Raw genomic sequence first — 127,341 nt, forward strand, 5'->3', positions numbered from 1 at the left:
GCCAATTTTTTAAAATCGCCATCTAGATATTTATTTAAAGGTATCGCTGATGTACACTTATTGACATAAAAATAATGCACCCAGATAGAAATATAGACGTGCAGATATGTAAATAGTTACCGGACATTAAAGTCCTTCTCCCCACTGTCCTAATAAAAAAAAAGCTCTTAGAGGCCACTTTGGGGTAGTGTACCAATTGGTGTGAGATCACTGACTGCTAGGCATATCTGTGCAACATTCAAAGACATTTTGACTGGATATGATCAAACAGGGCAGAGGTTCAGGTTCGTACGAACCCGAACCATTGGCATTGGATCCCGCCTCCTTCCCGCTCCGTGGGGAAGGTGGAAAAAGCCTGAGTACCGCCTGGAAAATAGGGATACAGCCTATTACCTAGTTTTCCAGGCGGTACTCGGGCTGTCTCCACCTTCCCCACAGAACGGGAAGGCGGCGGGATCCAATGTCGATGGTTCGGGTTCGTACAAACCTGAACCTCGGCCCTGTTCGATCATCTCTAATTTTGAACAGTTCAAAGACTTTGATAGAAGGCGTATCACAGGACTGGGAGAAGCAGGCTGGTTGCTTGGACAAATCGCCCACCATCTAGGCTGCTCTGACCAAGCTGTTAGGAGGTGTTGGGAGCAGTGGGTACCTGAGGGCGCGCACAGTGAACATGCTCCGGACGGCCTAGACAGATCACCAGGAAAAAGGATCACCAGGCTGTTTAAATTGCTGAAAAGCTGCTCACAATTTACTTGTCCAGCCACAGCTGGCACCTCCATTACTCTGGTCTCTGCCCAGACCCATTCTAGGACTTTAGTAGATAGGCATGTGGTGCTATGGTGCCCGTTAGGCTGGGTTCACACTGCGTTTTTGCAATCCGTTTTTTGCATTTGTGTGCACCGTTTTTCCATTGACTTCCATTATAAAAAACATGGATCAAAACGGATCCGTATTTTTGACGGACACAAAAACGTTGCTGACACTATTTTTTTTGTCGTTTGCATACGTTAAACGTATGCTGAAAACGCAGTGTGAACCCAGCCTTACATGTCCGGCCACTGACATCCAGGCTCTGCTGCCTCTGTTTGCAGGTGTCATGAATGATAAACCTGGTCTGCTACTGACTGGAACAGTCTTGTCTTTAGTGATGACTTCAGGTTCTAATGATGGTCTTTTTTGTGTATAGAGGCCTCATGGTGTGAAGCAGTGGCGGATTATAATGTGGGCGGTTTGGGCGGCCGCCCGGGGCCCATGCCGCGCCGCCCACATTAGGATGTAACAGAGCAGAACATCACTTTCAGGTCCCAGTGGTCCCCTGAGTAATGTTCTGCCGGGCTGGGCTCTGCCGGGTTCTGCTGGGCGGGCCCAGCTCCTGCCCTGACCATGTAATCAGAGCAATCGCCCGGCTCCCCCCCCCCCCCCCACCTGCCGCCTCTTCAGACCTCACTGATCTCTGCGCTGACGGAGGCAGCCTCCTCTCCCTCTGCGCAGATCTCACTTGCCTCTCTCTCAGGCAGATCCTCTAGCAGGCCAGTGATGACGTCATCGGGCCTGCTGGAGGATCCGCGCGGCAGCTGACAGGCTGGAGAGCAGAGAGGAGAGAAGACAGTAAGACCGGGGCCAGGATTAGGTGAGTATATTGGTTTGTTTTGTTTTATTTTGTGTTCAGGCAATGAAGGGGGACAATGGGGGTAATGCAGGGAGACTATGGGGGTAATGCAGGGGGACTATGGGGGTAATGCAGGGTGTCCCCTATACTGTGCCCCTGTCCCCTCTGTGGTGTTACATAGGACTGCAGGTGACATCTACTATATTATCTGTACTCAGAGATATCACTGTGTTATCTGTGGTATTACATAGGACTGCAGGTGACATCTACTATATTATCTGTACTCAGAGATATTACTGTGTTATCTGTGGTGTTACATAGGACTGCAGGTGACATCTACTACATTATCTGTACTCAGAGATATTACTGTGTTATCTGTGGTGTTACATAGGACTGCAGGTGACATCTACTACATTATCTGTACTCAGAGATATCACTGTGTTATCTGTGGTGTTACATAGGACTGCAGGTGACATCTACATTATCTGTACTCAGAGATATCACTGTGTTATCTGTGGTGTTACATAGGACTGCAGGTGACTACTACATTATCTGTACTCAGAGATATCACTGTGTTATCTGTGGTGTTACAAAGGACTGCAGGTGACCTCTCCTACAGTATCTGTACTCAGAGATATCACTGTGTTATCTGTGGTGTTACATAGGACTGCAGGTGACCTCTCCTACATTATCTGTACTCAGAGATATCACTGTGTTATCTGTGGTGTTACATAGGACTGCAGGTGACTACTACATTATATGTACTCAGAGATATCACTATGTTATCTGTGGTGTTACATAGGACTGCAGGGACATCTACTACATTATCTGTACTCAGAGATATCACTATGTTATCTGTGGTGTTACATAGGACTGCAGGTGACATCTACTACATTATCTGTACTCAGAGATATCACTGTGTTATCTGTGGTGTTACATAGGACTGCAGGTCACATCTACTAATTATCTGTACTCAGAGATATCACTATGTTATCTGTGGTGTTACATAGGACTGCAGGTGACTACTACATTATCTGTACTCAGAGATATCACTGTGTTATCTGTGGTGTTACATAGGACTGCAGGGACATCTCCTACATTATATGTACTCAGAGATATCACTGTGTTATCTGTGGTGTTACATAGGACTGCAGGGACATCTCCTACATTATATGTACTCAGAGATATCACTGTGTTATCTGTGGTGTTACATAGGACTGCAGTGACATTATATGTACTCAGGGAATTAAGTTGCTGGAAATGTGCGGAGCCTAAGATGTTTGGCAGGTTCTGATGAGACGAACTGTAGCTGGAAGAAATCATCACAGCGGTCCAGGCCAGAGGAGGAGGAAAAAGAAAGTGGCGCCTCAGATCAAAGAAGACGTCACCTGTAAGTTACATTTTTGTATCCAGTAGAACATTATCTGGTAGGGGTGCAACACTGCTCTATGCCGTAATACTAACACTGCTTCCTCCTAGTAACCCAAGTAACCCCCCTTTCCTTCCCCACTTCATCCACCACTTAGCCTGAGAGAAAAAAGGCTTTTTGGCAGGTACACAGGTTAAATAGCAGTTAACGATTAACGACCGAACGAGAAATCCTTGATCGTTTAATAAGACCTGGACCTATTTTTATCGTTGCTCGTTCGCAAATCATTCGCATTGAATGAAAAGTTGTACAGTCGTTCGCAGTATTGAACACCATAGCGACGACAAGACGACCGCAAGTGCGATCATAGGTAACGATTATCGTTCCATGTAAATGGGTGAACGATTTCAGGTCTTTCGCAATGGCGGTCGTTTGGATCATTTATGGTTAACGATTATGCGATAATCGTCCCGTGGAATAGGGCCCTAAGGGATCATTATTGTGCAAAAAATCGTTATATTGTTCGAATTAAAACGATAATCGTTCTGTGTAATTGTAGGAAACGATCGAAAAATCGTTCGTATTTCTTTGATGGTTGATTTAGATCTGAACCTCAAATGATCGTTAATCGTTCGCTGTAATTCCACATTCGTTCGCTCAAGTTCTGCATTTGTTCACTAATCGTTCAGGGTAATTGCACATTGTCCGTTGTTTTGCTGGGATAAGATGGAGCAAACGATCACAGTAACGATCATAATAACGATTATCGTTCTGTGTAATATGGTGAACGATTTCAGGTTAACGGTAAACAATCTCGTTTTCGATCATTTATCGTTACAAATCGCTGCGTGTAATAGGACCCTAACGATTCCCTGTATCACCCACTTGTCTCATATACTGTTATTTGCCCCCCACCTTTCAAACTATATAAAACAGGATCTGGTGTAAACTGCCCATAGTAACCAATCACAGCTCAGCTTTTAGCTGAGGTAAAATAAAACCTGATCTGTGATTGGTCACTTTACACCAGTTTATATTCTTCATAGTTTGATAAATCTGAGCCATAGTGTATAGTGAGTCTTTCAGTACTTTGTTAGTACACGCTGTAGTGACCCAGGCGGGCCGCCGTCCGCACAGGCCTCACTGTTTGCACACACACGCAGCGTCCTCTCGGCCTCTCACCCTCACAAAGTCCTCAATGAACTTGGCCACATTTCCCTGTTGTCACATACGGGCACCCGCCGTCCAATCAGAGAAGCCGAAGCCTCGCAGCTCTGTGTTCAAACTCAACTGCGAGAGCCAATCAGCGGCGACCCGGTCTGCTCTGTTCCTCTGCACCAATCAGCGAGAGGCATGACTGTTTCTGCGCTCGTCAACACAAGATGCTAGCCAATCAGCGCGATCCAAAACATCAAATGGGGAGAGTACAACACTGGCGAAGAGCGAACAGCCAATCATGGAGCGGGAAAAGCCAAAACAAGAGAATTAACCAATAGCCAGCCGAGTCATAGAGTGAAGTGATGCAGACTGACAACTTTGTCGACCAATCAGTGTGCGCGCTGCAACGCCAGGCTCTGCCCTACTGTAAGTGACGCGCCGGGTCCTGTGGCTGAGGACATAACGAGGCTGCCGGGCGGGGAGAGCGGAGCGGGGCCCGGGATGTCGGTAAACATGGAGGAACTTAGACACCAGGTCATGATTAACCAGTTCGTGCTGGCAGCAGGGTGTGCGGCGGATCAGGCCAAGCAGCTGCTGCAGGCGGCACACTGGCAGTTTGAGGTGAGACCTAGGCGCACACCATGTTTATACACACACCCAGTGTACACACACAGCACGTTACACCGGGCACGGCCGCCCCGGGCTGCGACTGCTATTGACAACGTGTTCAGGTTCCTCATTGTATCGTTACCTCCTGTATATGTGGCCGGGCCTATGATACCACATGGTTTACATGCCGGGTATAGGGATAACTATAATAACAATATAATTACCTGACAGATATCAAGGCTACATAGGTCTTATTAGTCACATGACCCTTGTTCTGGGAGAAGCTGCAGACAACTGTGGTGGATAGTGCCGCCCCCATGTGGACTGTCTGGTGGTAGGTGCCGCCCCCTGGGTGGACTGTCTGGTGGTAGGTGCCGCCCCCCCGGTGAACTGTCTGGTGGTAGGTGCCGCCCCCCGGGTGGACTGTCTGGTGGTAGGTGCCGCCCCCCGGGTGGACTGTCTGGTGGTAAGTGCCGCCCTCATGTGGACTGTCTGGTGGTAGGTGCCGCCCTCATGTGGACTGTCTGGTGGTAGGTGCCGCCCCCCGGGTGGACTGTCTGGTGGTAGGTGCCGCCCCCCGGGTGAACTGTCTGGTGGTAGGTGCCGCCCCCCCGGTGAACTGTCTGGTGGTAGGTGCCGCCCCCCGGGTGGACTGTCTGGTGGTAAGTGCCGCCCTCATGTGGACTGTCTGGTGGTAGGTGCCGCCCCCCGGGTGGACTGTCTGGTGGTAGGTGCCGCCCCCCGGGTGGACTGTCTGGTGGTAGGTGGCGCCCCCCGGGTGGACTGTATGGTGGTAGGTGCCGCCCCGCCATGTGGACTGTCTGGTGGTAGGTGCCGCCCCCCCATGTGGACTGTCTGGTGGTAGGTGCCGCCCCCCCATGTGGACTGTCTGGTGGTAGGTACCGCCCCCCCTTGTGGACTGTCTGGTGGTAGGTGTGAACTGACTGGCGGTAGGTGCCGCCCCCCGGTTGGACCGTCTGGCGGTAGGTGCCGCCCCCCAGGTGGACTGTCTGGTGGTCAGGGCCACACATTTCATTTAAAGTGACTGAACCACCAGGCCCAGGCTGAAGCACTGGAGGCGGCCGACTCACCCCCAGTGGGAAGAAACCCCAGCCCGTCCATGACGTGACTCCATTAGAATGAATGGCACCCTATCATAGAGGGGCTGGGGTTTCCTCCCACTAAGGATGGGTCGGCCGCCTCCAGTGCTTCAGCCTGGGCCTGGTGGTACAGTCACTTTAAAGCAATCATTGCCGTAGATGAGTGGCTGCTGCCACAAGTGCTGTATAGCTTATCTATTGGCTCCATCCATATAAATCATACTTCACTACGGACGCACTTGTACTTTGTACATTCTGAAAAAAGAAAAAAAATCAGCTCCATTTTATCTTGTGTTTACTAGCAGCTCACTGAGAGATCAGATTACAGGCTGCCCATACAAGTCTATGGAGGGGGGGGGAGAGTGTGTTCAGAGAGCAGAAACAACAGCAGTGTTACAGCTCTCCTGCAGTTTAGCTTGCTCACTACTTCTGTATAATGTCCTGCATGCAGCTGCTGGTTTATAGTTTCATACAAGCGCATTACCTGCACATTACGGACACAAGTCCCGGTCTGATGGATCACACTGACAGCCGTCATTGAGCCTGCAGCCAGGATTTGAGTCCGTCATACGGCTATAGAAATGTGATTGTGACATGCTCACAATCGGGTTGTGTTCATGTTGTGTATTTTGCGTGTCTTTCAGTGCATTCACAAAAAAAAGCACTGTAAAAACACAACAAAAATGCCTTAAGGTGTGTGCAGAGACGTAGAAGAGCAAGTTCCCGTCTCCAGTGTGTATTCAGTATGTGGCCGACACAATAGAGGCCAGGGACACTCAGGGCAGCGCCATCACTTGTGCGTGCCCAGAACGGTGCCATTACCCGATTGGTTGTGTCTAATCAGAGTCCAGGCCGCCACTTACAGGAGTCTGTACTCTGCACAGTATATCCTATATCTCCTCTGCCTATGCTGCTTGTTTCAGTTACCTAGTATGCCGCAGTACTTCAGTACTTTTTAGGCTGAAGCTACCCTACAAAACAGCGCTCTCCACCTGGTGCTCAACTACAACTCCCATCATGCATTGTTAACATTTAGTGCATGATGGGAGTAGTTGTGGGTAGACCCACAGGTTTGACAGTACTTCTCTAGATAGGTAGCCTGGGCAGTATACGTCTAAGCACTGCCGCCCAGCAGGGGTGGTGGAGTCCTGCTGGGAGGACAGGGACATCATTCTTCTAAGCAGAGGCCTGTGCTGACTGCTCTATATATAGACCTCGTCTGTAGTTAAATACTTCCTTAAATCTAATCCTATCACCCATATTAAACAATTACCATCATTATCCTTCATATCGCTTAAAGTCACGGGAGCGGGAAGTGCGGCCTGTAATAGACGGCTATAGACCTCGTGCTGCGATGGTGTTTACAGTACACAATAGGAGACGTGGAGTCATGGCAGACGTGGAGTATATACTCTCTCACATGAGCAGATTGTGTGTAGACGTGTATATATCACCTCTAGTATCAGCGGAAAATTCCAAAGCTAAACGTACGTGTTAAAACCTAGATACATATACATATATATATACAGTGATAGATGAAGGGTGTATATCATATGGCTGCCATGGCTTTGTACGTAGCCATTGTACTCTGGCTGGGGATGCTGGTTGGGGTGTCTAACTGGTTTGGTTGGTATTTTTGCCTAATGACCCTTCACCAAAATCCTATAGAAAGAAGGGGGGGGGGGGCAGAAACCATGTGACCTGTGCGTCTATTTATAAACACAGTAATGGTATCCGTCATATAGTCTTGCATGAGGTCCGTGCCCGGAATATAACCAGGCAGCACAGCGGGCAGGAGGGGGCGTTTGTGGGAGGGGGATACACTATGGTATGAGTAATAATAATAATACTACTATTATACTATATACAGAAGGGTACAGAATAAAGAAATGTCATTATAAATAAATCTTATAGGAAGAAAGAGATCTCTCTCTAGCCCTATGTATCGCGCTGTGATGGCTCTGCAGCCTTTCTATAGTTTATTATTAGGTCACTATTGTATGTTCTGCTTAGACAATAAACGTGCCAGAAAGCTGGATCACAAGCCACATGTAGTGTTAGGAGCCCTGCATTGTCCTATGAATTCATGCATACATACATTACATTGTAACATAGGAGAACTGGACGATCCGAAGGGTGCGGAAGAGCAAAGCAGGCGTCAGTCTTGTATATCTCCCGTATACCGTGTAACTTTACTATACGCAATGCTGCCAAATATTTCTCTGTCATATATCATATTGGTGTAAGGATCCGAGATTAACACTTACACACTGTGCTTGTTACTGTGTATGTTATATACAGTCTGTATACAGGGGTGTGTGCTCTGCTATATTATATACATAGTCTGTTTTATTCTATTATATATACAGTCTGTATACAGGGGTGTGTGCTCTGCTATATTATATACATAGTCTGTTTTATTCTATTATATATACAGTCTGTATACAGGGGTGTGCTCTGCTATATTATATACATAGTCTGTTTTATTCTATTATATATACAGTCTGTATACAGGGGTGTGCTCTGCTATATTATATACATAGTCTGTTTTATTCTATTATATATACAGTCTGTATACAGGGGTGTGCTCTGCTATATTATATACATAGTCTGTTTTATTCTATTATATATACAGTCTGTATACAGGGGTGTGTTCTGCTTTATTATATACACAGCCTACAGATGTATATTTTGGGGTATTATACACACAGTCTATTTCTTTGTGTTTTATATTGTATACACAATTTGCATATTTACATTGTGGTGTATTATAAACAGGTTTATATGTTCTGCTTTATTATATACACAACCTACAGATGTATATTTTGGGGTATTATACACACAGTATTTCTTTGTGTTTTATATTGTATACACAATCTGCATATTTACATTGTGGTGTATTATATACAGGTTTATATGTTCTGCTTTATTATATACACAACCTACAGATGTATATTTTGGTGTATTATACACACGGTCTGTTTCTATGTGTGTTATATTATATACATAGTCTGCATATGTATGTTATGGTATATTTTATACAGGTGTGTACATTCTATATTATATACACAACTACAGATGTATATTTTGGTGTATTATACACACTGTCTGTTTCTATGTGTGTTATATACATAGTCTGCATATGTATGTTATGGTATATTTTATACAGGTGTGTACATTTTATATTATGTACACAACCTACAGATGTATATTTTGGTGTATTATACACACTGTCTGTTTCTATGTGTGTTACGTTGTATATACGATCTGTATGTCTTATATTTGCCGTCCACCCTTTAACCTCTTTCCCTTCCCGTCTTTTGTTTGCTTTCCTATAAACCCTGAACCCCTTCCTCAGTAATAATGGTAGGATTGTAATGGTTGTCCATAGGGTATTTTATAGCAGAAACCTACGGGACAGATGTGCCGTGTCGTACCTGTTCTTTATGTGGATTACAGGCTTTGGCTTCTTTTATAGTAACCCTTATGTAATGGCGTACAGGCACATACAGACATATATCTGGCCGGCTTTCTCCAGGTCACATGTCCTGCACTCGGACCTTATAAAGGGCACATTATGTGCAGAATATACTGAAGGCTTTCTTGTGAGTTCCGCAGTGTGGCTTGTGGGCGGTGAAGGGTTAACCCTCATTGTTATTGTTGTCAGTGGTGTCTCCGCCTCGTCCTGCACTCACTCTCTATAGCTATATACATGTAGTATATTCAGGCTCGGCTGCTGGGTTCCCTTTGTTTTCCTATGCTTTGGGTACAGTTAGTAGAGGCTGTGTACATTGTGCTATTAGTGGGGTGTGAGCAGACCCCCATGTTTAGAGGCCAGGATTCATTGTTTACAGTAATCCATGGAGTAGGTGGGGGCAGGGGGACTGTCTATGGAGCTGTGCATTCTGCATATGTTGCATAATAGGGACTCGCTGGTTGCCGCACAGATGTTGTATGTTCCCTATACAGATGACATCAGCTAATAGAAGGCATTATGTGCTGCTCTCATGGCACACCTTGTGTTCTGGGATTGTTTACATACAGTATAGTGTGTGTGCACTCTTCTCCATGTATTCAGCCCTGGCTATATGGATTACACATTGTATATTGGGACAAAGAGCCTCCATTTACAAGTCCCTGTCCTCCCCCAGGTTGGTGTGTATCTGCAGCCTGCTGTATGTGCGCACATACCTGGCATGTCTGACTATTGTCTGTGGGCTGCCGAAGCCTATTATGTCTCATGGCAGAGGTGCATTACCTGCAAAGCAAGTCACCTGCCTGTCCTCTACTACAACGCTGTCATCTACACTCAGGGTTTCTCTTTAGGGAACTTCTAATGTAAAATATTTATTGTGTGCATAGCGTATGTACAGTGTCAGGTGATTACAATGGCTCCTGGTAAGGGGCAGGATAGATCCAGGTCACTTACTGCTTGCTCAGCTGACAGCTATTCCCATCCCTATACACATGCAGAATGCTCAGGAGGGGGATAGGAAGGGTGGTATTACACGTTGATCGTTTGCATGTAATAAGACGTCGTCCGGTTGTTTGCAGTAGTGGCGACAAGATGAACACAATAACGGTCATAAGTAACGATCATCGTTCCGTGTAATTGGGTGAACGTTTTCAGGTCGTTCACCATTGCGGTCATTTGAATTAGTTTATTGTTGATCGTTAATAAATCGCTTTGCATAATAGAACCCTAAGGCTCGGATGTTTGAGTATAAGGGATTTGTCTTTACCCCCTAGAAAAGAATAAAAGGGTAAAAGGTAAATGGGTGAAAAAAAATAAATTCCACTGTATGCCCTCTGAATTACATGATAAAATGTATTGTACATGATTGCAGCGTATGCCTTTTTTTTTCAATACACAATAATGCAGAGTACTACTACTATTATATGTAATGAAACAGGGACAAAGGAAATAATCTGTATATTCATATTGGTTTCAAGGCGATGAAAATGTGTACGTTAGATGTAATGTAATCGGCAGTGTGAACCCAGCCCCAGGTATTGACCACCTCTGGTGGCGAACTGTCCGGCATTAGGGTGCACTGCGGTCAGTCTTCCTTTCCCCTGACGTCTGTCTTTGGAGGGGCAACCATAGACATTAGATTGTCAGCTGGTCCTGTCACAGTTGCCAAGTTCAGTAAACATTCATCTGATATGTATGGCTGCCTTAAAGGGATTTGTATTCCAGTCTCCTTTAGAAAAAACAAAAACATACTCTCGGTGTGGGACATGGTAGCAGGGATGGTCCTTAGGGACAGGATAATGCCCCAGACACTGTGCAGACTATTTTGGGAATGGTTTAAAGAACATGAGAAAGAGTTCAAGGTATTGACTTAAAGGGGAACTATCAGCAGGTTAGATGCTGATACCATCTTCCTCTGCGTCCCTGACGCTATAGGGGGCTATGTGTCTTGCCTTCCTCCTCGGCACCGGTCCCGTGCTGTTAGTTGGGGTAAGCTCTGCTCCAGAACACCGTTAGGTCGCTGTGTAGGTTCCAACTGCCAAGTGCTTGCCTTCCTATAAGACCGCCACCATTATTTGCTGGGGGGGGGGGGGGTTGGTGTTTCTTCTGTGGCTGAAGTCATTGCCATCAACCAGACATGTCTGGGTTAATGTTTCTTCACAGTGTGATGTTTAGTGACCTCTCAGCCTACATGTGTACACAGTCAGCTGGCCTTTGTATTGTGCAGCTCATTTGTATCTTCATTGCCGTTAAGAGTATACAGCGGGGAGTGTATACAGGAATGCGTAGCTTTCTGTTATGTTCATTTTTTGACTTGCTCCCTGCATTGCTATATAGAAGCCTAATCCAAGTTTTTTTTTTTCTTGTCTATTTAGACCGCTCTCAGTACCTTTTTCCAAGAATCCAATATACCCAGCGCTCAGCATCATCCGCACATGGTGAGTAGTACCCTCTTTTGGTCATGGTCTCTGCACCTCATAAAGGGTTAAAGTCAGCCCATGAGAGAGCCTGTGTGCGCTGTCCCCGCTGGCAGGAATGTAGAGAGCACGTCGTCGGTGTGTGATTCCAGAGGTCCACCGGGTGTAAACACAGCAGGAGCAGAGTGTGTAACCACCACAACAAAATGGCCTCCAGGAAGAGCGAGCGTGGCGGGGTAGACAGCTGCACAAACACTCTGCAATGTGTCTGTATGGTTCACAGCAAATATATACCTGTGTAGTCCTATCCCTGCCGTCATATATATATATATATATATATATATATATATATATATATATATATATATATGAGTTGTGGGTATATACGAGCACATTTGAGAGCCTAGCCTAACACACATCCCATAGGTAGGTTCCTAAAGACTTCTTTATTTATAGGATATGCAGCTTTCCATAGACTCTCTTATCCACATACACTCCTGTCCTTGTCACGTTCAGACCTATTAAATTCATAGAGGGGGGTTGCTCCTGATTCATTCGACAACTTTATTAGCCAGAGTGCAATAACCCTACAAACACTGACTGACTCAGCTGCACTTAGGATTATTATATGGTTGTATATTGGTGACCATAATGGGCACCATGCAGTTGGCTTTTCTCATTGCCTATAGCTGATCAGTATTAGGGGGCAGCTGAAATATATATGATTGCTAAAGAGACTGTCTTTTCTGTGTTCTGCAGCACTTATATTAAAGTGACACTGTCGTTAGAACTTTTAAAATCTAAATCAGCAGTAGATGTGATATAAAGTTTGCATATACATTCATTATTTTTGTTGTTGTTATCCTGCTGGAAAAAAAAGCTGTACTTACCAGAAATCCAGGTCCAGTCTCCTGAAGGCAGATTTTCTGGTTGAAAAAAACCCCAGACTAAACACAGAAATTCCGGCCAGTACAGAGAGTCACGGCTCAATGTGGTTGTCAGTCACATGACTGCCTTCTCTCTGTGAGTGCTCAGATGGTCTGGGAAACACAGGAATTCGTTTTCAAGTTTTGTTTTGTTTGTTTTTTTAGAAAAAAAGTCAGAAAACAGGAAATGCCGTGTTTTCCATGAAAACTAAAATAAAAAAAAAAAGAATGTATATTGCAGACCTGCTTTATATCACATCTACTGTTGATTAGAATTTTGAAGGTTATAATGACAGGTACACTTTAAGGAAAAGACTTCTTTGTATGTTCAACTTGTCAGGATGGAGGACTCCCACCGCATCTAAGATATCAACAGGGTCCAAGTTTTATTATTTCATCTAGTGTCGGAAAAGCTCTTCCTGCACCACATGTAATAATAAAGCTTGGACTCTGCTGATATCAGGGATCCTGTGTGAGTCTTCCATCCTCACAAGTTGTTCCTGTGTCCACCCTGGGATTGTGGACTCTCCTGCGTGAACCAACAACTGTAACATAAGCACTTTTGGTCTACATGTCTTGGTGCTGTTGGACCCTCATTGTTGTGTGTTCAGTCTATTCAGTAACTTTTACATACTTGTACCATGTAGAATCAGTCCACTGATATTACTGTATCACAACATTTGGGAGAGAAATGTGAGCACTACACACAAGAAAATATGGTTCATACCATGCAGAACTTTTGCTTTTGGGCATAGTGACTAGCTAAGTTTAGGCCATTGAAGAAAATAGGGCCCATGCCTATACATTCCCGTATACGTTGGGATCCGGTTTTGACACGAGGCCCAGGCAGATGAGGATCGTGAGGCAGAATTATGATGTGAACATGGCTTGTTATATCTGCTGTGGCCTGTTTTCTGGGTAGGAATGTATAGTCATTGGCCAAGAAACAGCGGCTTTGTATAGAAAATAGATGTCTGGTGCACAGCCGGGACCCCAGGTGCCTTCACTGACAGCAGGGAGTATATACTGAACGTTGTAACCAGGGGCTCTCCGTACCCTATTTGGATAGCCCAACACCACCAGCTGATTGAGAAATAATTATTTCTCTGTCATTATAGTGTATGTACAAAGAATAAAGCATTGATGTGTGAGCTAAGGATCCTACTACTCTGGTTTATACTCTAGGAAGTTGGTCAGCCCTGTTTCCATCACTTACATTGGGGGAAGAGGGAGCAGGATTGCTTATGGGAACATTCCCGTCCCTCTGCTTACATTGTTGGCAGCAAACATGCTTTTACTTTAAGGACGTCCACTGTCCACAAGTGATGATTTCAGTGGCCATATACACTCACCGGCCACTTTATTAGGTACACCTGTCCAACTGCACGTTACCACTTAATTTCTAATCAGCCAATCACATGGTGGCAACTCAGTGCATTTAGGCATGTAGACATGGTCAAGACAATCTCCTGCAGTTCAAACCGAGCATCAGTATGGGGAAGAAAGGTGATTTGAGTGCCTTTGAACGTGGCATGGTTGTTGGTGCAAGAAGGGCTGGTTGAGTATTTCAGAAACTGCTGATCTACTGGGATTTTCACGCACAGCCATCTCTAGGGTTTACAGAGAATGGTCCGAAAAAGAAAAAACATCCAGTGAGCGGCAGTTCTGTGGGCGGAAATGCCTTGTTGATGCCAGAGGTCAGAGGAGAATGGGCAGACTGGTTGGAGCTGATAGAAAGGCAACAGTGACTCAAATAGCCAACCGTTACAACCAAGGTAGGCAGAAGAGCATCTCTGAACGCACAGTACGTCCAACTTTGAGGCAGATGGGCTACAGCAGCAGAAGACCACACCGGGTGCCACTCCTTTCAGCTAAGAACAGGAAACTGAGGCTACAATTTGCACAAGCTCATCGAAATTGGACAGTAGAAGATTGGAAAACGTTGCCTGGTCTGATGAGTCTCGATTTCTGCTGCGACATTCGGATGGTAGGGTCAGAATTTGACGTCAACAACATGAAAGCATGGATCCATCCTGCCTTGTATCAACGGTTTAGGCTGGTGGTGGTGGTGTCATGGTGTGGGGAATATTTTCTTGGCACTCTTTGGGCCCCTTGGTACCAATTGAGCATCGTTGCAACGCCACAGCCTACCTGAGTATTGTTGCTGACCATGTCCATCCCTTTATGACCACAATGGACCCAACATCTGATGGCTACTTTCAGCAGGATAATGCGCCATGTCATAAAGCTAGAATCATCTCAGACTGGTTTCTTGAACATGACAATGAGTTCACTGTACTCAAATGGCCTCCACAGTCACCAGATCTCAATCCAATAGAGCATCTTTGGGATGTGGTGGAACGGGAGATTCGCATCATGGATGTGCAGCCGACAAATCTGCGGCAACTGTGTGATGCCATCATGTCAATATGGACCAAAATCTCTGAGGAAGCTTCCAGCACCTTGTTGTATCTATGCCACGAAGAATTGAGGCAGTTCTGAAGGCAAAAGGGGGTCCAGCCCATTACTAGCATGGTGTACCTAATGAAGTGGCCGGTGAGTGTATAAGATGCATTCAGTTACCAGACGAGTATTTGCACATTATATGGCCAAGTGATCGAAACGTACATTGACCAGATCCTCTGCCTGCATGAATGGGTCCGATCTGTGTGTGTAAACCCAGCGTTACTCTAGTTCTTGTTCATGCACAGCTGAGTGTTGGACTTTGCTCGCTCTCTATGGTTATATTCTTTATGGTGTAGATAAGGTAAATCCCTCCTCCTGTGAGGTGTTTATGGAAGGGCTATGGCTTATCCACAGCTGAATACACCAACCTGTTTTGGCAATGTTAGATGTATTTGAGGCATCTTCGATGCTTAGAGAGTGAAAACCAGTTCTTAAAGGGGCACGCTGAGAATTTATTATTTAACATACTGTATATTGTGCAGTATAGGTTGTTGTTAAATAATAAAGTAAAGGCTTTTGTGTATACCTATCTTAGTTGAGGTGGCATTTGTCAGATCATGAGGCAGCCAAACTCTGGGCTCTCCTGCAATCTCCACAACAGGGCCTGGGGTCTTTCCTATGTATAGAGCTGTGAGTTGTGCTTACACTCCGGTGGATTCTCTGTGGGGGCTGCTAAAGGTTGCCAAGTACAGTGGTGCCTTGGATTATGAGCATAATTCGTTCCAGGACCGTGCTTGTAATCCAAATCCACTCTTAAAGAGGATGTACCATCAGGTATATCCACTTTAATCTGACCCAGGGATAGAACGGTGCCGTCATGGGGAAGCCGGTTCCGCAGTCAGTTTTTTGAACTGCGGCCCGATTCCTGTGTACGGCGCCGTTCTATCCACGGGTCCCGGGCCGGAGCTGAAGCACAGGAGCTGGCTGCCCCGCCCCCAGTGGGAGGGAATTCCCTCCCCTTTATGACGCGGCTTCATTAGAATCAATGGACCTGTTGGTACATCCTCTTTAAACCGAAGCAAGTTTTCCCATAAAAAAATCGCTAATATGCAGACAATTGGTTTCACACCCCAAAAATAATTTTTTTGTTCTGAATAACTTGTAGAACAGATGAAACAAACAATGAGAAACAGCTGAATATGCGATATTATAAGTTACTCTACAGTATAGCAATCAGCATGTGGAGTATAATGTATAGTAAGTGCAAAAACCTGGAAAAAATGCAGCAGCTTGCAGATACAGAATTGAACTGCAGATCCCCATAATGCAGTAGCGTAGTACAACAGGCTAGAATAGAGAAGCAGGGCTGCTGTCAGAGGTCTGTGTGGTCACATGACAGCAATGGGGAAGGGGGTGTGCTCAACATGGACCAATCAGGAAGTGAGAATCACAGAGCTGTGCAGGAAGACAGTGACAGAAACTTTATATACAGCAGTTTGAATGGCTGAGTGTAAGTGCAGGCAGATTATAGCAGCAGTGTGTATAGCTGAGTGTGAGTGCAGGCACATTATAGCCGGAATGGAGAGGATGGGAAACACAAGGGCTGACAGAGACTGCAGGGAGCATGAAGGAATGAGCAGGGTATATGTGGACAGAGTATAGCAGCACACTCTGTCCGGGGAGAGAGGGGTTACAGCTATGGAGAGATTACCTCCACAGTCCTGTCCCCTGATGTAAGCCCCAGCCTGAAGTAGATCTGCTATGATTTGGAAGGTGAGGGTGACGTTCTGGGTCAGAGTACAGGGCTGTAGCCCCCGCTATACAGACCATGCCCCTCCCCCACTCGCCCTCCCACCCAGTACAGAGGGCTCTTAAACCAAGTTACAAATTTGAAAAACTGGGAGCTCTTTTTGCAAAATGCTCTTAGAGTAGCTTCACACGTACCGCATCCGCAGTGGATTTCATGCTGCGAGTTTGCAGCGAAATTTGCTGCGAATCCTGTTACAGTGAAGTTAAATGGGTCACATACCTGCAGCGGAATTTTCATTCCGCTGCCAGTACGTGACCCGGCCCCCTAAACCCCTCCGCAGCTCCATATGAGGCTCCCTTCTCCCGCCGGTCCCCATCAGCCAATCAGTGCCCGGCAGCGGAATGAAAATTCCGCTGCGCGTATGTGACCCATTTAACTTCACTGTACCAGGATTCGCGGCGGATATCCCTGCAAACTCCGGTACATGTGAAGCTACCCTCAATCCAGGTTACTCTTAAACCAAGGTACCACTGTGTATTGTACTTGGTTGTCTTCAGCAGTCCCATAGACAAAAATAGAGTAGCCGTCTACAATTGTGACTCGCCACTCCATTCAAAAGAAAGACCCTAGGCCCAGTTCTGGAGATGTGTCCCCTATCCTGTGGGTGGGATTCTATACACTGCATCCTGGTAATGAAGTTCTCTGGCTATTGTTGGCAGACGGTATTAGGAACACTTAACATGAACAAGCCCTTTATTTCCATTCTACTTTCTGACCAGAACAGGGTTATTGAATTGTTACCCATCCTCACGTGGATTCAGGGTTGCGGGTCCCCTCTAATAGAATGTGCAGCCACCTACTTCTAGTAGTAACCATAAAGCAGTGCTTATGTTCCCTTATAGCTGTTAACCCCTTAGAGGATCCTATGACGTACTGGTACGCCAGAGGATCAGTTGGCTCTGTGAAGCGAGCTAAGGAGTTGAGCTTGGCTCATAGAGGGTGAGGAGCGGCTTCTATCAGCAATGAGGTCCTTACTGTTAGTGATGGGCCGCAGCGATCGCGCTCCTGTCCGTCATTAACCCCCTCAGTGCTGCTGATCACAGCATTTAACTGTCAGTAACAGGAGCTGAGTGTTGCATAACTATTACAGATATTGCTGCGGAGCTGGCTGCGACTTTCACAGTAATGCAGTACGTGTGAACGCAGCATTAAAGGAATTGTCTGGGGAGCAGAAAATTGCGCATAATCTCTTCTCCACGGTGCTTGCTTCCCCCATCTTGGAAGTATACTTGCCGAGACAATAGGGTGTCAGTCCATCTTATGTGCGGGGGTGTATTTTGTTTCACATGTGGATTGTGCTGCACACGTGTGTCTGACCGGTTATTTATACACATTATTTAGCATTTATTTATGTTGGCTGGGGAGTTCCTCTATGGTGGAGTGTTGCTTTAATTCTCTGTAGTTATTTAGTAACCTCGGGCCGGTGCTATACACTAATGACAAGCGCTGACCTGTACTTTAACCCGCCGGTGACATGGTGTTTGTAGCTGTTCCTTTGTGGTAATAAGCAGATGGCGAGTACACAAAACGAATGCACTGCAGTTGTTTTCGGGCTGTTGCAATAATTTCCTGGTGATCATTGCTCCAGGGACGTTGTATGTTCTGTGAGATTAGAGTCAGACAGGAAATGGAGAAAGTCTTTGTCAGTACACGGCTGTTTGTGACATCAGGGGGGGGGTCGCACATGAGGGTCGCTCCTCCATGTTTACAGCCTCAGTAAGGACACACTTGGACGGGTGGCTTTTTTTTGTTAAGATTCTTTTAAGGTTGCACAACCAGTCAGTGCATAGGGAAGGGCCTGCAGGATGTGTTTGGCCTGAACTTGTCCTGGATGTTTCTGAGTGTGTGACGGTCCAATGTCTGCACCCATAACCTGCGCCTGGCACCTCCTTGTGTTTATATTCGCCTTTTATAACCCCATAGCTTTCTTTATAAGATGTATGATCTTAGAGGTCCTAGAACTCCATACAGGACAATGGAACAAAGGGCGTTTAATCTCCATTGCATTGAATTTACGGGGAATGATCATCTTCCTTGTTGGGTGGTTCAGATTTAGGAGCTGCTGACTGTAGCGTTCATGTCCATGATCACAACCTCAACCCAGAATTAAAAGCCCCTTTACATGGGGTGAATATAAGGCAGATGAGTGTTAGGAATATACTCGTTCCCGGTAATCGGACTGTAATCACATGTTTTGTGTGGCCAATAAAATAGTCATTGCCCTGTGTAGACAGGATATGTGACCAACATAACGTTATGGGCCGCATGATTGATCCATGGTGATAATTTAGCGCCTTGTAGAGTCTCCAGAGGTCCTCTCTATTGTGTCGGTATACCATAATAGGACATAGAAGTGGTTGTTTAAAGCTAATTTTAGTAAACCACTAAACAAAGCTCGAACCCTAATGGTACTTTATAATAGTAAAAAAAGAAACCTATCTATATTGCCCCTGGAGTGGTGATCACAGTCAGTAAATGTTTTCTATCATATGCACAGTACAAAAGAAGACAAGAAAAGCACCAAAAATCGCTCATGCAGCACATATGAAATAAGATGTGCAACAAGCCCCGCAGAATGCTGTATACAGCTGCCAACCAGTATAGCATGAGATCAATCACAGCACAATTCCAAAGTCCAATGGTATCAAACCACCTGGTGTCATGTACAGTAAACAGGAGGTGTGTAGTGAGAGAACGTGGAACAGTCTACCACAGGATCTGGTCACAGCAAAAACAGTAGAGGGCTTCAAAACAGGGCTAGACAAGTTCTTAGACCAAAATAATATAAATGCATATGTATAGAACCTATCACCCCTCCCCCTTCCCTGTATCCATCCCCTCCTTGGTTGAACTTGATGGACATGTGTCTTTTTTCAACCGTATTAACTATGTAACTATATGTAACTATGTAACCTTCCAATGCTGCCTGATGAGAATCAGAGACTTGAATACAATCTGCAGGCAGAATCTCCAAGGCCCAAGAGGGAATTAGGATCCCTATTACCTAGGCTGTATCCCTGTTTTCCAGGCGGTACTTGGGCAGTCTCCACCTTCCCCACAGAACGGGAAGGCATCAGGAATCAAATGCGAAAGGTTAGTGAAGGTTCAAGTTCGATCGAACCTGCAAAATCCAGATGTTCGATCATCTCTTCTTACGAGCAGCTCCTTACGAGAAGTATAGAAATAATGTCAGTCTGCCTTCATTATATACAGAAATACTTACTGTTTTGGCCAATGGCAGAGCACGAGGAGAGCGGGCGCAGACTAGAGGAAATCCCGATTACACATGCACTAGCAAAACACAGTAATCACTGAACTCAAGGAGAACAGCGAAAAAAATTCCAATGAAGTTCTCAATCAAGAGTCTCCACTGATGCCCCCAAAAATTTAAATATGCAAAACAAGAGTCCATGGAGCCTCAGTTACGAGTCTCAAAACACGGGATAGCCAGATATCTCTAGCCTGTTGCCAACGGGGTGCCTCCATGATAGGGAGAGCACCACACCACCCTAATAAATAACCCCTTAAGTCCCACTCGGTTGCCCGTTGGTAACAGGCTAGAGATATCTGGCTATCCCCGTGTTTTGAGACTCGTAACTGAGGCTCCACGGACTCTTGTTTTGCATACACATGCACTAGGCGTCATGTGACAAGTGGCAATCGTGTTTTCGGTCATGTGATAAACGGCGGCCATGCTTGTGAAGTCAAAAACACAAATGTAAGACGCCATTTTGTGGAGGCACAATTCAACCACTTATGTGAGGGGGACCAGCCACTAAGATCCCCATGGACTGGCATCACTATGAACCCATGGCTGATGTACATAAAAAAGATATAAAAAGACTTCATCCCAGACATCTAAAATGTTGCCCAATGTATGAAATGTAATAAACACGCAAGCATTGCGAAAAATACATAAATAAGAGTGCTAAAGCTCAAATGAAAAATATACTGGGAGACCACTGGGTCCCTGATGAATAGTGATAAAAAAACAAGTTGTGTAAAACAATGTGACCAATACCCATGAATGGCAGAATTGGAAGCCCATCCCCGTAACAAAAAAATGCCCATTAAAGCCTGACCCGGGTAACCCCGTCCATAGACGCCTGCTCTCTTCGCAGTCCACCCCAGCCTGCCAGGCCACATCTGCCAGAAGACAGCAAAAAACACATTGTATGTGTGCAGTAAGCAGGTCAGCAAGCTTGTACCGCTATGTGGATGAACCATAAGGCAGATTTTCAGTCTATGATGATAAAAGCTGCCTCTGGGTAACCATTACATATACACATTTTACCTTCTGCTTTTTATTTTCTTTCTGTAGAACAAGGGGATTCCTTCTTGGTGTCATTGCATGTTGTCAGCAGGATGCGTTTCTGCTGACGTTTGGGAAGAGGGAAGGAGTGATAGCTGGCTGGTACCCCCACCCTATAAGCTTTGTGTATACCATTCTGAGTATAGGCCGTACATGGCCCCACTCACGCTGTAAGCAAGCGCCTATCTGCTAGACCGAGCCTTTCAGGACTGAACGAACGTCACTAGTAATGTGTGTGTAAAATCTGCTAACCATTGATTTAGATGGGGATACACACAGTAATGCATATTCTGCAGATTGTTTCTGATGGGGAATTGAAGTCGATGATCGGTAGCCAGGTGCAGATTAGCCATATTGATTCAGGCTATAATCCGATCCTTAGGTTCTGCACGGGGCCCAGATTTTAAGCAGTATATGTGAGGGAGGTCCCACATCACTATAACTTTATCAGACCTGTATCTGTACTGGAAGTAACAACTTTTGTGCGATGAACATATGGTATGTTATAATGTATAACGTATAGTTGCCTTTATGATGAATAAGCACTTTGATGCAAATTCTCAAGATTCAGGCTAGGTTTACACGTAACAAAACTGGCGGAATGGGGCCAGCCTCCCTGTTATAATGACAGTCTATAGGAGGCTCGTGTGCCTCCTCTCTCAGCGCTGAAAAATGAACATATTTATTCTCCAGCACGGAGAGTGGAGCCGCGCGAGCCTCCCATGGACTCTCATCATGACAGGGAGGTTGGCGGCATTCCACCACAGAATGCCTCCACTTTTGCTATGTGTGAACGTAGCCTAAGGGAGGTTGCCCAGTATTGTGTATAAAAAAAACAAAAACATAAAAGATATAAAACTAGTAGAACACATAAACAGTAGTAACAGACGGCGATGGTGTGGAATAGCAGTGATAGATGGATGATCCTGCTACAGCCTCCAAATGGCAGGGGTATTGTAGTGGCCATGAGAACCTAAAATACAGGGGTCAGAGGTGAAATTATATTCACTACCTACAGTATTGCAGTATAAAACCTGAATCTGAGTAAAAAAAACAAAAACCAAAACTTCTGCCTTTAATGTGCCCCGGTTGAGCGCAGCAGTCAGGTAAGTGTATTAAGCAATCTGAGCACATTCAAAAAGCAGAATTACTAGAGATGAGCAAACCGGGTATCGGGTTCGAGTCCATCTGAACCCGAACGTTCGGCATTTGATTAGTGGCGGCTGCTTAAGTTGGATAAAGCTCTAAGGTTTTCTGGAAAACATGGATACAGCCAATGACTATATCCATGATTTCCACATAACCTTAGGGCTTTATCCAACTTCAGCAGCCACCGCTAATCAAATGCCGAAAGTTCGGGTTCGGATGGACTCCAGCATGCTCCAGGTTCGCTTATCTCTAAGAATTACCTTTTGCAGACTAAACAGATTGACAACCAAGTCATCAGATGTGGTTCCTGACTGCAATACTATCGTTTTACTCACCTATTTGAACTGATGGGCAGTAATTCCCATCTCGTAGGATCTATGATTTTGAGAGGATGAATTAACTTTGCCTATCCTTTCTATTTCAGATGTGTACACCAAGTAACACGCCAGCCACTCCTCCCAACTTCCCGGATGCTTTAGCCATGTTTTCTAAACTTCGAACCTCAGAGAGCTTGCAAAACAGCAGCAGTCCCGCAGCCTCAAACGCCTGTTCTCCTCCTGGCAGTTTTAACCCGTATTGGGCTTCATCACCACCCAGCCAACAGCCCGTGTGGCTGCCCCCAGCCTCTCCAACCACACACCTCCATCATCACCACCACCATCCACAACCAGCCTGGCCCCCAACCTCCCAGCCTGCAGGGGGGCCCCAGAAAGCCATGACTGCCATGGATGGGCAGAGATAAGACTGGGCTTGAGTGCACTGAAGAGAGGAGGTGGCTGAGGGGGCTCCCGCCTCTCTGCCTTCATCCTGTTGAACTGACGTTTATTTTTTCTTCCTCGGTCTTTGTTTTGTTTTATAAATGAGGTTCTGATTTTTTTCTTTTGAAGACCAGAGAAAGTGGATGGAGGGGTATGAAAAGTGTCCACCCCTTCCTCCCTGTTTCTCTTTAATATATAATTATAATATATAAAGATTTGAGTTTATGTGAGATGTTGGAGGAGGAGGGGGGGGGGGGCATGGAGAATGTTTATAAAGGAACGCTGAACGTGTATCTAGAAGGAGCACCTTCATCTGTTGAATCACATGGAAAGAAGCTTTAAGTTGTTGTCCCTCCTGCCCATCACTCTTCCCCAGTCTGTGATAGAACAGGAAGCGTGAACCTACTTGTCTGACATTATGTTCTGTCCATCGACTCAGCGGAGAGCAAGAGATTGGTGGGATCGAGGCATCGGCACTGCGTAGCGAAGGGCAGTATTAAGGAGCCTACACAAGGCAAGAGCGGAAGTGTAACCAATGGAGTTGGGGCTTTTTCATACGGACCAGCATCTATGGAGCTGGGCATCGCAGTACCAACTTCATGAAAAATTACATTTTGAGTTAATAAATTTTGAGTTAATTTAAATTTTTGTCACTTTATTGCAACACCTCAATGTGACACAATGACTTGGCCTATACAAGCTTATGGTTCAGAAGAATACATAACGGTGGCGTCTTGTGGTGATAGAAAACTAGATCGTCGCTTGGTCTTAACTGTGGTTTCCATCAGGATCAACAAATCTCCGTTCCTGAAACCATGCCTGGATGTTCTGTATGGAAGAATATTATAGACTTGAGCTGTCACCTTTTTTTATACACTGCTTAAAGGGACGACATTGAAAGGATTGTTGAGACTTATTTCTTTACTCCCATTTTGCTTCCATGCCCAACTAGGAGCGTAAGAGCTACTACTTGCTTCTCCCAGAGCAATAAGAGCACACCGGAAGATGATCCAAATGCCCGACGCTGTCACTGATCTAATATCCTAATCCCCAGGTCTATTAACGTTCTGTTACCTCCCATGGTAAAACATACCTTAGAGAATTTTGTGTGTGTTTGGTAAAAAAATTTTTTTTAATTTGGCAAAATTTTATTTTATTGTTTCACCCTCTGCTGTAGTCAAATAATCTAAAATGTGGAATATGCAATGTGGAGCTGCGTTCTGTAACATGAGAGAATGGCATTCCATTACCAGGGCTTCTGTCGCCATTTTATAAAACTAGATTAGGGGTATCTGGTTAAAAACGTCTTTTTTAAGGGTCATTTAGAGGCCTGTACAACTCCTTAGTATGATGCCATGCAGGTGGCATCTGGCTGTGGTCATAAGGAGAGATTCTTCCCCAGACACTAGGTTATAAATAAGAATTCCCCCATATATTGTGAATCCGATGGAGCAGGCCACAATTTTACACCTAAAGTAAGGTGTACACTAGAGGTCTTGTTGACTTACATGGCAGTCCTGTTGTTGGTCATTACAGAGCAGTAGATACTTGTATACCATATGTAAAATCTTCTTGTTACTCTTCTCTCTGCTGTTATTCTTCCTAGACATTTAGGAATGAATTGACAAATGTTTGTTACCGTTCCCTCGCTATAGGACGCGTCCCTGCACAGGTGCCACAGCTGATTGGTCAGTGTGAGAGTGCGCTAGGACACACCCCCAAGTGGTAAAACCCAGTTGTCTATTAATTCATAAGTTTCTAATGGGATTAAGAGCAACAACCTAAGAGAGCAATGAAGATGCAGAAATGTACTCCAGAATTAGCACAGCACCTGCTTAACTTTTTATGCCCACTTAACTGGGAGCCACTTTCTCCATGAGAAAAGAAGGATTGGGTAGTCATGGCCGATCCTTCTCTTCCTGTCGGGGAGAATGAGAAGGCCTCCATATATACGGAGTTGGACAGTCCCTCTCAGTAAGTTTGTTTGGTCAGCACCACAGGCCTCGTGTCTGCCATTATATCATCCATATATTATTTCGGCCCCTCTTACATTGAGGGGTGGGTTAGGTTTCCTGTAAATTACATTGTTCTTATGTGCACTGACTAAAATCTGACCTAATTGAGTTATGGAACAAACAGGCCTAGAATAGCAACCCATAACTTTAGAGTTAAGCAGCCATGTCACCCGGATTAACCCCAGAGATTTAATTTAAAGCTTTTATCACAAAACATTTTTGCCATTAAATGCACTGATTTTTTTTTATATTTTGCTAAAAAAGCAATGTACCTTTTACTTTGTTGGTAGAAAGCATAGTTCTCTGAAGCCTAAAAGAAACTTGGCTCACAAAAAAGCAATTTACCAATAGCCAGCGGGTGGCGCCAGTCTAGATCTCATGCCTACAAAATAATTCTTCTTTTTATATATGTTGTGTTTTATTCCCATGTTTATAAATATCAATCTACTTTTACAACGTGGCAGAGAATCCATAGGCTAGGGATACATGGCAGCTTAAAGGGGTTATCCACCGCTACAAAAACATGGCCACTTTGTCTCCAGATTAGGCGGGGTTTGGAACATGCTCTATTGAAATAAATCGCGCTTAATTGCAAACCACATCTGAAATGGAGACAAGAGAGGGGGAAAAGTAGCCATGTTTTTGTAGCGCTGGATAACCCCTTTAATTCTAGTATCCCTGCAGGAAAGTATCTAAATACAGAGATGTAGAAAATGTGCGTATGATCCCATTAACACAGATTTTAGTGATAAAAAGCAGACACGAACTGCTCGCGTGCTCCTCGTTTTCTGCTCGCTGCCGGTGCTATTACCGGCACTGACAGCAAGCAGGTAAGAGTGGGGGGACGGGGGGAGCAGGGAGGTGCGAGAGGCATGTCCTAATTTTTTATCAGTCAGGGTCTTGGGTGTTCAGACCCCCATAAATCGTTACATAAAGCTAGGAGAAGCACTCTGCTTAGAGCTTCACTTCTGGTTTACTGCCGGAGATGGTCCCTATAGACTTACAATAGAGACCACTCCCTGCAGCGAGCCAGGGGATTGATGAGCCCATCTTCTCAGCTCCTTTCTAAGAACTGGTGGGGGTCTGGACACCCCCAAAAAAAACAAAAACATGTCTGACAGTGCCCACTTAAAGAGAATTTGGACTGGATCTTGTACATCTGTGACTCAGGAACTGCTATAACAATACAAGCATGTGTCACTGTCACTACAATATCTCAATGCATAGATATACAGCGCCAGTGATGACATCATTAACATTAATGCCAATGCAATTTCCAAGGCCTAGTTCACACCTGTTGTTAGTCAATCAGTTTTTCCTCTCCTGAAAAACCCCACAGACTTGTAATGGAGTTTGTCACGTTCCATCATGGTGTCCATGGTTTCTAATAGGAAAAAAAAAACCTGCATGGGGCGTCTATTCTTCCCGTCATATCTGACTGATTCTTCACCGCTACGTTCACGCCTGTATTGCATCACAGCAGCAAAATAATGGAATAATGGGCTCATCATACAGCTGACACTCGTGGTGCCTGACAGACCCCACCGGCTTGTAATGGAGCCCACCAGGCTTTGTTGTGGTGTCAGTCTTTTTGACGTGAAGAATAACTGCATGCTGGGCTATTCCTTCTGTCACATAGTACAAAATCTGCAAAGGACCCGATATCAGAGATGTGAACAGAACCTAAGATACCAGGTATAATACTAGACAATTTCTCTTACAGATCCTGTAGGTCTTCTCAGTCTGCATTGTTCTAGAATAGAAAGGAAAGTGACACCTCGGGGACTTGTGGGATTTATTTTCTATATGTTCTGTGTGCGGCAATGTTTTCTTGTGCCATTTTGCATTTATATAATATCTAAACCAACACTTGTCATCTGAGGAATACAATGTTTTCTATGTGAACATTCATTGTGACATGTACGTCTGTAGAGAGCTGGGGATAAAGAGATAGAAAAGTGACTGTGTGTGACGATAACATCACAGTCCTCAAGTCTCTGCCGTATTAAAGGGGTTGTCCAGCGAAAATCTTTTTCTTTCAAATCAGCTGGTTTCAGAAAGTTATATAGATGTGTAATTTAGTTCTATTTAAAAATCTTAAGTCTTCCAGTACTTATCAGCCACTGTATGTCCTGCAGGCAATGGTTTTTTTCCAGTCTGACACAGTGCTCTCTGCTGCCACCTCTGTCTGAGACAGGAACTATCCAGAGCAGGAGAAAATGCCCATAAAAAATCTTTCCTGCTCTGGACCGTTCCTGACATGGTCAGAGGTGGCAGCAGAGAGCACTGTGTCAGACTGGAAAGAATAAACTACTTCCTGCAGGACATACAGCACTTAATAAGTATGGGAAGACTTGAGATTTTTAAATAGAAGTAAATTATAAATCTATATAAGTTTCTGAAACCAGTTGCTATAAAAGAAAAATATTTTCATTGGAGAACCCCTTTAAGGGCCAGTGGCCATAGAAAGTGACGGGATAATGTTACTCAGTATATAGGAAGGAGATCTGAGTATGTGAGATCACTCCTACAACCTGGCTGCCCTGGATGGGCAATAAAGGGGAACATGTTCTTAGTTTTAGCTCTATGTTCTTAGTTTTTATTTTTTTTTGTTTATGTTTTTTCCTGGCGTAGCTAACGTGATCTGGGAAGCCATTTTTAACGCTGTGTTGGTGGCAGCTCGTGTGACAGCTAATGAATGAGGACAAGTCGCGCCTCGGCAGTAGCATTTTGAGGTTATAGTTATTAAAATACAGTACACTGGTAATAGTTGAGGTTGTAGCCTGAAAGGTGCATCAGGAACTCGTATCAATGTGGGCCCGCACGTCCCTTTGGTTAAATTGAACTTGTATGCACAGTTGATGTGGTGGAGAAGGGCAAGTGTCTCATGCTTTCTCCCCACACGAGTGGGTATTGGGTCAAATGTTTATTACCCAAGATCTGTTGAGTATTCTTTTTAATTTAAAGGAAAAAAAAATAAAAAAAACTTTTTTTAACCCAAAGTAGCGTCTGTGTTTCTGAGCAATGTGTGACCATAATTGGACAAATACACTGTATGCAGAAAGGTACTAGGCCCACCCCTTAAAGGGTATGTTTACATAGCACCCAGGATGCTGAGAGTAAGGGCCCTTTTACACGGGACGATCATCGTGCAAAAAATCATTATAACGTTTGAATTTAAACGATAATCGTTCTGAGTAATTGCAGGCAACGATCGGATTTTTTTTTTTTTTTTTATTCAAATGCTTTATTGAACAGCAGTAATGGGTACAAACATAGGTTCAAGATGATAGGCCATGTAAACAGTACTCATAGAACGACAGTGTCTGAAAGTGAATAAAATCGTTACAAGGGAACAACACCACTGCATGATGAGAAATAGACCCCAGCAGGGGGCAGGTTATATAGAACACTAGGAGGCCAAGCAACAGTGGTATTCATCATTACACAGTGTCGTCTGTCTGTTAACCAATCACCCAAATCTATAGAACTAAAACACAATGATAGGTAACAAAAGACTAAGGGCCCTATTCCACCGGACGATTATCGTTAGCATAATCGTTAACGATTAACGATTTCAAACGACCGCTATTGCGAAAGACCTGAAAACGTTCACTCATTTCCATGGAACGATAATCGTTACTTATGATCGTAATTGCGATCGTTTCTTCTTCCGTATTTATTCGCTATTGCGTTCGTATCTATTGCGAACGACCGAACGATGTCTTATTCAATGCGAACGATTTGCGAACGTTTTGCGAACGAGCAACGATAAAAATAGGTCCAGGTCTTATAAAGCGATCAACGATTTCTCGTTCGGTCGTTAATCGTTACTGCATTTCAACCGAACGATTATCGTTTAGATTCGAACGATTTAACGATAATCTGAACGATAATCGTCCGGTGGAATAGGGCCCTAAGTGAGGAAGAAGGGAAAGAGGAGGAGACCAGCACAGTCCCAGGGGAGGATGGAAGAGAAGGGAGAGCAAGGTCCATGAGAAGACTACCTGAGGAGAGTGGATGCGCAAATATAAGTCAGCAGTCCTGCGTGTCAACCAGGGGTGGCACATAAGAATGGTATAGAGGGGTATCCATGAACGCTATCCAGTGCGTCCACATAGCCGTGGCAGCAGGGGGTGCACCGAGGTGGTCCGCCCTCAGCTCCTCCATACGATGAAGGTATTGAATTTCTGCAAACCAGTCTGATACAGAGGGTGGGGTCTCCGACTTCCATCTCCTAGGGCAGGGGTGGGGAACCTCCGGCCCGCAGCTCCCCTGTGATGCGCGCCGCTCTGGAGGAGGAAGGAGCCGGCATACACAGCATCCTCCGGTGTCTGTGACAGCTGCCGGACACAGGAGGATGCTGTCTATGCTGGCTTCTTCCCCAGCAGAGCGGCGCGTATCTTCATTCTCCTGCGGGCCGCGCGCGATGACGTCATTTCATCGTGCGCCGCCTGCAGGAGAAGACTGGCACAGAGGACCTGGGACAGAAGAGGACATGGGCAGCGTGGGAACGGAGGTAAGGTGAGTGGGATGTTTATTTTTTTTATTTGGGGGTTAACTAGGCCACCAGGGACATGCCTGATGGGGGTTAACTAGGCCACCTGGGACATGACTGATGGGGGTTAACTAGGCCACCTGGGACATGCCTGATGGGGGTTAACTAGGCCACCAGGGACATGCCTGATGGGGGTTAACTAGGCCACCTGGGACATGACTGATGGGGGTTAACTAGGCCACCTGGGACATGCCTGATGGGGGTTAACTAGGCCACCAGGGACATGCCTGATGGGGGTTAACTAGGCCACCAGGGACATGACTGATGGGGGTTAACTAGGCTACCAGGGACATGACTGATGGGGGTTAACTAGGCCACCTGGGACATGCCTGATGGGGGTTAACTAGTCCACCAGGGACATGCCTGATGGGGGTTAACTAGGCCACCTGGGACATGCCTGATGGGGGTTAACTAGGCCACCAGGGACATGCCTGATGGGGGTTAACTAGGCTACCAGGGACATGACTTGGGGGTTAACTAGACTACAAGGGGCATCACTGGGTGTTAAGTACAATAGCAGGGGAACTAGGGGAACAATACTTTGCCTTGCCCTGGGTGCTGCAAACCCACACTACTAACTGCCGCACACGGTATGCGGCCCTCGAATGATTTTATTAATGCCCAACCGGCCCTCGACATGGAAAAGGTTCCCCACCCCTGTCCTAGGGATTACTGTCCTAGCCGCCAGGAGAAGGAAACAAGTAATGCTTTTCTTGCACTGTGAGAGTGTGCCCGGGATCATAGACTAGATAGTTGGAGGGTTGGTTAGAAAGATTTACCCCTGCTATCTCATGAGTCAAATCAGCGACCGCCCCCCAAAAGCTTGTTAATTTTGTGCAGCCCCACCATATGTGGCTCATGATGCCCGGGCTTTGCCCACATCGCCAGCACAGTTCTGATACTGTCGGGTAGAAAGAGTGTAATAGAGTCGGCACCCTGTACCACCTCGACATCACCTTAAAATTGGTTTCCTGGGCCTTGCTGGCCACCGAAGACTTATGACAGAGGAAGAAAGCTTTTCCCCAATCAGATCTCGAGAAGGGCTGGTTTAGTTCCAGTTCCCAACCCACCTGGTACGGAAGCTTGACATCGGGGGAAGGTTGCGTCAAGATGTTGTAGACCAGCGACACCACATGGGTAGGCGCTTCTGATAGTACGCCAAGGGAGAGAAAAAGAAACCGGCGCCTCGTGTGATACCTCAATACACCAAGGATAAGGATTATGTGAGAAGGTGCTCACCTGGATGCCACTTGGGCTTTGTGTATATCACCCCTCAACAGGGTACAAATCCGAATCCAGGGTCTTGTTTGGTGACAGTCCACTGTATAGGGGCCTACTACCTCTAGGGACTGCTGAGCTGACTACCAAAAACACAGGATACTCCCAAAATAATGGGGCCCGTGGAGAGAATAAGTGAATAAAGTAAAAAGGAATTGAGGTACTCACGGTCAGCGTTGTCCACATAGAGAAGTGTCCGAAAGCTTAAATAAATGAATTTAATATAGTGAAAAATATATTTAATATAGCACAAATATTATTTATTTATATATATATTTGTGCTATATTAAATATATTTTTCACTATATTAAATTAATTTATTTAAGCTTTCGGCCACTTCTCTATGTGGACAGCGCTGACCGTGAGTACCTCAATTCCTTTTTATTTTATTCACTTATTCTGATAGTACGCAGAGCTCTTCAAAGGGCAGTAGCTGTCTATGGATTTGCAGCGAGCGAACCGAGGTATTACAGTATTGTTGCAGCTGCATGTATTGCCAGTTGTACCGCTGCAATCGGTTCGGTTCAGGATAAACCTAAAATTGTTAATCGATCGCTAATCGTTCGCTGTAATTCCACGTTCGTTTGCTCAAGTTCCGCATTTGTTTACTAATCGTTCAGTGTAATTGCTCATTGTTCATTGTTTTACTGGGATCAGATGGAATAAACGATCATAGTAACCAACGACCATCGCTCTGTGTAATATGGTGAAAGATTTCAGGTTAACGGTAAACATTCTCGTTTGCGATCGTTAATTGTTAAAAAATCACTCCATGTAATAGGACCCTAAAGGTCATTTTTTGACAAACCTCCCCTAACTTACGTAATAAAGTAAAGATTTAGTAAAAACGCCGCTGAGGATGAAGAAAAATAACCTTTTATTCTCAGCTTCCTGTGCGCTGAGTGGTTAATTCAGTCCCATTGGTTAAAGCGAATGGTACCATAAGGATTTTTTTTTTTTTTTTTTTTTTTTTAAATATTAACCCAACCCCATTAAACACCAAGGGGGACATTAACTATCATTGTGCTCCTGGTGTACGCCAGGGACAAGGGGCGAATCTGCTTCTTCTCCCTCCCGGCGTATGCCTGCTGTATTCCCTGCTTGCCTGATGAGTGGGCAGGAGGCAGGGAGGGCGCAGACCACCTTTTCAGAACAACGGAAGATGGTATGTTTGTAAAGGGGGAGGTGAGGGGGGGGGGAACTCAATATCAGAGGAGCTATCCAGGATATGGGAAACTATCTGTGTATCAGCTGAGATTGTGCTAGAATTTATGAATAGTTCTACACTATACAGCCATAACGTTAAAGAGAATAATGCCGATTCTCTCGTTATAGTAGCAAAATAGCAAAAGGTATGATATACTATATACTAGGCAGCAAGTAAACAGCTGGAAACAGGAAAATGGAAAAGCATATGGAACTGGGTAACTTTAACAAGGGCTAAATTGTGATGACTGAATCAGAGCATCTACAATAAGGCAGGTTGGGGGGGGGGGGTAGTATACAGTGGTTAATACCTTCCAAAACCCCTAGAATTTGATTGGAGGGGCAGTGCGCATATACGACTGCTGCTTTACTCACACAGCTACTTAGGATCCCGCTGTTTTTGTGATTGGTGAGGCTCTGGCAGTCGCACTCCACTATCCTATATCATGAGGATGAAGGGTCACTTTTAGTCCTGAGATGACCCATAGTAACCGCTGATATGCCAATATGCCTGGGCTCACACACTTACTGCCAGGGCTGGAGAAACAGATGGTCCTAGCACTGTAACCCATTACTTGCGATGGTTTAACCATGACTGCAACATGTACTATATAGGGTAAGAAGTTGTCTCTAAGAGCCGTATTATATGGCCCAATCACTAGATCTAGCAGATCGGCACTCATTTACTAGTGATCGGGCCTTCTTATGCTGCGTTTACACAAAACGATAATTGGCCCGATCGTACGATTAACGATGTCGGAGTAACGATTTTTTTTTCATAACGATCAGCATTTAGACTGTACGATATATCGTACGGAAAATTCGTTTTGCAATCGCTTAAGCCTATCTCACACATTGGTTAAATCGGCGAACGACTGTTCACACGGAACGATCTGCGATTTTTTTTGCGAACGATCAACGACGATTTGAGAACATGTTCAAAGATCAAAATGAACGAATTCTCGCTCATCGTTTGATCGTTCGCTGCGTTTACATGTACGATTATCGTTCTAATTCGATCCTTATCGTGCAAATTCGCACGATAATCGTTACGTCTAAACGCACCATGAGCCTATTACAAGGCTCGATTATTGGGCAATAAGGGCTGCATGGACACAGTGATGTTCATGTTGCTCTAAAAGTGTCAAATAATAAAGTTCATACATTACCTGACCGTGCTCCCGGGTGTCTTGCTGTCTTCTCCCCACGGCGGCCGCTGCAGCTTACGAGACGCTCTCTGAAGTGGCAGGCTGCTCAGCCAATCGCTGGCCACGGTGGTCCCATCCCCGACAGTGATTGGCTGAGCAGCCTGTGACTTCAGAGAGCAGCTCTGAAGTTGCACTGGCAGCTGCAGGGAGAAGGCAGGAAGACACTGGGGAGCAGGGAGTGGTAATATATGAACTTTATTATTTTCCTTATACAATCAGCCTTTGACTGATGCGCGCCCGGTGGCGATGATTTGGGCCCAGGACCAAAAGACGCGATCAGCCGATAATCGTCATTAGTTGATTGTTGTCTTTATCAAACTGGAGCGATAGTCTGCCAAATCGCCCTGATTCTGCAGATTATCGCTCCATGTAATAGGGCCAAAGCCAGAAACAGACTATAAACGGAGATCAGGTCATAAAAGAAAGCCTGAGATTTCTCTTTTTTTCAAATCCATTCCGGGTTTTGGCTTCAAATCTTTGGCAGATAATTTTTCTGTGTAAATGGACCCTTATGGTGTGTTTACACAGATTTATCTGACAGATCTTTGAAGCCAAAGTCAGGAACAGACTATAAACAGGGAACAGGTCTTAAATGAAAGACTGGGATCTATCCTGTATTCAAATCCATTCCCAGCTTTGGCTTCATAAATCTGTTTGTGTAAACGCACCATTAGGCTTGCCAATTATATGCTGGAGACAGGTCTAATAGAGATAGTAAACTGCAGTAAAGTAGCACTGTGGTGTATTGTATCAGCGAGCAAAAGTTTGCTGGTGTAGGTGCAGTAGTGGAACTAGCAAAAAAACATTAAAATGTTTAAAAAAAAAATTAGCGACTAGACTACAAACTTTCAAAATAATTTTTAAAATCTGATGTCTTTTGTCAATATGTCTCTGAATAAGAGAAAAATCAAAAAGATATGTTTTAAGGCCCCATTCCCAATGAGCAAAACTAGCGGAATTGTCCGCCGCGGAATGCCGTTATCCTTCCACTCATAATGGGAGTCTATGGGAGGCGTGCGCTCCTGCTTTGTCCGCGCTGAAGAATGATCATGACAGGGAAGGAGCGCGCGCCTCCCATAGACTCCCATTATGAGAGGGAGGCTAACGGCATTCCGCGGCGGACAATTCCGCTAGTTTTGCTCAGTGGGAACGGGGCCTTATTAATAAAAGCTATATAAAGCTATAAATAAATGAGCCCACACCCAGCTCCACCAAGAGGAAAAATAAGAAAGCTATGGATCTTGAAATATGTTGATTGGAATTAATGGAATCAATCAATGGAAGGCACAAAAAAATGAAATAAAATCCCATGTCCTATGTTGCCTGTGCTTAGACTTCTGCTATAGTCAGCGTGCAGAACAGGAATTATGCGGCCTGTGCCTGGGACATCCCTGATGCAACTGTGACTCGGAGGGAACAGAGATATTTCCCCCACCAATTTCCTGTACAATATAACCACATCCTAATGATAACTCACTGACCAGCTTGCCAAATGTCAGCAGATAGCTGCCGGTTAACCCTTTCTGTTTACCACCTCTCATCTAAAATAAAATAGTCTATGAAAAAGAACTGTACCCATAGAGGGATGCATGGCTTTTTGGGGGGCTGATATCTGTAGATGAGACGTAAGATTTTTTTTTTTTGTTTAAAAAAAAAAGAAGAAAAAACTCCAAATGTAATCCTTCCCTCATCATAAATCCTTCCCAGATAACCTGCTCACACCTCCAGATGTACCGATAACGTCCTCACCTTGTAAGATCCCTATTCCTTCCCATATTACTCTCCACTCTGTGACATCACAGGCCCTTCTTTCACTCTGAGACATCACTGGCCTTTCCTAAATAATCCTGCCCCCCCCCCCATGACATCACCATTCCTACTCTGATATAAACCTGCCTATAACTGACATCACCAGTCCTACTCTAATATATACCCGCCTCCTGACTATGACATCACCAGTCCTACACTGGTATAAACCTGCTTCCTGACTGACATCAGCTGTCCTACACTGATATAAACCTGCCTCCTATGACATCACCAGTCCTACACTGATATAAACCCGCCTCCTGACTATGACATCACCAGTCCTACACTGATATAAACCCGCCTCCTGACTATGACATCACCAGTCCTAAACTGATATAAACCCGCCTCCTGACTATGACATGGACAGAGGTGGCAGCAGAGAGCACTGTGTCACACTAGAAAGAATACACCGCTTCCTGCAGGACATTCAGCAGCTGATAAGTATGGGAAGATCCGAGATTTTTAAATAGAAATAAGTTACAAATTTAAGCCCTTTACCCCTAGATAACCTAGGGCATACCCATACGTCCTGGCGTTGCTAGGGGAGTTTGGAGGGAAGCCGCGCGGTGGCCCTGCTCTGAATGGCCGCGATCCCGGGTGCTTTATGCAGCCTGGGACCGCGGCTATTAGTGGGCACGGCGATCCGAGCTGCATTGACAACTGCATTTAAAAAGCAGCTTTTCCATACCTGGTGGTCTAGTGGCGGGATCGCCCGCCGCGACATGGTCGTGGAGGAGCGATCCTAGCATCTGAAGCTGGGGTCTGCAATGTAATGGTGCTAATCCCGACTCGGCACTCTATTGCTTTCGGCTGCAGCAGCCGAAAGCAATAGAATGCCTATCTCTTGGATCTATGCAGTATTACTATACTGCATAGATCTCTATGAGATATCAGTGTGGCTATAATAGAAGTACTAACCCTTACCCCAGGGGGGCTTCTAGTATGTGTGTAAAAAAATGTTTTATTATTAATAAAAAAAACCTTCCCTAATAAAAGTTTGAATCACCCCCCTTTCCCCATTTTATAAATAAATAAACAAGCCATCCTCCATAACAGCACCACAGAAATCTGGCATCATGCCCTAATAGGGGACAGAAAACATGTTATAAAGCCTCTCCCCACATCATACACCAATGTCCATTTAGGGGTTGGTAAAGGTGTACTTATTAGCTGCTGTATGCCCTGTTTCGTTGACCTTTGATTTGGTCAAATTTCAGTTTAGAACATTGTACAGGGAGGGAAGGCTGGAGATGTCAAGCAGCCAATTTGTCAGATATTACTCTGCATGAGTGAACCTGCAGCAAATCAGTCTAGTGTGCATTCACCCTAAAGATTCCCTTTAAGTAGAGCAAGGGCAATGTCCTTCTAAAAATCACTGCAGCTTAAAACCATAATGCTGATCTCTAAGATCCTTCTGGAGAAGGGACTTCTCCCCTCCTCCCTAAATGACATCAAGTATCATCCACGTGACTGAACCCATCATATGTCTCCACGCAGTGTCATGAGATCCGGCACTCTCTCTGAGAATGGGGAAGTAACAGTCTGTGAAACGATCTTACATTAATAAAATAGCATTATTACCTTGAAATACGTCCGTATTTTTACCTCCAAATTACGTGAACAATTTGTGTACATACACCGAAAGATTTGCAAACCATTAGCGAATGATTTTATGTTCAGCTCAAAAGATCAATGACAATTGAGCGAATTTTCGTTAGTCGTTTGATCGTTGCTGCACACACACAGAAAGATTATCGCTTAAATTTGAAGCATATAACGATTTTTCGCACAGTAATCTTTCTGTGTAATAGGGCCCTTACACTGCTGCCAATCTAACTGTTCCGGGACCAGGGCTCCTGAAGCTACTAGAGGCAGCAGAGGGTCCATGTCACCACCTACTGCTGACAGTCAATGAAAATGTAAAAAAAATTATAATTACATTTTATATAATTTTATCAAAGAAATTCAAAAATAATTTAACTTTTTTACCCCTTTAAGGTACTGAATATAAAATTTGATTGGCCAAACAAAATGTAACAGATGAGGTCACAGACAGGGCCGACGTCAGCACAGGGCTTACCTGGGAAAGTGCCAGGGCCCACAGTGCCTCTAGGGGCCCAGAGAGGGAGAGGGGCCCGCTATTCTAATGTTCAGCCCACTCACTGTAATGCAGATTGAGGGGATAAACATCAGAAGACACATCATTTTTAGAATTGGCTTCCCCATAATAGAAAGAGGGATGTCCAAGATGTGGGTGCAAACGAAACCTCTGCACCCCCTCTAGTTACGCCCCTGCATTCTATTCCCAGTGTGAACACTTACTAGTCACCCATTGTTATAGTATCAGTGGTTCTTCTGAGGAGTTTTTCACTTTCGATTGTATTTTACCAAGAGCTTCTTCCTCTTTTCATTATGAAAACTTTGTTTCTATGAAAAAGCACCGAGGAAGCTGAAAAGCTCTGAGAAAAGCAAACGTGTCATGTTTATTTTATTTGGGCAGAAGAAGCCTTTCATTTCAACGATACTGCGTGCCAACATAGGCCAGGTTCACAGAGGCATTCACATTTCCGGTTTTCTGTTCTAAAGAAAATGAAGGCAGAACCAGATCACATGACAGAGAGCAACTTACAACGGAGCCTGTCAGGTAAGCTGTACAGGGTGGTCCAAAAGTAGGTGGACAGTATGGGTAATAGGGTTATAAACTGAGGGAGATTTATCAAACATGGTGTAAAGTGAAACTGGCTCAGTTGCCCCTAGCAACCAATCAGATTCCACCTTTCATTTCCCAAAGCGTCTATGAGGAATAAGAGGTGGAATCTGATTGGTTGCTAGGGGCAACTAAGCCAGTTTCACTTTACACCATGTTTGATATATCTCCCCCTTTATAACCCTATTACACATACTATCCACCTACTTTTGGACCACCCTGTACATTCATGGCTTCCACAACTTTCTGGCAAAAGTGATGCAAGCTGTGACAGACCTTCCAACAAAGACTTGAACCTACGATTAGATAAAAGGCTGAACAATACTGCCGCACCAGATTACATCAAATTTTGGCCTAATAATACAATGATCACATTTAAACGATAATCGGCTCGTGTAAACACAGCGAACGATCAAGCGACAAGCGAGAAATCGTTCATTTTGATCTTTCAACATGTTCTCAAATCGTCGTTGGTCGTTCACTAAAAATTCACAGATTGCTTCGTGCAAACAGTCTTTCAAAAATTCACTCTATGTGTCTCCAGTTCAGGTGTGGTTTGCAATTAAGCTCCATTTACTTCAATGGAACTGAGTTTCAAAACCCCACCCAAACTGGAGACAACAGTAGGGGGAAAGTGGCCATATTTTTCTAGCGCTGGATAACCCCTTTAAGCGATCTTAAAAACAATCACAATAACGACTTATCTAACGATTCGTCTAATGCTGCGAAATGATAATTGGCCCAATCGTACAATTAAAAATGTCGGAATATCGATTTTTTTTCATAACGATCAGCGTTCAGATGGCAGAATTCGTTTTGTGATCGTTTTGCGATCGCTTAAGCCTATCTCGCACATAGGAAAAATCTGTGAACAACTGTTTACACAGAACGATATGCAAATTTTTTGCGAACGACAATTATAGAACATGTTGTAAGATCAAAATGAACGATTTTTCGTTCGTCATTTGATCGTTCGCAGCGTTTACACGTACGATAATCGTTCCGTGTAAATGCAGCATAAGTACTGATCGTTATAAAAATCAAATCGTTGCTTCAAAATCGTTAAACGATCGATTGGGCGAATTATCGCTTCTTGTAAACAAGTGTAAAAGTGTGGCTTCTACAAGAAATGCGAGCTTCTTCATGTCCACTTAACACTCTGATTGAAGGCAGGTGGTACGATGTCCTTAATGGAAGGCAAAGGTTGTTCAGATCCCTGGGTAAATTTCATATGGGCCTTGGAAACTCCTTTAAAAAAAGAAAAATATTAAATAAAAAAACAGTGAATACAAATACATTTTATTTGGTCACAAACATATAATTTACTAATAACGTGACCATGTAAAGTCATCTTCTGTAATACTGTGGATACATAAAATAAGGCCTAATGCACACAACAGGATCTGAAATCCTTAAAGGGGTTATCAGCTGGTCAGGTGAAATACATGTGGAAACATCATCCCTCCTGGAGACTAACTGTTCATTCCATACTTGTTGTTATCTTTTCAGTCTCTTTCCCCAGTTCTGAGCTGCTGCTTTTGCTGAAGACACAGAAAACTGCATGTGTGCTGCTCTCTCTCTCTCACTACTTCCCCCAACACTTCTTAGATGGCTGATGTAAACAAGTTACTGGCCAGCTGTATCTGCTCTCTGTAATGCCAGGAGGGTTAATCAGGGTTATTATAGAGTGCAGTGACAGCCGACGAGGGACACTGTTTACATGAGCTGTCTCGGATGGGAGGGGGGTGGGGGAAGAACAGCTCACACACAGTTTTCTGTGTTTTCAGCAAAAGCAGCAGCTCAGAACTGGGGGAAGAGACTGAAAAGGTAATGACAAATATGGAATCAGTTGTTAGTCTTCAGGAGAGGATATTTTCCAGGCGGTCCACGGGCAGTATCCTCCCTCTGCATGGAGCGGCCAGCCTGAGGGATACGAGCGCAGATCAGTTTTGCTTCTTACAAAGCACAACAAATCTGATTCACTCATCTCTATTAACTACAAAAAAAATTAAGATAAGCAGGATCGCTACATGCAGAAATGCATGAATTATGACTAAAAGGACATTATTCATCCTATATGGTAAAAGCAGTGGTAGAAAGGTTTTTTTTTATGTGAAATCACAAAAAACATCGAATAATGGGATGAAATAATCAAAATCGACCCCACAATGGTACCAATAAAAACAACAGCTCCCTGAGCCTGTATCCTAGTGCTGAGGAGACGACCTCCATAATCATCATGATCAATATAGTGGTTTTTTTTATATATATTAAAATATATTATATTAAATATTTTTATATATATATATATATATATATATATATATATAAAATTTATTTTATTTTTTTTACATTTTTTAAAATTGCGGGTATCCATACCCGCATATACAGAAGTCCATCAAGTTATAATGGCCTCAGGTTACAATATTGTCAACTTACAATGGCCTCAGGTTACAATATTGTCAACATACAATGGCCTCAGGTTACAATATAGTCAACATGTAATGGTCTTTTCTGGACCATTGTAACTTGAGACCAGACTCAACATATAGTACTACAGACAGTCTGAACCTACAACACATGTGAATGGCTTGATGACTCGACCAATACAAGTAGCCATTTTACTTGTAACCCATCTATATTACCTGGTTGTTGGTTGTCTAATAGCACCTCTCCACAGTACAATGCAGTACTACATTCTGTACTGAGCTGTTTCAGGGTGAGTTGCTCCTTTGGACATTAGGTGAGAGTGAATCCATTTTATTCCTAAGGACCCTATGTAACAATCTCTGCAGAGCTGATCAGGGTCTGCTAATAGACAGCATCCCCTGAAGAAACCCAGTGATCATATGATTGCCACAAAAACAAGCAGGAAGGCTTATGGGCTATATACCACTCTGCCTCCTCCTCATCTGCCTATTCTGAACAGCTACAATAGTGACCGTTGTAATCAATGGCTGATTGTTGTGGCATATCATATCATCTATATAACTATCTTTACCAGTATGGGCACCTGTGGGCCGACTCCCGATATAAAAAAAATCCTTACCACAATGAATATCTGAAGCCGTGCTTGGAGAAGAGCCAAACAGACTCTCCTCTCCCTTTAAGTTACAGTCACAAAATTTCTGATGAGCAACTGATCTCCTGTCATCTTTAGTCCTTATGGATGGCAAATGGTTTTCCCTCCTGCCGCGATAGATGTGCCCATCCTGGCCTAGAATAAGCACCTCCTCCTGCAATGGAAAAGTGGACTGGTAAAATAACAAATAATTATTGTTAAAAAAATGTTTTTAAAATTGTTATATTGTTCGAATTTAAGCGATAATCTCTCCGTGTGTATGCAGGCAACGGCCAAACAAAAATTCACACGTAAGTCGTTGATCACATCTTTTGAGCTGACCATAAAATCTTCGCTAAATGTTCGCAATTCTTTCAGTGTATGTACATAATGTTCGTAATTACGATAGTTTGTATACTAGACTACACGAACAATGCTGTAATTCGTAAACTACCTTATATTAGGGTATATTCACACTGAGCAAATGTAGCGGAATTCTCCGCCGCGGAATCTCGCCTGCCTCAGTGTGATACTAATTCTCTTTGGGAGGGCTTGTGCTTCTCCGCGTGCGTCACTCTTTGATTAAAGAATTTACACGTCAATTCTTTGTGTGGTGAGCGGAGGCGCGCGAGCCATCCCATAGACAAGTCACACTGAGGCAGGCGGAGAATTACAACACATTTGCTCTGTGAACTGTGAACATACCCACAGAATTCCGCTGTGCTCAGTTTCCCCCTGTGAGTGAATGAGAGGGCTCGCGCTCCTCCGCTGTCGTCGCTTTCCGCTCGAAGAAGTGACACGTCACTTCTTTGAGCGGAGGGCAACGGCTGCGGAGCAGCGCGCGCTCTCCCATAGACGGGCTATGGGACACTGAGACAGGCGGAATCCCGTCTGTTTTACTCAGTGTGAACATACCCTTATGGTGAATGATTTCAGGTCATCCCCAAAAGCCCTCGATTGCAATTATTTATTGTTAATCGTTGTAAATGAAAAAGACTTTTTGTCTAATAGGACCCTTACTTTTAAACCAGCCACAAAATCTTCCTTCTGCGCGGTACATGGAGTACTGGCCTGCAGCCTAGCATAACGCTTTTGCGGAAAGGTCAGTGTGTGACTTCCTCCACAGCTGCGGGAGCTGGACGTATATCCGAAATCACTAAGTTGCGGTAAGCGATCACTAATAAAAAGAAACACCAAATCGGTCAAGTTCAATCAGTTAATACAGTTTGATGTAACATACGGAGACACACGAAGTATCACGTACTGCACAAAACCTATTGCATTTCTGCATAAAGGGGTACCGCATCACATCTGCTACTGCACTACTTTGTGTTACAGGGAATTGCACCTTCAACTGCTGTAAAAATTTGCATTGACAATGTTTGTCATTGTTCCTGAACTATGTTACTCTGTGAGACTAGGTTCACACTGTGTAAAAGTGACGTCCATCTTTCAGAATAATAGCCACCATTGAGCAGATAACGTCCGTACTTTTTAAATAACAGACGTTATTTTCACAATGACAGCCGTTATTCCAAAAGAGTGCTGTCATTTTTACATGGTGTGAACCTAGCCAATACCTGTGTCTAGTTACATTATTGCACTACTAACACCAACACATGTGCCCCTGCTTTCCATCTACCAGACACATTACACAGGGTGCTACCTGGGAAACAAAGACTCCTACCACTACCTGGAGGGAGCAGGTCCTCATAAATATTGGGGACTAATGAGTGCACACATATAATAGGGAAACTATTGTGCATCATACAATCTCCTCGCCATTGATCTGGATGACTGCATAGAACACTGCAACTAATACATGGTTCTGTTCAACGTCTCTCATTAATTTACGCTGCTCTGAGATAAGGCAACATGAACCTAGTCACTGACTTTCTTTGGGCTAATTTTGAGTCTTTAGATCAAAATATTATTATGGTTCCTTAATGCTGTGCTGGTTAACCCACCTGCGGCTCTGTTGACGGATTTGGTTGAGTTCAAACACGGTGTATGGCCGGTTGGAGCGATGGGCTGGTAGGCCAGAGATGTTTGGGATGGATAACATCTCCCTGTGAAACCAGGAAGAGAGTGAAAGGGGCAACACCACAAGTGACCTACACTAACTACAAACTTTACCAATAGAGAACGCTTACGTGCCGGGTACCAACATATCCACAGTGCGGTCACAGGAGATGCAGTGAAATCTTCTTATCAGCTGCCTGGATGTAACAGATAAAGATAAATAACCATTGTCCTGCCTCTCTCTAATAGCATATATAGCACCCAGGGTTTACCTTGTTTTGTACATTTATTGTGTAGCAGAAAATGTTAAAGGGGAACTATCAGCAGGTTAGATGAATCTAACCTGCTGAAATGTCGCTATTGCACCGAAGACGCAGAGGATTAAGGTATGGCTCTTACCTTCATCCCTGGCACCTTTCCGGTGCAGTTAGTAGTTTGATCCGCAGTTAGGTACAAGCACTGGGGCACCCGTTAAGAGCATTTCCCTGTGACCATAGCACCGATCTTCCCCCGACCGGCCCGCTCCTTTCTAATTATAATCAATGGAGGGGGCCGGATCGGTGTTATAGGGCGGACAGTCATCTTAACGGGTGCCCCAGTGCTCCAAACAGTCTTACTGGACCGTGGAGCAAACTACTAACTGTACTGGAATGGCACCGAACATTAAGGTAAGAGACATATCTTCCTTCTCCATGTCTCATGTGATAGTTCCCCTTTAATAGGTAATTCATTTTAAAGAGGTACGCCGGGCTAGGTGTATTACTGTCTGGCCGGGGAGGAGGTGGATATAGATGCTGCCGTCCACTTACCTGCCCAGTTACAGTGCCGGGTCCCGGATCGCGATGCCTCGTTCTCCCGTCCCGCTGCCGCTTCCTGGTCTGAGTTGCAGATTTAATGTGACGTCTCAAGGCCGCTCAGCCATTCAGCAGTTGTAACGGGGTCCCGCTTAGTCTGGGACCCGGTGCTGGAACCAGGGAGGTACATGGCGTCTATACCCACCCCCTCCCGGCCATACAGTAAAAATACACCTAGCCCGGAGAACCCCTTTAAGTCATGTCACAGCCCCTGTGTACCAAAAATATATTTACCTGTGCCCCCATTGCGCCGCTCACATCGGCAGCTGTCAGGCGCCACATAAAATTCTCCCGGCTCCTCCAGCTGCAGCATCACATACCCGGCTGATAAATTGCCCGCTCAGCCAGTCAAAGACTGCAGCTGTGTCCCGCCCTAGTCACTGATTGGCTGAGCAGGCAGTCCAACAGCTGGGTACGTGACATTGCAGCTTGAGGAGCTGCAGGATTCCGGTGGCTGGCAGGAGTTGTGAGGTCACGGGGATGGGTAAGTATGCTTTCTTTATTATGTTCCCGAACCCCCCATGCCTGCCTGAGATTTTTAACTTTGGTGGGACTTTACCTTTAACGCCCGGACTACCATAAATCCCCCAACTACTGACATCTCAGAGTTTAGGTACACTCTTTAAAACCCAATACATAAACTAGAAAACGAATATTAGACTGTTTGGCTGAAAGCTGCTCCAACTGGTTGAGAACTCGTCTTGTCGAAATAAAATAAGCACTACCAGAAAAAAATATACATGAAAAAAAAGAAAAGAAACCTGCAGGCGAGAGTAGTCCTGTGTGATAATCCAGACACAGACCACTGCTGCCCTCTACTGGCAGCTTTATGACATTGCGTCTCCTGTTCTGTCAGAGTTTACTGCTATGATCCCTTTACAGCACATTCACACATATTCTGCCTGAAATCTGTAAAATCCTCATCCCATTGACTTTCATGACAATCTGTTCTGTATTTCATATGGCATATGTTTGGATTTGGAATCCACATGGCTGAAAAAAAGTAAGTGACGAATTTTGATGTGGAAACCAAGATGGGTTGTTTCATATGGAAACTGCGTACAAACCTGCAACACATTAAAGGAGTACTCCAGAGACAAAAATAGTTTTTAGATTATCTGGTGCCAGGAATACAGATTTGTAAATTACTTCTATGCAAAAATCTCAAGCTTCCCAGTACGTATCAGCTGCTGTATGCTTTACAAGTAGTGCTGCATTCTGTCCAGTCTGCTGCCTTCTCTGTCCGTGTCAGGAAGTGTACAGAGAAATAGCAAATTACTGTAGAAAACCTTTCCTGTGCTGGACAGTTCCTGTCACCGACAGAGGTGGCAGCAGAGAGCACTGTGCTAGACTGGAAAGAATACACCAATTCCTGCAGGACATACAGCAGCTGAAAAGTACGTTAAAGCTTGATTTTTTTTTTTATTTATATTTATAAAAAAATTATTTACAAATCTAAATAACTTTCTGGTACCAGTTGATTTCTCCGGAGTACCCTTTTAAAGTGAAACTGTATGGCAGAAATCCACTGCCAGCAAGGATTCCCACCAAGTGATGGCCAGAATGCCCCCAGTGCCATCTACATACACCTAGTAGTCACGTGTCAAAGCCTCGTCCCAGCAGCTCCTATGTTGGTATGTACTATGTCAGTGTTATATTGCTAATTTACCTCTCTGCCCAAATCTCCCCATCTACCTGTTGGTAGTCACTCACTTGCGGATACCAGCAGCCTCATCAGCCTCGTACTGTGGTGGATGTTCCTGCAGCTGTCGCCGAAGGTCTGTCCAGCACTGTTCCAAGATGTTCTTCAGCGGCTCCAGTTCTATGCGGTCCAACTAGAAATCAGGTTAGAAACTGCAGTGTTAGTGATCACAGCCCAAGCTGTTATCCACTAGTGACAGCACAGAGTGTAATGCACTGGTCGCCACACGACTGGTCACTGTGCACAAAATATTTACTGGACAAGTTCCAGTAATATCTTAGTGGCCCACAAGTCACGGTTACCAGGGAATCTTATACAAATGGTAAGAATACTTAAGGAAGTCTCCCAGAAAGCCAAGGAGTCTGCCAAGGACTGTACATAACTAGCCAGTCTGTAGGATGTAAATATTCAGAAAACCAGTGCCGACCAGTGCTGCGGCTTTACAGGGTACAACATGGGGGCAGTGTAGCAGTGGAGACTCTTCATTGGATTTTTTTTCCGATCTCCCTGAGCTCAGTGATTGCTGTGTTTTGTTGATCTACTTTTCTTTTTAAATCAGATACTTTTTTATTTTCAGTCTCATCACAGTGCAGTAAACAAAGCATTGATAACCATTGTAGACTTATGCATTGTACAGCATACCATTATTACCACATTATAGATATTATAAGACAAAAGTCGTGTATACGTAATACAGTCATATCGCCCATTGAGAACAATAAAGACTTGTTACAGTTCTCCTCCTGACATATTCCTGGTGCAAATGCAACAGGTTAAAACAAAAAGAAAAACAAAGAACAAAAGTAAAAACAAAGACGCAGAAACTTCAAAAACCCGCCCTGCTGTACACTCCAACTCCTCTCTCTCTCTTGCCAACTTATAGATATATACTATAGACAATCTATAGTGATATCTGAATACACTCTCAGCAAATTCTTCATCACTCCTAGCATGCTTACTGGCACTATCTCTTCTCCCCAGGGGCTGGCTGGCAAATTTTAGCCTGGGGGGCAAGCACACAGCACTGGCCCATTAGTAGCCGCCTCGTGGCCCATCCTTCAAGGACCACTCTAGGCCCTCACTTATTACGCTCCCCACATCAGTGCAGGGAAGGTAGATGCCACCCACTCCAATACTTCCTCCAGCGGCAATGTTCTCACACTTCGGATAACACATTCAGCCCTTCCAGTCATTTGTAAACAGGGAATTCCTACTGCTCGCTGTGACGGGGTCGGGGATCTCTTTACTGTATAAGTATATGGGACGGCTCAGCGCTGACACGGAACCATCCCATAGACTTACATTGACAAGGTGACTTCTGGCCCCTTCACACAGAGCAGTAGGAATTCCCTGTCACAAATGACCAGAAGGGAAGGAGACGTTACCCGAATTGTTGGAACATCGCCGCTGGCAGAAGTACAGGCCCGGGGTGCCATCTACCGTCCCTGCACTGATGTGGGGTGGGTAATAATAGGTAAGGGCTGGAGTGTTACTTAAAGGGAACCAATTAGCACAATTGTGGTGATATGGTTTTCAGCTGCACAGTATAGATATACTATGCAGCTCCCCGAGGCTACCAGCCACTGAGTATAAGATGGTGGGAAAGCTGGGTGACCTCCATCTTACTGAGTATAAGATTGTGGGAAAGCTGGGTGACCATATTATACTGAGTGAAAGATATTGGGGAAGCTGGGTGACCTCCATTTTACTGACTACAAGATGCTGGGAAAGCTGGGTGACCTCCAACATACTGACTACTATATAATATGCTCCAAAATACCCTACAAAATGTGTATATTGTTCTGTATGAGTGCGTATTGTTCTGTATGGGTGTATATTGTTCTGTATGAGTGCGTATTGTTCTGTATGGGTGTATATTGCACTGTATGGTTCTTTATGGGTGTATATTGTTCTGTATGGTTCTGTATGGGTGTATATGGTACTGTATGGGTGTATATTGTTCTGTATGGGTGTATATTGTTCTGTATGGGTGTATATTGTTCTGTATGGGTGTATATTGCACTGTATGGTTCTTTATGGGTGTATATTGTTCTGTATGGTTCTGTATGGGTGTATATGGTACTGTATGGGTGTATATTGTTCTGTATGGGTGTATATTGTTCTGTATGGGTGTATATTGTTCTGTATGGGTGTATATTGCAATGTATGGTTCTTTATGGGTGTATATTGTTCTGTATGGTTCTGTATGGGTGTATATGGTACTGTATGGGTGTATATTGTACTGTATGGGTGCATATTGTTCTGTATAAGTGCGTATTGTTCTGTATGGGTGTATATTGTACTGTATGGTTCTGTATGGATGTGTATTGTTCTGTATGGGTGTATATTGTGCTGTATGGGTGTATATTGTGCTGTATGGGTGTATATTGTTCTGTATAGGTGTATATTGTACTGTATGGTTCTGTATAGGTGTACTGTATATTGTTCTGTATGGTTTTGTATAGGTGTATATTGTTCTGTATTGGTGTATATTGTTCTGTATGGGTGTATATTGTTCTGTATGGTTCTGTATGGGTGCGTATTGTTCTGTATGGGTGTATATTCTGTATGGGTGTATATTGTACTGTATGGTTCTGTATGAGTGTAAATTGTTCTGTATGGGTGTATATTGTTCTGTATGGTTCTGTATGGGTGCGTATTGTTCTGTATGGGTGTATATTGTTCTGTATTGGTGTATATTGTTCTGTATGAGTGTATATTGTTCTGTATGGTTCTGTATGGGTGTATATTGTTCTGTATGGTTCTGTATGTGTGTATATTGTTCTGTATTGGTGTATATTGTTCTGTATGGGTGTATATTGTTCTGTATGGTTCTGTTTGAGTGTAAATTGTTCTGTATGGGTGTATATTGTTCTGTATGGGTGTATATTGTTCTGTATGGTTCTGTACAGGTGTATATTGTTCTGTATGGTTCTGTATGGGTGCGTATTGTTCTGTATGGGTGTATATGGTTCTGTATGAGTGTAAATTGTTCTGTATGGGTGTATATTGTTCTGTATGGGTGTATATTGTTCTGTATAGGTGTATATTGTTCTGTATGGTTCTGTATGAGTGCGTATTGTTCTGTATGGGTGTATATTCTGTATGGGTGCGTATTGTTCTGTATGGGTGTATATTGTTCTGTATAGGTGTATATTGTTCTGTATGGTTCTGTATGAGTGCGTATTGTTCTTTATGAGTGCGTATTGTTCTGTATGGGTGTATATTGTTCTGTATGGGTGCGTATTGTTCTGTATGGGTGCGTATTGTTCTGTATGGGTGCGTATTGTTCTGTATGGGTGTATATTGTTCTGTATAGGTGTATATTGTTCTGCATAGGTGTATATTGTTCTGTATGGTTCTGTATGAGTGCGTATTGTTCTGTATGGGTGTATATTGTTCTGTATGGGTGCGTATTGTTCTGTATGGGTGTATATTGTTCTGTATGGGTGTATATTGTTCTGTATGGGTGCGTATTGTTCTGTATGGGTGTATATTGTTCTGTATGGGTGTATATTGTTCTGTATGGGTGCGTATTGTTCTGTATGGGTGCGTATTGTTCTGTATGGGTGCGTATTGTTCTGTATGGGTGTATATTGTTCTGTATGGGTGCGTATTGTTCTGTATGGGTGCGTATTGTTCTGTATGGGTGCGTATTGTTCTGTATGGGTGTATATTGTTCTGTATGGGTGCGTATTGTTCTGTATGGGTGCGTATTGTTCTGTATGGGTGCGTATTGTTCTGTATGACCGTATATTGTTCTCTATGAGTGTGTATCATTCTGTGTGTGGGGGCACAGCAGTCTGAAATGTGTGTGGGGGGGGGGGGGGAGGGGGGGGGCAAAGCAGCTTGAAAAGGGGGGGGGACCGCAGCCTGAAGGGGGGGGGGGGACCGCAGCCTGAAGGGGGGGCACAGCAGCCTAAAAGGGGGGGGAGGGGCACAGCAGCCTGAAAGGGGGGGGGAGGGGCACAGAAGCCTGAAAGGGGGGGGGGGGAGAGGCAAAGCAGCCTGAAGGGGGGGCACAGCAGTCTGAAGTGTGTATATGGAGTGGGGGGGGGGGGGGGGGAAGAGACAAAGCAGCCTGAAGGGGGGGCACAGCAGTCTGGGGGGAAGGCTCACACAGCAGCCTTAGGAGGTACATATCAACTACAGGTGCAGAGGGGCAATGCAGCCTGTGGAAGAGGGTGCAGCTATAGGGGGTAAAGGGCAGCAGCTACAGGGGGTTGGGGGAACAGATGCTAGTGTGTGTGTGTTTGCCTCTGTCAGCCCAGCCCAGCAGACAGCCCTCTCCTCTCTGTCCCGACCTCCCTCCTATCTACAACCCGAAGTACCTGCATTATAGCTGCTGAGCAGAGAGCAGGACAGGAGGGGGATGGTCAGGAAGCAGGAGCCTGGAGCTGGAGGACGCTGTGTAGCTGGAGGTTAGCAGCAGCCAGCCTCCTCATCTCCACACTGTGTAATACAGGAAGTCCCGGGCCAGGAGGAACATGGGACGGTACACAGGGGCGGGGCTTAACGGGGGCGGGGCTTAACGGGGGCGGGGAGCAGCTTCAGCTGCAACTGGCATCACAGAGCGGCCCTGCAGCACAGGCAGAGAGGAGAGCGCTGGGGCGGTAAGCAGCCTCAGCACGGCCCTGTAATGTACTGGGGAAGGCCGGCCCGGGGGGCAGATGCCACCCTGCCCCCCGGCCCAGCCCGCCCCTGCTTCTCCCCATCACCCTGAATGGACAACTATCCCCCCCCCTCCCCCATTTTAGTACACCCTTTACCTGGTAAAGGCATTGAAAAATTGCTGGTAACGATTCCTACAAGTCTAATATACTATGTTTAGGTAATAAACTTAAAGGGGTTTTCCACTCAGACATAACTTTTTGATATGTTTCTGCCCATGGTGAGACTAACAATTCCTTCCATACTTGTTATTATCTATTCAGTTTCCTTCCCTTAGTTCTCAGCTGCTGCTTTCTGCTGAAAACACAAAAATCTGTGTGTGAGCTTTTCTCTCTGTCTCCCCCCCTCCTCCCCCTCCCTTCTGAGACAGCTGATGTAAACAAGTCCCTGGCTGACTTTATCTGCAACATTGTAGCTTCTTTGTAATGCTGGGAGTTTATGAGCAACTTAACCTCAGAATAACCCTCCCAACATTACAAAGAAGCTACAATGTTGCAGATAAAGTCTGCCAGGGACTTGTTTACATCAGCCATCTCAAAAGGGAGGGGGAGGAGGAGGGAGACAGAGAGAAAAGCTCACACACAGATTTTTGTGTTTTCAGTAGAAAGCAGTAGCTGAGAACTGGGGGAAGGAGACTAAATAGATAATAACAAGTATGGAAGGAATTGTTAGTTTCACCATGGGCAGCAACAAATCAGAAGTAATATGTGGGTGGAATACCCCTTTAAGGCTACACCAAATACCTGTTTTATTATGTTGGTCTACTTTTCATTGCCCCCGTTAGCCAGAATCCTTCTCCACACTGATGAGGGGCAAATACCCGGAACAGAATAAATACTGACTAGAGAAGTAAATTACAAATCTATATATCTTTCTGATACCAGATGATTTGAAAGAAAAAATATTTGATCTAGATAGCCCCTTTAATTCCCCCACACTGTCTGGATGCCGATGCCTCTGCAACACTAAATATAATAAATATATAAACCCTCTCACTTTATTTTGCATCTCCACATTGATTTTGTCCAGCAGTCTCTGCCAGTCTTGCTCCTGGGCGCCCACTTTGCCGAGCAGCTCCTGTATCATCCTGCTCAGGTGTTCTGTGGTGGCATCAAAATGTGTGCGGCTCACTTTACTTTCCAGCGCATGTCTATCCGCTTCCTGTACAGCCAAAGAATAATCCACATAGCATGGAGGTGGGAGGTCAGAAATCAGCAGACACATATAGTGAGACAGCAAGGTAGGTAAAGCATCAAACTACTGTCAGTGGCTATCAGATAACACATCATGGAGTCACACCAGCTCACCATATCCGTCTCTGGTCCAGTAAGTTCCTTGTCTGCTTTATTCTTGTCCAGATTCTCCACAGTCTGGTAAAGGATCTGTAGGAATTGTATAGGATACTGTAATGTAAGGCTAAATGATGATGAATGTGACTGTTAATTGTGTTCTCATGGCCCCTCCCCAATAGGGAACCGCTGCTCTAAACAATAAACTATGGAATTTTATCATTAACAAATTTGTTATAAACAGGAAATATTAGGTTCTTTAAAGAGACTGTCAGGTAGGGGTCTGGGAAGACAAGAGACGAGTGCAGCCCTAACACTGACAGCCGTCCCAGCTGGCCCTACCTACTTGCCACAACAGCTCTAAACAACTGAGGACAACTGGGCGGCGTTCCGTGTACTGTAGCAAGTGCAAACACAGAACAAGACAAGACAAAAAAACTCAAAATAGAATGGTCTGCGGTCAAGGTCGGCAACGTACGGGCAGCTAAAGTACAAAGTCAGAATCCAAAAAGCGAGGTCAAGGTCACAAAAGCCAAAGGTCAGAATTACAAATTACACACAGTCAGGAGAAGCTAGGTCAAGGAACTAGGCGCTATCACAGGCGAGGGAAAGACATCAGGGGAGGAAACTTATAGTGAACAGGAACTTAAGGGCTGACAGCTAACTGGCCATGTCAGCTGTCAGTCACAATCACTTAATTCATGACACCTAATGGCGATTCTGGGGGCGGTAAAGCCCTGGACGCTCCTACATCAAAGAAAATAACAGCAGGCCGGCTGCTAGGGATGCCATTGGCGCGCCACTAGCAACCAGTCCTGCTCATCACCAAGGACGCCGTCAGCTGAGCCGCGTAACTCGGCAGAGCTGGAAGCCAGGCGCGCAGCTTACTTCCTAACAGAGACTCTGTTTAAGTAGCATAAACTAGTGACAGAGAAGCTAAACAGAATGATGTGTCATTTAGCTGATTCTGGATATCCTCCTGAATAGCATGGACAATAGTCCTCTCAATTATGTGCATTAACCCAGTAGTCCTGGATATTCATGAGAAGCACAAAACTCCACCCACCAGCTGCTGATTGGCAGTTATCTATCCATACTGTGTATAGACAATCAACTGTCAATCAGTAGATGGAGGGGGGGGAGGGGTGTGGCAAGAATCCTATTCTCCTGCATATTAGGGGAACGGCTGAACGTAAGTAATGTAATGTAAGTAATACACCGATCTGTTCAGCATTTCTGTCACTAATTTATGCTGCCCTAATTTAAAGCGACATAAACCTAGTGATATATTAAGGGTGGGTTCAAACTTACTGGATCACAGCGAAATCCGCTGAGATTCCTAGTACTGTCATTTTGTATGGATTTACATACTGGCAGCTGAATTCACACACAGCTTTGCCTGTTTGAACAGTTTCCTACAGTTTTGTCTTACTCGAATGGCACTGAGACGCAATGCCAGGCATAGCCATTACTGGAATAACAGAGCTGTGCCAGGTAACCAGTCAAGGGGATGCACTTCCAAGGGTCAGACCCCAAACCATCTAATATTAATAGCATATTCTTATGGATTCCATTTATACCTATAAATAGGAAGAATTTGCATTTCATGTAAATGGTGCAGGAAATGCAGCATTATAGCTTAGAAGAAAGCGCAGCAGCCGTTCCATCCACTCCCTGGCTGTATCTCCGTTACGGCCAATTCCAACAATGTAAGTCTATGTCAGAATTAGTGGTTTGCCGGGGACTGGATTGTGCTGCTGCCACATTCTTACCCACGGCTATATCTCCTGATCACAGCAGGTCTCAGCACAGAAACCCACTGTGATCAATAATTTTTGACATGCCTAATGAACTGTCAAAAGATATTTTTCATGACAAGTACTCTTTAAATGCAAAAACCTGAAAAATATAATTTGATGTTTAGCCTTTCTCACATCTATGTGTCGCTGTTTCAGCTCATGGTCTTGAATTACAGATCCAATGGTCTTGCTCAGCCGCTCACACTGCTCTTGTAGCTGTAACATTGTTTTCTGGATGTAATCTATCAGTTCTCCATCCTAAAATGAATTTTTAGAAAGATTGTGAAAAAACAAAGCACCAGGAAAAGAATAAGGTCATTAAGAGTCCCACATAGTAGACCAAATAATTTCACTGCCTTTCAGCTTTTGTAATGAGAACATTAAAGGGGAACTCCAGCAAACATCTTTTTCTTTCAAATCAACTGGTTTCAGAAAGTTATATAGATTTGTAATTTACTTCTATTTAAAAATCTCAAGACTTCCCATACTTATCAGCTGCTGTATGTCCAGCTGGAAGTGGTGTAGTCTTTCCAGTCTGATACAGTGCTCTCTGCTGCCACCTCAGGAGAGTTTTTTTATGGGGATTTGCTACTGCTCTGGACAGTTCCTGACATGGACACAAGTGGCAGCAGAGAGGACAATGTTAGACTGAAAAGAAAACAACACTTCCTGCAGGACATACAGCAGATGATAAGTATGGGAAGACTTGAGATTTTTAAAAAGAAGTAAATGACAAATCTATCTAACTTTGTAAAACCAATTGATTTGAAAGAAAAAGATTTTTGCCGGATTACCCCTTTAAAGGAACAATAACTAATGTACGCCTCAATATCCTCCCCTTCCTTGACTGCCATCAATATCTTCAGCTGGAGACTCTCCACACATCTATGAAATCTGTCATGTGACTGGCAGTAACCAATGGCTGTAATGCTGCCACCTGTTATCCATACCCGCACAATACAGTTATATAGATAAGCTTTTCTAGTTGTGCCTGTAATATATCATACCCCCATGCACATACACTAAACATATATATATATATATATATATATATATTGCAGTAAAATTATAGAATTCAGGGATTTGATCAAATCCTGGGAAATGATGAAATGACCACGCCGTACCATCATTTCCCTAGGGATTTGAGCAAATCACTGACCCCTTTCAGGGAAATGATGGAATGAATGATCGAGGAGTCGCCCGGCTCCATGTTTGGCGGCGGAGGCGGACGGGGGAGCAGAGCGGCACACCTCCCCGGCAGGCATACGGCGGCGGGGTAGACGGGGGAGCAGAGCGGCACACCTCCCCGGCAGGTATATGGCGGCGGGGCGGACGGGGAGCAGAGTGGCACACCTCCCGGCAGGCATACGGTGTTGGGGCAGATCGGGATCAGAGCGGACAGGCCTGGGGATCAGGAGGCGTGTCGCGGGATAGGGCAGACGGGACCAGAGATGGACGGGAGGGAGGCGTATGGCGGTGGGGGTAGACAGGAAGCGGAGCGTACATGCCGGGGAAGTGGGAGGGGCGTGGCAGGGGAAACAAGCGGAACGGGGAGCAGAGAGGCGGCAGAGGTGGACGGGGAGCAGAGTGGACAGGCTGGAGGGAGCAGAGAGGCGATACGGTAAACGAATTCTATGTCGCAGGGGGAAATGATAGAGTTCATTCCATCATTTCCCTGAAAGGGGTCAGTGATTTGATCAATTCCCTAGGGAAATGATGGAACGGCGCAGTCATTCCATCATTTCCTGGAGTTTGGTCAAATCCCTGATTCTATCATTTCACTGTAACATATATACTTCTGATCATTGAAAATAGATGGTAACTTTGTGAGTCCTGCTGCACCTTCTGCAATCCTCTAACCTGATCTTGTAGGCCTATTGGTTGATCATCCAGTGACTGCTCAATGGTGGCTTCATCCTGCTTCTGTCTTTTACGCATTTCCTTTAGCTCCTTTTCTATGTCTTGGATGGTGGCACTGGGAGGGAAAAATATACACTCAGAGGAAACAATCAGTTTTTCCATCTAGACCTATTCTGACATTTTACTTCTTTTCTTGAAAGAGAATCTATGAGCTGTAATTCATGTTCTGAGCTTCTGGCGATGTTAGATGGTGACAGACTGTAGCTTTTATATATCTGTCTGTGCTTCCACAACATAGGAGAATGGCTCTTATTCTCTGGTGAAGTCAAAGAGGCGTTCCCAAGTTCCTTAGTATCTCAGGGGGCTTACGGACACCTCTTTCATTCCACCAGAGATTAAAAGCATATTTCTACGTTATGGAAGCACAGACGGTTTTATGGAAGGTATTGTGTGTCCCCTTGCACTAACAGCTCAGCAGTTTGGAATATGAATGCAGCTCCCTTTAAAATGCACCTATCACCCAAAAAACATTTGACATCACTATGCAAGTCCAGAGTCGCATAGGTTTTGAGGTTGGCAGCCTCAGAAGCGAGGAGAGTTGTCAAGAGGGATGTGGGTCTTGATTAATCCACAGTGGCAGTACACGGGCAAGGGTTAAATTGGACAAAAAAGACTAATTAGTTTTCAACAGGACAGGTCATCAGTCACTGACCAGTGGGGTGCTGACACCGAGCACTCCCACCAGTCAGCTGTTTAGCCCCCACACTACACAGTGAAGAGGGCTGCAGTCAGCTTGGTTTACCATGTAGCGGCCAGACCTGGTTATTGCAGTTCAGGTGCTGTTCACTTTAACAGGAGCTGAGCTGGGGGTTACGCACTGCAATACTACACAGCGGATGGAGCCAACTACTTCCATCTGACTGTATAGTAGGGGCACTGAACAGCTGATTGGTTCAGGCTCTGGGTGTCAGCAGCCCGCTGATCGGTCTAATTTGCCTGGAAAACCCCTTTAAGTATGAGACAGTCTAAAGGTGCGTTTACACGTAACGATTATCGCGCGAATTTGCGTGATAACGATCGAATTCGAACGATAATCGTACGTGTAAACACAGCGAACGATCAAACGACGAACGAGAAATAGTTCATTTTGATCTTTCAACATCTTTCTCAAATCGTCGTTCGTCGTTCACAAAAAATTCACACATTGTTCCGTGTAAACAGTCGTTCGCCGATTTAACCAATGTGTGAGATAGGCTTAAGCGATCACAAAACAATCGCAAAGCGAATATATCGTACCGTCTAAACGCTGATCGTTATGAAAAAAAAAATCGTTACTCCGATATCGTTAATCGTACGATCGGGCCAATTGTCGTTTTGTGTAAACGTACCTCTAGGGCCCTAATATACAGGGCGATTATCTGCCCAATCAGGCTTGAATATTCATGACACTGTAATATAGTGGAATGTTCAGGAGGGCCGACCCATCTGACTCCAGAAGGGGGGTGTGAGGAACTTTCTGACTTTGCGTCCAGTCTCCTTACTCACCTAAGGTTGGCTTCTTCCAACGTCAGGTCCCTATGATGTGAGGTCCCTGTCAGGTCTATTGCTCCCTGCAGCTGGTCCAACTAAAAGCAAAAAGATGATTAATAAATAATATAACATAAGAGTAGAAGGTTATTACAATTCATATCAGAAATATAAGGAAAAAAGTGTTAAATCTGTGGGTTATTGCTCATTAGAGTTGAGCAAACTTCAAGCACGCTCAGGTTCGTCCAAAACCGAGCGTGCAGCATGTGATTACTGATGGCTGAAGAAGTTGTATGCAGCCCTAGGTAGTCTGGGAAAACATGGATACAACCGTAGATCGGCCTATGCGCTGATGACGTAACGGAGGGGCGGGCTACGGTGGCAATGTGGGCGGGACTAAGAGGTGCTGCCCCGCCCAGGTAGCACAATCCACTGATGATAAAAGATAACTTTTTACTGGAACAAGCACCATGATGTATGGTATAAAATAAGGTATGAAAACTGCTAAATTTGCCCTTTACACCTGTGTAGAGAAGTCATACTGCAAAAAGGGGGGGGTACAGTGTCACTTTAATAGACCCTCTATAATGTCACTGACCCCATGATACCCAAGAGAAGCGTGCCATCAGTGTGCACTCTGCAGATTGATTTGTACTTGAAGAATCAAAGGTAAAAGCAGTAAGAATCAATTCGCCCATTGTATTCCACTGACATTCCCTCACTTCTCTCATTGATCATAGTGGAAACTGCACGGCACAAACACCTGACATGACGGGGGCATTGAAAGGCTTTGTTATCCACAATTCTCTGTAGATCTATTGTCACCAGATCAAGTGTCAGCTCATTCACAGGAACAACATCATGTTACATTATAGGATGGAAACATGTTGGGGTGGATTCACACACGGCAGATTTTGTTGCAGAATGGGAGTGGAAATTTTTTAACAATAAAACCATCTGTATGTGAATTTACCCTGGGGTCTGCTGGGGCTGGGAAACAATGAATTAAAGGGTCTGCCTGCAATACGATTATTTATATGGCATGTCAGTAACTATCACTGCATCGAGCAGTGCAGGGGGGAATTTCTTTTTTTTTTTTCCTTTTATTGCTAGAAAACCCAGGATTGCTAGGAAAAGGCCACATATCCCTAGATTAAAATTTTTTTTTCTGTAACCACCAGTAGAGGGAGCTCTATAGACGCATTTATAGGTTTAGTAATTAATAGGCTCTGTATAAATCTAATACGCAGAAAACTCTGCATAGTAGAATTATATTATAAAGTTAAAGGATTACTGTCATTTGTAAAAACATTTTATTTGTCATGAGACATGTCAAAAGTTATAGATCGCAACTTTAGGGGGAACGCGCAGCAGTGTGCTCCACTCTCCGGCCGGCCAAAGATCCAACTCTTTTGCTTCATAGACTATTATAAAGTGAAACAGTCCAATTGATTAACAGCTGGGGAGAGATGCTCCAACCTAATGAGGGTCATCTACTTACTGGGGGCACCAGCTACCTGCTAGGGTGCACCTACCTACTGGGGGGCACCTAGCTACCTAAAGGGGGGCACCTGGCTACCTACAAAGGACCAACTACCTGATGGGGGACATATACCTACTGGGTGGCGGCAGCTACTTATTGAGGCACACATATACCTGTGGAGGGGGCATCTGGCTTCCTAAAGGGGAATAGCTACCTACTGGTGGCCACCTACAGCAACTACATACAGGGAAGGCACCTATCTACCTCTTACGGTAGGTAGATATACCTATTGGGGGGCTACTACCTACTGGAGAAGGCACCTATCTAACTACAAGGAGCATATACCTACTAGGGGACAGATACCTACCTACCTAGAGGGGTATTATTATAATTTGGGGATAAGGTGAAAAAAAATCACTTCTTGGGATGTTTATGTCTCCGAATACATGACTTAAAAAAGAATTTGTGGAGCCTCATTTTAGAGTCTTGAAACATGGAACTAGCCAGATGTCCCTTCACTGAAGGACCTAGCTATGGGGTGGCTCCTGTAAGGATACCACCAAAACCACCATATTAAGTCGCCCTTTTAGTCAATATCCAACTCAATTTATGAGTCCACAGATTTGACAAGGGAAATAGAAAAGCCAGGTATCCATCCACAGACAGCTGTTTCGGGGGGTGTTGCCCCTCATCAGCGTGGAGTAGGTTTCTGGCTAGGTGGGAGCAATGCCTAGAAGACCAATACGGTAAGTAGATCGTTGATCTCAGGGAGACCAACTAAAGAAGACACTGTAGGCTGATAGTAAAAGCGGTCAACACAGTGAAATCCTAGGTGCATTGCCCCCTGGGAAATACAAATATGCAAAAAGAGTCCATGGAGCCTCATTCGAGTCTTGAAACATGGGTCCTCTAGGGAAGGACCTAGCCGAGGGGTGGCTCCTGTAAGGATACCACCAAAACCACCATATTAAGTGGCCCTTTTAGTCAATATCCAACTGAATTTACGAGTCTATGGATATGACGAAATAGCGTATATACCAAAATACAGACATAGTATAGTCTATTACTGGCTGAAAAGAAGTTCCTGGCACTTATCTTCACAGCCATAACAATTACTGACATAAAGTTAATCTTTGTGACAACTAAAGAAAGTTTTCAAATTGAATAGAACGGAATACAATAGACCAGTGTTCCCACCTCCAGTCCAGTCCCACCAACAGGTCATGTTTTCAGGATATCCCATACAAAGAACACCTGTGATAATACCTGATGCACTGAGTATAATTATATCACCTGTGACATACCAAGGAAATCCTCAAAACCTGACCTGCTGGTGATCCATGAGGACTGTAGTGGAGAAACACTGCAATAGACAGAGCAATACAAAACTGCATTTTCGGCTGGTTTTTGAGATTTAAAATGGCCCCATGACAAAATGTTGTGAACATAGCCTTTTCTGTGTATGGATAGTCGCTGAAATCACTGTCTCACCTTATCAGGGTCTCCTCTCAAGTCGTGCATCTCTCTATTCAGGTTGCTCAGCTTCTCCTGAAGGTCATTCAGAGTCATGGCGGTGTCATCTAGAAGGAGGAGGAGTATCAGTTTTATATACAAGCATAAGGTTAATATTCTTACCGAGCCAAGTGAGACTCAAAAACAATGCAGAAATTTATTGGACAACTGGTGGATGCACTATATACAGCTTCTTATTTGCTTGCATGGTCTGGCTTAGTACTGATGTGCGCTGGACTAAAATACTTATTGTGAAAAGTTTCCCCAAGAAATAATAAAGCCTTTCCCATTACATTGATTTTTGTTGCTGGTGCTTCCATTTTATTTGATTTTTTTATCCCCACCTTCCAAAAGCCATCATTTTTTTTTATTTCTCCACCCACATAGCCATACGACTGCTTGCTTTTTGTGGGAGTAGGCATCATTTTTAAATTGTACCATTTAATGTAATATATAATGTAATGAAAAACTTTTAAAAATAAAATAAGTCAGGGCAAATGGGGAAAAAAAACATAATTCTGCCACTTTTTGGTGTTTTTTGTTCACCATGCAGAATAAAGCCACGTTCACGCGTTGTAAGAGATTGGCTGGATGATCTTTATGCCCGCAGAGTTCTGATGGGGACACATCTGTGCGCCCCCGCATCAGAACTCCCCACAGCACACTATGGAACGAGCAGCCGCAGCCGCTCGCTCCACAGTGTGCACTGGCATGGTTTTTACGGCCGCTATTCAATGAATAGCCGCCGCAGAAAACTGACATGTCAGTTGTTTGCGGCGCCGCTAGGGATCCCGTCCGGAGCGTATACTATGTGTATACGCTCCGGCCGGTATCCCATAAACAGCAATGCAACGTATATTCTCGTAATAATCACGACCGTTGCACAACGGCCGTGATTTTACGAAAATATGCGTTGTGTGAACATAGCCTAAATGATGTGTTACAGAGTACCTCTCATTTGGATCACACAGCAGGATACCCCCAGCAGGTCCGTAGTCCACTCAAAAAGAAGGTTACAATGCAAGTCTATGGGGCTTCTGGCAGTTCCATACACTGCTCTCTTTAGGAAGGATTTGTAAACCTGCCAGGAATTTGAAGGTTATCCAATATATATATATGTAATATATGTATAAATAGGTATTACCTGCATTTTTCTTCAATAGTCCAAGTTCGTTGCAGTCGGCCTTGTCTCTCTCCAGTGCCTCCACTCTTACATAAAGCATTGCAAGCTCCTGAGATGTGGCTCCAGTTGGAAGAACAAGGTTCCCTTCAGGGGTCCCAGGAGCAGCATTAGCATCCATGCAGGTCATAGAACAGCTAATCGCAGTATTGTGAGGCACAGGGGCCCCAGGGTGAGCCTGGAATAGGTCTGTTCCATACTCTAGTTCCGATACCATTATCTGAGTGTCCTGCAATGTACTCGCTGTCATATCATCCTGAGCACCATGCTGGATTTCCACAGAGAGAGCAGAGTCTTTAGCCTGACTGGGCCCTTGTGTATTCTGAGAAATGTCCGATATGTGTCCATCAGGTTGTGATATGTCCGTACCTCGTACAGGTCCAGACACAGGCCTGACTTCATTGTCAGCAGGCTGTGAATCAAATAACATCAAGAGTAAGAATAGTACAACAATCCTAGCTTTTCCCTCACATTCCACCTCAGGTTGTATTTCGGAGATAGGACCCACCTAGTAGCCAACAAAACACAGCAATCACTGAGCTCAAGGAGATCAGCGACAAAAAACCCCAATGGAGTACTCACTAAAGAGCCTCCACTGATACATTGACCCCTATAAATTTAAATATGCAAAAAAAGGGTCCATGGAGCCTCAGTTACGAGTCTCAAAAGACAGGAATAGCCAGATATCCCTCAGGGGAAGGAGAGCCTGTTGCCAAGGAGTGCCTCCCAGTGGGGAGTTTACCAAACCACCCTGATACATAGCCCCTTAAGTCCCACTCGGTTGCGAGTATTGGAACATAAATAAGGAAATACCAGGGTGGCCCCTTTTGCGTCAAAGTCTAACTCTGTGGCGATAATTGCGACATGACAAGGGTTACCAAGGCTAGGCATCCATCCCCAGACAGCTGTTTCGGGGTATTTGCCCCTCGTCAGTGTGGACCAGGATTCTGGCCACCAGGGGCAATAAAAAATAGACCGACAAAACACAGCAATCACTGAGCTCAAGGAGATCAGCGACAAAAACAAAACAAAACAATGAAGTACTCACTCAAGAGTCTCCACTGATACATTGCCCACTATAAATATAAATATGCAAAAATGGGTCCATGGAGCCTCAGTTACGTGTCTTAAAACATGGGCATAGCCAGATATCCCTCAAGAGAGGGAAAGTCTGTTGCCAAGGGGTGCCTCCCACTGGGCAGTTCACCAAACCACCCTGATACACCCTTTAAGTCTCACTCGGTTGCGAGTATTGGAACATAAATAGCCAGTAGCCAGTAAGAAGACGCTCCTCCTCTTTTCCCACTTGCTTTTAGCTTTGAGAGTCTTATCTGTAACCTATTCTGACAGTCTGGTCCGTTATAATGATGGAACTGTAACCTGTGGTCCCCTTTATTCTAACAGTCGGTGCACTGTTACAGCAAGCGATTAACGGCCTTATTTGGCTGATTATCGGACGTTACGGCCAATAATCGCTTGGTGTAATAGCTTCTGTTAAAAAGCAATAATCAGCTGACATCTGATGCTTGTCTTTCAACATGTTGAAAAAAAAAACGATAGAGACGGTCTGCTGGCCATCGCTCCGTGTAATAGTAGCGGTATTAGACGGCCGCTGCTATCTCCTGTGGGTTTTCCGGATGATTTAAAGATTATCCGCAGCTCCCCACAGCCCCCTCACTCTTATCCACTCACTGTGTGTAATAACTGTGAGTGTGTAATAGCGCCAGCAGCGAGCGGGGAACGAGAAGCAAGCGAGCGCTGATCTGACAGGTTGGCACTCACTTGCTCCTCCACGTTGGCCCGTGTAATGGGGCTTAAAGGGGTTATCCAGCGTTACAAAAACATGCCCACTTTCTTCCAGAGACAGCCCCACTCTTGTCGCCAGTTTGGTTGGGGTTTTGCTGCTCAGTTCCATTGAAGTGAATGGAGCTTAATTGCAAACCACACCTGAACTGGAGACAAGAGTGGTGTTGTCTCTGGAAGAAAGTGGCCATGTTTTTGTAGCACTGGTTAACCTCTTTAGGGTGCGTTCACACCTACAGGATCCGCAGCAGATCTGCAGCAGATTTGATGGTGCAGATTTGATGCTGTGTTCAGTTATTTAAATGAAATCTGCTGCGGATCTGCTGCAGATCTGCTGCGGATCCGTAGCAGAAAATCCGCTGCGGATCCTGTAGGTGTGAACGCACCCTTAAGCTGGAAAACCATTGATTCATTGGCCACTTTCTAAGGAAAAAAGCTGTAATCATCACATAAGGAAATATGCTTTTACAATAAGAATCATAAAACCTCGGGAAACATTGAACATAATGTTCTGCTCTACAACCTGTTACAGGTAGAAGTGGTAATTTTCCCCTCCAGGCCGGTTACCTTAGTTCCTTGGAATTTTGCCAAACTCTCATGCAAAATGTCCAACTTTTCTTCGGCTTCCTTCTATAAAACAAAAAAGGAAAAATAAATATCTGCATGTGACCGCTACAACTAATACTTCCCAACACCGCGTGACTCCTGAGCGCTCAGCTGGTGCGGCACATCTTATAAACCAAAATTGTTTGTAGGCTCTAAATAGGTCATGATCATGTGGCTCCAGGTGTGGTAAAAAGGACTCCTAGAGTATTGATGATTGTGTAGTTTCCGCATCACAGTAAATGTGCCCCCCATACTAACGCTACATTCAATCGTCCTCAAATTTGCGGACAAGTGAGCGAGTCTCATAGTCATGAATACTGAGCAGTTACTGCTTGTGAGGGACACTTTGGGGATCTGTGCTCTTGAGATCACTGGTAGTCGTTTTGGTGAGGATATGTTGACTTTTTGGCAAGGTTAAAAAGTGAGTAAAAAGATGATGGACTTAAAGGAGAAGTCTGGGCACATTAATTTTTTTAACAAGTGCTGGGGAGGATTAAAGAAATTACTTACCTCTTCCTCTTACCACCCCCACTCCAGCGCTGGGGGCCGCATGCCACCGCTCCGGTCTGCTCCAGTCTTCCTGGTCTTAGCAGGGACCCAAGTTGTGAGGTCCGCTCAGCCAGTCAGCGGCCATAGTGGGGTCCAGCCTCAGCACTGACTGGCTGAGCGGACCTCACAAGTCACAACCCAAGTCCCTGCTCAGACCAGTAAGTGGCCAGGGCCCAGGAAACCGGAGCGCTTGTACGCAGCCACCAGCGCTGGAGCGGGAAAGGTAAGAACAAGTTATTTCTTTTATCCTCTCCAGCGCTTGTTAAAAAATTTACCTCTACTTTAATAGTTTCAGTCACATTTAAAGGGGTTGGCCACTTTATAGTAAAAATACTCAGTATACAGTATTAGGCTGGATGGCCGCCATTTAATGGTAAATATTTGCTTTTATTTTAAAACAACGGCTGTTGTATTGAAATAATGGCCGTTATTTACTGTTATATGGCGGCCATCCACTCAATTTCAACATTGTGTGAATAGAGCCTTTCTGTGTTTTTAATCCACTCCTGGTTTTGGTTGCAATATGAGGACCACAATACTGACTGAAATATACGTAGTGTGAACCCAGCCTTAGTAAGTGTACTCACTGTATATACTGACAGCAGCTCCCTGTGTACCTCATAGAGCTAAAACCAGACTCCCCTCTTCCAGGCTGGGCTGTCCTGCTCTGTGGTAAATCTGTCCAGTGTCCACCATAGGCCTAAACAGGCTCAGGGGTGGACACTTGGTGGCAAGAGCATGGTCACATGCTCCTCCATGTCGGCCATCTTATGGACAGACTCATCACAGAGCAGGGCAGCACCGCCTGGAGGAGGGGAGTCTGGTTTTAGATCTATGAGGTACACAGGGAGCTGCTGTCAGTATATACAGTAAGTACACTTACTAATACTGTACACTGAACTATTTTACTATAAAGAGGCCAACCCCTTTAATAAGCAGAAAGCCTGAAACTGGTGCAGAGTTTGCCCATAGCAGGTATAGTTTCGATTTTCTGCCTGTTAGTTCCTAATGTGCCAAGTATTCGTAGGAGACATAAATCACCTGGCTGGCACCTTCATTTACGGTTGGCTTTCTTATGTGCAATCACCCTCACTTCTCCAGCTTCTGGATATCATTATTACGCCTACAGTCTGCAATCCGGCACAATCACATTGCAACACACAATGCCATTTATTACAACAGGCTGGTTTCTCCAGAAAGTATTTGGGTTACACACAAATAATGTACGCCAAGATTAATGGTGCCACGTCCGGTTACCTCACCACCGAATACATCTACAATTACCACCAATTACCACGCAACCCTTTGACTACAAGAAAACTCGAATAACACCCAGTTTCTTATGCCATCATTATGCCATTCACCATGATCTCTATGCAACTTTAAATAAGTTTTCCAATTCCATTTTGGTTTTCGATTGACTATCTCTCAGCTAAAGGGGCTTTAAAGGTATAACCATTATCTCTGTCATCAAGCCAGGGATAAGAGTTCATAGCTGTCTGCATCTTCCTTTTCCCTGTACTTTATAAAGGTAGTGTTAACACGGTCCCCTGATGAGCTTGTAAAGGCAGAAACACGTTGGGACCAAGCCCAAGACCAGCATAATCTTTCAATATCATCAGGCAATATCTGATATACAGTGATACTTTGTTTGTGTAGCTTGGCTGTTTACCTTAATGCTATCCAGCTCATTACTGGTTTCTTGCAAACCTGTGTGGTTTTTTGATGTGGAATCTACGCCAATGTTTGTATCCACATGGGGGCACTTTAGTAAACTTTGCTCCCATACACTGGGGAGATGAAGGACAATGTGAAAAAGAAGTGACATGTCACTTCTTTTTAATGCAGTTACACTTTAAAGCCCCCATTAAAATTTTATGGGAGCTTTAGCGCTGTATACTATCCCCTCCCCCTCTGTAATCTTGGCTCAGAGAAAGTTGCAGTGCAGCGTTTACATGGGCAGCCATATTTTTCTCTCTCTAAGTAGGGGGATACAAAATCCACTAGAGCTGTCACCATATAGGGGCTTTACTTGGACAGGAAGTGCCAGAGATTTGTTATTTACTTCTTTTAAAGTCGTCCAGTACTTATCAGCTGCTGTATGTCCCGCAGGAAGCGGTGTATTCTTCCCAGTCTGACTCTCTGCTGCCACCTCTTTCCATGTCAAGGACTGTCCAGCGTAAAAACCTCTCCTGCTCTGGACAGTTCCTGACATGGACAGAGGTGGCAGCACAGAGCACTGTGTCAGACTGGAAAGAATACACCACTTCCTGCAGGACATACAGCAGCTGATAAGTATGAAAACACTTGAGACTTTTTAAATAGAATAAAATTACAAATCTCTTGCACTTTTTGGCACCAGTTTATCTGAAAGAATTTTAATCTTTAATGTAAGCAGAACCTAACTAAACCTGTCCGATATGAGAACAGTGAAATCATTATACCGTGTGTACTTACCATCTGAGTCTTGAGCAATTCCAGCTCAGTCTGTAAGCTTTCCTTCACTGATGCCACATCTTTGTACTTCTGCTCCAGCTGCTGTCTAGTCTCCTAGAAGGGACACAACATTGTATTAAACCAAGAAAACCGCAATGATGGCAGTGCAGAGAGAAGTCATAGGACATGCTGCTCTCCAGCTGTTGCAAAACTACAACTCCCATCATGCCTGGACAGCCAAAGCTTTAGCTTTGGGTCCCTTGGGCTCTTGTCACGTAGTCCTGAGTGGCAATTGACCCACCCGGACAATCGGTACCACCACAGACAGAAAGTAGAAAAATAACCCAAGGTGTGCGGATAGTGTGTATAGGTGCTGATGCGGAGGAAAGGATGACTGAGTCCCAGTGATAGAAAACAGAACTGCTTTACTGTACAGTCTCGTAGTAGTACAATACACTTTGGCATCAGTAGATAAATCTTGACACAGACTTTAGTGTTTGAACTCGTCTGTGCTGAGGAGATGCTTGAAGAAGTAGAGTAGAGGTATTTGTAGCAGTGCTTTAAGAGTTGGAAGTAGAGTAGAGTAGCGGAGTCCCAACCCAATGTAGCAATGTACTCTGCCGGAACTTGAGAGAATACTTTAGAGTGAGAAGTTTACTTGTATCCGTGTATAGACTTTAGTCTGACCACCTTCTGCCCAACAGTGTCGAGTGACTCGTCCTCCTAGGGTGATACAAGCCCCAGTTGTGGTTATCTGGGTGAAGCTAAGCTCCCGAGGGTGTCCCAGATACCTGCACTGTGAGCTAGGATACGTACACCTTCTGGTAGCTTTGTCCTATTCAGGTTAGTTCCTCTTGTGTATCAGGATACTGCCCTGCACTTTTTAGACTGGTTCACGGCGTGGGCTAGGATGTTCCCAGACTCTTCTCCCTTTGTAGTGTTTAGCACTGCATAGTAGATATAGTAGGAATACTGAAAGAACTAGCTGTCTCTAGTTGCATCTGACCACACTCCTTTCTTAGACTAGACTGCACTGAACTGAACTAACTGAGCTAACTAACTCCTCCAACTGACTGGTGTGTGTATAGAGAGCAGGGATAGGCAGAAAAAGAAAGAGCATCTCCCATAGGTCAGCACTGAACACATGGTACAATAATTACATTAAACCATTGCTAACTTCAGCTGTGCACGAAACAACAAGACTTAGAAGTAACACCTAGTGGTGAAACTACAAAATACTACCTTCATCACCACTCAACCTAGATTAAAAACTTTTCGACAGGTGCCTAAGGCACTTAACAGTGGGACACCACACACACATCTCCCATCTGCTTTGTACTAGATATGCTAATATGTATGTATACTGTAATGTAGTACAGTGCAGTGAGTATCATTCATCATTTTTGTGTCCTGTTGCATTCTGTGTTAATGGTAAATTTCCCCCTGCAACAAAAACAGGATGTAAACAGGATCAACAGAATGCAGAAACATGATATAAAGACGCCTAGTGGGATCAGTTCTTCTAAAAAGTCTAATGAGTGTAATAAACTGGCCCACTTACCAACCCTGCAGTCTCAGCCACTTTTTGTATCTGGTCTTGTACTTTACACTGTGAATCCTTCAGGGTATTGACCTCTAGCATGAGGTCCTGCAGCACTGACATAGCCTGAAAAGAGGGAACACCACAATAAGCACAATTTAGAGGGGTATTCCACTCAGGTAAAATACATATTGAATCATCACCCCTCATGGAGAATAACTATCTGTTCCATACTTGTTATTATCTATTTAGTCTCCTTCCCCTGGTTTTGAGCTGCTGCTTTCCCCTGAAGACACAGAAAACTATGTGTGAGCTGTTCTCTCTGTCTCTGCTCCGAACTTCCTCCCCCCCCCCTCTCTTCAGAGACATCTTATGTAAACAGAGTCCCTTGTCGACCATCTCTGCACTCTGTGATGCCGGTAGGATTAATCGGAGGTGGAAGTTCAGAGCGGGGATGGAGTTAACAGCTTACACACAGTTTTCTGTGTCTTTAGAACAAGGCGGCAGGCTCAGAACTGGGGGAAGGAGACTGAATAGATAATAACAAGTGTGGAATAAATTTTTAGTCTTTAGAAGGCAGTGTGTGTGATTCAACATGTATTTTACATAATTGGACAACCCCTTTAAGAATAATTATAATCACATAATATAGTAAAATGTGGCTCAGGGAAGAAACAGAGTGCTGCACATCACACCTATGGCTGATACTAGTGCCCCTAGGCTAAATAAAAAACACATCAGAATTTTGTGTATGAATTGATCAAGCCATACTGCCCCATGTACCTCGTGCCGGTATCTGATACACATGGGTCCCTACACTAAGTCCACACCGTGCCAGTCAGCTTTGCGGGGTTGGCGGTCGCTGACCGACACGGTGTGGAGTTAGCGTAGGGACCCGTGTGGACCAGAGGACCTGCGCGGTGGTACACGGGGCAATATGGTTTGATCAATTCATATACAGACACTCTGGTGTTGATTTTTAATATAGGCCTGGCGGCATTAGTATCAGCCATAGATGGGATGTGCAGCCGTTCCATTCTCTCCAGTTCGTGTTTTGCAATTCTCCCTCTCTGAACAGCTAGCACTCCTTTATAAGACCCACATGACCAAAATTAGCAGGATATGTCTGTGCTCACATGTCTGGACCCTATGTCTTCCCCATTCTGTGAGAGCAGCAATGGTAAGTGTAATACCATATCCATACTTGTGTCGTTTGGGGGCAGCCTTCCCCGCCGGTGGTGCTGGCTGGGTTTTGGTGGGGCTTTTTGGGTCTGGTCCTGTGACATTGGGGTTGCAGGGCCGTTCCATGGCCTCCCTTCCCTGCACGTGCACGCTTTGCGGGGTTGGCGGTCGCTGACCGACACGGTGTGGAGTTAGCGTAGGGACCCGTGTGGACCAGAGGACCTGCGCGGTGGTACACGGGGCAATATGGTTTGATCAATTCATATACAGACACTCTGGTGTTGATTTTTAATATAGGCCTGGCGGCATTAGTATCAGCCATAGATGGGATGTGCAGCCGTTCCATTCTCTCCAGTTCGTGTTTTGCAATTCTCCCTCTCTGAACAGCTAGCACTCCTTTATAAGACCCACATGACCAAAATTAGCAGGATATGTCTGTGCTCACATGTCTGGACCCTATGTCTTCCCCATTCTGTGAGAGCAGCAATGGTAAGTGTAATACCATATCCATACTTGTGTCGTTTGGGGGCAGCCTTCCCCGCCGGTGGTGCTGGCTGGGTTTTGGTGGGGCTTTTTGGGTCTGGTCCTGTGACATTGGGGTTGCAGGGCCGTTCCATGGCCTCCCTTCCCTGCACGTGCACGCTTTGCGGGGTTGGCGGTCGCTGACCGACACGGTGTGGAGTTAGCGTAGGGACCCGTGTGGACCAGAGGACCTGCGCGGTGGTACACGGGGCAATATGGTTTGATCAATTCATATACAGACACTCTGGTGTTGATTTTTAATATAGGCCTGGCGGCATTAGTATCAGCCATAGATGGGATGTGCAGCCGTTCCATTCTCTCCAGTTCGTGTTTTGCAATTCTCCCTCTCTGAACAGCTAGCACTCCTTTATAAGACCCACATGACCAAAATTAGCAGGATATGTCTGTGCTCACATGTCTGGACCCTATGTCTTCCCCATTCTGTGAGAGCAGCAATGGTAAGTGTAATACCATATCCATACTTGTGTCGTTTGGGGGCAGCCTTCCCCGCCGGTGGTGCTGGCTGGGTTTTGGTGGGGCTTTTTGGGTCTGGTCCTGTGACATTGGGGTTGCAGGGCCGTTCCATGGCCTCCCTTCCCTGCACGTGCACGCTTTGCGGGGTTGGCGGTCGCTGACCGACACGGTGTGGAGTTAGCGTAGGGACCCGTGTGGACCAGAGGACCTGCGCGGTGGTACACGGGGCAATATGGTTTGATCAATTCATATACAGACACTCTGGTGTTGATTTTTAATATAGGCCTGGCGGCATTAGTATCAGCCATAGATGGGATGTGCAGCCGTTCCATTCTCTCCAGTTCGTGTTTTGCAATTCTCCCTCTCTGAACAGCTAGCACTCCTTTATAAGACCCACATGACCAAAATTAGCAGGATATGTCTGTGCTCACATGTCTGGACCCTATGTCTTCCCCATTCTGTGAGAGCAGCAATGGTAAGTGTAATACCATATCCATACTTGTGTCGTTTGGGGGCAGCCTTCCCCGCCGGTGGTGCTGGCTGGGTTTTGGTGGGGCTTTTTGGGTCTGGTCCTGTGACATTGGGGTTGCAGGGCCGTTCCATGGCCTCCCTTCCCTGCACGTGCACGCTTTGCGGGGTTGGCGGTCGCTGACCGACACGGTGTGGAGTTAGCGTAGGGACCCGTGTGGACCAGAGGACCTGCGCGGTGGTACACGGGGCAATATGGTTTGATCAATTCATATACAGACACTCTGGTGTTGATTTTTAATATAGGCCTGGCGGCATTAGTATCAGCCATAGATGGGATGTGCAGCCGTTCCATTCTCTCCAGTTCGTGTTTTGCAATTCTCCCTCTCTGAACAGCTAGCACTCCTTTATAAGACCCACATGACCAAAATTAGCAGGATATGTCTGTGCTCACATGTCTGGACCCTATGTCTTCCCCATTCTGTGAGAGCAGCAATGGTAAGTGTAATACCATATCCATACTTGTGTCGTTTGGGGGCAGCCTTCCCCGCCGGTGGTGCTGGCTGGGTTTTGGTGGGGCTTTTTGGGTCTGGTCCTGTGACATTGGGGTTGCAGGGCCGTTCCATGGCCTCCCTTCCCTGCACGTGCACGCTTTGCGGGGTTGGCGGTCGCTGACCGACACGGTGTGGAGTTAGCGTAGGGACCCGTGTGGACCAGAGGACCTGCGCGGTGGTACACGGGGCAATATGGTTTGATCAATTCATATACAGACACTCTGGTGTTGATTTTTAATATAGGCCTGGCGGCATTAGTATCAGCCATAGATGGGATGTGCAGCCGTTCCATTCTCTCCAGTTCGTATAATATAGTAAAAAATACCAAAACATTAACACTGGAGAATTAGATCCATGACTGGACAATGGTCTTAATTACAGTGTACAGTAATGTCAGCCGGGACTGGATAGGGAGGAACCAGAGGCATGAGTATACATTTTCTTTTTTTTCTCCTCCCTGTCCCTTGGAAGTTTTTTCGTCAAGCCCAGAGTACCTCATTAATGTGGATGCAGGATCTGCACTAGTCACTTTACTTATAATGTACAATACAAGGTACAAAATGCAAAAGTATGTACCTGTAGTAGTAACATTAGTAGTAATTGTTTGTCAGTGGCTATCAGCAGCCCAGGACCGCGGCTATTAGCCAGCATTCAAATGGGTTTAATGGGATCTAGTGGCTGAATCCCCCCGTGTTAGGGGTGATCCGTGCTTCTGGCCGGGCCTCAGTGATGCTATGACACTGACACTGACTCGGCAATCGTTTACTATGGGCTCCATCAGCCCTTAGTAATCGATCTCAGATCTCATAGGTCAATGCAGTACAGGGGGGACTTCAAGTTACAGTTTAAAAAAAAGGGTTTTCATTAAGGAAAAATCCAATTCCATAATAAAAGTTTAAACCCCCCCCCCCTTTTTGCCATTTTATAAATAAAAATAATTAAATAAATATATTGATATCGCGTTCACGCAATCGCCTGAATTATAAAATGATCACATTCCTGATCTCACACGGTAAACAGATTGCAAAAGTGCAGAATTGCTGATTTTTGGTAACATCAAATCTGAAAAAAAATTTTAATAAACACTGATCCAAATGTCGCATTTACACAATCAAGGTAATGATAGAAAGTACAGATCATGCGGCAAAAAATGACACCTCACACAGCCCCATAGACCAAAAAAATAAAAGGATAATAGTAGAGCAATTTTAAACACATATTTTTTAAATAAGGGCTCGTTGGTCTGTACGTGAAAAAATGCAAGTGCTATGGTCTTTCAAACATAAGGAGGAAAAAACAAAAGGGTAAAAACTAAAAGTTTTTAAAGGGAGCATGCATCCTGCTAACAGCAGCCCAGTTCTCTGGGTGTAATACCTGGGATATTAGGCTAATGCAGAGGTAGGGAACCTTGGCTCTCCAGCTGTTGCAAAACTTCATCTCCCATCATGCCTGGACAGCCAAAGCTTTAGCTGTCCAGGCATGATGGGAGTTGTAGTTTTGCAACAGCTGGAGAGCCAAGGATCCCTACCCCTGGGCTAATGTATATCTATTGCTGCTTATTGCTGTATTTATACTGCATTCTACACATTTAGAGGTTTTATTACACATTCGGAAAGTGTTTGTAGCTCAACAAATAACTGTAACCAGATAGACTACAATCCATAGGGAGTACGTGTGCAAAACAGGCTCTCTCCAGGGGCCGTATAAGCTTCCAAACAGAGCGCCTGTTAATAAGAGACTTACATGTCAGGAAAGAGAATGCCTGCAGTGGAGACGATCAGGTTACAATGTATTCCTGAAATAATATACAGGCTTACAACACGGTCAGTCATGCTTGTGTCTTAGTTACCAGATCACAACGCATTTAGTTCTGCATTTTGGTATCATTGTGCATCCTCGTATACAGTAACTCATCTCCCATTGGCCGAGACGGGATCGGGACAAAGTATTTTGGTGGCAGGTAAAGCAAAACAACAAAGCAATAAAGAAGATTTCTTATGTGACATCATAAACATGAAAATAATGTCATATAGCTACTAAATAATACCAGTATTACAAATATCTTTACAAAAAGATATGTTCCCTTGCTGTGTATGGGCCCCCAGTGGCGCCACAAAAAACTGACATGTCAGTTTTCTGCGGCCACTATTCATTGAATAGTGGCCACAGAAAACCATGTCAGTGCACACTGTGGAGCGAGCGGCTGCGGCTAAAGATCATCCGGCCGGTACTGCATCTCTTTAACCAACAAAAAGACAAGCAGCATCATGGGTACCTGTATTTCACCAGAACTATCACTCATAACCAGTACAGAGAAACACTCAATGACCTCAATGGTCTCCTCAGCCAATACATTTGGCCATGTGGGACATAGGTCTGGCTACACCTCTATAACTGATGGATGAACGAAATTGTGAATGTGGTCTTACACTGCCAGTATATCACCATCACAAGGCTAGGGCTTTGCACTGTTCCTATGAGCAGGGACATTACCAGACAGTAGCTTTGATGTTTCCCTTCAACAAAAAAAAAGTTTTTAACTCTGTTCAACCCCCACCCATCACCTAACCTTGAAATAAGCTTCTATTACATGCATTGGGCTGTATGTCTGCAAAACACCCTGAAGCTGCAGAAAAGCCTCACTTCCTGGTGTACTCTGTCTCCACTCCTCTATCCTCCCCCTCACTTCTAAAGGCCCTATTTCACGGAACGATTATCGGGCGTATTCGGCCGCTATCGGCCGCTACGGACGATAATCGTCCCGTGGAATAAAGTGCAACGATCAGCCGACATCGTTCATGTCGGGTGATCGTTGCAGTTGCTTGTTTTTCAACATGTTGAAAAACAAGCGACTGATACAGCAACGATCTGCTGCCGTCGCTCCGTTGAATAGGGGAACGAGGAGCAAACGAGCTCTGAGAGCGCTCGTTTGCTCCTCTAGTCGGCCAGTGGAATAAGGCGATAAGACATAGGTGACATGAGCTCTGTCTCTTCTGTAGCCAGGCAAGCTGTAACACCTCATCTGTAACCCTGTCCACCACTGTCATCACACAGTGATCACCAGGCCAAGGGCGGGGAAACAAAAGCCTCTCCAGAGTAGTATAGGGGAAAGGAAACACTGTTGTTTCATATTTCTCTCTCTCTTATCTATCTATGTAATTAAATAAAAAGAAAAATATTGTGTTTACTATTCAAACCAGAAGCAGATCGAGCCAGTGGTGGGCAGATACTACAAGACAGGGTCGGGTACACGGAAGTTGGTTCTGAGGTGCAGTGCAAGCTGGGAGATGTAGCTCCCTGGTGCCATGATGTAAAACTGGGATCATTTGTAAAAGTTTGAATCTGGGGCTTGGAGTGGCGTAGACAAGTGGGAAAGGTGTCAAACAAACGGAGGGGATCAGAAATGTATTTATATATATATATATATATATATATATATATATATATATCACCTGGTCGGTGGTGATATATATATCACCTGGTGGCGTGGTCCATTTTCCAAATTGCCGCCCAGTTCCCACCATCTGCACCAGTTTCTTCATATGCAAATTGAGCTGTTCTATGCACTGGATGCGGCCCGGTGCCCCTAGTGTACTGATATCCGCTCCTCTCTGTGACGCGGCCCTGCTTGATTCTGATGAAGGTGCGTCATCTTTTAATGTGGGCACTGCTCCCATAGCCTCAGGAGGCACTGTGATAAATCGGGAGCGTTTTACGACTGTCTAGTAAGTTACACTAAGAATTACGCCGTTTTTGATGGTCTCCCCTGTGGTCGCTATATAAATCATTGCTTCTGGTTGGTAAATGATTATCAGATCTCCTGTCCAGTACATTCCTTCATATTCTTTCGGCTTATTTTTTGTCTCTGCCTGGTTTCTAGGCAGCAAATTCCACATGTGAAGCATGAGGGATCCATGTATACAGCTGAACGCTCCGCTTCAGGCAGCTGAGCATTTTCCCATGAGCGGTGGACAGCTCGATCTGCTGCAGCTCTGCCCATGAGGCAATGATTTTGTCCGCTGGATGAACTGGGTGGCCAACCATTAACTAAGGCCGTTCATTCTGTGCAGGGGGCCGAGGAGACATATTTGATAGACCCATAAACACTTATGGGAAAGCAAGTGACAGGATACATGAACGCCATGGGCTGCCCAACACCCCCCAATAGCTCGGAAACGAGAATTCAGTCAGGAATACATATGGCTAAGGACACTGTGCGATGATGTTATATTTATACCATGAAATAGATGCAGAAGGAACTGCTCTGGAGTGCTTGAAGCCCCCCTACTGACTGTGAGGGTCCTGAAAACCCTAAAAACCAATATACAGTACAACTGTCCCAGGGTAATGCAAGTACCCCCTAGCGACATGACATGTTTGGTTATGCTCACACAGTTTTTAAGTCCATTTTTTATACAGTAAGTTATACGCCCCCTGATATGGCCAGTTTCTAGCTCAAAAAAGACATGGCTCATAATTCCCATTTATTATGGTAAATTTACACGCAAGGTCCTTTTTTCTGCCATTTAGAACTAAAACAGCTTGGGGGAGATTTATCAAACTGGTGTAAAGTAGAATTGTCTTAGTTGCCCCTAGCAACCAATCAGATTTCACCTTTCATCCCTCACAGACTCTTTGGAAAATGAAAGGTGGAATCTGATTGGTTGCCAGGGGCAACTAAGACAATTCTACTTTACACCAGTTTGATAAATCTCTCCCCTTCTGTTTTTTTTTCCCTCTCATATGAATGGTCGGTTTGCAAATTGCATAATAGCATTTATGGCAGCAAAAGGTAGACAAAAACGCAGCATTGACTCAAAAACCCCCCAGACCAAATGGTTGAAAAATGTTTGGACTTTTTTGAGGCTGAAAATATTTACTTAAACATAGCCGTGTGCTGTCACTCTACAGTCCTTCAGATTTAGTATTATGAGGGTACATGACATGTCTCTGGGGGTTACTGCGCTGTACTTGGATGCCGGTGGGCCCACAGACTTGAATGGGCCGAGCATAGTCCAATTCTGACTGCCGATGCATCTCTCCAAAACACCACAATTAGATAACATCTCACCCCCATTCAAGTCCATGGGCCCATCACGCTCCATGTCGGCACCTCTTTTTGATTATGTAAAAGCAGTTTTAGGGTATGTTCACACAGGCACAGTGTCACATAGCCTGTCTATGGAAGAGCGCACGCTCCTCCGCGGCCGTCGCCCTCTCATTCACTCACAGCGGTACACTGAGCACGGCGGGATTCCGCGGCAGAATAAATGTCCGGAGCATTAATTTGAAAGCTGCTGCAAGCAACGGCCATTATTCTATGCATTGTGTGAACTAACAAACATTGTTTTCATAGACTTAAATGGCTGCTGCGAACAACGGCTGCTATTTTATGCATTGTGTGGACTAATGGACGTTGTTTTTATAGACTTTAATAAAATAACAGCCGTTATTTTAAAGAGGAACTATCAGCAGGTTAGATGAATCTAACCTGCTGATAGTTCTCCTTTAATAAAAAGACAGTGTGAGAACATGTAAAAAATCAAACTGGGACAGCACTGGAAAAAGTGGAAAAAATTCAAGAATGTTTAGATGGAGTGCACGTCTCACCGCAGAAAAACCGTGAGAAAAACGCTTGAGAAAGGCTGAAGTACCAGCCGAAACGTTGCGTCTGATGTGAATAAAAAAAATCACGTTTTTTCACAAGAAGTGCTGTCTCCTACGTTTACTATTAGTGTAAGAGTCTATAGAATGATCACAAGGGTTTTGGAGCACCACTGTTCTAGACCAGCGGTTCCTAACTCCAAACATAAGGTACGTCTGCAGGTCCTGTTTTTTGGATTTCCTTAGTAGTTTAAAGGTAATATTATTAGGGCATCAGAATCTCTTACATGGTATTTTACCACAACATTGTCTTTTACATCTGATCCCTATGGAGGACGGCAAAAACAGCCGACAAAGGGAGAATGAGTGCACAGGGGTCACTGCTACCAGATCCGTGGTCTCCAACCTGTATCTCTACAGCTGTTCCAAAACTACAACTCCCAGCATGCCTGGACAGCTAACAGTTGTCTGAGCATACTGGAGCACTGCATTAGATAATAGTATTACAGCACTGCTGCTCTCCAGTATCTTATCTGACTCACCTGTGGACTATGATAGTGATGCTAGGATTCACTGTGACAGTTCTATCATAGGACTATAACAGGACTATGATAGTGATGCTAGGATGGACTGTAACAGTTATGATAGTACAATTATAGGACTATAACAGGACTATGATAGTGATGCTAGGATTATAATGGGACTGTGACAGTTATGATAGTACTATTATAGGACTATAACAGGACTATGATAGTGATGCTAGGATTATAATGGGACTGTCACAGTTATGATAGTACTATTATAGGACTATAACAGGACTATGATAGCGATGCTAGGATTATAATGGGACTGTGACAGTTATGATAGTACTATTATAGGACTATAACAGGACTATGATAGCGATGCTAGGATTATAATGGGACTGTCACAGTTATGATAGTACTATTATAGGACTATAACAGGACTATGATAGCGATGCTAGGATTATAATGGGACTGTGACAGTTATGATAGTACTATTATAGGACTATAACAGGACTATGATAGTGATGCTAGGATTATAATGGGACTGTCACAGTTATGATAGTACTATTATAGGACTATAACAGGACTATGATAGTGATGCTAGGATTATAATGGGACTGTGACAGTTATGATAGTACAATTATAGGACTATAACAGGACTATGATAGTGATGCTAGGATTATAATGGGACTGTGACAGTTATGATAGTACAATTATAGGACTATAACAGGACTATGATAGTGATGCTAGGATGGACTGTAACAGTTATGATAGTACTATTATAGGACTATAACAAGACTATGATAGTGATGCTAGGATGGACTGTGACAGTTATGATAGCACTATTATAGGAATATGATAGTGACTCTAGGACTATAAAAGTGATGTCTGGGCTATCATAAGCCTATGATAGGACTCTCGTGGTAATAACAGAACTACAATAATGATGATATGACTACGATAACACCATGAAAGTGACAAAGGAACTTAGTTATCTTATGCCTATGGTAGGAATAAGATAGTGATGATAGGACTATGAAAGTGATGCCAGGGCTATTGTAAAACTATCACAGTCATCATAGGACTCTTGTGGTGATAAGAGGACTATGATCAAGATGATATGACTTTGACAAGACCATAAAAGTGCCAATAAAACTATTAGTAATAGTAATAATATGACTATGACAAGACTATGATAGTGATGATATGGCTATGATAGGAATATGAGAAGCCTATGACAGTGACAATAGGGCTATTACAGGACTATGATAGTGACAATAGGGCTATTACAGGACTATGATAGTGACAATAGGGCTATTACAGGACTATGATAGTGACAATAGGGCTATTACAGGACTATGATAGTGACAATAGGGCTATTACAGGACTATAATAGTGACAATAGGGCTATTACAGGACTATGATAGTGACAATAGTGCTATTACAGGACTATGATAGTGACAATAGGGCTATTACAGGACTATGATAGTGACAATAGGGTTATTACAGGACTATAATAGTGACAATAGGGTTATTACAGGACTGTGATAGTGACAATAGGGCTATTACAGGACTATGATAGTGACAATAGGGCTATTACAGGACTGTGATAGTGACAATAGGGCTATTACAGGACTGTGATAGTGACAATAGGGCTATTACAAGACTATGATAGTGACAATAGGGCTATTACAGGACTGTGATAGTGACAATAGGGCTATTACAGGACTGTGATAGTGACAATAGGGCTATTACAGGACTGTGATAGTGACAATAGGGCTATTACAAGACTATGATAGTGACAATAGGGCTATTACAGGACTGTGATAGTGACAATAGGGCTATTACAGGACTGTGATAGTGACAATAGGGCTATTACAGGACTATGATAGTGACAATAGGGCTATTACAGGACTATGAAAGTAATGTAGGCTCTGGTGACCCCATACAGATGACTTTGTCACCTTCACACCCCAGGACCTGCTCAGTGAGGTGCATTACCTTACACACTCCTTCCTCATTCACCTCCAGTCTCCTCTTCATCTGCATCATCTGCCACACCTCTCTCAGCGCGCTGCTGCCGCCCTGCTGGCCGGGTTTGCTCAGGACGTCTAGCGCCTCCAGCTGCTGCTCTATGTGCAGGAGCCTGTGCTCCATGCTGTGCCCCTTCTGCAGGATGCCCCCTGATGGTGGTCGCTGCTCAGTGCCGCCCTGCTGCCCCCCGGGGCCATCCTGGAGGTGGAGGTGCCCGATGATCTCATGCAGCAGAGTGCGCAGAGCGCTGAAGTTCACTGCCCCGACCTCTGGGGGGCTAATGGCCGCATTGAGCAGTCTGTGCAGCCGGCTGGCTTCTGCCTCCATGCCTGTCACCTGACTGCTCTGAGCTGCAGCATCGGGGACTCTTCCTTCCTAGCAGGACGCCACACCTAGCACTCACTTCTCCCACAGTGTCTGGCGCCCCCTACAGCTGGGTGAGCGAAGTGAGGAGAACTCTGTGTATCCTGTCTGTGTACAGCGGACACCCCTATGCTCCCCTACCTGCGCTATGACCCCCCCAAACCTTGTTTGCTATGACGGCCACATACACCATCTTCTCCTGCCTCCTGTCATCTTCTCCTGCCTCCTGTACAGGGACATTTTAAAAATCTCCTCCAGAAGGAAATAGATTGGTCTCTGGCGCCATCTACTGGAGGTGGCCGCATACACACAGATTCTCTTAGCTGATGAGTTTATAGCTGCGCAGGTAGCGGATAAGGGGCGTGGTTTAGCCTCTCCTGCGCTTTTTATTGGCTACTTCTCCGCTGCCTCCGCCCCTGAGTAGCCGGATCCCGACCCAGCGGTACCAACAACATCTGTTTCTAAGCTCTGGCCTCACCAAGCCATCTGTGTTTGCTTATTATGTCACGCAAAATACAGCGCTAATGAAATGTGCCGCTTTATGACCCAGCACACTTCTAATACATTCCTGTAGCCCGCACCTCGGCCGGTATAAAGAGCAAACTTATATTTATAAAATCTAGGTAAAAGAGGCCCAACTACGCATCTGGGCGTCTGCCATTTGGCAAGCAGTCACAGGCACCCCTATGTGACGGAACGCGTGAGACGTTCTCTCCTGACCCTCTTTCCATGTGACAGGCTTAATGTTTGTATTTTATTCTTTTTACTTTACCCAGAGAGGCCGACTACTTGCCAAAAAGAAGACGCCCAGATGACTAGTTTGGCCTCTTTTACATTTGCTCTTTATACCGTCCAGGACACGGCCTACAGGAATGTGCCGGAAGTGTGCTGGGTCATGTAGCAGAGCGTTTTATTAGCACTATAGCCATTTTTTGAGTGTTTGGTTCTCTTTAGTTCCCAAGTCTCCTGCTTCCTGTCACCTCCGCCTCTCACCGTCACTTGTAGTCTGGTATAGGTAGAGATGAGCGAATTTACAGTATAAGGGCCAGTTCACACAGAGCAAGATCGTTGGAATTTCGCGGCGGAGATTTCTGACGCGGAATCCCGCCGTGCTCAGTGTGCTGCTGTAAGTAAATGGAGAGGGCGGGCGCGCGCTCGTCCGCTCCCTCTCCTCTCTGCTCAAAGAACTAACATGTTAGTTCTTTGAGCAGAGAGCGGAGGGCAGCGGACGAGCGCGCGCCCTCTCCCTTCACTTTACAGCAGCACACTGAGCACGGCAGAATTCCGCCAATCTTGCTCAGTGTGAACTGGCTTTTAATGAAGTATAAATCTGCTTATCGGCCTGCTGTCTTTGAAGTTGGTTCTGCTCCACCCTGTGTGTCTGGAAAAGCTGGATCCAGTCCTGGGAAGCTTCTGCCAGAACCTGATCCAGCTTTTCCAGCCACCCAGGGCGGGGCAGAACGGACTTCAAAGACAGCAGGCCGATAAGCAGATTGCCGAGCTAACAAAGTGATTGGCTTCATTTATACTGTAAATTCACTCATTCGTACCAGATTTTATCCATATCTAGACATCGGCAAATTTACAGTAAGAAAGAAACTAGTTGCTTCATTCCTATCTGAATTCTGCTCATCAGGCTGCGGGCTTTGAAGTCTGCTCCGCTCCCTTCTGCTCCTTCACAGGTGCTGGGAAAAGATGGATCTAGTCCTGGGAAACAGGGAGAAGTTTCCCAGGACTGGATCAATTTTTTTTTTACAGCACCTGGGGAAGAGCATTACAGAGCGGGACTTCAAACCTGTTCATTCTTTGGATGGACGTCGGAATCTGCCTGACCATAGAATGGAGTCTATGTTACGGGCAGAGATGCGAGCAGGGACGAGCTACGGAATCCACGGCGGGTGATCTGCCCAGATTCCTTAGTGTGTACATACCCTAAAACTAGAGAAAAGGTTTTCTGTTTTTTTAAATTTTTTTTAAATTCTTTATTAGTTTCTTTACCGAGTAGCTGGCACATTAGCTGATAGATGGCCGGCAAAGCCCTTTGTGTGTTAAAGATGCGATGAAACAAATGCAGACCCCACTCTGCAACAATGTAGACAATGCCTTCACACCATGCAACAAGCACTGTGTGACAGCCAGTTTGTCATCAGGTCTGACTGATCTACCTTACAGTACCATAAACTCCAGCCGCCATTTTATATTAATGGAAATCAAGGGAAATGGTAACAAAAAAAAGAGACATAAGAAATCTGAAGCTTTGTGAGGAGATCTGTGTGTATGTGTCTCACTCTACGGTCACAGAAAATCCTATTCTCCCTACAGGGGCGTAACTAGAAATGGCTGGGCCCCATAGCAAACTTTTGATTGGGCCCCCCCGCCCCACCCCCTCTCGATCGACCACTATGTCATCAACACACTCAGCTCTACACAGGTCCTGTACACCATATAAATTACAGTACAGTTACATCAGGTGACTTACAGGGGACGTCTTCTCTGATCGGAGTTCTTCCCTTTTCATTTTCTTTTCCATTTGCCCTGTGCCGTTATGAGAACTTCTCCGGGCCACGAATCCACAGAATCTGCCAGACAGACATATTAGGCTCCACACTCTGTCACCATCCTCATCTCTACCAACTGCACATCTGTATTGGCCCCTTTACACCCACATTTAGTGGGTAGGCTGACTCTATGTGATCCCATTTTAGTATATGGCCCTCCTCTCTGTCGCCCCTCCTTATAGATAGCTTCCTTATGTTGCCCCCCCCTATCCCCCTTATAGATGCCCCCCATGTTGTCCCCTTATAGATGGTCCCCTATGTTGCCCCCCCTATAGATTGCCCCCTCTTCCCCTTTATTGTCCCCTTATAGATGTTCCCCTCTCCCCCAATGTTGTCCCCCTCTCCCCCTATGTTCTCCCCTTATAGATGGCCTGCTCTCCCCCTATGGTCCCCCCCCCCTTATAGATGTCCCCCTCCCCCCCTTCCTTATAGATGTCTCCCTCTCCCCCCCTTCCTTATAGATGCCCCCTCTCCCCCCCTTCCTTATAGATGTCCCCCTCCCCCCCTTCCTTATAGATGCCCCCTTCTCTTCTAGATGCCCCCTTCTCTTCTCCCCCCATTCCTTATAGATGCCCCCTTCTCTTCTCCGCCCCATTCCTTATAGATGCCCCCTTCTCCCCCCCCCCCCGTCCGAGGAAAGCAAGTTTAAAAAAAAGAAAAAAAACTCCCCTAACAACACGCTCCCCCGTCGAGCCTTTTTCCTGTCACCCCGTCTGATGCGCGGCTGCCGTCTGATGCCGCGTCCTAACCCCGGCAGCGCGCGTATCATAGAGTTCTGTGTGGGCCTGTGGCCGCGACTTCCGGCACACGTCTCTGTGCCGGAAGTCGCGGCCGCTGCACAAGCCCACACAGAACTCTATGATACGCGCGCTGCCGGGGCTAGGACGCGGCATCAGACGGCAGCCGCGCATCAGACAGGGGGTGACAGGAGCGCTGTGGACCGGTCCCGTGCTCCTCCTGGCCCAGTGACTCCTTTTCCCTATGGTTGGGGAAAGGAGTCTCCGGGTCGGGAGGAGCACGGGACCGGCCCCCGGCTACAGCACCCGGGAGGCATGCTCAGCCGCCTGGTGCTGCAGGATATGTAAGCTCTGATAAGGCCAGATTATGGGATTTTACCTACTTGCACCGTACCTATATGACTACACCTATATATATTGCCCTCTTAAGAGACTGGAGATGATCAGAGGGTGACAGAGAGATGTTCTGGATGAAGAAGAGGAATGCTGGAAGCACGTCACTGAGATTAACTCCTGGAAAGTTATCATTTGTAGACACAATCCCCAAGGACCCAGAGACTCCTATCTATAAACAATTTATGGAAAACAACTACATTGTGCTCTTAGATTCATGAAAAAGTATCTTTGTACAGAATGTATTGTTTTAACCTTTTTGAATAATAATAATGAATACTAATATAGATGCCATTGCGCATGACTGAATATCGAAATCACTAGCACCGCCTCATCTATGCCTTATTAGCATTTGTTACCACCCTATATTTTATCTGTCTATAAAATGTGATGACCATAATAAAACTTGGGCCATTTCTCCAGGCTTATAATCATGATACATTGTCTTATCTGTGTCCATGACGTATAAGTAACGAGCTGGTAATACTGCAGGATTCCAACTCTAGATATAATTTAAAAACCATCCTTTACCTGGGTTTTCGGCTTCTCTCCATAGAGAGATGTCAACATATAAATTTAGTCTTATCATTTTGGCGTCCGAACCGGGACTCGGCCTCTTGCAACCAGAACGCAGACTGACGGGATGCGGTGATTTATCCGTCATCGGACGCGCAGATATAACTGGCCAGGTAAGAAAGACTTTCCTTTCTTACGTACTATCTGCGCCTCAGGGGAACGGATCTAATCAGATTCCCGTCACACCTGCGTTCTCTATATATGTTTGTAAAGCTGAGTCTATTTGTTAGACAAAGAACTCTGTAACCCAGGATAGGACAAGGTTAAAGTGCTGCATTGCCGTCGCAAACTGTGGTGTGATTGAGATAAGCTGTTGCTGTATTCATGCTGAATTAAGGAAAGGGATTGCCGAACTTATTCACTTCTACGTCCTTACGGGGAGGCTGTGATTAATGCTTAACCCTTGTAATACAGCATAACATCGAGAACAGCTGCAAGGTCACGGACAGTAGGCGCATAGACTCTCTGTATGAATGGGTTCCGGAAGTGAAAACAATCTGTTCGGTGACCAGTGGAAATAGTACTTGTATTAATTCCACTCCTTGCTTGTACCCTGTCGATTCGGTACAAGATGTAGGCGCCATGGATCAATAGACCCGTGGATTATTCTCGCCGCTTAGGAGGATGGCAAAGAGGGAAGGCATCCCGCCGCAAGCAGGAGCCTACTATAAGACCTAGATAGGTCTGGACAATCCCCAATAAGCTACCTAGGGCTGGGTGCGAGAATGGGACAGATGTTCACTAAAAAACAGGAACTCATCATCTTTATGGGAGGGCTATGGGAAATTGAATAGCTAAGAGATAGTTAGCGACGGGCATGAGAAGATGCAGTGCAAGATCTAGAACAGATCTTTAGGAGGTTTGATATGAAGGCAGATACATGCCTTAGCCCCACCAACCTCTGGCTCTCTGACCAACACCTGGGAAACCACTCACACTCCTGTGCACACTTATTTTTGCCTTGTGGGTAGGTAACCAGACCTACATGTAACATGCAGGGTAAATGGGTCCTTGGAATTTCCAGGAACCTTAGGGGTCAATGTAAGTACTATCCCTAAGGGGAAATCAAGGATTAGAGTTCTAAGAGGGGAGGGTGTGGAGTAGATAGATGAGAGCCAGAGGGTCAGACAGAAGGAAAACATTCAGGATAATGGGTGGGAAGCACAGGTCCTGCTGGGTGGACATGTGCCGGTTACCAGCAATATCTAGATAAGACAGAATATTGTAGTGTGTGTGGCAGACCCAAGCTACATCATTATGTTACACCATTGTACCCAGTTTATATCTGTATACAAACCCCAGATCCTGCAAAAAGCCAACCTACCTCCAATGGTGGCGTAAAGACCCTTTGTTCTGCAGGAATCTTCCCCTTGGCCGGCTGTTGAAGTAGTTACTTTGATTTAAAGTTCCCCTGACCTGATTGTAAGACCAATGCCTTTTTGGAGGTGGGCAGCCTAAATTCAAATAGTGTACATTGCCATATAAGTGTCTAAGTACAAAGCCACGTACTCAGACAAGGAGAACAGTCCAGCTCATTGCTAGATACAGTACTGAGAGAGCTGAAGAGGTTAATTAATGCTGCGTAGTGAAGCAGCATACAAAGTTTTTTTGTGTGTGTTATTTGTTATGTTTTGTACAAGGCCATCAACCAGCGGGCTGCAGATCACATGCAAGCAGAGTTAGAGAAAAAAAAAAAAAAAAAAGAATCAGAGCTGTTAGTGTAATGTACGCTCCTACATTATATACTGTTGTATTTCAGCCAGTTTTACTAAGCTGGTGTTCCCCTTTAGAAGTAGTATGTTACAAAATGTTGATCATTTTCTGTTGTCTCAACCGTGGAACATTTGCTTATTTAGGTACGCCACTTTTCTGTAATCAGCCCTTAAAGATGGTGACGGAGAGCCAACCACTCCCACATATCATCCACGTCTGTATTATAATTGTGACGTCTCAAAACCATGCCCTAAGCCAACACCCCTATATCCGGTTATCTAGTCCGGAGGCCATTTTAACTCCTGGCATTTCTGTCCTCCGCCCATACTGCTTAGTGTCACTGAGGGGGCGGGCACAGGACTCTCCGATAGAGTCTAACAACTGTTTTGCACATTTATTAAGAAATGTTATTACCTGAGGGTGAGGAAAGTTAGACAAAGGTTTGTTGAAAGGAAAAGCAATGAGACTGTTTGAAGGAGCTGGGTCTATTAGACCTATTAGTGTATAAGATTGTTATACGGAAGTGTCAGTAGGAGTCAGAGAGAAAAAGTACGTTTTATTAGGAATGTCAAGAAGAAAAGTGATAATTGGTAAAGATCAAACGCAGAATTTTGTGCACTTATTAAGAACCCAATGGTATAAGGAGCCTGTAGTAACAACTTATTACTGTAACTTACACATTTTTATTTAAAAAGTATTTTGTAGGTATATATATGTATCCCAATATATATTGTAAGCAGATTTTCTTTAAGTGTGTGTCCCCAACGTATGATATTTCAAAGAAGAAGTAGTTTACTACAGTAAAATATATATATTTCTAAGGAGTAGTAACTTACTACTGTAATATATATTTCTATGTAACTTTATTTAACAAGTCTTTATATATATATGTGTATATATGTGTACACATCTATCCTAATAAGTTCTATGCAAATTGTTTTTTTTTTTCCTACTAAGTTATAAGTATGTGTGCCACTGTCCAAGGTTACAGTCTGGTGTATAAGAGCACAGCGCTGATATCTTCTGTAACTTCAAGGATGTTAGAAAAAAAAAAAAAACTTCCAAGAAGTTTTAACTCTTGTATCTATGATTTTACTGCTCACTGCTCAAGGTTAGAAGTGAGGCACAGAGCGTTCTGTTTACTGATAAGAGCAGCGGATTGAAGGAATATTCATTTCAGCGGATTCATTTAATTTTTTTTATGTTTTTATTTTTAGGGTTAACAGTTTTGTGATGATTATGGCAGACTAGCTCATGAATATATATGTATTTTTATCCCTAGTAAAAACCAAACCCATATCCATGGCTCCAGTCTGCACTCCTTATGCCCCCAATATATATTTTGTGTTAAGTGCATTGAATCCAGCATCTCTGTTGCCTCTTGATGTAGATTCAAATGGGGGAGGGGATAGAGGTGAATGGAAATGGGAGCAGCCCATTTTGATGGAGTAGCCAATTTTGATATTTTAAATTTATTTTTAAACACCGTACAAATTTTTTATTTTTGAATAAGGATGTTTTTATTACTTATTGTGTTTGATATTTTAAATTGTGAAAGATAAAAATGTAATTGAAAGCTCAAATATTAATGAAAGTTTAAAAGTTTTTTATTGTAGATTATCCCAGACTTTACAAAGATGGATGACACAAGACGCAAGGATATATGGTGACCACCATGCAGTGTGACGTTCCACTGCAGAAACCACTCCTGCCATAAGCTGGAGGTGAGGACAATCACTGAGACATGTAGGATGGTTGAAGGTAACTGTGCAGATGTCTATATGAAGCCCACTATTATGGGTTAATTGGCAAATTAGAGATTAGTTTGGTCCCTGGGCTTACCAAAAACACTTGTAGAAAAAAAAAACTGTTCAAAGAAGAAGAAAAGCTGCCATAGAGCGGCTGACGCAACGTTCACGCAGACAAACCCTGAAGCCTAAAGGGTGATGGATGATGGATGAAGCTGGTGATGCTGTGGTTTCTGTGCTCTTCCCAAGGTAACAGCGTACAAGGGAATGGGGAGATGTTTCCAGTCCCTTCCTGAGGTAACCGTACATAGTGTACAGGTGGAGGGGGAGATGTGGATCTGTTTGTTTTTAAGTCTTTTCCAGAGACAATCAGCAACAAGCTGTGAGACCAGCGGATGGAGAGGAGGTACAGGGTAAAGATGGCATCCAATAACTATTTGCCGACAGCCTTGTATCCCACTGTAAGTTATCTGACAAAACCAGCAGAAGGAAGCCATGTGTAATGTGCTGTAGTATCCTCACATTGGGCGGCCCAGGGGACAACAAATATAGCAGAGAGGGTTGTGTACGGCTGTATTATCTACACCTGTCATAACCTGCTGTAAGTAACACGGTAAAGTGCCTGTCTGCATAGTCTGTCATCTTCCTGCCTGTTTCAGGGAATGTAAGTGGACGTCATCCACCTGCCACAGGTGGCCTATATAGGTATGTCCTTGTCTGTACTGGTGTCTTCTTTACAGGTCAAGCCAAAACTATGGGAGATGACAAAGCCAATGTCTGAGGTTATACTAGTGGCCTTAAAAGAAGCGATATAACTGAGGCCAAGAGTCCAAGTGTCTGTAAAGAGGCCTGTCAGTCAAAAGATAGGTTTAAGGATAAAGGATCCATACCAATGCTACTATTACAAAAAGGATCATATGATATATATTATTCTCATAAAAAGGCTTTGAAACCTTAGGTGATGTATCGTTTACACTTTGCTTTTATTTCTATGGTGGTTATTTTATGTGTAATATGTGATGATCTCAGTGAAACAAGAGACAATTCAGTAGGATCCAAATATTATATCGGTAATAAGCGCCCAGTTACTTCATATTATTGGTGTATGTATTATACTATATGATTATGTACAGTAAGAGATGGGACCATGAGACCAGTCATTAGGCCTGTGTGATCTAATCATAAAGATGTTTTCTATGTACAAAACGAAGTAAAAAAAGACTAAAAAGAAGTGGAAAATTCTGAAGATCTCATACTGACGAGTGTGAATTCATTATCTGGTTATTATAAGTGAATCTAGTGGTTACATAGTAGTTCACATTGTGGAGATTTTATTGCATTTACCTGTTATGCTGTTTTTAGTTTATGTGTCAATCAACTTTTTATTTTTGCTTTTGCCATGAGATAAGATTTGCTCACATCTAAACTTTCCCTTTTCAGAAACTTTTTAAAGTTAGTTGTTGTGACTTTCCAATACCCACATGATACCGAAGTGGTAGAGTCCTTGTTATAGAGTCACGTCTGTTATATACAGTGATAAGACAATAAGGTTTGGTTATTTTGATAAAATCCGGAGAGGTATTTGTCATATATATATATATATATATGTTATTTTGGGTATTGATAATAAGCTTTTATTTGTTTTGTTGTAACTAAGCTGTATATTGATGTATACTGTACAGACTCACCCATTGTTTAGTATTTTCTTTCGGTTATTGCAGATCTTCCTATCGCATCTGCTATAAGTTTGTTCCGCCATCTATAACTTTCAATAAAACGTATGGTACTATTTTTGTCTATCCTATGGTGATGCCCATAAACTAATGGGAGTCCTTCAGGGTCTCATCCAAGTGGTCTTATGCATAATACTGATCTGTTAGTCAGTAAAACTGTTTATGTGTATTCTCTCTCGTATAAAACCTTGACGAACAAAAAGAAGGTCTACCATCATATAGGTAACTAACGTGATTATGTTTCTTTCTGTTATCAGTTCTCTTGAATCTGTGTCGCCTGGACATTTCTGGAGGTTGGATGCTGGACAAGTACTTGGAGGATGGGTTCACCCTATGGAGAAGATGTGACCCCTGAGCAACCCGCGGCTCAGACAGTATCTTTGGAACCTCTGGCTATGTACCAACCACAGTGATTCCAGTCCAAGGCTTCACGGATGTCAAATGGGGGAATGATAAGGCCAGATTATGGGATTTTACCTACTTGCACCGTACCTATATGACTACACCTATATATATTGCCCTCTTAAGAGACTGGAGATGATCAGAGGGTGACAGAGAGATGTTCTGGATGAAGAAGAGGAATGCTGGAAGCACGTCACTGAGATTAACTCCTGGAAAGTTATCATTTGTAGACACAATCCCCAAGGACCCAGAGACTCCTATCTATAAACAATTTATGGAAAACAACTACATTGTGCTCTTAGATTCATGAAAAAGTATCTTTGTACAGAATGTATTGTTTTAACCTTTTTGAATAATAATAATGAATACTAATATAGATGCCATTGCGCATGACTGAATATCGAAATCACTAGCACCGCCTCATCTATGCCTTATTAGCATTTGTTACCACCCTATATTTTATCTGTCTATAAAATGTGATGACCATAATAAAACTTGGGCCATTTCTCCAGGCTTATAATCATGATACATTGTCTTATCTGTGTCCATGACGTATAAGTAACGAGCTGGTAATACTGCAGGATTCCAACTCTAGATATAATTTAAAAACCATCCTTTACCTGGGTTTTCGGCTTCTCTCCATAGAGAGATGTCAACATATAAATTTAGTCTTATCAGCTCCAGGGGCCCGCGTCACGGGCCCCCTGATGCGGCGGGGCCCCGTAGCAGCCGCTACGGCAGTAGTTCCGCCAGTGTCTCCCTACTATAAGACATCATTTTCACAACATTAGAATAGCGCTTGATTACTGGCTGAGAGGGCACCTCCATATACATTTCTTCTCTCTATCTATTATCAAAAACTATATGTTGTTCCTTCTGATTGGGGTTAGTTAAAGTGGTTGCCATGTTCTATGCTTCAATAGTAACTTGGGGTCACCTGCACAGCTAGAGGCTATGTAATTCTTCATTTACATTACAGACAAAACACACTGCTAATCTGGGGACAATGGACATTGTTGGAGCATAAATGAGACTGTATATTGCACTGTATATTTGTCATGAAATAGAGAATGGTGTGTTGTGTAAGAGAAAAGCTACGACTCTGCACTGCACTCAGAGTGACCTACAGGAGTCACGACTAACCCACTTTTTCTTACCTGTTAGGCCCTAGTCACACATCCCGTAAAGTTGTCCGTAATCACGGTTCAACTTAGAGCACATTCATTTATACAGTCAGTGTTAATTTTGATCCGCCATCCGTTCCGTAAAAAACCACAAAAACAAACGAACATGTCCTAGTGCGGATTGTGATTGCGGTACAGATTACCAATAGAAGTCTATGGGATCTGTATTTTTTACGGACGTCATCCGTGAAGTCCGTAAAAGACACAGATCAAATCTATGCAAACCAGTACTATTCACATTTTACGGAAACGGGTGCAAATAGAGATGATTTTCCACGGATCATGGAGAAAAAAAATAGCGGGAGGTTTTGCGGCCCAGAAAAATCACTGAATGTGTGAATGAAGCCTTAGTGATGAACGAATTTACAGAATGTTCGTTTTAATTCGAAATCTAAAAGCTCGGCCTTTGACTTACTAAGTCTGGAGAAGGCCCCCGTTCCCTGACTGTGCACGCCTGCGGGGTTGGTAGCCACTGACTGGCACGGTGTGGACTTAGTGTAGGGACCCATGTGTATCAGATACCTGCACGATGGTACATGGGGCAGTATGGCTTGATCAATTCATACACGAAATTCTGATGTGTTTTTTATTTAGCCTAGGGGCACTAGTATCAGCCATAGGTGTGAGGTGCAGCGCTTTTTCTTCCCTGAACCTAAGTCTGGAGAAGTCTGATGCAGCTCTAGGAAGTCCTGAAAACATGGATACAGCCATAAGCCATAGGCCATACCCATGTTTTCCTGGTAGCCCTAATGCAGGGCAGCATTCAACTTCTCCAGACGACAGGAGTGATCAGATTAAGGGTAGCTTCACACGTACCGTATCGCAGCAGATTTGACTAAATGAATGAACACAGCATTAAATCTGCACTGTAAAATCTGCTGCGGATCCGCAGCGGATTTTACAGTGCGGATTTAATGCTGTGGGTGTGGTGGTGTGCATAACCAAATTGATGACGCAGCACCTCCCCGCACTCTTCTTTACACTTGTTCTAGTAATCGGTGGGGGTCTGAAGACCCCGACCCTAACCAATCACAACTCTATACGTATCTACCAAAAAAGTTTCTTGAAGTGACACGTGCACAGAAAACACCCTTGGTTGGTATGAATATTTTACTAATATCAGATAAAATGCACATCTGCACATACTCTCAGTGCCTCTGCATAGATTGTGCACGGATTTTTTTTTTATGGAATTTTTTTAGGATATTTTCCAACATTTACGCTACTTATCAAAGGGGAACTCCAGTGAAAAACTACATATATATATATATATATATATATATATATATATATATATATATATATATGAAAAAGTTATATAGATTTGTTATTTACTTCTATTGAAAAATCCCAAGTCTTCCAGTACTTATCAGCTGCTGTATGTCCTGCAGGAAGTGGTGTATTCTTTCCAGTATGACACAGAACTCTCTGCTGCCACCTCTGTCCATGTCAGTAACTGTCCAGAGCAGTGGCAAGTACCCGAAGAAAACCTCTGCTGATCTGACAGTTCCTGACTTGGACAGAGGTGGCAGCAGTGAATTACAAATCTATATAGCTTTGTGAAACCAATAGATTTGAAAGAAAAAGTTCCTCTTTAAATGAAAGAGCTTTTAAAAAAATATATGCGGTTCCTCTAGCGCGCACACAGTACTGAGCCCCACTGCATGCAAACACTGTAGTGATGTTTAACTCTATACATTGCCTCCCTTTTAGACATGTGGGTATGGGAGAAGTTATTTTATCTGAAAAATCAGCTGTGCCTGGCATGGCAGATCAGCTTCATTCAAGTGAACGGGGCTGAACTGCAAAGCACGGCCTATAGAGTGGCTCTGTTTAAAAGGGGCAATCTTACTTGTTCCCTATCAACAGGATAGGGGACAAGTATAAGGTTGTGGGGGATCCGTGTCCCCCAGGGATCTCTAGATTGGTGCCTCGGCTACTTTGTTTTGAAAGAGCTAAGTGCCATACTCTTCTTCTCTCTCCTGTGATCCATAGATAATGAATGGAGCTGGAGGTCAAGTGCTCAAGTCAAAACAAAGGAGCAGAGGTGCCGATCTAGAAATCCCTGGGGGGGGATGGAGGATGGACCCTCCGCAATCACATACTTGCCTGCTATCCTGTGCACGGAGTACAAGTGAAAAATCCCCTTTAAGAAGCAAGTCCTTCTTCAAGGGCCCATTCACACTGTGGAAACCAGTCGGAAATTTTGTGCGGAATCTGCTCGGAATCCCGCCTGCCTCAGTGTCTCAATGTTATATATATATGGCGCCTCTGATCAAAGAACTGACACGTCAATTCTTTGAGTGGAGAGCCGCGGAGCCCTATCAATAACATTGAGGCACTGAAGCAAGTGGTATTCCGCCTACCCAATTATATCCCAAACCCCCACAAATTTTATACACTTATAAATTTGAAAACACACCATCACATACGTAAGCAAATTAACTTTTATATCAACTTAAAACATCAGCTCAACAATCCAACCCAAAGCGTAAAATAACCGAAGATAACACAAGATTAGAACAAAACACAAAGCTGAATTCCAATTGGTTTTTTTTTCAACCCTGTTAAATCATAAAAATGTTATAACTAAAAACAGTGTCTACAAAATTATATTACTGTATATTAAGGAAGAAATAAAAACCTAAAAAGACACACAAACTCAGCAAAAATACAGTACTTTTAGCTGTAAGACTGCCGCAGCAGGCCCGCTCACACTGAAGGTACAATACACATGCTTAGTAAACAGATTTACCCTGTCAGAGATCTACAAGCTGCAAGACAGCAAACAGGTTATTGTAAACTATATACAATATACATGAAAACACCATCAGGAATAGCATAGCCCTGTAGATTATTGCCCAAAGCTCCCTAATACATGGACAAAATGGAGGGACGTCTGACGGGAATGAAATCAGGACGGTCAGAGGATTTACAGGACATCAGCATCATGTTAACCAACAGGGATGAATGTCTTGTAAAATACAAGCAATGTCCTATGGGTATAGGAGTATATACAGTGTGAAAATATATCTATATAGTTACACACAGGTTGTATATACATTTTTATATATACTACAATGCACACAGAGGATTTTAGTCTATACACTTACATCTGCAGAGGATCCAATGCATATCAGACTGGTAAAAATTGTATTCAGTTTACGGGTAAGCTGGACAACAAGTGGTATTGCTTAAAGGGAACCTGTCACCACGACAATGCTATCTAATCTATCACCATCATGTTATAGAGCAGGAGGAACTGAGCAGATTGATATATATCCTTATGGAAAAAGATTCAGTATAACTTGTAACATGTTGATTGAAATCCCTGCTCAATCTGTAGTAAGGAGTCCAGTGGGCGGGGGACTGGACTCTAGCATGGAAACATCAGGGATTTCAATAAATAAATGAAAGGTTATAGTAAATCTTTTTCCATACAGATATATATCAACCCGCTGAGTTCTTTCTGCTCTATAACATGATGGTGATAGCTTAGGTAGCATTTTCATGGTGATGGGTTCTCTTTAAAGGCTATACACTAAGAAATTTAGGGTACTATTAGACAAAGCGTTTTTTTTTTTGTTTTTTTTTCGCATTTGCAAATGAGTTCTTTTGGGAACGATCTGAAACCATTCACCAGGATACACGGAACGATAGTCGTTAGTTACGATCGCAATTATGATCGTTCATATACTCTAGTATACGAGCTATTGTAATTACGAACAATGGGGGAGATTTATCAAACATGGTATAAAGTGAAACTGGCTCAGTTGCCCCTAGCAACCAATCAGATTCCACCTTTCATTTTCCAAAGAGTCTGTGATGAATGAAAGGTGGAATCTGATTGGTTGCTAGGGGCAACTGAGCTAGTTTCACTTTACACCATGTTTGATAAATCTCCCCCAATGTGTACATACACCAAAAGATTTGTGAAGGATTAACAACGATTTTACGATCAGTTCATAAGATGTGATCAATGACATAGGAACGAATTTTTGTTAGTTGGAAATATTATTGCCAATTTATTGCCAATTATTGACAATTTTCGCATGATAATCTTTCTGAGTCATAGGGCAGTAAATATACAGTAAGTAAATATAAAATAGGGGGGAGATTTATCAAAGGGTGTACAATTTAGACTGGTGCAAAGTGCCCACAGCAACCAATCACAGCTCCTCTTTCCTTTCACCAGAGCTGCAAGCTGAGCTGTGATTGGCTGCTGTGGGCAGTTTGCACCAGTCTATATTTTACACCCTTTGATAAATCTCCCCCTATGTCTAGAGTATTATCGACCATGTACTTTCTTGGCAGAGATTTGAGGTTGTCCCTTGGATCTCTGCCACAAATGTGCTGTACAAGGGTTAGCCTCATTGTCATCAATGGGACCAAGTCTTGTGTTTCCCATGGAGAATCCGTGGCCATGTCACTTGTTACAAATGGACATTTGCACAGAAAATTTTCCAGTTCTTGTGAACATGGTTGCAAAAGACTATGTTCCTGCATTAGACTTATTTGACTCTCACAGCATTTCACCCATCTCGTGGTACTTGGTAATGGTTGTCAGCCATCTTTGTTGTGGTTCTTGGTAATGGTTGTCACCCATCTTTGTTGTATTACTTGGTAATGGTTGTCACCCAGCTTGCCTTGTAGGAATTGCTGAATAGAATTTTTACCAGCATGAAAGAGGTTACCCACCCATTGGAAAAAAAAAAAAAAAAAGACCCAGTCTTAGTTAACTAGCAGCTTTGATGGTCACATGTGGACATACTACTGTAGTATGACATGTGACCACTTGGGTTACTGACTAGCTACACTGGTCACATGCCAGCCACTAGCAAACACATTGTCTTTTTTCCCCCTAATGGGTGAATAACCCCTTTAAACATGACAGGACAAGATAATTGAAGGGGGACTATTAAAAGGGGCTTTGTGAAACTATTAAATGATGTATGTATTCTATGTAATCAATGGTGGGGCATTCAATCACAGGACCGCCCACTCACAGGCAGTTTATAGGTGCACCATATTTACAGTTCAGTACTGTAGTTTAGCTGATACCCCTTTGTTCTAAGGAAGGAATGAGCAAACTTACAGTAGGAACCAAGTGAAGCGCTTCATTCCTATAGGTATTCCGCTCATCGGACTGCTCCGCTCCTTCAGACTTCAAAGCCCCGCAGCCTGATGAGTGGAATACAGGTAGGAACGAATTGCTTCATTCCTCCTGTAAATTCGCTCATCCCTATTCTAAGGTCCCCCGGGTCCTAATTTTAGGCCATAAAATCCGCAACCTCCAACAGTTATAAAGATTCCGATTACTCTACAGCAGGGACAAGTGAACATCTGCAGACCTCATATTTAGTAGAATATTTGCATTATTTTACCATTTTTTTTAGCTAAATATACATGCACATCTGTGTAAGTAGATACAACCTATAGATTGTATATATGGAATACAGGCAAACCAGTATGTGTTAAGCAAATAAATGCATGTGTGTATATCAGTGCATGCTCACACTGTCCAATACCGTATGGCTAGGGCCGCACTGTGACAATCCCATGCTGACGCTTGATATTTGCCTATTAGGCCCTGACAATAGAGCAACTAGTTGAAGTCCTAGATATATTGTGTTTGTATATGATGGTGTGTGTGATATTAATGTGCAGCGTGTATCGGTGTATTATAAATGCATACACTGACACACACATACGTATGTAGTATCTACAGTCTGTGGCGGCTATCTATATTGCTCAGTATTGTTGCCGCCTCGTATGGCAGCCGCTAGGTTAATGCTGTTTCCGTTCGATGCATTAATACCGTCTCAGTTGTTTAAAGGCTCAGAACAAAAAAAGATTAATGTATCCAGTTCTCGATGGATTGTAGGGAAACTTACAACCCAAGCTATAAATCCTTTCAAATCCCCAAACCAGGTGTAGCCTGTTCTCATCTGCAAAAGGAACGATAACAAATGCAGGGTTCCCCTCATCCCCCAACAGTAAAGTGGCAGTGCCTTTAGTGTAAATGCAAAAAAGGACGGGATTCCTCCATCGATGTCTAACCCTTTTCTGCCTGTGGAGCTCGGCCCACTTGTGACTGGCACACATCCAGCACTCGACTGATAAGGTGGGAAGAACCCTTCAATCGTCCATTGCAATGTTGCGGAAGAGGTAAGACATGGACTCTCCGTTGTGGATGCGACGGATTGCTTCTGATAGAATCAGGCTGATGTCCACTGTCTTGATCTTTGCGCACTGGAGTTTCTGGACCTCGTGGGGGACAGTGTTTGTCACCACAACCTTGGGAAGGAAAGAGTGGACATGAGTAAAGTGAGGCTTGTTGCATGGCACAATCATTTCTATTATGAAAGGAGTTTCCAGCACAAGAACATTGATAGCCTGTTCTTAGGACTGGCAACCTCACCAACTAGACCTAAGGGGATACAATACTCCAAGCAGCGTTGGGTCCCCTTCATTGTTTTGTAGGTACGAGACGGGACTCCACTACAGCCTCCACTACAGCTGTCTTGAGACGTCACGTCTCGTGCGGTAGCTCAGACCAGGAAGCGGCCGCGGGACAGCGGTACGGGCGCCGAGATCCTGGACCCAGCGCTGGAACCGGGGAGGTAAGTGACCTCCACCGCCCATAATCACCCCCTTCCCGGCCAGATCTGAAAAATACGGCCGTGCCAGAGTACCCCTTTAATCCAAGATCTGTCCTGGGGTCCGTTCGGCAGGTGATACAGGTATTGTCCTAAAAAAACACAAACTTTTAAACTTGCAGCCCTGTGTCAAATTGGCAAGGCCTACAGTGTCTGTGCCCTAGGTCTACAACGTCTCTCCATCCTTCATCCCGGTCCTTTTTACCAGGGCAGGGTCTCTACTATTCATCACTTGTCTAAGAACATATGTGCAGTGTTCAGACAGGTGATAAATAGGAGAAATCCTGCTCAGGGGCATTCCTAAGAGGACGGGGAGGAAGTGCAGGTCTAGGGCACAGACACTTTAGGCTACACCAAGCTGACACAGGGCTGCAAGTTTAAAACATTTTTCAGGACAATAACTGCATCACCTGCTGAATGGACCCCAGGACAGATCTTTGATTGAAAGCAGCTATCTGACAGTACAAGTGGTTTGGGGGGTAGGCACTAAATGCCCTTTAGTGCATGGGAAGTTGAGGATGAAGGTGACAAGATGGCATTGAAACACATAAAAAGTTTGTTCCAGTAGTTAATCTGGGGTAAAGGAAAAACATAGGCACTGACCTCATCAATTGCAGAGTCTTCAATAAGATTCGGAGCATCTGCAGACAAGATACCATGAGTGGCCATCACAAAAATCTTGTATGCGCCCCGCTCCTTCAGAATCTCTGCGGCAGCCACAAAGCTCTCTACTTCATCAATGATGTCATCCTGAAAGTCCCACAAAGAAAAAAGGGTTACAATAAGAAAGTCCGTAGTCCTAAGAACTATGCGATAACAAGGAAGAGAAGGTATTCTTTACCACTATAATGGCGATGCGGCCACCTACGTCTCCCACCACGCTGATTGGCGGCTTCTCCTTGGGTATCATCACTTGATGGAGACAGAAGAATACTGTTAATTTCCCACTAACGTAACAATAGGAGACACTGAGCATGCAAAACATGGTCAATGGGAACAATTCAACAGCAATGCAATCTGTGTTTGCCATGTTCGGAGAAGGGGGATCTGCTGTACAAGCATGCTGGACAACGGACATTCTGCTGGGTCCTGATCATTGCAACCTCAAGTGATAAGACTGGGATGACACTGGTCAGGGAAAATCAGTGCATGTGTTACTATTAATTTACATACAGACATTGAATCCCAATATATGAGGGCACAACAAGCCATTCTCAAATATAGAATCTCTATCAATATCATGGGAGACGAGGTCACTGGGGGAGATGAATTAAAGTGCGTGTCTGACTAAAGGCCCTATTCCACGGAACTTTTTCGAACAATTATCGTTCATAAAATCGTTCAAATGACCGCTCGTTAACGATATTCGTTCTGTGGAATAGCTGTAAACGAGCGAACGACAACAGCGAAATCGTCGTTGAGTCGTTCACTATTTTTTTTTCAACATGTCGAAAAAAAAATCGTTGGGCTTTCAACAATAATTCGCTAATCTTTTCGTTGAATAAAAAAATCTTTCAGTCGTTCTTGAAATGTCTACCTACATTTCCCCACGTTTTAAACGACCATGTAACGATGTAACGACCGCAAAAAAATTGTTACACTACAGATATCGTTCACGTTCCCACACGTATTATGTGTTATCGTTCGCTTAAGAAAATCGTTAAGTGCTCGTTAACGAGCGGTCGTTGGAGCGAGTCTATGAACGATAATAGTTCCGTGAAATAGGGCTATTAAAGGGCAGTGAGTGCCATAAAACCAGCACGTGCTACTAGGCTAGGGTCACACGTGGGTCTGCTCAGCCGCTCCCTTCTGGCATCACAGAATTGGAATTCTGATCAATACCCAATGATCTCATCTTTTGTGTTTGTTCAGCTCAGTTTGTTTCTCTTCTGTTTTGCTGATAAATGGGTAATAAAACAGAGCAGTATGCAACACTTTTTTCAGCAAGGCAATGTTAGGCCGGCAGCCTAGAGGTGAATTGTAATAGAAGGCAGCACCGCATCCTGGCACAGGCAGCGTAGTGACATCACACACGCTGCCTGTGCCGGGTGTGTCCTGCAGGCGGAGGAGCTGCTGGGGTAATTAATAAATGTATGAGGCACTATTGGGGGGGGGGGCTGATTACTATATGGGCCACTATTGAGGGGTGATGATTACTATATGGAGCCCTATTTGGGGGGTGGGGTGGGGGGGGTTGAGTACTACATGGGGCCCTTATGGAGGGTAATGACTATTGAGAAGGACAGACTACTGGGGGGGGGGGGGGGGGGGGAAGTAATGGCGTAACTACTGTATGAGGGCAACTACTTTATGGGTCAGTATTAGGGGATTCCATTAAAAAAAATTAACACTGCATGGGCTACAGAAGGGGACATTTTTTTTATTGTGGGCACTATGGATGGGGAGCTTGTATATAGGTGGGTAAGAGGTGCTATAAAAGCGCAGGGCCTAAGGTGAACTAGACATGACATGGGGGCAAGTCCTGTGGACAGCCCGGTCCGTGCAACCGGGTGGTACATGCGGCAGTGACGTGGACATTTTCCTGACAAGTGTAAAAGATGCAGCACGGAGGCGTCAATAAATATCAAGGCTGCCTCATGACTTTGTCCAAATTTAACATTTTGGCCCACTAATTTGTTGTAGTGCAACAGGCATCAGGATACAGTAAGGCCACGTTTCGGTCCAAGCATGGCCTTCATCGGTTTAAGTACTAGAAGTACTTCTTAAGCTGATGACGGCCATGCTTGGCCAAAATGCGCCCTTACTGTATCCTGATGCCTATTGCACTACAATAAATTAGCAGAACTACTTGGTGAGGGCCGGGTCTTTTCTACTGTTTTCCTGGATAACGTACATAAGAACCTAGCTGTAGGGATTCCCATTTTTTAAAACTTTTATACAGCATATAGCTCTATTACGCATGTGCTGCCTGGGAAGGCCACGGCAATGGAGCGGCTTCTGTCGGCTCAGTGTTTACATAGGTGTGAGAGGTGGGTTAGAACACACAGGAAGAATGAAGCACAGCAAGTCTCACACAGAGCAGGCACCCTGCAGACACACAGCAAACAGCACAATGCTTTCCATACTTGGCAGCTCAATGCCTGGATACAGGGGGTGCCGCTTGCCTAATATCAAAAGCACAGAAAGCAAGTAAGCAATTGCTGCACAAAGACGTAGGTTAACCCCTTTGGAAGGGAGTAACATAACAGTAAATCTACGAATCAGTTAAAAAATACACAAGTCAATATATATATATATAAATAAAATACAACAGTTATCACTTACTATCAGAATCACTGCACTAAGCAGGTGTGACCTGTCACTAGAGAGGGGAAGAAGAAGCTGCAAGAAATCAGCTCATCTGCGGCTTCCCTGCAAGACCAGCAACAGTTTTGGCTCCCGTCATCTGCGTATTAAAGGAGCCCATATACTTTCAATGGCTGTCGGCCATTCTAACAGCAGTAGTCTCTGCCGTTCCACACATACACCTGTAAATTCATGTGTTCTCTATGGAGAGGAGAGGTATACTGCTTCCAGATTTCTCTGGGGTCAGCTTATCACTCTGTTGGAGGAGAGTCGAGAGGCTCCCATTCATATTAGACAGCCAAATGGTCCAGCAGAAGTCGGAAAGTTTGCAGAACCCATTAAAAGAAAAAAAAACATAGCTGCTTTTTTTTAGAAACAGCACCACTCTTGTTTTGTGTGTGTTATTGCATTAGGTTATATTATAGAGCAGGCAGAGCTGAGCAGAATAATATATAGTTTTGTAGGAAAAGCTGCAGTATAAATTGGCATTTATTCATGTAAATATCTGTGCATTCTGGGATATGTGGTCAAGGAGGTGGTCCCGCTCAGTGACTGACAGCTATGTGTAAGTGTGCCTTAAGATAGCTGTCAATCACTAAGTAGGATAACCCACATGGCTACTTGGCTAAGAATGAGCAGAGAAATACATGAATAAATGACAAGTTATTATAAAACTTTTCCCACAAAAGTATATATATCAGTCAGGGGGATTCTGCTCTGTGATGTCCATACAGACAGTGGCCCAAGGGGCACGACCACTTTACTGTAGTAGCTCATGTCCTCACTTCTAATATCGCCTAGGCTGTGTTTCTACATTTGTGTTTGAGATCCACAGAAAAAACACATTAAAAACATATTGCAAAAAATGCATGAGGTTTTTAGACTGAGCAGCAGCTGGAAATACATGATCCAGCGACAGTCCCTATTATAAGGAATGTGCTCGCTCGGTAATGCCTATATTGACATGTCATTGATAAGGGAGCACATGGAACCATTAGTAACTCTTCTAAATATTTTTCTCCAGTTAACATTGGAAACTAACTGGAATCTTGAAGGTCACTAAGAGGCCTAAAAGGGTTAATTACTGGAACAGGTTTGTGAAGACATGGATGTGGCTGCAAAGGAGACACCCTGCCCAATCCTCATTCCCAACCACCTATCCAAAATGGGCGCCCTTAGGCTGCTCTCATGCTGGCCATTTCTGACAGCGGAAGTCTGTGTGATAGTTCATAGAAAACCATGTTTGAAGCAAATAACAGAGAGATTATTTGCAAACAGAAAACCTATAAGATAATGGTCAACTGCATCCAGCATGTGACAAGATCCAGGCCTCGCATCTACGCCATAGAGGGAGGGGGAGAGGAGACTCTTCATTGTTAAATTGAATCATGTCCCTATAATAAATGCTCCTGGAATACATTAATGTAGATTTGGCTGCCGCTGTCCTGGTGTATTCTGCCCTTTGCTGTCAGTTTCAGCTCATCTGTATTTTTAGGACTTTAATCATATCTGCTCTGTAGGACGTCAACGGCCACATTCCAGCGCTCCGTACAGACATTAAGCCCATTCATCCTCCCAGGTCTCCTAACACTCCCCCAGCCTCTGGTCATCTCTCCCTTTACTCAATAACCCTTGTCTCTTATCACTTGCTGTATTTACACTACTGTATGTTTACTATAGCTATGAATAGGACCTAAAGGTCTCCTTACACAGGCGGGAGGCATTGCTAGAAGCTCCTTCGACTGATAACTGGACCCTGTAAAAGTGTTAGTGATCAGCTTAGGAGTTGGAAAACTCCCGGCTGATTGTATCTTTTGTGCGGGCTTTAAAATGCATTGCTATTGGTCATCTCCAGAAGATTTGTGGGAGATAGCAATATATTTACCGGTCTAAAGTCTGAAGTTGTTTTTAAGTTGTTTTTGACAGTAAGGCCTTATTCACACTTCCCGCAAAATTATCCTTGATTGCGTATTCGCAAAAATAAATCAACTTATTGCCCATTGATTTCTATTGGGCTAGTCACACAGTCCGTTCTATTGCGGACCCACAATCTGTACCACAGAAAAAAATAAATAAATAGGACATGCCCTAGTGCGGATTACCAGTAGAGGTCTATGGGATCCATGCTTTTTGTAGACCTAAAGGATGTCACATCTGTGACGTCAGTGAAAAACGTGGATCATAGCAGTGGAAATAGCGGACTTGAAAAATCACTGAACGTATTAATGAGGCCTAAGGCTTTAAGAATGAAGAGAACACAGTTACAGAGTAGAGATGCTACAGTATACACCAGTGCTATACCATCACTTCATAGGCTGGAGATACCATTTAACCCCAGTTTCCTGCTCCCCCATTTCACATTTTCAAAGAAGCTGATATGGTGAGCACTTCAGTATAATCCTGTTTAAGAAACTATCCCTCATATTTCAGCTTTTAATAGGTGCACGATAGGGAATATGGGACAAAGGAGTTCTGAAACTCAGCAAGGTACCAATGACCTGTTGGGCAGAACCCAGTACTGTCACTACACAGTGGACAGTGCATTCCGATTAGGGCCTCATACATTGTGTATACACCAGAGCTGCAGCTCTGCCAAACAGCTGATCGGCACCCTGCTGATCTACAATAATCTTCAGAGTCTAAAGTCCCAGGAAACCTCTTGAAGCAACTAAATTAGACTTTCAAGCACACATGATTATAGACGATGAAACAAAGACACTTACAGGGAATCTCCAGCCCTGGGTGGACGGTAGTATTCTTCACAGTGGGTGGAGAGTGACGCCCATCTGCCATGTCATGTTCTGCACACTGTGCCTCCCCGTGGATCACAGCAAGTCCTAGACGCAGCCGCTCAGCATAGGACTGTGCCCTTGTTAGAAGATAGAAGAGCGGCTCATGGGGAAAAAGACTTTTGAAACAGTACATAACAGCATCATCCTCTTAGAGTGAACACACACAAGACTAAAGTTATCACCAGTTGACTAGATAGGTTACAATCTCTACACTGGTGGGGGGTCCCACTAAACACTAAAGCCCCTTGTCCCTCATTTGAATAAAGCAGTGGTCAAGTATGTACACAATCACACTGTTTAGTAACCGTGTCTGTGTACAGCACTCGACTATCTATGGCAGTCTCAGAGTTTGAACAGAGTGGGTATGCTTATGCTGTTCTTCATAAACAGGGGACATGAGTGATCAGTGGGGGTCCCAGTGGTCGGAACCAATTCAGTACATAGGTAACAAGTTTTTGTTTCAGATTTTTACTCCTTACTTTTCTTTGAAGGGACTCTGCCACTAGGTTTATGTTGTCTTAAATGAGTGCAGCATAAACTAGTGACAGAAATGCGGGGCAGATCAGTGTATTACTTACATAATTTGTTCAGCCGTTCTCCTAATATGCAGGAGAATAGGATTCTTGCCCCTCCCCCCAGCTGCTGATTGACAGTTGACTGCCTATACACAGTATGGATAGATAACTGGCAATCAGCAGCTGGTGGCCGGAGTTTTCTGCTTCTCATGAATATCCAGGACTACTGGGCTCATGCACATAATGGAGAGGACTACTTATTGTCCATGTTATTCAGGAGGATCTCTCTGGATCAGCTGCACAGAACAATGTAAGTCATACATCATTCTGTTCAGCTTCTCTGTCGCTAGTTTATGCTACCCTGAGATAGGACAGCATAAACCTGGTGACAGAGTCTCTTTACTCTGGATTATTTTTAAAATTTTTAGTGCCTCAACATACTGCTGTAGAGCTGGAAATAATTTAGCATTTTGTTAGAATTGCTAGATGAAGTACTGCAAGACTTCACTGATATGTGCAGGTAGCAACATCCCCCTCCACATAGGACGCATTTCTTCTCCTCACTTTATTCATTATAAAGTCAGTTCACTTAGTTTTACCTCTTTGCAGCATCTGGGGACTTTGCGACTATCACTGCATTTCTGTAGTCTTTAATCTGAAATATAAGAAATTCCACGGCTGAGCAAATATGACCACGTTTGTCATTGCGGAAAATTCTAAGACAATGACGGAGTACCTGACTACTAAGAAGGCAACTGGAAGAAGAGTCTGAATGTGGGGTATGTGGTACTGCTCACCTCCTCTTGTATATACTGTAGTAGGAAAGGAGATGCTCGGAGGTTGTCCACAGGAAAGTTGAAGAAGCCCTGGATCTCTTTTTGATGCAAATCCATTGTGATGATATGTGTGAGCCCTAAAAGGTCAAAGGAGAAAAAATAAATCAATACAAAACAGTAGAAAGAAAGTCTATTAGAACGGATACAAGTTCTCATTGCGGCCATTTTATAGGGATTCCTTACATTACATGCAAAATTTTCAGCCTTTGTGTTACAGTCCTTGATAAAACCTCACACGATTTCATCAGTCAATAATCGAGGTTACATGTTCAATTAAAAAATAAGTTTGGGCACAGACTTTTTTTTTTTTAAACTGCTGGGGAAGAGGTGGGTGAACAAAACCACATGCACTCACCTCCCTGGCTCCAGTGCTGGGATCTCTGCTGTCCTCCACTCCGGTCCCTGGGCTCTTCTAGGTCTGAGTGGGATCTGGGACGTGACATTTCAGGCCATTAGCCAATCAGCGGCAGTTACAGACACTGACTGTCTGCGCAGGCTTGGAACGTCGCGTCCCAGATCCCACTCAGACCTAGAAGCGGCCAGGGACTGGAGCGGAGGACAGCGGACCCCAGCGCTGGAGCCAAGGAGGTAAGTACATGTTGTTTTGTTTACCCACCTCCCCTGCAGTTTTGAAAAAAAAAAAAAAAAAAAGTCTGTGCCCTGACTTCTTTAATTGTGATGTTGCTTTAGGCTATAGTTGCCCAGCCCTACCTCACACCCTCGCAAAACATGTAGAAATAAAGTATTACTCAATTCACTGACACAAGCCCAGCACTATGACACAACCAGATTACACATAAGGGATCACCTTATAAAGAACAATAATGCAAAACTTTGGCAATTATTTTAAATGGAGTGGCCAAACTTGTGCCAGAATTAAGCCAATAAGTACGGTGGTCTCCTGACTCTCCACTGACAGATTTTTGCTGCCTGACTTTTTTTCTTGGGAGGGATAAACTGGTGCCAGAACAGTCTGTTTGTGGCTTACCCTCCGTTCCGCACAAAGAATGTTCATGTGTATGGGGAAGCTGGGAGAGATATAATCAGCTGAATGAACATTTGGCCGTTATTGAAGGTGTGACCAGCTTTAAGGAATGATCACCACCATAGTGGCCCCCTTACTAATGTTATATCCAGGACCTACCAGCATTCGACAACATGGAAGCCAGCAGCTTGCATACGATAGACCCCCTCTTGCGCATTTTACTCTGTTTACTGTAAGGAAAGTATGGGATGACCCCAATAATGTTCTTGGCACAAGAAGTCTTCAGAGCATACGTCATGATCAGTAGCTCCATCACGGCTGTGTTCACGTCCCTATGAAGACAGTTGTTAACACAAAAAGTTATTAGAACAAGAGCCACTTAAATGCCACTTAAATAACAAAGCAGACAATACACTTTCCTTTTGCTTAAAAGTTGTAGATTAAACCGCCTGACAATGTGAGACAAGTATGAAGACAGCGGCACACCTGCCACTATAATTCTCTGACCTTCAAGCCTGAACAACATGAAGGCTGCTCTGGGCCAGAGATGATAATGCTAGCTCTAATCCCTATTCTCTGACAGCTGCAGATGCCAAAGGAATGAGGTTTATGCCAAGCGTCTCTGCTGTGCCATGCATCCCTTCTCATACCCAAATTATGTAGATTCCTGGAATAGCACCGATCAGCTGATGGGTCAGGAGGGATAAACCGAGGCTGGCAGATTAGGCCGAGTCACAGGGGGCCATTCTACAATCTGGCTTCTTAAAAAAAAAAATAAAAAAAATTGAGCCAGAAATAATAAAGGTTTATTCACCTTGGGATCGTCTGGATGATAAATATATCCTGCCCACGAACAGATTCCTGGATTTCCACTCGGGTTTCTAAAGAGACGACAACACAGTTAACAAAACAAGAAAATAGAAATTGTAAAGGAGAGGGTAAAGCGTCCGGCCAGCTCACCTCCATTGGTCTCCTGGTACACAACCGCTTTCCCAAGTTCTATTCCCAGTCGCCTAAAATTAAATACAGAGCAATTTGGTTGGTGTATTTGAAGTGTTTTTTCATACAGTTGTGCTGGTCATATGTCATCAAAATGGCGCATGTTCAAAAAAATAAAAGTCTCAAAGTGTGGTTCGAACTTTGAGTTGTGGCTCAGCTTTCGTGCAACACTCTGGCGTCTATCATATTTCTTTGAATAATTCCCACTCAGTCCCCATTGAGTTTTAAAAATTTGCGCCTGTGGCGCTGGTGTCATTGCCTGTAGGCATCCTGCGTTTGCGTAGGTGCCGTACCCAGGAAGAGCGTACAGGCACATTAAGGTTCCCTTCTGAGGGAATAGGCATCAGCTGCTCTTTCGGGCTATGGGCTTACGATGCAGGACTTGCATGGACCTTTCCATGCACGAATTTCGTAAACAGCACGGTCGCTGGAGGCTGAGCTGGAATTATTATTCAAAGAGAAAAAAAGAGGAGAAACCAGTAAGGAGACGCTGGACAGCTAAACAAAAGGTCCACTAGGGCACAGTCCCCTACATAATGCAGCAACTCGAGTCGTCTCCGAGTGCTGACACATTCCCTAAAAAAAAAAATAAATAAATAAATAAACGTCCCAGATCCCCAAAAATGGGCAACATATAAAACATTTAATCAACATGGCAAATCTGCACCAAAAAGAACTGAAAAATATTCCACTCTCAAGAAAGGAGTGTGGCCTAAAATGAAACGCCTGAAGTAAGCCAAATAATAGTTGGTGTCAACCAAAACTCTACAGAGCACAGTAAGGGCTATTACACGGAGCCATAACCTGCCAAATCAGGCTGCTCCAACGATCAGCTGATGAAACGATTGGCTGATCGTTGTTTATATATCAGCCTAAAAATCATCGGCTGTCTGACTCGCATCGCTACATGTAACATCGATGCGCGTCTGACGACGATGTAAAAAAAAAAATACATAAAGTTTATACATACCTCTTTGCCCTCCCATTTGTTCTTCTCGCTTCTGCCTTATAAGCGCAGCCACCGGTGGAATTTTAGAGCTGGTGTCTCTGAAGTGACCGGCCTCTCAGCCAATCACTGGGCAAGACATCAAGCAGAAGTGAGAACACCACCGGGGAGCGCAGAGAGGTATGTATAAACTTTATTACTTTACACTTTTTAAGAGCAAGGACTGCACAGACATCACTGACTATACACACACATTTAGCATTAGTGATCAGGCCGTGTAATACGGCCCTTAGACCAGACAGTGTACAGATATGGCAGATTTTTTTTTAGTCAGCCTGAACTACTGTGATAAATCTGGTAAGTTTTGGCAAACGGGAAAATTGTACTAAAACTTGGAGGCGCACAGCTTCTTTTCTCTATTGTGCACTTTGCTTAATAAATGTGTTCTAATTGCTTAGCACCACACTTCTGATTCATTTGCGAGCACAATTCTCTTTCCGCACCCTTATCAAATTTGCCCACAATTAGTTAAAAGTTGCAGATTCTATGGCGGACCCAAAAATGATACCTGCAGCGATACATTTTATTAAAGATAATAGGGAATACCCGCTACAGATGGAGGCAGCATTACAGACCCACACAGACTTGCCGCAGAAATATAACTCACATTGTGTGGATGAAATCTGTTAAAACCTGAAGTAACAATCCCGGTTACAGCACAGACTGAGGCTCTGAATAACCTTTAAGCCGTGTTCTTCATTGTGTCCACCAGCACAAGTTATTCCGGGCCCCCGTCTGTGCAGAGACTGTGCTTGTTACTTCATATGGACTTCAGGACTGGCTCTCCGGGTGGCCGCTTGTATGATGGATGGGCTACAGTACTGACTCTCCTTCAGTAACTTCAATGTTAAAATCCCATCTACTTTCCTGGCGCCGGGATGGAAAATACACAGCGTATGTGCCCAGCCTGAACAAACCCCTTGCAGCTCTTCAAGTATTCTCAACAAATGCATATAGGGACATACATAAAAAACAGAGACGTCACTATAGATTTGGATAGCTAGGTATACAGTAGTGTGCAAAAAGTATTAGTCAAGTGTGGAAACAAATCTTAATCAGAGGAATATTTTGTGTGTATCAGCTGCCTTCAAAGGGGTTGTTCACCAAAACAATTTTTTGTCAACTGGTGCCAGAGATTTGTAATTTACTTCCAATAAAAAAAAAAAATATCTCAAGTCTTCCAGTACATATCAGCTGCCTCATGTCCTGCAGGAAGTGGTGTATTCTTTCCAATGTGGAGAGCAGAATTTGTTTTCTATGGGGATTTGCTACTGCTCTGTACAGTTTCTGACATGGACAGAGGTGAAAGCACAGAGCACTGTGTCAGACTGGAAAGAATACACCACTTCCTGCAGGACATCGGCAGCTGATCAGTACAGGAAAACTTGAGATTTTTTTTGATGAAAGTAATTTACAGATCTCTGGTGCTTTCTGACACCAGTTGATTAGAAAGAAAACATTTTTTGGTGAACTACCCCCTTTAAAAAAGCATGAAGGCTGCTCTTAGATGTGGCAAAAGGAGGCTGATGTCAGCGCATATTTAATCACAGCAGCCGGCACCTGAAGCTGCACATATACTCCTCTTTCTCGCTCCTACTTCACTGTCATTCTCATAAAGCAGGTCCCCGTGCCCAGCACTTGCAGTGTTTGAGGGTGGAACATGGCACTGCCTGCTTGGCCGATCAGAGGCGGGACAAACACCACCATGCACTGACCCTAAACACACAGCAGATGCTGAGCACTGGGACTGGCATTGCGAGAATGGAGGCAGGAACAAGGTTAGTATGTATTTTTATGTTTTCCACTATACTGACCAAATTTTACATAAAAACTCCTACTTTGAATACGCTGTTAAAACAGGGTAAGAAACACCCAAACTCTGCTAAAAGGGTTAGGTTGTGGAAGTTTTATGGCACAGACTATTGTAAATAGTATAGTAAAACTGAGCTCAAGGTAGTCATAGTTCATCAGCAAGGTCTCTCCATACCCTGGATGCAGCGGTAAATTTATGGGACCCTCTCTCTGTAAGCTGCCTTTTGCACAGTACTGTATATATTGTTACATGTGTAACCCACCACTTGCAGACACATATAGAAGGCGTGCACTTACTCAGTGATCCTCTTGGCCAGTTCCACACAGGCAGGACTGGAGTTGGCAGAGAACACCCGGTAACCACTCCTGGCCGAGTTCATAATACAGGGACCATTCAGCCACTTTGGGGGCCGGGAGTAAGAGAAAACAGACTTGTGAGGCATTAGCATCCGTCTTGGCATGATGATGACACCTGAAATACACTGACACGGCTCCCTGATCAACAACACGGCACACACCAACATGGACAAGCAAAAGACACTGACATGGAACAGTCCTGGAAGGAACAAAGGGGTAGACTCCGCTTTACAAGTGATCATTTTACAATGTAACGTGTTGGAGCATCTGTGTTTCGTGGGCAAGATGATCCCCTGGTATGCAATGTATGTTCTATTACATGGAGGGTTGCTGATCTAATGACTTCCATAGCAGAATGACCCAAGTGCTCATAGGGAAAAGCTATACCAAATATACATAGTATAAGGAAACACTGTGCATGGGGTAGAAGGGGGGGGGGGGGACCACAGAAGAGCAGCTCGATGCTAAATTATTACCAAATGCTGCCATGTAAACATGGTCTTAGGGCCCTACTACACAGGCCGATTATAGCTCCGTGTAATAAAGAGATCAGAACATCAGCTGATCGATTCTTTAGGATCAGACCTAAAATCAGGTGTTGGGCCCGCATTGCTACGTGTAATAGTGATGCGCGGGCGACGGCTTATGATTATAGTGTAAAATATTAAATATGAACTCACCTTACCGCGTTCCGGACGTCCCCAGTGGCGCTGTGTGCAGCTCTGCCTCTGTTCCAGTCTTTGCAGGGACAGGCAGCGGCCGCTCAGCCAATCACTGGCCGAGAGCGGCTGCTTAGCCAATCACTGACCACGGCCTGCCGCAGCCAGTCATTGACTGAGCGCCCGCAGGCTGTCACTGCGAAGTCTGGAGCGGAGGCAGAGCTGCACACAGCCCCACCGGGGACGTCCGGAACGCGGTAAGGCGAGTTAATATTTAAAAATGCCAGTGCAGCGCTTGCTGCCCGATAATCGGCCCATGTAATAGCTCAGTAAACGGGCTCCGATCTAGCAGATTATTATTGGGCCGTGGTATAGGACCCTTAGGGTAGCTTCACATGTGCAGGATCCGCAGCAGATTTGACTAAATAATTGAACACAGCATCAAATCTGCTGCAAATCCTGTACATGTGAACGTACCCTAAAAAGATTCACACACTGCAGGTTTCTGGCAACCAAAAATATTTTCCATTAATTTTAATGGGGTTGTTTTGACAACATGGATGTCTGCAGCTTCATTTAGATGTATGGGGCAGCCGTAAACAATTCCACAACAAAATCTGCCCACTATACACCCAGTTTTAGATGTACATAATCCTGCTGCACTCCTGTATAAGCATCATGGCTTCAAGTTCCTGCCCAATCGCAATTCTAGGGACCTAGAGCTGGACTGACATATACAGCAGTAAGGACAGAAGCGGCCATACTGTCCTCTTCTCATGCCAGCCTAAAGGGTTTTTGTTTCCCTTTTTCCATTCCGTAATCCCATTCCTGAGAGCACATTTATATCTGTCTAATACAATGTAAATACATAGCCCTCATTCATTCATGTGCGTTTTATACACGTGCAGCAAATCCCCATAAGGGAATTATAGTGACTGGTGCAATAACAACTACCAGGCGGTGCAGAGTATGGCTTTACTATAATGCATAATGAATCGCAGATAGTCAGCTTTGCCAAGATGGATTAGGAGGGTGAAACAGTTATGGATCAGCAGACAGGGGTTGGACACAATAAAACATTCCTATATTTAAAAGGGTTATCCAGCAGAAGTCTTTTTCTTTCAACTCAACTGGTACAGAAAGTTATACAGATTTATAATTTACTTCTATTTAAAAATCTCAAGTCTTCCCATACTTATCAGCTGCTGTATGTCCTGCGGGAAGTGGTGCTTTCTTTTCAGTCTGACACAGTGCTCTCTGCTGCCACCTTTGTCCGAGACAGGAACTGTCCAGAACAGCCGAGGTTTTCTATGGGGATTTGCTACTGCTCTGGACAGTTCCTGTGTCGGACAGAGATTTCAGCAGAGCACTGTGCCTGTGTCAGACAGCAGGAAGCGGCCGGGAACCGGAGCGCCGCGATACGGGACCCGCCGCTGGAACCAGGGAGGTGAGGGGACGTCTTTTCTCTCAGCCACCTCCTCCCCGGCCAGATCAAAAAATAGCCCCCACGCTAGAGTACCCCTTTAATGTTCCTGACACACTCACCATCACCGCTAATGCCCCCAATTACTTGTGCTGTTCATAGAAGGCCTGACAGTGTCCCGAAGGGTGAGCTGTTAGGTGTGGTGAAGTCTACGGTTTCCTTGATCACATCTTTGCAAAGAGCACCAAAACATCTGGAGACAGAAGTAGCTGTGGTCGAAAGTGAGAAGAGTACTTCAATGAATTGTAACCCATAAACTCAATACTACGGTCCCTCCTATTAATTTAAAAAGTAGTATTTATTTTCTTAAAGGGTAACTATAATCTTTAGCGACGGGTTTTTTGACAGTGTATCCTGTCACCCGCTCAAGATTATAGTTACCCTTTAAATCATCTGCTCGACTCGGCTACTCTTCTGAAATCTGTGGCCATTCCCAAGCAGCGAGGGCAAACACCATCACCACTTAAGAGCTTCTGTTCCCAAGACTGGTTGACTGACAGCGGCAGGGCCTCAGGAGCGTAAGTCTGCTGCCATGTCCTGGGGGAAGAAGGGCAGGAACCTGGCTGTAATACAAGAGTCTATTATGTCCCCAGGTTCGCCTTTAGCAGAAAGTGACTGCCATAACAAGTGGCAAAACTACTACTTCCAACAGTCAAAGACGGCCATGGCATGATAGGAGTAGTTGTGGAACAGCGTGTGAGCCACGGCTTAAGTAACATAGGCTAATACATTTATATCCATCTGCAAATTCAGATATACAGGGTGGATCTGTGAAACTGGCTCAGTTGTCCCTAGCAACCAATCAGATTCCACCTTTCATTTTCCAAAGAGTCTGTAAGGAATGAAAGGTGGAATCTGATTGGTTGCTAGGGGCAACTGAGCCAGTTTTACTTTACACCAGGTTTGATAAATCTCCTCCTTCAAAACCCTATTACACATACTGTCCACCCACTTTAGGACCACCTAGTATATCTCTTACTCTTTTGTACCACTGGATAGATGGTATCAATAATTAGCAGAATGCCGACTGCAGTCACCCTTAGGGTGCCTTCACACGTACCGTATCGCTGCGTTTTTATAGCTGCGTTTTTTACATGCACGTTTTGATTTTCACATGATTTTCATGTGAAAATCAAAACTCGTATGTAAAAATTGCACCAAAAACGCAGCGATACGGTACGTGTGAAGCTACCCTTAGGCTACATTTACACGTTCCGTACGGAACACAGATGTGGAAAGCCTGTAACAGAGTCTCCCCCCCCTGAGCAGCATCTGTGATAAGATGCTGGGAGCGGAGGAACTGTACAGATATGAGCCGTGCTGTAATGAATCAGCTGCGCCGCTTATCTGTACAGTTCCCCTGCTCCCAGCATCTTATCACAGATGCTGCACGGACGGGGGAGACTCCGTTACAGGCATTCCACACCTGTGTTCTGTGAGGAACACGGAACATGTGAATGCAGCCTTACCAATCAGCTGTCACAAAGCTGCAGCGCTGGAAAATAAAGGTGTATAGGTGGGTCCTGCTCTGGTAGCGGTTGCCTGAATTACTGTAGAGCAGCTCTCCCAAGCCCTGACATTCAGCTGATCATTTATTATTAATTCACCTGAAAAATCCCTTTAAAGTTAAAGTGCACCTATCAGCTGCTGACACTGTTAGATATTCATTAAAGGGGTTATCCAGCGCTACAAAAACATGGCCACTTTTCCCCCTACTGTTGTCTCCAGTTCAGGTGTGGTTTGCAATTAAGCTCCATTTACTTCAATGGAACGTTTCTAAACCCCACCCAATCTGGAGACAACAGTAGGGGGAAAGTGGCCATGTTTTTGTAGCGCCCGATAACCCCTTTAAAGCAAGGAGACATGTGGTACCAATTATATCTCCATACCATAGGGCAGTGATGGGCTAACCTTGACACTCCAGCAAAACTCCTGTTGCAAAACTACAATTTCCATCATACCTGGGCAGCCAAATCCATATCTTTGGTTGTTCAAGCATGATGGGAATTGTAGTTTTGCCACAGCTGGAGTGTCAAGGTTAGCCATCACTGCCATAGGGAAAATGCTTTTATTCTCTGATGCAGTATGTCAACGAGATGTTTCCAAGACTCAAGTGCAAAGGGCTGAAATGCCTCCTCGCTCCCTCTCCTATTCCCCTTCGGAGCTCAGCTTTCTGTTAATCAAGTATGGACAGGGATGGAAATGAGAGCGAGGAGGTACTCTTGGGATTGCCTCTATGACACTTTGTGCTTCCAGAAGGTAGAAAATACAGATACATAAAAAGGCACCATGTAAATCCTTGCCTCACTTTAAGCATGTACCTTGTCCGGCCCAGTCATCAGAACTGAATATTATCCATGAGCCCACGTGGGACATCCTTAAAGGGGTATTCCATTCAAACATAACTTTCCATATGTTGCTGCCCATGGTAAAACTAACTATTCCTTCCATACCTGTTATTATCTATTCAGTCTCCTTCCCCAAGTTCTGAGCTGAAGACACAAAAATCTGTGTGTAAGCTTTTCTTTCAGTCTCCCTCTCCTCCCCCCTCCCTTCTGAGACAGGTGATGTAAACAAGTCCCTGACTGGATTTATCTAAAACATTGTAGCAACTTTGTAATGCCAGGAGGGATAATGACAGTGAGTTCATTTGCATCTTGACCTCTGATTAATCCTACCAGCATTACAAAGATGCTATAATGTTGCAGATAAAGCCTGCCAGAGACTTGTTTGCATCAGCTGTCTCAGAAGGCAGGGGGAGACAGAGAGACAGTTTTTTGTGTGTTCAGCAGAAACTGGGGGAAGGAGACTAAATAGATAATAACAAGTACAGCAGGAATTGTTAGTCTCACCATGGGCAGCAACATATCAAAGGTTATGTTTGAGTGGAATACCCTTTTAAGAATGGTTAACAGTAGATTTCCCAGCACTTACTTCTGTCAAAGAATTAGTGTATATAGGAGTAGGAACAAAATGTACAGAAATATTGTTTGTGATGTTCATCTGTCTATTTCTCAATGTACTGCTGGTGTATTACATCATAGAGGCATCCTAACCCTTGTTAATAATTAATATGTGTGATTTTCTAGCTATGTCGTCTGCCCCCTATATGCGGGGTTCTTCCCACTTACCAGACCCTCGCAGGACATCAGCCGCCAATAAAAGAAATCCACGTCACATCTCACAATCTGAGTGGTTGCTGCATCTCTATAGGATGCTCAGCGTTGTGTCCTTGAGTCTCTTTAAGCTCTATATATAAATACCACTCCCATGATCACAAGAAAGGTGTGAGCCGAATGCCAGAGATTGTCTCCTGTAATCCACCCCAGCCGCCCCTCCTGCTGAACTCAATCGCTTTATGGCCGGACTTAGTGTCCCCAAACAGCAAGATGCTGTAATATAATAAAAAATAGTCATGTCCTGTAGTGCACATTGTGCGTACACACCTGAATGCCCTCAGCGGACGGTGGTTTATCTCTCCTAATAATCCTGGAAATGCTCCTCTCGCAGGTATAGCTGCAGTTTAAATCCCCTTTAAATATGTAAAATATATATATATATATATATATATATATATACACATTTTTATACATTGCTTTAATAATATTATATTACTCTGTAAATTACCTTAAAAGGGGTACTCCAGCAAAAAAATCTTTTTCTTCCCAATCAACTGGTTTCAGAAAGTTCTATCGATTTGAAGTTTACTTCTACTTAAAAATCTCAAGTCTTCCCATACTTCTCAGCTGCTGTATGTGCTGCAGGAAGTGGTGTATTCTTTCAAGTCTGACACAGTGCCATCGCCCCAACCTATCCCCTCGATATCGTATCTCTGTGACCCAATATCCCACTACTGTCCATCATGCACCCTTCAATCCTCCAACGACCTCCTTTTGTGCTCCCCTTACACAACCACCTCCAAGATACTGCCCAAGCCTCCCCCATACTCACTACCCCGACAAATCCGACTCTCATCCTCCATAAAGACCTTCAAAAGTAACCTGAAAACCCATCTCTTTATTCAAGGCCACAACCTACAATTATTTTGCACCACACTGTGGCTAGCTGCCCCCTTGCCTCCTGTCTGTCTCCCTCCTCTTACCTTGTAGATTATAAGCCCTCGCGGTCAGGGTCCTCTCTCCCCATGTACCAGTCTGCCATTTACCTTATTGATATAATGTGTTTTTGTGCCGTTCTGTTTGTCACCCCCTATGGCTTGTATAATAATAAGCCTTGCCTATAGTGCCAGCATAGAGCGGTGGATGAGGAGACGCTAGTGGTGACTTTGTATCTGGAGAGGACAATTATAGCTCTGTCTGCTGCCGGCTGGGATTCTACACAACAATGTGGAAACCTAATCTTCTGGCAACGCTTCTGCTATTTTGGTGCCATTTAATAGGTTCCTCTCTCGTAACAGTGCGGAGAAATGCCTCCATTCATGCAAGGCCAGGTGAAGGAAGAATGATGCCCATTACGGGAATGTATGTGTGCTGGCATAGCCAAGGAGACCAGGGATCACTCCCAGTCCTGGCCTATACTTGTGTCAGCACATCACAGTACACAAGCCGGCCTGTACTCTAATAGAGCAGGTATACAGAGGCTCCTGGTTAGCCGGAAAGAGAGAACTTGGCTTGAAAGACAGCAAGGCCCATGACAAAGCCAAGGACAGTGGTAGACTAGGGGTCCGCAGTCTTTAAAGGGATTATCTAAAATGTCTGAAAATAATAAAGGGGTTTTCTGATGTAATATTACTTGTCCCCCTACCCACAGCATAAGGGGTTGCACTACGACCTGTGCTTTTTTCTTTTTTTTTTTTTTGCATCAGGGCCATTCTCCTTAAAGGGGTACTCCAGCAAAAATCTTTTTTCTTTCAAATCAACTGGTTTCAGAAAGTTATATACATTTGTACTTTACTTCTTTTTTAAAAAAATCTTACTTATCTTTCCAGTCTGACACAGTGCTCTCTGCTGCCACCTCTGTCCATGTCAGGAACTGTCTAGAGCAGGAGAGGTTTTCTATGGTTTTCTTTTCTTTGCTCCTGCTCTGGACAGTTCCTGACATGGACAGGGGTGGCAGCAGAGAGCACTGTGTCAGACTGGAAAGAATACATCACTTCCTGCAAGACATACAGCAGCTGATAAGTATGGGAAGAGTTGAGATTTTTAAATAGAAGTAAATTACAAATTCATAATAATTTCTGAAAACAGTTAATTTGATAGAAAAAGATTTTCTCCAAAGTACCCCTTTAACGAAGTGAACCCTACTCTCCTGGGTCTAAAAGGGAGCAATAGGCATTACCCTGGCTCTGTCTGCCCTGATCTTTTGGATCACACTTGAAAGGAGAAAACGCTTATCTCAGAAAGTCTATCCCCAAAAGATGGCGATGTTCAGGAGGTGGGAGGAGGTATGGAGTCGCTGAGCTGTCAGTTGTTGTATTGTATTAGAAGCAGGAAAAACAAGCAATGCTTTATAGTCCTGCACAAAAGATGCGATCAGCAAAAGAGGGCGGATTCCTGCTCCTCAGCTGATCGCTGACACTTTTTGGCGGATTAGCGTTTCAGCCTATGTAAGAGGACCCTAAGCATCTCAACAACTTTTAGGGTACGTTTACACTTACCGGATCCGCAGCTGATTTTCTGCTGCGGATCTGCAGCAGATTTCATTTAATTAACTGAACACAGCATCAAATCTGCACCATCAAATCTGCTGCGGATCCTGTAGGTGTGAACGCACCCTTAGGGATCCGCAGCAGATTTGATGCTGTGTTCAGTTATTTAAATGAAATCTGCTGCAGAAAATCAGCTGCAGATCCTGTAGGTGTGAACGCACCCTTAGGGTGCGTTCACACCAACAGGATCTGCAGCAGATTTAATTAAATCAGCTGCGGATCCGGTAAGTGTGAACGCACCATAAGGAGTTGTTCAGCAAAAACCTTTTTCTTTAAAATCAACTGATATCAGAAACTTAAATAAATTTGTAATTTACTTCGATTAAAAAATCTCAAGTCCTCCCATACTTATTAGCTGCTGTATGTCCTACAGGAAATGCGGTTTTATTTTCAGTCTGACACACTGCTTTCTGCTGACATCTCTGGCCGAGACAGGAACTGTCCAGAGCAGGACAGGTTTTCTATGGGAATTCATAGAAAACCGAGACAGAGTTGGTGTCTCGGCCAGAGATGTCAGCAGAGAGCAGTGTCAGACTGAAAATAAAACACCATTTCCTGCAGGACATACAGCAGCTGATAAGTATGGGAAGACTTGGGAATTTTTTTAATAGAAGTAAATTACAAATCTATATAACTTTCTGATATCAGTTGATTTGAAAGAAAAAGATTAATCGCTGGACAACCCCTTTAAGGACCAAGTTGTAATGGCAAGACCAGTGCAAGCATCTCCAAAATGGCAGGTGAAACGTTCCCAATATGCAGTGAGTACTTCCCACCAGTAGTGGTCCAAAGAAGAGGACAACCAGTGACAGGATTAGACACCCAAGGTTATTTGATGGTCTAATCTAATAGTAGAACTACTCTAGCACCAGGTGCTGAATATGTTACAGAGGTAAACCAATGCCACAATATTTAAAAAAAAAAAAAAAAAAAGTAATACTCACCTGTCCAGATTCCCACCACATCCACCCAGCACAGGACAGGGAGAGGTGAGTATTACTTTTTTTATTTTTTTTTATTTTGCGGTGCTGGATTACCTCTGTAACATATTGAGCACCTTGTGCTAGAGTACTTCTATAAGATTAGACCATCAAATAACCTTGGACGGCCATGAACCTGGCTGCTCAGAAATTGTTTGCATCGTATTACGCCCAAAGCAGCAAGCCCTATTGAGTAGGGACTGACAGGATATACACGGTCCTGGAAAAAGTACCATGTCAGATTTTGTTTTTTGCATTTGCAACCATGGCAACCTAGCTCAGGGTTTCCCAGCTGCCTAGGCATGCTGGGAGCTGTAGTTTTACAACAAATGGAGGCTCTACACCAGGGATGGGGAACCTTCGGCCCTCCAGTCGTTTCAAAACTACAAATCCCATCATGCCTGGGCAGCCGAAGCTAAAGCTTCGGCTGCCCAGGCATGATGGGAATTGTAGTTTTACAACAGCTGGAGAGCCTAAGCTTCCCCATCCCTGCTCTATTCCAAGGATAGGGAACCTGTTGTAAAACTACAACCCCCATCATGTCTGGACAGCCTGGGAATTGTAGTTTTGCAACAGCTGGAGAGCCGGCAGGTTCCTCATCCCTGTTCTATACTCACACAGCCCTGCGGCCCGATGTTCCCGTCCCGTCGGGGGTCTTGGTGCGGGGGTTGCAGACACTTAGCATGGCTCTGATAAGCAGATGTCCATTGAAGTGACAAGGAACACAATGAAAGGACGGACGCTTCAAAGCCTGCGTACACGGACGCTATCAGCTGCGAAACAATGCAACAAAGCAAGACTAGACAAGTTATCATCAGTAATCAGCACAGAATGCAGCGTTACCATAATAATCAGGTAAGTAGCCCTCTACTGATACACTGGCTACAGCAGCTGCTGAACTACAACTCCCAGCAGCTGCTGCTGAACTACAACTCCCAGCAGCTGCTGCTGAACTACAACTCCCAGCAGCTGCTGCTGAACTACAACTCCCAGCAGCTGCTGCTGAACTACAACTCCCAGCAGCTGCTGCTGAACTACAACTCCCAGCAGCTGCAGCTGAACTACAACTCCCAGCAGCTGCAGCTGCTGGACTACAACTCCCAGCAGCTGCCGCTGAACTACAACTCCCAGCAGCTGCCGCTGAACTACGACTCCCAGCAGCTGCCGCTGAACTACAACTCCCAGCAGCTGCAGCTGCTGGACTACAACTCCCAGCTGCTGCCGCTGAACTACGACTCCCAGCTGCTGCCGTTGAACTACGACTCCCAGCTGCTGCCGCTGAACTACGACTCCCAGCATGCCAGGGCAGCCCCTCATAGGTTGCTGGGAGTTGTAGTCCTGCAGCAGCTGGCAGAGATTGATGAGCCATTGGCCGGCTCCCATAGTAATAAGGCTGCAGGGGCTGACAACCTCCACATCTGCACTGCAGGCATAGTCAGCTGCGGATCCTGTGACTACTCAGATCACACTGACACTACCGGATTGAAAGGGGCTGGGAAAATGGATCTGCCCTTTAGGTCAGAGCGGGGATGTGTAGTGTGAAGAACGGCTGCGGCTCCCGGAGCATCCCGGACACCGCAGGAGAGAAGCGGGGCGGGCGGACGGACGGATAGAGAAGAAGTGCGGCCCGGTGTGACCGGGGAGGAAGGAAGAAGCCGACACAGCAGGGAGGGCCGTGCGGTACATACCGGAGTCCCGGGGACAAGTCTCTCTGGTTCCGCGGCACAAACTTCCCTACAGCCCGAGAAACAGCTACAGCTCTGGGAGACGAAGGACCTTTGATGATGTCACTGGTCATGTGATCGGTCACATGATGGATAGGGCGGAGCCGAGGGCTCTAGAAACTCATAATGATGTGTACGTGCTGGAGCTTCTGGTGCTCTCTTGTATACAGCCCCCCTCATGTGATATATTACATGGACATGCTGGTGCTTCTAGTCCTCCCCTGTATACAGCCCCCCTCATGTGATATATTACATGGACATGCTGGTGCTTCTAGTCCTCCCCTGTATACAGCCCCCCCTCATGTGATATATATAACATGGACATGCTGGTGCTTCTAGTCCTCCCCTGTATACAGCCCCCCTCATGTGATATATATAACATGGACATGCTGGTGCTTCTAGTCCTCCCCTGTATACAGCTCCCCTCATGTGATATATTACATGGACATGCTGGTGCTTCTAGTCCTCCCCTGTATACAGCCCCCCCTCATGTGATATATATAACATGGACATGCTGGTGCTTCTAGTGCTCTCCTGTATACAGCCCCCCTCATGTGATATATTACATGGACATGCTGGTGCTTCTAGTCCTCCCCTGTATACAGCCCCCCCTCATGTGATATATATAACATGGACATGCTGGTGCTTCTAGTGCTCTCCTGTATACAGCCCCCCTCATGTGATATATTTAACATGGACATGCTGGTGCTTCTAGTCCTCCCCTGTATACAGCTCCCCCTCATGTGATATATATATATAACATGGACATGCTGGTGCTTCTAGTGCTCGCCTGTTTACAGCCCCCCCTCATGTGATATATATATAACATGGACATGCTGGTGCTTCTAGTGCTCTCCTGTATATAGCCGCCCCTCATGTTATATTTATATACAGGGGCAGGTTAACTTTCCCATAGGCCCCGGGCTGTTCACCAAGCCTGGGCCCCCCCACCCCACTGTATCTATGGCAGAACTAGCCTGGCGTTCATAGTACAGGACAGATAATGTCATGATGTCCTGATTTGTGCAAAATTGGCATAAAAAAAACTGTGATTTTTTGCAAATCATGGCGGAAGTGTAGCCAGGAGCCAGTACACCACTGAAAGTATAAGTCTTTTTGGGTGGTCATGGGCCCCCCAGGAGCTCAGGGCCCCGGGCTGCCTCCCGAATCGCCCCTATTATAATCCACTACTGTATATATATAACATAGACATGCTGGTGCTTCTAGTGCTCTCCTGTATACAGCCCCCCCTCATGTGATATATATAACATGGACATGCTGGGGCTTCTAGTGCTCTCCTGTATACAGCCCCCCCTCATGTGATATATATAACATGGACATGCTGTTGCTTCTAGTGCTCTCCTATATACAGCTCCCCCTCATGTGATATATATAACATGGACATGCTGGGCTTCTAGTCCTCTCCTGTATACAGCTCCTGCTATGAGATATACAGTGTATATATATATATCATGCCAAGAAGAGACAAGGAGCTAGACAAAAGTTAAAGAGTGCACTCCACCATATAATTAATGGAAAAAAATATATATATTGGAAAAATATATAGTTTTATTAATTGAATATACTCACATAGAACACTCACATAGAACACTACACAATACACTTAAAAACATTTAAAAAATTCCAGTCAGGAACATGCAAATCTACGGTCTACCCACACAATTAATATAGGGTATCAGACCTACGGGGGGTAGCAAACAAATAATATTGTCAACATGACCCAAATAGAATATATAGGATGTCAAAAAGTAAAGGAATAAAATCCCTAGGCACTCCGTGCAAGAAACCAGTGTTGCCTGGAGAAACAGAATTAAACAAAGAAAGAACTAGATCAAATCAAAAAATATAGTCCAAGATCATAATAATAATGGCATAAATCCAAATATCGGCAAAGCAAAGAACCAGGATACTGCACCATAAAGATATGTAACTGTATATAAAGAAAAATGTCACCCAGAGCAACACAGGAAAAAATGTCGGTGCCTAAATGAATGAAGGGTCATGGAGCTGCTACCCCCGGCAAAGAACCCCACGCGTATCGTCACCGAGGGTGACGATACGCGTGGGGTTCTTTGCCGGGGGTAGCAGCTCCATGACCCTTCATTCATTTAGGCACCGACATTTTTTCCTGTGTTGCTCTGGGTGACATTTTTCTTTATATACAGTTACATATCTTTATGGTGCAGTATCCTGGTTCTTTGCTTTGCCGATATTTGGATTTATGCCATTATTATTATGATCTTGGACTATATTTTTTGATTTGATCTAGTTCTTTCTTTGTTTAATTCTGTTTCTCCAGGCAACACTGGTTTCTTGCACGGAGTGCCTAGGGATTTTATTCCTTTACTTTTTGACATCCTATATATTCTATTTGGCTCATGTTGACAATATTATTTGTTTGCTACCCCCCGTAGGTCTGATACCCTATATTAATTGTGTGGGTAGACCGTAGATTTGCATGTTCCTGACTGGAATTTTTTAAATGTTTTTAAGTGTATTGTGTAGTGTTCTATGTGAGTGTTCTATGTGAGTATATTCAATTAATAAAACTATATATTTTTCCAATATATATATTTTTTTCCATTAATTATATGGTGGAGTGCACTCTTTAACTTTTGTCTAGCTCCTTGTCTCTTCTTGGGTTAATACTATTGTTATCTAGACATTGAGTGGCACCCCCTTAGCCTTATATAGTACTTGGTTGAGCCACCTGTCGTTTTTTGTGTTCAATATATATATACCATGGACATGCTGGATGGGTATGAGCCACGGAATCCGATGGAACTTCTCTGCTCGGATTCTGTAGTCTGAACCTACCCTAAGGGCTCGTGCACACTGAGCAAAAGGCCAGGAATTGAGGAGGAATCCACTCTTAAATTCTGCTGGAAATTCCTACCGTAAAAGAATGAAAAGGGCAATGTCTCATTGTGTTCAATGGGATTCCCGCTCTGTTGTTCACACAGCAGGATTGCCAAGCAGAATTTTCTGCCGCAGATCTGCTTTCCGCCCAAAGAAGTAACATGTCACTCTGCTAGAGAAATCCTATAGAAGTCAATGGGGTTTGAATTCTGCTTAAAATTTTGCTTGAATTCCACTCAAATTCAGCTCCGAGCAGAATAGATTAATTTCAAGTAGAAATGTTCAAGCAGAAATTCCTCGTCTTTTGCTCAGTGTGCATGAGCCCTTACAGTGAAACCGCCTCCTGCCTTGCACCTCAGCAACATATTCTGAGTCTTCCCTGGAAGCAATGTTTAGGAGAGAATAGTTCAGCATCCGATGCATCATGCTACAAGTTTTCTAAATTTGGAGGGATATGAAGGTACTGTAAGTTATAGAAGTGCCTTATGATGTAGTACAATGCAGAACTACAGTACCTATATACACGGTAGCAGTACCATGTACATAGTACACAGGCATAACTATGTCAGGCTACGTTCACATGTCGAGTTTTATTGTGGCCCTGTCATGATACTGCAGTTTCTTCACAGAAATGATGCTGTACTGCAACTAAAGGAGAAGTCCGGCCAGTTTTATCTTTTGTCGGCCGGCAGGAGCAAGGAGGAACTTATTAGAGGATGCTAACTTACCTCTCCACAGGCCTGCGCCGCTACACCAGTTCTGGGACCCCTGTTGGAAGGCCTTCCCGGCTGATGGACAGTCCGCTCAGCCAATCAGTGACTGCAGCAGTGCCCCGCCCCAGTCACTAATTAGCTGAGTAAGCAGTCAACCGGGCCATGACACTGGCTGGGAGAAGATCCCGGAGCCCGGCGAGGGTCCTGGGGTGGCGATTTAACGCTGAAGAGGCACTGGGAGAGCTGAGTTAAGCTTGTTTTTTATATAGCCCCCTGCCCTCTTTAGGCTGCGTTCACACGCTGCGTATTTGCAGCGAGATCCGCTGTGGATCCCTGCCCAGTAAACTCTATGGGCAGACAAACTCGCAGCAGGATAGACATCCCGCTGCGAGTATGTCCACAGCCTGGCCTGTTAACCCCCTGCTGGCCAGAGTGTATACATAACCTGCTCCCGGCTCCGGCTTGCTTCGGGGGTTCTCGGCACGTCCTGCTCGGCAAATCAGTGCGCTGTGCCGCCGCAGCGCACTGATTGGCTGAGCAGGACGTGAAGACACCGGGAGCCCCGAAGCAAGCCGGAGGGGGGAGCAGGTGATGTGTACGCTCTGGCGGCCGGGAGGTTAACGGGGCGGGCTGCTGACAAACTCGCAGTGGGATGTGCATCCTGCTGCGAATTTGTCTGCCCATAGAGTTTACTAGGCAGGGATCCGCAGCGGATCTCGCTGCAAATACGCAGGGAGAAATCCGCTGCAGATCCTGTACGTGTGAACGCACCCTTAAACTGCAATATGTGAAAACAGCCTAAGACAAAAGCAACCAGAGGAAGCAGAGAAGTGCTTTTCATTTATTCAAGACAACTGAACGTGATATATATGTGTGTGTGGATATATATAAATATCTTATCCACACGCACTGTGGGAGGGAGCTGTCAGTCAGGGATGTGCGGAGGCATTATTCATACTAATCTCAGGATCACCAGCGACATTATGACGCACTCTCGGCTTCTTTTTATCTTCATCCCATAATTAGAACGTTACATTTTGGGTGCAGGAGACGATTACTGCATCCTCATCCCACGGCGCAGTGATGGTATATATGATATACACACATAGACGGAATGCGACTATGCTGACTTGCAGCACCTCTGTGCAGGGAACGCTAAGTCCACAGTCACATGTAACACTACAGAAATGTGTTGGCCCAACATAAGATTTAGTCATTAAAGAGAGCAAATCCGCTCCCTGAGGGACTGTGACCTGGCCCCAGTACCTTATAGCGTCCGGGAACAGCTCTCCGACGCCGTTTGGTCTTGATGCCCAGTAAATATGCATAAGGGTGGGGCCGCAGCAGCATGTAGCTAGGCACACCCTCTTTCCAGCCACTCATGCTTAGCGGTAAAGGGGTATTCCAGAGAAAATATTTATTTTGCAAGTCCACTGATGTCAGAAAGTTATATAGATTTGTAAATTACTTCTATTTAAAAATCTCACCGGTTCCAGTACTTATCAGCTACTATATGTCTTGCAGGAAACTGTGTACTTTTTCCAGTCTGACACAGTGCTCTCTGCTGCCTTTCGGTCCATGTCAGAAATATTCCATAGCAGCAGCAAATCCTCATAGACCACCTCTCCTGCTCTGGACAGTTCCTGGCATGGACAGAGGTGGCAGCAGAGAGCACTGTGTCAGACTGGAAAGAAAACACCACTTCCTGTAGGACATACAGCAGCTGATAAGTATATAATGTTTAAATAGTTCCACCCCCAATGTTTCTAACAGCCCAGTAAGTGAATGTGCCATCAGCATGGATGCCAGTGCCACGCTCTTTTTTTTTTCGAACCACGGCCTAATTGCCGAGCATGGCGCCTGTCTATTCCCGGTCCCCATCTCGGCCTGAAGCACTGAAGGTGCCAGCCCCGATGTGACAAAACCCCCTCCCCTCTGTGACGCAGCTCCATTGATTCTAATGGAGCCGCGTCACAGAGGGGAGGGCAGAAGATCACACTGGGGGCCGGCGAATCCACCTTCAGTGCTTTAGGCCGGGCCGGTGACCGGGAATAGACAGGCGCCATGCTCAGCAATCAGCCGCAGTTCAAAAAAGGACCGCGGGGGCTGGCATCTCAGTGCCGGTACCAGTCTATTCATGTAAAAACTCTTAAAGCGATGCACCTAATGGTACATTCACTTAAAGGAAACAGGCTTAAAACCTGACACCCCTCATACAATGCGGAGCCCTGTACATCAATAATCGACTATTTAGGGAAATATTCTCAAAATCAAACAAATAGTAAATGATAGATATTTCGGGAACCGGGGTGGGGGGGGGGTGGGGGTTGCAGCTACAAAATAAAGACAGTGTTGGATTCCGTGAACCTGGGGCTATAAAACAGTACAGATATAAGTACATTGTTATACTGACCATGCTTTTTTTTAAAGGGTCACGCAAATGAAGCCCACATATATTCAAGTAATCAAGTAAGGGTACTATTGCACTGAACCATAATCGGCCCTATCCGGACGATTATTGTTCCGTGTAATAAAGACAACAATCAGCCGATGATCGTTGTCATTGGCTGATCGTTAATATAGGTTCTGACCTATAATCGTCAGGCGCCGATCGCGCACCGCTACGTGTAATAGCGGTGCGCAGCCGACGCTGACGATATGCAAAGAGGAATACATACCTATCCAGACTGCAGGGCTCCTCTTCCTCTGTTTCTTCCCAGGTCCCGCGCGCTCCAGCTTCAGAGTGGCCTGTCTCAGCTGGCAGGCTGCTCAGCCAAACACAGGCCAGGAACGCCGCGGACAGTGATTGGCTGAGCGGCCTGTCAGCTGAAGCTGAAGCTGGAGCGAGCGGACCCAGGGAGAAGCACAGAGGCAGAGGTAACAATGTCCCTGCAGCCCTTGTTAAACGATTATCGGGCCGTGTAATAGGCCCAGTAAATGAGCGCCGATCTAGCAAGTATTATTGGGCCCCCATCGGCCTGTGTAATAACACCCTAAGAGCAGAGCAAATAGAAACTTTGGGTCTCATTCAGACTAGGTTGTATATGTGCTACATGTCATGTCACCTCAAGTGAATGACACCCAGCACCTGTTCTTGAAGCTAAACTGGTGTCAGATTAGGTCTCCCCTGCCATGTCAACAATAACATATTGGAAGTCTGTTCATATTATCTAGTACAGTAATGTGGTTTCTACAGCAGATCTACAAATACTTGATACCTGTAATACACCTGCATGCTTCGGATCTAGTATAACCCTGACATTTTACATGTCTGTTGTGGTTCCTGCCTGCAGTTACGAAATAGTCCCTGTACACATGATATGTCCTTTGCAATCAAGGGGCGGCACAATTTAGAGAAAATGCCTATTGACATGCCTTGGTGTAAAATCCTGAGAAAACAATTATGAATCTGACAGAGGTGGAAA

At 44.5% G+C, this 127,341-nt stretch overlaps 3 protein-coding genes across 12 annotated transcripts; 1 reads left to right on the plus strand and 2 right to left on the minus strand.

Moving 5' to 3' along the window:
• The first annotated feature begins 4,554 nt into the window (after window positions 1-4,554).
• On the plus strand, window positions 4,555-28,118 carry UBALD2 (UBA like domain containing 2). The gene is made up of 3 exons (XM_069952399.1): window positions 4,555-4,760; window positions 11,699-11,761; window positions 22,768-28,118. Exons 1-3 carry the CDS (start codon window positions 4,641-4,643, stop codon window positions 23,083-23,085), a joined length of 501 nt encoding a protein of 166 aa, XP_069808500.1. The 5' UTR covers window positions 4,555-4,640; the 3' UTR covers window positions 23,086-28,118.
• Window positions 28,119-38,066: 9,948 nt separating this feature from the next.
• Window positions 38,067-79,770, minus strand: QRICH2 (glutamine rich 2). Of its 3 annotated transcripts, none has more exons than XM_069952438.1 (17): window positions 79,687-79,770; window positions 67,795-67,899; window positions 66,255-66,347; window positions 63,210-63,272; window positions 60,804-61,251; window positions 59,639-59,727; window positions 56,683-56,762; window positions 55,120-55,252; window positions 53,413-53,535; window positions 51,497-51,571; window positions 51,186-51,350; window positions 45,530-45,651; window positions 43,094-43,159; window positions 42,908-43,009; window positions 41,961-42,117; window positions 40,929-41,115; window positions 38,067-39,127 (listed from the first exon to the last, which is right to left on the minus strand). In XM_069952438.1, exons 2-17 carry the CDS (start codon window positions 67,894-67,896, stop codon window positions 39,021-39,023), a joined length of 2,112 nt encoding a protein of 703 aa, XP_069808539.1. In that variant the 5' UTR covers window positions 67,897-67,899; window positions 79,687-79,770; the 3' UTR covers window positions 38,067-39,020. The 3 variants fall into 3 exon arrangements, with proteins under 3 accessions (XP_069808539.1, XP_069808538.1, XP_069808537.1); XM_069952437.1 differs by lacking the exon at window positions 79,687-79,770 and adding an exon at window positions 79,103-79,673 and having other exon boundaries at window positions 55,138-55,252; XM_069952436.1 differs by lacking the exon at window positions 79,687-79,770 and adding an exon at window positions 79,103-79,673.
• Window positions 79,771-94,423: 14,653 nt separating this feature from the next.
• PRPSAP1 (phosphoribosyl pyrophosphate synthetase associated protein 1) lies at window positions 94,424-120,392 on the minus strand. 8 transcript variants are annotated; one of them, XM_069953843.1, is made up of 13 exons: window positions 120,288-120,358; window positions 115,398-115,483; window positions 112,014-112,160; window positions 109,750-109,934; window positions 106,596-106,648; window positions 106,450-106,516; window positions 105,795-105,967; window positions 104,612-104,727; window positions 104,414-104,469; window positions 103,231-103,376; window positions 98,043-98,113; window positions 97,805-97,951; window positions 94,424-96,839 (listed from the first exon to the last, which is right to left on the minus strand). In XM_069953843.1, exons 3-13 carry the CDS (start codon window positions 112,014-112,016, stop codon window positions 96,681-96,683), a joined length of 1,176 nt encoding a protein of 391 aa, XP_069809944.1. In that variant the 5' UTR covers window positions 112,017-112,160; window positions 115,398-115,483; window positions 120,288-120,358; the 3' UTR covers window positions 94,424-96,680. The 8 variants fall into 8 exon arrangements, with proteins under 8 accessions (XP_069809944.1, XP_069809948.1, XP_069809947.1 ...); XM_069953847.1 differs by lacking the exon at window positions 115,398-115,483 and having other exon boundaries at window positions 109,750-109,853; window positions 120,288-120,375; XM_069953846.1 differs by lacking the exon at window positions 115,398-115,483 and having other exon boundaries at window positions 109,750-109,924; window positions 120,288-120,375.
• Between the last annotated feature and the right edge of the window lie 6,949 nt (window positions 120,393-127,341).

This window comes from Dendropsophus ebraccatus, chromosome 14 (assembly GCF_027789765.1).
Source record: "Dendropsophus ebraccatus isolate aDenEbr1 chromosome 14, aDenEbr1.pat, whole genome shotgun sequence".
In the NCBI taxonomy this organism is placed as follows: Eukaryota; Metazoa; Chordata; class Amphibia; order Anura; family Hylidae; genus Dendropsophus; species Dendropsophus ebraccatus.

What these genes read in the sequence shown, in the direction of transcription:
- QRICH2 (XM_069952436.1), bottom strand. Translation starts at nt 79,462, where the DNA reads ATGGAGGCAGAAGCCAGCCGGCTGCACAGACTGCTCAATGCGGCCATT. An exon ending in ATGAGGAAGGAGTGTGTAAG is followed by an intron (nt 67,900 to 79,102) that starts GTAATGCACCTC and finishes CCCTCTTTTCAG; the next exon opens with GCTATGTCAGTGCTGCAGGA. An exon ending in CTGGACCAGAGACGGATATG is followed by an intron (nt 51,351 to 51,496) that starts GTGAGCTGGTGT and finishes TTGGCTGTACAG; the next exon opens with GAAGCGGATAGACATGCGCT.
- UBALD2 (XM_069952399.1), top strand. Translation starts at nt 4,641, where the DNA reads ATGTCGGTAAACATGGAGGAACTTAGACACCAGGTCATGATTAACCAG. An exon ending in CGGCACACTGGCAGTTTGAG is followed by an intron (nt 4,761 to 11,698) that starts GTGAGACCTAGG and finishes TTGTCTATTTAG; the next exon opens with ACCGCTCTCAGTACCTTTTT. An exon ending in CTCAGCATCATCCGCACATG is followed by an intron (nt 11,762 to 22,767) that starts GTGAGTAGTACC and finishes TTTCTATTTCAG; the next exon opens with ATGTGTACACCAAGTAACAC.
- PRPSAP1 (XM_069953841.1), bottom strand. An exon ending in GTACCAGGAGACCAATGGAG is followed by an intron (nt 106,517 to 106,595) that starts GTGAGCTGGCCG and finishes TCGTCTCTTTAG; the next exon opens with AAACCCGAGTGGAAATCCAG. An exon ending in TTCCATGTTGTCGAATGCTG is followed by an intron (nt 104,728 to 105,794) that starts GTAGGTCCTGGA and finishes TTGACCTTTTAG; the next exon opens with GGCTCACACATATCATCACA.